This window comes from Suncus etruscus, chromosome 11 (assembly GCF_024139225.1).
Source record: "Suncus etruscus isolate mSunEtr1 chromosome 11, mSunEtr1.pri.cur, whole genome shotgun sequence".
NCBI lineage: Eukaryota > Metazoa > Chordata > Mammalia > Eulipotyphla > Soricidae > Suncus > Suncus etruscus.
This window is the reverse complement of record NC_064858.1, coordinates 41,277,747-41,421,925: the sequence shown is the minus strand read 5'-3', so window position 1 is coordinate 41,421,925 and position 144,179 is coordinate 41,277,747. Positions and strand designations below refer to the sequence as shown.

Below are 144,179 nucleotides of genomic sequence, written 5' to 3'. Positions count from 1 at the left end.
TGGGCTCCCTTCTGGTTCTATCTCACACTAACTCTAGGCTTTAGGCAAGTTTCTTAAGTACCTTCAACCTCATCTGTCTCTTATGTAAAATCAAGGGAATGATAAAATCTGTTTTTTAGAGATGAGAAGGTTCCTGTAAAGAATTCACATGAGACACTTCACTCCAATTGGGCAATGTCATCATAGGATGCTGGGATTCACTGGGATTTAGAACAAATCTGTGTGTGTTTCCTGTTATGGAAAGGACATCTGTTTCCCCAAGAAGCTACCAGCTTGATGGTATTTGAAAATAGAACTTTGTGGGGAGAAAAGCTTGGTTAAAAGAAATGATTAGAGTGGCTCCCCAATTCAACAGGATTACTACCTTTGTAAGAGGCACACCCAAAAGGCACTACCTTTTGAGGACATAGGAAAAGGCAGGTGTCTGGTTGGTCAGGAATAGGGTCCTACCCAGATAACCACCTAACCAAACTTTAAAAACTTCTCACCTTCAGATGATGAAAAAAGAAAGTCTGTTGTGTACGTTACTTGATCTGTGGCATTTTATTACCTTAGCTTTCATGAATTAATATACTTCCCTACAGGAAAAATTACCAATGAGTATATCTTGTACACCTTTTGTTTTCCAGCATAATAACAGCTCCAATTTTCCTAGGGATACCTCGTGAGAATGAATTGTTCAGCACTTCTCCCACTGTGTAAGTCTCTACAAGATTCAAATTATGTTTTTGAATCTAAATGAGTACTGAAAGAATCTTCTCAAACACTGACATTCACTGGCAGAGTTTTTCTTCCCAAATGTGATCATATCAAAAGAGACACAATATTTCAGGAACACTTGAAACACCAGATTAACACCAGATTCTCAGGATCACAAGGGAAAAAAATATACAGAACACGCCTCATTTTGGCCAATTAGATGCACCTTTATGAAGTCTTGACCTGGAAACCCATTTTGGCAATTAGAAGCACCTTTACGAAGTCTTGACCTGGAAACCACAGCAGCAGTACCCATGTGAGGGACAGAATATGAGGCGGGGAAGAAAAAAAAAAGAATCTGAGGCAGGGATCAAGAACTGCAAAACCCAGGTCCTGAAGATAGCAGAGACCATGGCAGCAGAGCCTGTGGCATTGGAACCTGGAAGTTGCCCAGGTGACAGACAGAATCCAGTGGAGCATAGCAACTCCAATCTGCTCCACAGCCACATATTTCTTCTAGTTAAGTAATGTGAGCACAGGACATAGAAATCATCACACTCCAACTGTGACAATGGGGAAACAATGCAGGCCTCTACTGTGCTTAGAGATTGAAGATCGTAGCTCTAATAATCTGAAAAAATAAAAAAAATAAAAAAAACCCAACCATCTAAGCCTCTCAGATAAGGACTGTAGAGAAAAAATACAGAGGATATTCACAGAACTAAAAAGAAGTACGAAACAAACTCAACATGCCACAAATGATGATTTGAGAGTATAAATAAGAAATCTTGAAACTGAAATAACAGGGCTAAAAACTTGGTAGGCAAAATAAAAACCTCACTGGAAAGTCTAACAAAGGAATAGCTGCTGAAGACAAAATCAGTGAACTGGAAGATGAGATGCATTACAAACTCCGGACAGCAGAAGAGATTAGAAAAGAGCCTCAAAACAAATGAGCAAACAATAGAAAAAGTCCTCAAGGTATGTGAACAGAGTAAAATAGAAGAAAACCCCCAAGAAGTTTCAACAATCAAGGATATCATTGTAGATAAACTCCTACAGCTAAAGCTTACATGCAACCAAATCCTACAAGCCCAAAGAGTACCAGCCAAAAAAATCCAAAGAAAAGCACCCCAAGACACATCCTATTCACAATGGTAAACCCCATAGATAGGGATGGAATACTGAAAGAATCAAGATCAAAAAGAGAAATTACATTCAAAGAAGTATCTCTAAGATTTACTACAGATTTGTCAGAAAAAAATCCTGAAGGCCTGAAGGCAGTGGTGGTATATAGTGATAAAACTCAATGAAATGAATGCTTTGCTAAGAGTACTTCACCAAGCCAGACTTATATGCAGGTTTGGAGGGTCTGAAAAAAAGATACACAACTTCACAAATAAACAAACTTTAGAGCCTCAAAACGAGCCTTAAAGGATGAAACAAAAGATCTACTTTAAGATAAGACAAACCACGAGATGAACACAAGTCCTCACCTCATTTCTAGAGGTCCTATTTCTTTGACCTCAGAGAGGTTGCTTGTCAGAAAGAAGATACAATGGGGCCAAGGCAGAGAAGGGAGACAACCAGGGAAAGGAATAGAGTAGGCTTTTAACCATAGACTCCACTACCCCAGTAAAGTAGGCAAATTAAATTAAGTTTTTCCTAAACTTATTTGACTTGAACTTCCACTTTTCTTGTGACTTCCATTAGACAGGGTCCAAATACACTGCCCATGATGGAATATGGGAAATCCACTGGGAATTTTGTGACCCCATTGTATACATTTTATACATGTTACTGCATTACCTCCTTACTTAATAGTAACCCATCTTGGGATACCTCCTCCTTTTTATCTATTCCTCAGTTGCCAAGTGGCTGGGGTAGCAGCTGCACTACAAGCCTCTACACAGCAGGTTACCCATGCTGTAGCTTTTCAAGCAGAATAAGCCATGGGGGACACTGCTTAAGAGCCTTCCAAGTGCTTGAAAATGCAGAGATCTGAGGGACTTTGGGTCACGTTTGTTCAAAAGAACAGAGCAGGTTATGTGTCTTTTTTTTTTTAAACAACTTTATTTCATACATGATTGTGTTTGGGTTTCAGTCATGTAAAGAACACCACCCATCACTAGTGCAACATTCCCATCACCAATGTCCCAAATCTCCCTCCTCCCCACTCAACCCCCACCTGTACTCTAGACAGGCTTTCTATTTCCCTCGTACATTCTCATTATTAGGATAGTTCAAAATGTAGTTATTTCTCTAACTAAACTCATCCCTGTTTGTGGTGAGCTTCATGAGGTGAGCTGTAACTTCCAACTCTTTTCTCTTTTGTGTCTGAAAGTTATTATTACAAGAGTGTCTTTCATTTTTCTTAAAACCCATAAATGAGTGAGACCGTTATGCATCTTTCTCTCTCTCTCTGATATATTTCACTTAATAGATTCCATCTACATCCATGTATAGGAAAATTTTATGACTTCATCTCTCCTGACAGCTGCATAATATTCCATTGTGTATACAGTTTCTTTAGCCAATCATCTGTTGAAGGGTATCTTGGCTGTTTCCAGAGTCTTGCTATGGTGAATAGTGCTGCAATGAATATAGGTGTAAGGAAAGGATTTTTGTATTGTATTTTTGTGTTCCTAGGGTGTATTCCTAGGAGTGGTATAGCTGGGTCATATGGGAGCTCGATTTCCAGTTTTTGGAGGAATCTCCATATTGCTTTCCATAAAGGTTGTGTGTCTTGGCTTGTAAACATATTGAGAAGATGAGGGACAGAAGCCACATCTTCTATCCACAAATCCCAGAGAAAGGAAGTAACTTTCATTTGAAGGATGTTCAAGCCTGAGGTTTAAAAGCATATTTGGATAATACAGAAATCATATTTGGATAATACAGAGTCCCACTTCAATACCCCATGCTTTGGACAACCCAGTGCAAATGAACCTGGACCACTTTGAACTCACATCACCATCCCAGTCTCATGTAAGAGCACATCTGGGAACCAAGACACCCAAGACTGGTGACTTTTCCTTTCCCTAAGACCTATGAGAACCTTTCATTAGTATCATCTCCTTCAGGTCACACACAGCTTGAAAGGCAGGAGGAAACAATGCAAGGCTTAGGAGCCTTGAGAATGAAGTAAAGGGAGAAGAAATCATTTTATCAGGATAGTCTGTCCTGCATCACACTTCTCCATTTGTTACTTTTATTGGCCCACTGATTCCCTCCACCTGCTCCTCCCAATCCTATGAGGGTTTTATAACTCCTGTAGACTCCTGTCCAACTTGCCTGATGGGTCATGAATTTCTTCAATATGAGCACACTCATATACATGTACACACATACATATTCTCGTACTTAAACATGTACACAATCAAGTACTCATTCACAAGCTGAGATAAAAGTAGAAACTCTCCATGCATCAAAGCTTCTTAATCACCAAACTTTCAATCCCCATAAAGAAGCATAACTTAAATATATACACTCACCTGCATGAAACATCAGTACTCCCCTTGAAGAAATCTACATTAATGATCTCCTCCTAGAATGGACACCTGTCTTCCTTGTTAACCCAAGTTATCCGGCCTGCAAGTAGCTCCCATCCATGGATTTGATTTCAGTCACTTCATTCAAGAAAAAGATCTAAACTTTCTTTAGGGCCACGTTCTCACTTAGGACAACTGGAAGACAATCAGTCAAGAATAGAAGGGGAAATGGCCAGAGAAGGTATCAGCCAGCAAAAATCTAGTTCATGCTAGCCCAGAGAGGTGAGGAGGGTACACAAATAAATCCCCAAATTCCATATTTCACAAAATAGATGAGAAACCCAAGTGAGCATTAATAGATGCAGTCAGCACTAATATAAAAGAATATCAGAACAGTGATGGAAGACATTGCTCACTTTGATGGCATGAACTCATTCAAAAATATGTATTGTGTTATTTTAACTTTTGCTCTTTGCACTGTAGTATTGACTCAAGTATAAATTAATAGAATAAAATAGAAGCATGAAGATGATTAGACTTATGAACAGTGAAATGGAAGATCCCAGAATACACTTTGATGAAAAAGGTGACAAGCCAAATCAGAAAGAAAAAGGAATACAATGCATGCTATTGACACAATAACTCAAGGGAGTTTAGCAAGAAAAGAAAATAACAAGGGAGAAAATAAAACTAAATTTCACCCCATGCCTTTGAAAGTAATAGATACCAGACAAGAGGGATGCAATATAAAAATAAAAAATATAGCATATGCCCAACACAGATTAATTGACCATAACATGACCAGTTATTTGGAAATAGTTCTTAGCTTTAACAGTGGCCATGAATCATTTTTTAACTTTTTATTTTTATTTAAACATCTTGATTACAAATATGATTGTGATTAGGTTTCAGTCATGTAAAGAACACCCCCATTCACCAGTGCAACATTCCTACAACCAATGTCCTAAATTTCCCTCCATCCCACCCCACCCCCACATGTACGCTTGACAGGCTTTCCAGTTCCCTCATTCATTCACATGATTATGGTAGTTCTCTGTGTAGTTATTTCTATAACTGCAGTCACCACTCTTGTGGTGAGCTTCATGGAGTGAGCTGAAAGTTCCAGCCCTCCACTCATTGTCTCTGAGGATTGTTGCAAAAATGACTTTTATTTTTCTTAAAACCCATAGATGAGTGAGACTATTCTGCATCTCTCTCTCTCCCTCTGACTTATTTCACTCAGCATGATAGATTCCATGTACATCCATGTATAGGAAAATTTCATGACTTCATCACTTCTGACAGCTGCATAATATTCCATTGTGTATATGTACCACAGTTTCTTTAGTCATTCGTCTGTTGAAGGGCATCTTGGTTGTTTCCAGAACCTGGATATTGTGAATAGTGCTGGAATAAATATAAGTGTGAGGAAGGGGGTTTGTATTGTATTCTTGTATTGCTAGGGTATATCCCTAGGAGTGGAATAGCTGGGTCGAATGGGAGCTCAATTTTCAGATTTTGGAGGAATCTCCATATCGCTTTCCATAGCTGTTGGACTAGATGGCATTCCCACCAGCAGTGGATAAGAGTTCCTTTCTCTCCACATCCCCACCAGCACTGATTGTTCTCATCCTTTGTGTTGTGTGCCTATCTCTGTGGTGTGATATGGTATCTCATCATTGTTTTGATTTGCATCTCCCTGATGATTAGTGATGAGAAGCATTTTCTCATGTGCCTTTTGGCCATTTGTATTTCTTTTTTATCAAAGTATCTGTTCATTTCTTCTCCCCATTTTTTGGTGGAATTAGGTGTTTTTTTCTTATAAAGTTCTGTCAGTGACCTGTATATTTTGGATATTAGCTCCTTATCTAATGGGTATTGGGTGAATAGTTTCTCCCACACAGTGGGTGGCTCTTGTATCCATGGCACTATTTATTTTGAGGTGCAGAAGCTTCTCATCTTAATGTATTCCCATCTGTTGATCTCTGCTTCCACTTGGTTGGAAAGTGCTGTTTCCTCCTTGAAGATGCCTTTAGTCTCAATGTCATGAAGTATTTTGCCTACGTATTGTTGTATATACCTTATGGTATCAGGTCTGATATCAAGCTCTTTAATCAATTTGAATTTTACCTTTATACATGATATTAATTGGGGCCTATTTTGCTTTTTTGGAAGTGGCTAACCAATTCTGCCAGCACCACTTGTTGAAGAGGTTTTCCTGCTCCACTTTGGAGTTATTGCTCCTTTGTCAAAAATTGGGTAATTATATGTCTGGGGAACATAGTCTGAGCACTCAAGCCTATTTCCACTGTCTTTATTCCAATACCATGTGGTTTTGATAATTATTGCTTTGTAATACAGCTAAAAGTTGGGGAAAGTAATGCCTCCCATTTTTCTTTTCCCTAGGAGTGTTTTAGCTATTCGAGGGTGTTTATTGTTCCAGATGAATTTCATAAGTGTTTGATCCACTTCTTTGAACAATGTCATGGGTATCTGTAAAGGGATCGAATTAAATCTGTACAATGCTTTGGAGAGTATTGCCATTTTAATTATGTTAATGCTGCCAATCCATGAGCAGGGTATGTGTTTCCATTTCCCTGTGTCCTCTCTTATTTCTTGGAGCAGGGCTTTATAGTTTTCTTTGTATAGTTCCTTCACGTCTTCAGTCAAGTTGACTCCAAGATATTTGAGTTTGTGTGGCACTAATGTCAAGCCTTCTTGACTTCCATCTTTTCCCTATCATTATTGGGGTATAAAAAGGACATTGATTTCTGTGTGTTCATTTTGTAGCCTGCCACCTTGATATATGAGTCTATTGTTTCTAGAAGCTTTTTGGTAGAGTCTTTAGGGTCTTCTAAGTAGAGTATCATGTCATCTGCAAACATTGAGAGCTTGACTTCTTCCTTTCCTATCTGGATTCCCTTGATATCTTTTTCTTACCTGATCGCTATAACAAGCACTTCCAGTACTATGTTGAAGAGGAGTGGTGAGAGAGGACAGCCTTGTTTGTACCAGAATTTAGAGGAAAGGCTTTTAATTTTTCTCAGTTGAGGATAATATTTGTCATTGGCTTGTGGTAATGGCTTCAATTAGATTGAGAAAGGTTTGTTTCATTCCCAACTTCCTGAGAGTTTTGATCAAGAATACCTGTTGGACCTTATCAAATGCTTTCTCTGCATCTATTGAAATGATCATGTGATTTTTATTTATTTTGTTGTTGATGTTGTGTATGATGTTGATCGATTTAAGGATGTTAAACCATACTTGCATTCCTGGTATGAAACCTACTTGGTCATAGTGTATGATCTTCTTGATGATGCATTGGATCCTATTTGCCAGGATTTTGTTGAAGATCTTTGCATAAGCATTCATCAGGGATATTGGTCTGTAATTTTATTTTTTGGCAGCATCTCTATCTGGTTTTGGTATCAAGGTGATGTTGGCTTCATAAGAGCTGTTTGGGAGTGCTCCAGTTTTTTTTAATTTCATGGAAAAGCCTGGCTAGGATTGGTAGTAGCTCCTCTTGAATGGTTTGAAAGAATTCATTAATAAATCCATCTGGTTCTGGGCTTTTTTTTGGGGGGAGCAGATGTTTGATTACAGTTTCAATTTCCTCAATAGTGATGGGGTTGTTTAAATATGCTACATCCTCCTTACTTAACTGTGGAAGGTTATAAGTGTCCAAAAATTTATCCATTTCTTCTAGGTTCTCATGTTTAGTAGCATAAAGTTTATCAAAGTAGTCTCTGATTACCCTTTGGATCTCTGCAATATCTGTCGTTCTCTCCCCATTTTCATTTCTAATACAGGTTATCAGGTTTCTCTCTCTCAATTTCTTTGTGAGTTCTGCCAATAGTCTATCAATCTAGTTTATTTTTTCAAGGAATAACTGCTGCTTTCGTTGATCTTTCGATTGTTTTTTTGTTTTCCACTTCATTGATTTCTGCTTTCAGTTTTGTTATTTCCCTCTGTCTCCTATTTTTGGTTCCTTTTGTTGGTCATTTTCTAATTTTATAAGCTGCGTCATTAAGTTATTCTGGTATGCCCCTTATTCCTTCCTGATGTGTGCTTCCAAAGCTTTAAATTTTTTCTCTCAGGACTGCTTTTGCTGTGTCCCATAGATTCTGGCAGTTTGTGTCTTCATTATCATTTGTTTCCAGGAAAGTTTTGATTTCCACTTTGATTTTATTTCAGACCCACTGGTTGTTCAGTAGCAGGCTGTTTAATTTCCAATTGTTAAACTATTTCTTTTGAATGCCTTTGTAGTTCACATCCAATTTCAGAGACTGTTGTCAGCAAAGATAGACTACAAGATTTCTAGCCTCTTGATTTTATGGAGGTATTTTTTATGTGTCAGCATGTAGTCTATCCTGGAGAATGACCTGTGTAAATTGGAGAAGAATGTGTATCCAGGTTTTTTGGGGTGGAGTGTCCTATATATACTAGTCCTCTTCCATTAATCTAGGGCTCTTGGGTTTCAGTCTGGTTGACCTATGAAGTGTTGACAGGGCCGTGTTGAGGTCTCCCACAATTATTGTGTTATTATTGATGTCTTCTTTCAAATTTGACAGTAATTTTGTTAGGTAATTTGCTGGTCTCTCATTGGGTGCATATATGTTTAATAGTCTGATTTCTTTCTGTTGCACATATCCCTTGATTAGTACATAGTGTCCATCTTTGTCCCTTACAACTTTTCTGAGTTTGAAATTGGTGTCATCAGATATTAATATGGCCACCCCAGCTTTTTTAAGTGTGTTGTTTGATTGGATGATTTTCCTCCAGACTTTGATTTTGAGTCTATGTATATTCTGACTATTCAGGTGTGTTTCTTGTAGACAGCAGAAGGTTGGATTCATCTTTTTGACCCATTTTGACATTCTGTGTCTTTTAATTGGTGAATTTAGTCCATTGACATTGAAGGACATTATTGTCCTGGGATTTAATGTCATCTTTGTAGATAAGTTTGCTGTGTTTGTTAGTCACTCTTGTCTTAAAGTAGACCTTTCAATTTTTCCTTTAAGGCTGGTTTTTCATCTGTGAAGTTTCTGACCTGTTGTTTATCTATAAAGCTAAGTATCTTTCCTTCAAACCTGAACGTGAGTCGGGCAGGGTGCAGTATACTCGGTGAGGCATACATTTCATTCAGTCTTGTCACAATATCCCACAACTATCTTCTGGCCTTGAGAATTTCTTGTGACATGTCTGCTCTAAATCTCATGGATGCTACTTTGAATGTAATTTCCCTTTTTGATCTTGCTGCTTTCAGTATTCTATCTCTATCTGTGGGATTTTTCATCATAATGAGGATGTGTCTTGAGGTGTTTTTCTTTGGGTCTCCTCTAGCTGGTACTCTTCAGACATGCAGGATTTGATTGCCTGTAGTCTTTAACTCTGGGAGTATCTCTTTGATGATGTCTTTGACAGTTGATACTTCCTGGAGATCTCCTACCTGGGCATCTGGGACTCTAGTGATTCTTTTTTTTAATATATATTTTATTTAAACATATAAATATATAAATATATATATAAATATATATAAACATATATATATAACATAAACATTTATAAACATATATATAAACATATAAGTATATGTTTATATATAAATAAATATATTTTATTTATTTAATACAGGATTGTGTTTAGGGTTCAGCAATGTAAAGAACACCATCCATCACCAGTGCAACATTCCCATCTCCAATGTCCCAAATCTCCCTTCTCCCCCCACCCTACCTGCGGTGTCCTGAAGCCCCCCAGGGGGGCCTGGCCAGCAGGAATTAGCTGGGAAGACTTCTCAGACAACCGCACTCCTATTTTGCTGGGTAGAAGCACAACCACACTGTAAAAAATCTGAGAGAGGTTAATAATAAAGACCCAAGGCAATGTCTCACTGCTCAAGGGCAACTTTATTTGGCTACAGCTCCTTCTTATATAGAGAAGGAGAAGGGGGCAGTACAAGGGTGATGTCAATCACACTTTTGGCATGAAAATTACTTCATTATTCCAAATAAGGCAAGTGGGCAATACTTCTTGCAGTATCCATGGAAACATCTTGTGACCTTCTAGCTGCATTCCTAATTGCTTGACTATCAGGAGGTGGTGCAAGATGTGCTTGCCTCAGTGATCTTGAACAGACAATGTAGCATATACACAATAATGAATGTCTTGTAAACTTAGGGATATGGTTAAGGGAGTAAGGCTTCTTTTCTGGGAATGGTACTGGGCTGTGTTGCTCTCCTCCGGGCTAAAAGATTAATTATACTTTGCAGCTGCATTTTCCTTTCTCTTTGGCCCAAGAACTTACAGCAAGACTGCATGTAGCCTTTAGGTGAAAGGCTGGATTATGGCAGAAAGAATAGCAAAATGGCCTCAAACAAGTCAGTCCCCAACATCTCCCCCTTTCTCTTCTAATAAAAGAAGGAAAGTCGTGAGCGGGTGGAAGAACCGTGTCTTAGGCTACAAGGTTTGACCAGGTCGGACACGGCCAAAGCCGCATTTAAAAGGTGGCTACAAGCGCCGTGGGTGTGCACAGAGATCCGAATTATGTGTTGTAGCCTTTTAGGGCCGTGTCCTAACTGGGACCTTGCTAATCCCGTCGTAGGTATCTCCACAGCCGAGAGCACAAGTACCGGAGCGAGCTCCGTTTGTTAGCTATGCGCTTTATCTCCTGAAAACTTAGTGGCTGGAAGGGCGGCTTGGTGACAATAGCCAAGTTTTCACAGGAGTCACGTTGGGTTAACTGTTGGTAGTGAACTTGAACAGAGGTTTTTGCCGTCTCATTTACTTGGTTTTTAACAAGGGCAGTAAGTTTGCGGAAAGTCCATGGGCCAAGAGAAAAGAGCAGCATGAGGCTAATAAGAGGGCCCACAATGGTGGACAAGATTGTGTGGAACCAAGGGGAAGAGAAAAACCAATCCTGGTACCAGCCTTGTTCTTCATCGAAATGTTTTTCAAAATCTTTTATACCATCACCAATATGTTGGACGCTGTCCCTAACTAATCCAGTTTTGTCTTTAAAAATACAACATTGTTCCTTAAGGGCTACACAGACTCCCCCCTCTTTCATAAGGGCAAAATATAAAGTACGACGATTTTGAAGAACTACATCAGCAAGGGAACTAACAGTATCGTAGGGGTTGAGGAGAGAAGCTAAGCTAACAGTGTTCATAATATGGGTTTGTGAGGGCTAGAGCAGAGGCATTTATAAGATTTAAAATAACTTGAGAGGAGGAGGATGGGCCAGAAGGCAGAGTTCGTAGCTCACAACTTGCCCAATAGTGAGTTAATGACGTTGAGGCTGAACTTTCCAGAGAAGAAGTTTAGAGTCATTGGTGTAGATAGGAGGTTTAAACGTTGTGATGCTTTCATAAAACGGCGAAACTGGTGAATTGCAGATTCAACAGTGTTCATAGCTGGTGTTGGAGAGCGCTTGGGCAGAGGCATTGACAATTTGCAGGATGAGGTTCAAGGTGGAAACCGGACCAACAGGTTTGATGGTTAATGTAGGCTTTAACAAAGCTAAAACATAATAATTATGATAAGCAAGAAACATTTCAGTAACAATATGGGGAGAAAATGCAGTGGAGTAAACAAAATAAGTGGAGTTGGGGGCTTCAATGAAGATGGAAGAGTTGTTAACAATAATGGTTTGATTGCAACTGTCTGATTGTTGAACAGGCGGGCATATATATGGTTTGAGTAAGCAAAGTTTTACAACCGTGACTTGTTTGCAATGGAGGTTGTTGGTTGCAATGGTGGGCATTTAAGGCAGCTAGGCAGAGTGCTTAATTCAGCATTGTCAAAGGTGGAGTCAGTTAGAAACAGGTTTGCAGGAAAGGCGGCTGGCAGGAGGGGTGACAGGCTTTTTTGAAGTGGATGAAGACAGGACTGTGGAAGGCTGCGGAAATTTTTTGTTAGACTTCAGCATTTAAAAAATTTTTATAATTAACAATCGCCAATTTTTATAAAAACTTTTAAACTGAACCTAAATGATTTTTTTTTTAAACTTTTTAGTTATTATTTTAAAGCTAGATGCTATTTTTTAGCTATAAATACATATTATATAGGCCTGAATTTACACATAACAGGAAAGCCGGGTGACGGCAAAGTCCAGAAATTCTCCAGGGAAAAGTTATCCCCGATGGCCATTGAGAAATCTGGGGTTTGCCATCTCTCACACTTTCCGCTATGTTTTTAGAAGGACAAAGCTAGCTTAATATATAATTTTTAACACATGATTTTTAGTTGCAAGATGCCAGTTTGTGAACTGACCAGACTGAACTAGGTTGAAAAAATTAATTGAAATTTGAAAAATGGATAAGGCTTTAAAAATTGTATTATTATAAAATGTAGAGATAACAAATAAACAGACAAAACAAAACAACACTAAATACAACATTTTACATTTGTGGCCACTTTCATTCATCACAACAGACACATAAACAGACAAAAGGATTGATTTAAGACTTATTTATAAAAAATTGACAAGCGCTTTTAAATATTTAGCTAGCATGTTTGTGAGAAGAAAAAAAAATTTTGTAGAAAAACTTTTTTAGTTTTGAGAAGTACTTAATGTAGATGGAGTGGAACTTTGCTGAAAATAAATTTTAAGGTTTAGATTTAACACAAAACATTTTTAAAACAATTTTAATTTGAAGTTTAAAACATTAAGTAAAATGGTTAATAAGCACTGTAGAAGGAGTCTTCACTCTGAAGTATGAAATCATTTGCTGTAAATGAATAGGTTTTCTTTAAATTGGTTTTGCAGTAGAACAGTAAGACAGCTGCAATAAAGTGTTAAAATTTTTATGATTAAACACAATAGCATGAACTATGATTATTAAAGGTATAAAAAACTGATTTTAAAAATACAAACAACTGTTTTTACTATGAAGACTTTAAGTGAATAATTTGTAAAAAATATTATATACTAAATTAACTAAATGCTTAGATTATTACAAAATATAGTTAAAGACATTTGATGCATTTACACACCTAGAACTTAAGACTAAAATTATATTTAATACTAGTTAATTTGCTTATAAAGTTTAGTTACTTTTATATATTACTTATAAAATTATATATAATATATTTTTCATCAATATTATTTTTTTACTGCGACACAAATATACAGATTTGTATAATGTGCTGATATTTTGAATGCACTTAAAATAATAGTTTTTTTTTTTAATGCAGAAATAAAGAACAACCATTGCTGTAGCACAAAGTTAAAACTAAGGGTACTATAAAGCACACCTAGGTGTTCACTGTGCATTAAATTAACTATATTGTTTAAAAAGGCTAACTACATTATTTTTGACATAATTTTGTAAATACTTTAAAAATTAAAATAAAATTTTTAATAGAAACATAAGACTTAAATTTAACACTTTTATGTTTGTTTGGATTTGAAAACACAAAGAAGTTTTTCTTTTACCAACATTTTGTTATCTGTAAAGTGACAGAATTATGACCTTGCTTTAAAATTTTTTGAGAGGCATGAAAAAAAAATTTATTGCCTTTATTTTTCTGTTGCTTTTTAATGTTTTAATAATTACTTTACACTACTTAATGCACTAAACCTAATAACACATATTTGACGAATTGTAGGGCTGACAAGGTGAAGCAGAGTTTTTCACTGATAACTTGGGGAGGGGCTAGCACAGTTAACAGCAGGAAGGTTAGAGGCAAATTATTTACAGTTAGCAGGGTGTAATGATATATAGAAAAAAAAGCAATCTTTTAAGATTAATTACTAATTTATTGGAATTAGAGGGAATGGCAACTGAAGAGGGGAATTTGGGTTGCAAAAGCACTATGGGGATCATGGTTTTATTAATTGATTTGAGAATATGCAAGAGATGCTACTTTTCAGATTTTTTTTGAATAACAAAGATTGGGTATTTCAAGGTGAATTGGAAGGCTTAAAGTGGGAGTGGCAGGGCTTGAGCTGGCTGTTTTCCAAGGCTGGCAGGAAAGAGGCTGAAGGAGGCTGAGGATTGGTTTAAAGGGTACATTAGGCTCAGAAGTTTTAACAGCAAAGTGTAGATATCGCAAGGTTTTATGGCTTAGCAGATGATACTTTGTAATTATCCTGCTTACTGTGCCCTTAGAATTTTTTGTAGGCACTGCAGCAGTTTCTGTTTTATGGCACTTAGCCTTACTTTCATTAGTTTGTCTCTTTGAGTTCTCAAGAGGGGGGGCTTGGCCGTGGAATTCAGTGGGCAGAGGACAGACAACTATAGATTTAGGAGGGGGGGGAAACGCCTGAAAGGCAGAAACCTGTGAATTAAGAGAAGCAGCCTGTTTTTGAAGGCTTAAGATTTGTTTAAGATTTTCAATTTGGCCAAGTAGTTTCATTTCTATAGCTTTAAGAGGGGGAGCGGTGAGAGGAGGGAATCTGCCATGGTTAGGGACTGAGCGTTCTCCGCGGTGGAGGCTGCTGAGCAGGCAGGGGAAGACTTTTTCCATTAGGGAGAAAGACAGGAAAGGTAGCGCTGGTTTTTGAGCCAAGAGCATTATCAAGTTTGTTAGAGAGGTGAGAGACTATGGATGTAATTGTGGTGAGTTGGGAACTCAAGTCAGAAAAAGGGGGGGGGAGGGAGAAAGCAGTAACAGTTTGTTGCCGGTGTGGGGGAGCTGCTGGAATGCCAGCTCTGGGGAGCGACTTCCAGGCACAGAGGGCAGCAAGAGCCATGTTGGCAATCTGGGACCTGGAAAGTGTGTGCTGTACCTTTAAGGTATGAAAAGAGGCGAGGCTAGCTATAAGAGCTTAGAGATTAGGATTCCTGCCTATTTGCAGGGGCTTTGCAATGGAAAAAAAAGTTAACTTCCCAAGAGACAAAGAGTTCAGTTTTTAGATTTTAAGCAGGAGAGCGTGTAAGGGGCTTGGGGGCCATAGGAGGTTACGGCTTGAAATGGCTCTTTGAGGCTTTTCCAATTAAAGGCTTTGTATTGTTGCAATTGCTGGCTAAGGAGGGGAGGGTGGTGAGGGGAGTAAAGGTTTTGGTGGAACAGGGACGGAGCTGAAGCTAGGGAAGTGAAGGGCTGTTTAGGATTTTGCACAGAGGGTGCAGCGGCCTCTTCTGTAGGGGTCTGGGTGCATAGAGCAGAAGCATGGACAGAAGTAAGGGAGGGATATAAATGAGAAGCATTAGAGAGATCTTTAAGAGCATTAGTTACTTTGGAGACAAAGGTAGAAGAATCAGTGGTGGAGGGAGGACAAGGAGAAGTATTCTCAGAGGGAGAAGGGAGATGAGAGACAGAATTAGAACGAGAGGGAGTCCTGGAACACTCACGGGAGACTTGTTGTACATGAGATTCAACGGCATGGATGATGTCTTTGGCGGTTCCGGCATTTTTAGTTACAATGATATCTCTTAACAGGCTCCAATATTGGAACATAATTTTTTCCTTCTGTGAATCATCATTATTTACAAAATAATCACTCATTTCATGTCCTACTTTGTCCCAAGTGGACGCAACAATTTCTGGACAGGTAATAATAAACCAATGACATACATTATGAATAAACATAAGAAAATTACAAATATTCTTTTTGGTAACCTCTACATGTCTGGCTTTCAACTCAGACTGAATATATTTAATGAATTTAAGTTCAGTACTCAACGAAACACCCATGGAAGTGAAGCCAACGGGCGAAGCCCCAAGAGCCAATCAGGGGCGGTGATCAGAACGACTGAAAAAAACTGCAGTTTAAATATTTGATTAAGGCTAACTCGTTTCAACGCCTACCCGGATGGGGTATATCCTGCGATTTACGAAACAGCTCCGGACTCGCCGACCCGTAGTCGTTCGGAGTGTGGCGGTGGTCTTCGAGCCCAGCGTTGGGCGCCAAAATGCGGTGTCCTGAAGCCCCCCAGGGGGGCCTGGCCAGCAGGAATTAGCTGGGAAGACTTCTCAGACAACCGCACTCCTATTTTGCTGGGTAGAAGCACAACCACACTGTAAAAAATCTGAGAGAGGTTAATAATAAAGACCCAAGGCAATGTCTCACTGCTCAAGGGCAACTTTATTTGGCTACAGCTCCTTCTTATATAGAGAAGGAGAAGGGGGCAGTACAAGGGTGATGTCAATCACACTTTTGGCATGAAAATTACTTCATTATTCCAAATAAGGCAAGTGAGCAATACTTCTTGCAGTATCCATGGAAACATCTTGTGACCTTCTAGCTGCATTCCTAATTGCTTGACTATCAGGAGGTGGTGCAAGATGTGCTTGCCTCAGTGATCTTGAACAGACAATGTAGCATATACACAATAATGAATGTCTTGTAAACTTAGGGATATGGTTAAGGGAGTAAGGCTTCTTTTCTGGGAATGGTACTGGGCTGTGTTGCTCTCCTCCGGGCTAAAAGATTAATTATACTTTGCAGCTGCATTTTCCTTTCTCTTTGGCCCAAGAACTTACAGCAAAACTGCATGTAGCCTTTAGGTGAAAGGCTGGATTATGGCAGAAAGAATAGCAAAATGGCCTCAAACAAGTCAGTAACTCTGGGAGTATCTCTTTGATGATGTCTTTGACAGTTGATACTTCCTGGAGATCTCCTACCTGGGCATCTGGGACTCTAGTGATTCTTTTTTTTAATATATATTTTATTTAAACATATAAATATATAAATATATATAAATATATATAAACATATATATAACATATATATATAACATAAACATTTATAAACATATATATAAACATATAAGTATATGTTTATATATAAATAAATATATTTTATTTATTTAATACAGGATTGTGTTTAGGGTTCAGCAATGTAAAGAACACCATCCATCACCAGTGCAACATTCCCATCTCCAATGTCCCAAATCTCCCTTCTCCCCCCACCCTACCCTCACCAGTTCTCTAGACAGGCTTTCTATTTCCCTCATATATTCTCATTATTAGGATAGTTTACAGTTTAGTTATTTCTCTAACTAAACTCATCCCTGTTTGTGGTGAGCTTCATGAGGTTGGCTGTAAGTTCCAGCCCTCCCCTCTTTTGTGTCTGAAAATTATTATTACAAAATGTCTTTCATTTTTCTTAAAACCCATAAATGTGTGAGACCATTCTGCATCTCTTTCTCTCTGACATATTTCACTCAGCATAAAAGATTCCATCTACATCCATGTATAGGAAAATTTCATGACTTCATCTCTCCTGACAGCTGCATAATATTTTGTTGTGTATATGTACCACAGTTTCTTTAGCCATTCATCTGTTGAAGGGTATCTTGGCTCTTTCCAGAGTCTTGCTATGGTAAATAGTGCTGCAATGAATATAGATGTAAGGAAGGGATTTTTGTATTGTATTTTTGTGTTCCTAGGGTATATTCCTAGGAGTGGTATAGCTGGATTGTATGGGAGCTCGATTTTCAGTTCTTGGAGGAATCTCCATATTGCTTTCCATAAAGGTTGAACTAGATGGCATTCCCACCAGCAATAGATAAGAGTTCCTTTCTCTCTACATCCCCGCCAACACTGCTTGTTCTCATTCTTTGTGATGTGTAGCAATCTCTGTGGTGTGAGGTGGTACCTCATAGTTGTTTTGATTTGCATCTCCCTGATTATTAGTGATGTGGAGCATTTTTTCATGTGTCTTTTGGCCATTTGTATTTCTTCTTTGTCAAAGTATCTGTCCAATTCTTTTCCTCGTTTTTTGATGGGATTAGATATTTTTTTTCTTGTAAAGTTCTGTCAGTGCCTTGTATGTTTTGGAGATTAGCCCCCTATCTGATGGGTATTGGGTGAATAGTTTCTCCCACTCAGTGGGGGGCTCTTGTATCCTGGGCACTATTTACTTTGAGGTGCAGAAGCTTCTTAGCTTAATACATTCCCACCTGTTAATCTCTGCTTTCACTTGCTTAGAGAGTGCCTTTCTCCTTGAAGATGACTGTAGTCGCAATATCCTGGAGTGTTTTGCCTACGTGTTGTTCTATATATCTTATGGTTTTGGGTCTGATATCGATGTCTTTAATCCATTTGGATTTTACCTTCGTACATAATGTTAACTGGGGATCTAAGTTCAATATTTTGTAAGTGGCTAGCCAGTTGTGCCAACACCACTTGTTGAAGAGGCTTTCTTGGTTCCATTTAGGATTTCTTGCTTCTTTATCAAAAATTAGGTGATTGTATGTCTGGAGAACATTCTCTGAGTATTCAAACCTATTCCACTGATCTGAGGTCTTGTCTTTATACCAATATCATTCTGTTTTGATAACTATTGCTTTGAAGTAAAGTTTAAAGTTGGGAAAAGTAATTTCTCCCATATTCTTTTTCCCAATGATTGCTTTAGCTATTCTGGAGTGTTTATTCTTCCAAATAAATTTCAAAAATGCCTAATCCACTTCTTTGAAGAATGTTATGGGTATCTGTAAAGAGATCACATTAAATCTGTACAATGCTTTGGGGAGTATTACCATTTTGATTATGTTAATCCTGCCAATCCATGAGCAGTGTATGTGTTTCTATTTCCGCATGTCCTCTCTTATTTCTTGGAGCAGAGTTTTATAGTTTTCTTTGTATAGGTCCTTCACATCTTTAGTCAAGTTGATTTCAAGATATTTGAGTTTGTGTGGCACTATTGTGAATGGGGTTGTTTCTTAATGTCCATTTCTTTACAATTATTATTGGTGTATAGAAAGGCCATTGATTTTTGTGTGTTAATTATGTAACCTGCCACATTTCTATATGAGTTTATTATTTGTAGAAGTTTTATGGTAGAGTCTTTAGAGTTTCTAAGTAGAGTATCATGTCATCTGCAAACAGTGAGAGCTTGATTTCTTCGTTTCCTATCTGGATTCCCTTGATATCTTTTTCTTGCCTAATCGCTATAGCAAGGACTTCCAGTACTATGTTAAATAGGAGTGATGAGAGAGGACAGCCTTGTCTTGTGCCATAATTTAGAGGGAAGGCTTTCAGTTTTTCTCCATTGAGGACAATATTTGCCTCTGGCTTGCAGTAGATGGCCTTAACTATATTGAGAAAGGTTCCTTCCATTCCCATCTTGCTGAGAATTGGTGTTGGATCTTATCAAATGCTTTCTCTGCTTCTATTGATATGATCAAGTGATTTTCATTTTTCTTGTTGTTGATGTTGTGTATGATGTTGATAGATTTACGGATGTTAAACCAGCCTTGCATTCTGGGATGAAACCTACTTGATCGTAGTGGATGATCTTAATGAGGCATTGAATCCTATTTGCCAGGATTTTGTTGAGGATCTTTGCATCTGTGTTCATCAGCAATATTGGTCTGTAATTTTCTTTTTTAGTAGCATCTCTATGGTTTAGGTATCAAGGTGATGTTGGCTTCATAAAAGCTATTTGAAAGTGTTCCCATTTTTTCTATTTCATGAAAGAGTTTTGCCAAGATTGGTAGTAGTTCCTCTTGAAAGGTTTGAGAGAATTCATTAGTGAATCCATATGGGCCTGGGCTTTTGTTGGGGTAGATATTTGATTACTTCTTAATTTCCTCAATAGTGATGGGGGTGTTTAGATATGTTACATCCTCTTCATTCAACTGTGGGAGGTTATGAGTCCAAGAATTTACCCATTTCTTCCAGGTTCTCATTTTTAGTGGCATAAAGTTTCTCAAAGTAGTTTCTAATTACCCTTTGAATCTCTGCCATATCAGTAGTGATCTCTCCTTTTTCATTCCTGATACGAGTTATCAAGTTTCTCTCTCTCTCTTTCTTTGTTAGTTTTGCCAGTGGTCTATCAATCTTGTTTATTTTTTCAAAGAACCAACTTCTGCTTCTATTGATCTTTCAGATTGTTTTTCGGGTTTCCACTCATTGATTTCTGCTCTCAGCTTTATTATTTCCCTCTATCTCCCTATTTTTGGTTCCTTTTGTTGAGCACTTTCTAATTCTATGAGCTGCATCATTAAGCTGCTCAGGTATGCCCCTTTTTCTTTCTTGATGTGTGCTTGCAAAGCTATAAATTTTCCTCTCAGTACCGCTTTTGCTGTGTCCCATAGGTTCTGATAGTTTGTGTCTCCATTGTCATTTGTTTCTAGGAAGGTTTTGATTTCCTCTTTGATTTCATCTCGGATCCACTGGTTATTCAGTATTAGGCTGTTTAACTTCCAGATATTAAAGTTTTTCTTCTGTGTCCTTTTGTAGTTCACATATAATTTCAGGGCCTTGTGGTCAGCGAAGGTAACCTGCAAAATTTCTATCCTCTTGATATTATGGAGGTATGTTTTATGTGCTAGCATGTAGTCTATTCTGGAGAATGCCCCATGTACATTAGAGAAGAATGTGTATCCAGGATTCTGGGGGTGGAGTATCCTATATATATATATATATATATATATATATATGTGTGTGTGTGTGTGTGTGTGTGTGTGTGTATATATACTAATCCTCTTTCTTCTATTTCTCTTTTCAGGTCTAGTATATTCTTGTTGGGTTTCAGTCTGGTTGACCTATCAAGTGTTTACAATGCCGTGTTGAAGTCTCCCACAATTATTTTGTTGTTATTGATATTAATTTTCAGATTTGTCAACAATTATATTAAATATTTTGCGGGCCCCTCTTTTGGTGCATATATGTTTAGGAGAGTGATTTCTTTCTGCTGTACATATCCCTTGATTAATAAAAAATATCCATCTTTGTCCCTTACAACTTTACTGAGTATAGAGTTTGCATCATCTGATATTAGTATGGCCACTCCAGCTTTTTTATGGGTGTTTTTTGCTTGGATGATTTTCCTCCAGCCTTTTATTTTGAGTCTATCCTTGTTCTGACTATTCAGGTGTGTTTCTTGTAGGCTGCAGAAGGTTGGATTGAGTGTTTTGATCCATTTAGCCACTCTGTGTCTCTTAACTGGTGTATTTAGTCCATTGACATTGAGAGATAGAATTGTCCTGGGATTTAATGCCATCTTTATATTAAAGTTTGGTGTCTCTGTTGGTCAGTCTTGACCTAAAGTAGGTCTTTCAGTTTTTCTTTAAGACTGGTTTTGAGTCTGTAAAGTTTCTGAGCTGTTGTTTGTCTGTAAAACCATGTATTTTTCCTTCAAACCTGAAAGTGAGTTTTGCTGGTGCATATTCTAGGCGAAGCATTTATTTTATTGTTTTGTCACTATATCCCACCACTGCTTTCTGGCTTTGAGTGTTTTAGGTGACAGGTCTCCAGTAAACCTCAAGGATGTTCCCTTGAATGTAATTTCTCTTTTCAATCTTGCTGCTTTCAGAATTCTGCCTCTATCTGTGGGATTCGTCATTGTGACTAGGATGTGTCTTGGGGTGTTTTTTTCTGGGGTCTTTTTTAGTTGGTACTCTTCAGGCATGCAGGATTTGATCACATGTATTCTTTAGCTCTGGTAGTTTCTCTTTAATGATGTTCTTGACCTTTGATTCTTCCTGGAGATTTTCTTCGTGGGTCTCTGGGACTCCAATGATTCTTAAGTTGTTTCTGTTGAGCTTATCATAGACTTCTATTTTCATCTGTTCCCATTCTTTGACTAATTTTTCCATTGTTTGATCAGTTGCTTTAAGGCTTTTTTTCAATCTCTACTGCTGTATGGAGTTATTATTCATCTCATCTTCAAGTGTACTAATTCTATTCTCAGGTGCTGTTTACCCATAGGAAAGCTCATCCATGTTTTTCTTCAATTCATCTACTGAGTTTTTCAGACCTGTTATTTGACCTGAAATTTCAGTTTGGTGTTTTCTCATTTCTATCTTCATATTTTCTTGATTCTAATTAGTGTTTTCTTCTATACTTTCTTTGAGTTCTTTGAACATCTTTCATATTTCGACTCTAAACTTCTTATCTGAGAGACTGACTAGTTGGTTGGCCATGTTCTGGTCATCTGAGTTGCTGTCTTTATTGTCACACTTGTATTGTGGGTTTTTCTACGTATTGTGGTTGTATTCATTGGCTAAATGATGTGCGCGGTCGCATAGCGAAGCAGAGTGGCCGCTCTCCTCTATCTCCTCCCTCTCTGGGTGTATCAACTCACCTCCAGGGAAGGCTAGCCATGCGCAGATGAAGCCACACACAGGATGAAATCAGGCCAGGAATGCAGCACAGCACAAGAGAAAGTCAGAGATAGGTGCTGGCATCTGAGTTCCAGCAGAGTTCAGTGCTTCCCCCTTTCCAGGTGTATCAACGCACCTCCAGGGAAGGCTAGCCATGCGCAGATGAAGCCACACACAGATGAAATTAAGCACAGCATAGGAGACAGTCAGAGATAGGTGCTGGCATCTGCATTCCAGCAGAGTTCAGCAGCTTCCCCCTTTCCGGTCGTATCAACTACCTCCAGGGAAGGCTAGCTGTGTGCAGATGAAGCCACACTCAGGATGAAATCAAGCCAAGAATGCAGCACAGCACAGGAGACAGTCAGAGATAGGTGCTGGCATCTGAGTTCCAGCAGATTTCAGCAGCTTCCGCCTTTCCAATGATTCTTATGTTGTTTCTCTTGAGTTTATCAAAGACTTCTATTTTCATCTGTTCACATTCCTTGAGTACGTTTTTCATTGCCTGATCGTTTGTCTTAACGTTCTTTTCCAATTTCTTCTGCTGTGTTGAGTTTTTCTGCATCTTATCTTCCAGCATGCCAATTCTGTCTTCAGTTGCTGTTACCCTGCTGGCGAGGCCATCCACTGAGTTTTTCAGTTGAGCTACCGTGTTTTTCAAATCTGTTATTTCAGTTTGGAGTTTTCTAATTTCTGTCTTTGTTAAGATCAATCTATGCTTTCTTTGAGTTTTACAAACATCTTCCCTATTTCTATTCTAAACTCCTTATCTGAGAGGTTAATCAGATGGTTGTAATTTTTTAGGTCATCCAAGCTATCATCTTCATTCTCTGTGCATAGTGTCTGCCTGCGAGGTTTCCCCATTGTCATGCTTGTAGTGTGATTTTTTCTGCGTGTTGTGGTGGGGTTCATTGGTTAGAAAGAGCGCACAGCCGTGAAGTGGAGCAGCCGTGCTCTTCTGAAGCCTCTGGGAGAGCTATTTTCTCGGCCCTTTTCAGCCCACTCCCAAGAGGTTCAGAAGACAGGACAGTAAAAAAAACATGCACAGGCAACACTCACAGTTTCTCACAGTCAGGAATCACTGGGCAGGCGTTGATATTCCCAGCCTGACGTCACAAACAGGAGACCTTTCTCGTGGCCATGAATCTTAAGTGATGTTATTTGGACTCCATTTCTAGAATTAGGGTGTAGTTCTAATATATAACATAGAGCATGGGGGGGGGGATATTCTTAAAATGCCAACAATGAGACCACAAAACTTAGAAATTGTCCAAGGAAAGACCAACAAATGTGAAAACCAGCTGTAGCAAAGATACCTCCTGATATTCTCAAAGTCTAGGTCATAACCCTCCTCTAACTATGTTGTTGGACAAGCTCAAATGTGGCAATAACTTCCTCCCACTCCCTCACTAAAGCTCTGGTGCTGAGCTGTTTCCAAAAACCAGACTTTGATAAAAGCTCCTCACTAAATTTTCATTACGTTTCCATTTTCCTCCTCCTTTGTAACTCAGGTTTCACTCTAGGGCTCTGCTTGGACAGTAATGGCTTCAGGAAGATTATAAATATATCCTGGTGTCCACTGAGGACAAAGTGATAATGTAAATGGGGCAAATCTGACATTGTCTCTGAGGAATACAATTTGAAAAAATACCTGAATCATAAAAAAGGCAATGTGGGAAGGACTGAAAGTAAGAGATTTCCAGTCAGAAGGAAGAGGTCATGCAAAGAACTATAAGTCAGAACAACTTAGCCTGGTGCCTGAGGAAGTGAAAGGAAACCAGTGTTTTGGGAGTGACATTGGCAAGAATGAAAGAAAGTTGGAAAAGTTAGAAAATTAAATAGTAAAATGAGCTCAATGATGGAGGGCTTGGAGGATCATGGTATGACATTTGAATGACATCTAATATGTTGGGCCTGGATATTATAGTAGATTGACTCTCATTTACTGAGATGAAGAACCATCAGGAAAAAGCCACAGGCTTAGAAGTACCATGAGGTAGAAGTACCATGTACAAAAGATATGAAAACTTTGTAGCTAAAATTCTTTGCCCAAAATGAAGGGTGGCCACCTATTGTATGTCCTGATATTTTTCTAAAGGTAGCACTGTAGCTACAAAATTGAATCATAAGGCAAGAAATCATAGTTAAGAGGTTAAGACATTTATCTTTCACATAGCCAAAAGGGGCTCCATCCCCTGCATTGTATATTATCCCTGACCACCACTAGAACTAATTCTAAGCACAGAGCCAGGAGTTAACCTTGAGCACAGCCATATGTGACCCAAACTACACCCCCAATGAAAATAGCACCATGGTTATAAAAATAGAATGAAATTCACAGATTTGCTGGCAAATTAAATTCCCATGCACATTGTAAATGTTAGAAGTCATGTCTTTAAGATGCCTAAGAATTTGCAGGGGCTCTAAGAAATGGTTGTTAAAGAAAAGAAAAGAAAAGAAAAGAAAAGAAAAGAAAAGAAAAGAAAAGAAAAGAAAAGAAAAGAAAAAAAAGAAAGGAAATAGTAGCTGCCTGAATGGCAAGTATAGGAGGAAATAAATGATTATGTTGACAAACTTTTACACAGGATCTAACACCAAGCCAATTCCTGTGGTGATGACTGCTGTGATGACCCTAGGGGGCACATCATGATTTTAGAATGGAAAATTTGTTATTCCCATCACCCTCATTAGACCGGCTGCCACATTTAGCAAATAAAAGCACAGGATACTTGATTAAATTGAAATCTCAAATTAATGATAGTTTTCCAATCTAAATATGTTCCATGCAATATTTGAGACATACTATTGTTTTTAAGAACTAAAGTACACTGAAGCTATTGTGTTTGAGATTAAAATATGTACTGGGAATCTAAAAGATGCTAAGCATCACCTATCAAATAAAAGTAATAAAACAGAATCTCGGGGCCCTAACTGAACCGGTTGGTCACTCTGGAAAAAATCAAAGGCCTTATCTTTGTTTATCTTTGACCTGGAAATTCCACTGTGTCTGACTTTCTGATATATTAGTTAATTTTCTAAGGATTTCTAAATCTTTCCTAATTTTTTGCATAGCAAGCTGTACTTACATTACAAAACATCTTTATTTCCACAAAACACATTAAAAAAATTTACAGATGAATGTTCTTACAATGGTCGGGAAACTATTATGATTGAAAAATATGCCCTAACCCCCACAAATAATTTTGTTGGAAGCCTAACCCTCAGGCTCTCAGAATGTGTTTATATCTGGAGCAAAATTTTTACAAAGGAAACTACGTTAAAGCAGAGTCATTAGGAGGGACTTTAATCCTCTCCTCCAACTATCATCCTTATAAAAAGGAGAAACTTGGACTCTGGCAGAAACCACAAAACAGAAAGAAAGTGTAAAGTGGCCCAGAGAGAAGGTGACCACGGAGAAGGTGGCCAAAGAGAAGGCCTCAAACACACCCTTTCTGACAAGTCAGAAGAATCCTGCTTAACTGATTCCATTTTGTGGCACCCTGGCCCCCACACATGTGAGACAGTCATAATCTGCTAGCTCAGACTTCATTTCTGGTATCTTGATAGTGTCATTCAAATAACTAAGATAAGAAAATCTTGGGCCATTTTCAAATTTTAGAAAGAAACCAACATGAATTTTTTTCTCATTCTCTGTTTTTTGAACTTTTGTTCATGTTTGTTCCCATGGCTTGAATGAGCAGGGGTACAGTAAAAAATCTTACCATCGTATAGGCAAGCCATTCTTATCTGCTCTTGGTGAGATGTTTTGAAGTCAAGTGCCTTGTTCAGATGCTAACTCTGTTACTCACAGTTCCTGCTTCTCTAAGCCTCCTGTTACATGGCTTTCACATCTCTAACTGGACATGATGACCAGATTGTTTACCTTGTAAGATTATCAAGCTAAAATATGCAAGATACTAGAATAGTACCTGTACAATGAAGATCCTTTTTGTTTTGTTTTGTTTTCTTTGTTTTGGAGCCACACCTGGTGATACCCAGGAGTTACTATTGGTTCTGTACTCAGAAATTACTAAACATAGGCTCAGGGGAGCACATGGTATGCCAAGTATCAAACCCAGGTTGGCTGCATGCAAGGCAAACACCCTACCACTGTGCTATTACTCCAGCCCAACATTCTTTATCATTACAAACTGTTATAGTTATGAGTAGTTAGATTTTATTTTCTTTTAGTATTTATTTTATTATATAGCTATTCAATACACATTAACTAAGTAGCTCCGGTTTATTTATGTATATATGCAGTATACTTACATGTACATAATATATAAATATATACTATATTTTATAAACTTATAGAATTACAAACATATATGGGTATATATGTTGATGTATGCATGTCTCATCTTATACTCTTTAAAACAATCTTAACATAATGAAATCCCTCAAAGTCAAGACATTTCTGGATTTATACTATAAAATTTTTTTTTCAAAATCACAGGTTTGTAATTTCAGGGCTAGAGAGATAGTACAAAGCTGCTTGCTTTGCATCCCTCCAATTCCAGTTCAAATCCTTGGCACTCCATATGGCCACCAGGGACCATTCTTGGTCATAGAGCCACGAATATCTCCTGAGCCTCTCCATGTATGGCTTCTTCAATAACAAAATAAAAAAAAAGAACTAAAAATCAAATATGCATAATTTATATCTACATACATGTACCTACAATATTTTTAATTCCCAAGTAAATAATATTGACATGGTATAGAGGGATATATTGGAGTGTACTTCTTTTTTTTTTTGTTTTTGTTTTTGGGCCACACCTGGCGGTGCTCAGGGGTTACTCCTGGCTGTCTGCTCAGAAATAGCTCCTGGCAGGCACGGGGGACCATGTGGGACACCGGGATTCGAACCAACCACCTTTGGTCCTGGATCAGCTGCTTGCAAGGCAAATGCCGCTGTGCTATCTCTCCGGGCCCTGGAGTGTACTTCTAATTTCATCATTTTTGCTTATATTTATTAAGAATTCCATAAGAGGCATGTGTTGCAAACAAAACACATTTTCACAGATGTTTTTATTATTTTAGAAATGTTGTGTCTTTGATATGCCTATTGCAAAACAGTGATCTATGAGGAGCTGATGGATAGACATTTAACAAAAGCCCTGAGATAGGGCTTTAGTGTCAAGGAGAAAGAAAAATCTGCTGTTTTGCCCTTGGCAAGGTTGAAGACTTTCTTCTCTTTTGAGTATGTTTCACAGAGGGACGGTGGGGTGTGGCTATAAGAAGGAGCTAATCAGAGGATCCAGTCAGGAACAGATAGAAGTGCTAACCCTTGCCAATGGGAAATATGCTTTGGATGATGGATCCCTTTATATGAAGTGCGTGTTCCCAAGCCAAAGTCTCAGTTCTTCTCTGATTTGTATTCTGTGCCTCATTAAAAAATCTTTTATTAAGTACTGATCTTAGGAAATAAAAAGGATGGTTCAGATGTTGACCTAACTTCACAGTCTGGACATCAGGGATGTAGTTCAAGTAGCAGAGCCTCTCCCTTGCACATGAGAGTCCCTGGGTTCCAGCCAAAGGCACCAGCACAGCAACTTAAAGAATCCCTCCAAGTACCATGTTAAAGACTGCTGATGGGCAAGCCCAGAAACTAAGCCCAGAGCTTAATCAGTAATAGTCTAAAAACTCAGACCATCAAAGGGGCTGAGCAACACAAAGTTCTCTGATCAAGAACTGCTCAGCTAGAGTGGCTGATTCTAAGCTTTTAAACTCCATGTCTTATTCTCTGTGTGTCCAATCTAGGGGAAGAGTAAAAATTGCCCTAGATGCTTTTTCTTTGATAATATACAACAACTGAGAGGACAAAGCATCCGAGTCTTCCCACATCGCAAATGCTCAGTTTTGGACACCAGAATACACCTGGCAGGTTATTAATAGCTAATAATATTTGTATAGCATTCTGCAAATTCTATAAAAGGTATTATCATAGATTCAGGTGGAAACTGAGATACACTGGTGTTCCACCAGAGCAACAATCACTGTTTAGACTTTCATAAACTCATTCCAAAATCTCCTGCCTCCAGCCAAGAAAGCTCCACTGCATTGAGTCCCATGAGCCCTGGCTTTCTTTCTCTTTGGAAAGCCACACCCACTGTGATCTTCCAAATGCCTGCCAGACTCAGGGAGAGTTTGAGAGGGAGGCAGGCCCTCAAAAATAAGAATTTTTGAAACTTAAAAAGAAAAGGACATTCATGAATTCTAATCCTATCTGATGTCACTGCCAGTATTGTCATCTTCCCTCTCTCCTTGCAGATATAGGATGGAGCACTCATGCGTGTCTGAGCCATGCAGAGGCTTCTATCCTTATGGAAAGAGACACAATGAAAAAAAGGTAAGATGAGAGGAAGCCTCTTTGGAAATGAGAGAGAAGGCTGGTGAGGCACATACAGAGGGAAGTGTTTGTGAAGGCCCTGAGGTTGGATGGGCTTTGGGTGTTGGAGAGTCTGAAACAGGGGTCTCAAACTCAATTTACCTGGGGGGTGCAGGAGGCAAAGTAGGGGTGAAGCAGGGCCGCATATGGGATTTTTCTTACCAAATATTCGCAATAAAAAATCACATTAGTAAGAAAAAATCGCAAAAAATCGCATTAAACATTTGCATAACCTGAACGGAACTGCTCGGGGTATGCGAATGTTTAATGTGATTTTTTTCTTACTAATGCGATTTTTATTGTGATTATTCCATAAGCGAATAATCGTGAATACTGTGATATTTGAAGGCCGGCCATGAGCCACAAAATGTTGTACAGAGGGCCGCAAACGGTCCGCAGGCCGCGAGTTTGAGACCCCTGGTCTGAAAGGAGATATTGTGTTTGCACCATGTGCAGTAAACCAAGACAACTTGGAGAAGACAGGAGACAGGACATGAGACAGAAAGGGAAAAGGAAACCCTATCATGTTTCACTTGTCAACCATGAGAGAAACTCAGCTCATTTCTTGAGCATCTATTATATTCCAGGAGTGTCTCTTTGTTCAAACACTATGTCTGTTAATACTCTTGGTAACCACATAATTGAAGCCATGACCCACCTCTTTTCCCCACAGCATGAAATGAAGGATGTCATTCAGTCAGTTACTTTCATAGGGTTGGCTTTCATAGCCCATGACGAGAGGCAAAGTAGAGCTTCAACCCACTTTGTCCTTCAAAGACCTAGCAAAGACCTATGCCAAGTCCTAGCAAGTCACACCTAATTGAAGGACAGGAAAGTACTTCTCCAGGCTCCCAGCTCATCTCTCTTCTTTATATTCCCTCCCAAATGCCTTCCCTCCTGCTTCCCCTGCCTTCCCTCAAGTGTCTGTGGAATGTGAAGAATTTGAGGGGGAGAAAAGCAGCCTCCTTAGGATCTTTCATGAATCTCAGAGTCCTGGGCTCCAGCAACCATGATTTGATGATGAAGCAGCATCTTCCTCCCACCCTATTGCTGTTTCTGCTTTTGTACAGTTATAGGACCGTCCCAGGGTAGTACTGACAGATTCTCTAGTCTTCTCTTTACTCCTTCATGACTTAGCTGATGGGTGAGATTGAAAGGAAGCTCTTCAAGTCTACACCATCTTCTCCCCATCTCTATCCCTTTGCTTCTTCATAGGAACACACACTCTACCTATAACCTCATTCTCCTTTCTGAGCTGATCTGCCTCTAATTCACTGGGTCCAATGCTCAGATTTACCACAGCTGATAGATTCATCATCGATTTTAGGGTTTAAACTAAAACCTGTCAAAATCTGATCCAATAGATGTCTAGCAGCCTTGAAAGCTAGTAACATAGCCAATTCTGAAACAATTTCAAAAGAGAAATAAAACAAGATCAAATCTTAAAAAAATTTTTTTTCTGAACTGGATTCAGTCATATCTGAAGACCTCAATTTTTTAGGTCCAAATAACTTGCTATTACTTTAGCAAAATTATTTCAGGGTGTCACCTATAACAGAGATTGGCATAACAATATTTTAACTTAATGATATGTTCCAAATGCTTAGTGTCACCTGAAAAATTGTGCCTACTTGCTATATGAGGGTCATTATGTCCAAGGTCAACATTGGTCCTAAGGCTAAATCAAAGGTATCTAGAAAGTCCATGTTGTGGAAAACAGTGGCATGATTCTTCCTCTGAAGTCCCTTACCTGCAAAATACCTGGGAGATAGCAGTCTCTAGGTAATGACCAACTCTCAGTGCCACCATAAAGGTCATGCTATCCTTGGTAGATAGAAAAATGCTCTCACCTCTTCTTGTGCCCCAAAGCAGAGTCTAGGACTTCTTTCCTCAAAATCTCTAAATTAAGGTTTTTTTCACCCTGGCATACTACTGGACATTTTGGATTAGATCCATCTTGGTAGAGGAAGCTTTCCTGTGCATTATGGAAGATTTAGCAGCATTCCTGGCCTTTATATCACAGATGTCAGTAATAGTCCAGAATGATGATGATAAAAAACATTTCTCGACCTTGATAAATGCCTCCTGGAAGAACAAAAATTATCCCAGTTGAGAAACACTAATCTAGATCAAAGCTGTAAATGATGTGTATATTGAGTAATCTGGGTGGGGAAGTGTGCAACAGAGAGACCCTGACAGGGTCATGGCCATGTGAATCATGTCTATGTTTTATAAAAGAAATGCCGATTAGATGGGAATGGAGAGTACAACAGAGAGTCGTAAGAGTATTGTCAGCAACACATGCTCATAGTCATAAAAAATGACCATTTATTTTATGTTTCTGGACACATAGTATATAATACTCTTTATTCTCTATTTTATTTTTGGTTTTGGGCCACACTTGGCCTGGATTTGCACTCAGAAATCACTCCTGACAGGCTTGGAAACCATATAGAATGCAGGGGATTGAACCTGGGTTGACCACATGCAAAGTAAACACCCTACCTGCTGTGCTCAGCCCCCTCCCCATTATATTTTTTAATCCTGAAAACATTCTCATAATGAGAATACAGAGACAGTTGAATAAACATATATGGGTAACATATAACAGAGATGTTATATATTCTGCCCAAGAATGCAAAGCCAACAAAGCAAAAGGATATATCTGGAATATTGACTTTTGGAATATGAGACTTTTAAGTCAAAAATTTTAGCTACAGAAAAACAAGAAAAATAGCTGTCATAGAAGCCCTGGAGAAAAACTAGGAAGATTAGTGGTGGAAATGTGCTCTGGTAAAGGGATAGGTATTAGAACTTTGTATGATTGAAATGTAATCATGAACAGCTTTGTAAAAAAAAATAATTAGCTACAATATTATACTAAAATTTAGTCAGAGACCATCAATTTATTGATGAATCTATTTGATAATAATCAAATTATGTCATCTCCAAGAAATTTTTGAGATGAGTGCAATAGGTAGGTAAACAGGGAAATAATGAATCGAAATACAAATATACAAAATGCACATGAATCAAAAATACAAAACCAGAAAATATTTTTTTTTGTTTTTGTTTTTGGGCCACACCCGTTTGACACTCAGGGGTTACTCCTGGCTATGTGCTCAGAAATCGCCCCTGGCTTGGGGGGACCATATGGGATGCCGGGGGATCGAACTGCGGTCCGTTCCTTGGCTAGCGCTTGTAAGGCTGACACCTTACCTCTAGCGCCACCTTCCCGGCCCCAAAGAAATTCTTTTTTTTTTTTTTTTTTTTTTTTGGTTTTTGCAGAAAATATTTTTATATTATTTTAAATTATTTTTGGTTTGGGGAGGCCACACCTAGTGACGCTCAGTGGTTATTCCTTGGCTCTGTACTTAGAAATTGCCCCTGGCTTGGGGGACCATATGTGATGCCGGGGGATTGAACCACGGTCTGTCCTAGGCTAGCACGGGCAAGGCAGAAACCTTGCTGCTTGTGCCACTGCTCCAACCCCAAATATTTTATATTATTGACAGTGAATAAGGCATATTTCTCCATATGGCCAAAGCAAGTTAGAGCTCCAGAACCCCATATGGTCACCTGAAAAAAGGAGTAAGCCTTACGTACCATTGAGTATAGTCACCACTCCCTCTACAAAAAAAAAAAAATTTCTAACATGTTGTCAGGCTATCAGGGGACCAACCCCAAGCTAGGCCAAGCTGTGACCCCAAATCATTGCTTGGACTGGGGGCACTGAAGCAAGTTTTACAATGGAAAAAAAAAGAGTTCCCAACATGTGACATATTTGTGTATATGAATCACAAATAACAGGAAAGAAAATTTGGTTATTTAACAAATGACTTATTTAGAAGACCATAGTTTTCAGAAAATAGGAAAACAGTTGAGGTGAAAAGTGCCAGGCATTGAAAAATGCAAAACATACTCCAACCCACACTGGTTGCTTCTAATGCCAGTGAGAAATTATAGACAAAACTAAAAGCAGAAAAATTAAATTGTTTTTATTTTTCTAGTCCTGAGGGTAATGTCAAAGGAATATGAGCTTGTCCACATGTATTTTTCTAACTACACATGGACAAACTTTCTAACCAAAAAACTTCTTAATATGACAGACTAGTTGGCCACCATTTCTCGATATGGAAAGTTCCCATGAAGCTTCATGTGACCAATTGGAGCCTCCAAGTCCATTAACTTCAGTCATTCTGCTCAAACTGAGAAAGAATAAGAACAGAGGCCAGCATGACCAGTTCATATTTCCCCACTCCACACCTCCCACAAAACTTTACATGTGGGGCCAGAGAGATAGCATGGAGGTAAGGCACTTGCCTTTCATGCAGAAGGACGGTGGTTCGAATCCTGGCATCCCATACAGTCCCCCATGCCTGCCAGGGGCAATTTTCTGAGCATAGAGCCAGGAGTAACCCCTGAGCGCTGCTGGGTGTGACCCAAAAACAAAAGAAAAATCTTTACATGTGACATATGATGACCAGAAATGGATAAATCTGACTATGGCCAATTGCTTTTTCCTCCCAAACCCCCACTTTATCTCTTGTTCCAGACTCTTATCTCTTACTGCATTTTCAGAATCCATCATCTTCTTTCCATGCAGTCAACAGTCCAAAAAATAGTACTTATTTTATTTATCTTTCTAAAAATAAAGCATTTGCCAATAATCAATTGAGATTCAATGAATCATATCTGAGTCAATAACAAATTTTGTGACCACCTCTAAACTTCATTATCCTATCTGTTAAATGAGTACAGTAAAAGTAAAAATCTTGCCATGATGGTGAAAAAGCAAATTATTAGGCATTTTGAATAAGAGTCTGCCAACCCTGAGTAAATAGTAAATGTGATGTATGTTTGTCCTTCTGAGGACTGTAAATACTACAGAAATTCTAATTTATGGTAATAAAGTGGAGGGAAAATAACAGTTAAGTATTGTGAATGAAGTAAGTAAGGCAATGCAGCCAAAAAGCATCAAACTCTATCCCTACAGCAAGGGGGATAGATTCCAAAGGTGTGTGCAAAATAAGCAAGCAGCATAAACAAACAAGATAACCTATAAGCATGGAAAAATAAGAAAAAGAATGTAAAATTAATAGTGAAATATCATTTATCACCAATAAACTTATTTAAAATACAAAAGAAAGATAGTACAGGGGCTAAGGCATTTGCTTTGAATGTAGCTGAACTCAGTTTGAATCCTGGCAGTTCATATGGTCCCTTCAAATAGCACCAGGAGACTCCCTCAGAACAAAACAGGGATTAAGAAGAAAGAAGAAGGGGCTGGAGAGATAGCACAGTGGTAGGGCATTTGCCTTGCAAACAGTCGACCCAGGACCAATGGTGGTTTGAATCCCAGCATCCTATATGGTCCCCCATGCCTGCCAGGAGTGATTTCTGAGCAAAAATCCAGGAGTAACCTGAGAGCAATGCCGGGTGGGAACCAAAAAACAGAAGAAGAAGAAGAAGAAGAAGAAGAAGAAGAAGAAGAAGAAGAAGAAGAAGAAGAAGAAGAAGAAGAAGAAGAAGAAGAAGAAGAAGAAGAAGAAGAAGAAGAAGAAGAAGAAGAAGGAGGAGGAGGAGGAGGAGGAGGAGGAGGAGGAGGAGGAGGAGGAGGAGGAGGAGGAGGAGGAGAAGGAGAAGGAGAAGGAGAAGAAGAAGAAGAAGAAGAAGAAGAAGAAGAAGAAGAAGAAGAAGAAGAAGAAGAAGAAGAAGAAGAAGAAGAAGAAGAAGAAGAAGAAGAAGAAGAAGAAGAAGAAGAAGGAGAAGAAGAAGGAGAAGGAGAAGGAGAAGGAGAAGAAGGAGGAGGAGGAGGAGGAAGAGGAGGAGGAGGAGAAGGAGGAGGAAAAGGAGGAGGAGAAGGAGGAGGAAGAGGAGGAGGAGGAGGGGAAGGAAGGAAGGAAGGAAGGAAGGAAGGAAGGAAGGAAGGAAGGAAGGAAGGAAGGAAGGAAGGAAGGAAGGAAGGAAGGGAGGGAGGAAGGGAGGAAGGGAGGGAGGGAGAGAGGGAGGGAGGGAGGAAGGAAGGAAGGAAGGAAGGAAGAGAGGAAGGAAGGAAGGAAGGAAGGAAGGAAGGAAGGAAGGAAGGAAGGAAGGAAGGAAGGAAGGAAGGAAGGAAGGATTTAAGTTTATTGGTACCGTATTTTCCAGCATATAAAATGACTGGGCATATAAGACAGCCACCTTTTTTTTCCTGTTAAAATATAGGGTTTGGGCTATATTCGCCATATAAGACTACCTCTCTTTTAATGCACACCAAATGGAAATCAAAAACTGTAAGAGAAAAAGAGTAGAACCCTCTAAGGTTAACAGTATATTTTTAATAAAGCTAAACCTTGAAGTGCCAACAATCATTTTACATTTGTCATTTGTAGTGAGTGATTGTGATTTTTGAATTGTGATCTACATTGAGAGCAGGGAGAGGGGCTCCTCCAAGAGCAGCTAGCTGGGGTGCAGTGATTAATAGGACAGCTAGAGGGAGACAGAGTATCTCCTCTGTGTCATATAAAAGCTGAACAAAGGACTGAGCACCGAAAAGCCACATACCCAGTGTCTGGATGAAATGCAGCACTCACTAACTTAGCTCCTCTGTGTGTCCTGAAAGATTAATCAAGACAAGCAGAGAATTGAGTGGATGGGATATGGCTGTAAGAGGAGGGTGGATCACTCGTCCCTGAAGCTGGAGTAAGTTTCAGCATGCTGTATACCAGCTTATAAGACAACCCCCAACTTTTAAGAAGTTTTTCATGGGCTAAAAAGTCATCTTAGACACCAGAAAATACGGTAATTGTCTTTATAATGCATTGACTTGAAAATTATATAATTCGTAGAAAAGAAACTTTGACCTCCAGAAATCTTATTGCATTTACACAAAGTAGATTTGTATGAATTTATGCATAAAATGGATGTCCACAATTCAACATATAACTAGGCTTATTCTATATAGAATTATCTATCTTAGTCAAAGAATGGAATCTACCAAAATTCCTAGCAACAGAAAAATTGTTTAAATCTATTGTCTATTGTTACAATAGTGTGCTATGCAATAAAACAGTGATGAGAGAAAATGTGTATGTTGATTTGAGAGCAACTCCAGGATACACTATTCAGTGAATTAAAAAGAAAAACATTAGATCACCCTGTATATGTGAGCTAAATTGCATGTAATTTAGGAAAAATATAGAAGTATATGCATAAGATAATACATAAGTGTTTATTTGTTTAGTTATTTATTTATTTTAGGTTTTTTTTTTTTGATTTTTTTTTAATTTTTATTTTGATCATAATGGTTTACATAGTGTTGACAATATTATTTTAGGTACATATTTACATAAAATCAGGGGGGATTCCCATCACCAAATTGTCCTCCCTACACCTCCATTTCTGTCCTACCTCCCATTTCCTCTTCCCTCATCCCAGGTCGGCTTGAATATGTGGTCCCCTCTTTATCTAACCCACAACTTAGTAGTCTTGCACCTGTTTGGTCTTGATGCCTCCCTTAGTTCCCCCTCTAACTGGAGGCAGGACTAGCTAGTTCAAGTTGCGTGGTTTTGTTTGAAAAAGAGAAAAGTAATAAACTGGGGTAAGGATCTAATACCCCGAAACTGGGCGGAATCCTTCTAGAGGCTCTCATCATCGATTTGAGAGATGGAGAAAAAGAAGGTGAAACACTCCACCAGTACCAAAAGAAGTGTCAAATATCTAGTGAGGGCTTGAGCTGTATCGATAAGCACCACAAAAAAAAAAAAAAAAAAAAAAACAGGCAAACAAACAAACAACAAAAAGCAAAACAAGCAAAAACAAACAAACAAAAAAAACACACCATGGTCTTGAAATGAGAAACATGGCATAGCACATAACGAAAGAAAAGAAAGGAAGAGAAAATATAAGTATGGTTGGGGACAGTTTCAATAATCACTCCCAAACAGAGAAATCGACCAAAATAGATAGGTGAATAAAAATAATATCAACAATAATAAATGGAGGTAAAAAATATATAGATAATAACCAAGGTTTTGTGCTTTTTGTATTTTTATTTTTTCCCTCCTGCCCTGGCACAGTAAATATTGGGGTCATTCGAAAAGGAATTCACTTGGCCTAAGAGATATGGGGTTTCTCCGTCCTTGGAGCATACTGTCATGGGATCAACACTAGACTTTGCTCAGGAGCCTTTACTCTCCCGGTGGTGGTTTTTTTTTTTTTTTTTTTGGTGTGTGGAAGACTTCTGTTCTGTGTTTAGAGGTCTCAGTATCTGCACAGCTCCTGAGGTGGGACTTATGATGAAGTCAGTCTTTGTGGTTCTAGAGGTTCTGTTACCTCCGTATCATTTTAAACCATCTTCTGTGGTTGGTGATCTTGGTCTCTGCCCTGATCCTAGGGTGGCACCTAGGATAGCATCTTTCTTTGTGCTTCCAAAAGCCCTGTTCGGTTACAATTTTCTCTGCCGGACCTTTGGGACTGGGGATCCTGGTTATTGTGCAGGTCATAGTTCAAACCCTAAACTAGGGCTTTTTTTTTTTTTTTTTTGGTCCCAAGATGTATACCGTCTGGTCGTAGTTCTAGCAGCCAGTCAACTATAAATCACGATCTTGGCTTTTGGACCTACCAAAGGGTGCCGAGACTTCTGGTTGTGTCTTGTCGTTAGCTGGTAAGGTAGGTTAATCTGCTCTGAGGTCAGGATGTTCAGATTTTCCTCATTGTCAGGAAATCATGTTAGAGTTGGCCCTTGTTGTTGACCCCGCAGTATTAAGGCAGTCCCGGCTGGGATTTGTTTCTTGCCACTGTTGTGAGGAACTGTGTCGTTTCTATGTCTGGGATCTAGGGTTCAAGGCTGGATGAATGGTATCTGATCACCTGAGGTCTAAGTTGATTCCACATGACATATTTTCAAGGTAGGAGATATCCCTGTTTTGTAAACAACTATGAGTTCCCATCTCTAGTAGACAAGAGCTCTTTTTTTTTATATGTAAGATTTCCCCTTTATTTGGTGTGCCTTTGCAGGGGGAAGTGGTGCTACATTATAATGTCTGTGTATTTGTGGGTGGACAGAGGGGATAACAGAAACAGGTCACATACCCAAAAGCGAGGAAAAGAAAAAAAAAAAAGGAAATAAAAATGTATGCGCTCACAAATGTATATGTAGGACAAACATTTAAAAAATAAATTAATTAATTAAAAAAAAATAAAAAAATTAAAAAAAAATTTAAGGTGAGTTTTTGGGTCACACCCGGCAGCACTCAGGGGTTACTCTTGGCCCTATGCTCAGAAATCACTCTGGGCAGGCTTGGGGGACCATATGGGATGCCAGGATTCAAACCACCATCCTTCTGCATGCAAGGCAGAAGCCCTACCTCTATGCCATCTCTCCTGCCCCAAGTGTTTATTTTTGTCAGAAAAAGATTACCACCAGAAAACTCAGAAACCAAAACTTAATATTACTTTTCTTGAGGTGAGGGTCATGTAAGGTAGAGATGGAAAGGAAATATCTCTTAGTGGAATTCTTGATTCTTGACTGTGTCTTTTGATTTGTATGTTTTACATATTCCCCTAAAATAAATTAAACCCAAAATATGAAAGAAAAGACAAATTCAAAATTGAAAACAAACTTTTGAACACAATATTCTAACTATTCATCATTGGTGGGAAATATCCTAGAAACCACAACAAAAACAAAAGAATTTTTCAGAGAAATCTTAAACTTCAATCAGTAGTTTTATTGTTAGCAATAATATTTGTTTTTATAAAAACATAGTATGAATAAAAAATAAGGAAAGAATAAAGTTTATGGCATAATACCATATGTGAAAATTGGAAACACATATTCTGTTTCTATTTCACAAAGACACACCCACTATATAGTACTAGATAATGTATACAAGTTTTGGAAAAGTGAGACAAATAAAATAAGAGACTTTCCAGGGACTGGTAATGATAAAGTGCTCTGAGATAAAGGTACAACCTATAAAATTATTTGAGATATTGGTAGATAAATTAATAAATTGGCCCAATCAATTGTTGTTATCCATAGCTTTAACCTAATTTGGGGAGGGGTCTTGGGCCAAACAAGCAGTGCTCAGGAGTTACTCCTGGCTCTTGGCTCAGAAATTGCTCTTGGAAGGCTCAGGGGACCATATGGGATACCAGGAATCAAACCTGGGTCAATCGGGTGCAAAGCAAACACCATAACCACTGTGTTATCACGCTGGCCCCTCTAAAATAAATGTTAAATAAAGAAAATTGGGGAGAGAACTTGAACTCCCTGGTGTCCATCTTTACCTCTAGAACACTGGATAATGTCTGAAATATTAAATGTTTATTGAGTAAATGCACACCTAAAAGCATTCAGCATTATAAATTTTATTTGACTCTACTGACACAGATAGAACATCATAGAAAAGAAGTTTATTTCTGTCAACTTGTAAACTATCTAGAGGAGACAGTCTAGGGCATACATGGCCAAACCATAGTCACTAGGACCAAGAGAATCTACCTTGCTGTGTTGACTGTATCTATCCACTCACTTCTTCCTATGGCTTTGGTCCTCAAGGTCATTTAAGGTTCAATATGGCCATGAGAGTGTCTTCATCTCCATGATAGGTCAGATAAAAGGGAAGTGTGAAAGTTTGCTTAAAAATAACTAATTTGTGTCCTACCTTTTTTTTTGTTACTTTATTTTAAAGACCATGTATCACATAGTTGCCACAATGCATTTGTTTTTTGATAATTGGGAGAAAAATTATTTTTAAAAAGAATAGAAAGAAAATAAGAAAAAGGAATAAAAGAAAAAAGTATAGTAACAAGCAAATTTGTAAAAATTATTGTATCTCCAACTAAGTCATTGGCAGAAAGTTTAGTAAATTCTGTTGTTAGCTGACCATTGTTACTTCATTTGTTGTCAAATATTAAATGACCTCAGATATATATTGGCTTCTACATTGGTATGTTCCTATCAAACAAATAAAGCTTTCCAATAATTCAAAGCATTATTACTAATATTGTGGCTTTTGTGGAGTGTGTTCTCAGTTGCCTGGTCTCATAGAAATACAAAAATGTGGAGAGGTGCCTGCACTCACTCTAAGAAAAGTCCTCATCATATCAGCCCAAATATTTGCATAACTGGAGTTTGGTCAGATTGGTATCTCTGAAGAAAATAATAAAGGAGGGGTGAGGCAGGACCATAGGCAAAGTGACAAAGTGGTGATGGATGCAGCAGGCATGGCTTTGGCAGAGCAAGGCTTTAGTCCACTCTTTCCTACTGAGATTTCCAGCTTTCAGCTGTAAGGCCAGTATACCCATGATTTTTCACAGCTTGATTTTTATCTTTCTCAATAATGTGCCCTTCCTTTTAAAGAAACTTTATAGTAACACCAAACTCCTACAAGTACATTTGATTGGCCTAAAACAGACCATTGATCATATCTAGTCAGAAAAGCACATGAGGGAGATAGAAAAACACTATGCATATTCTGGACAAGCTGCCCAGCTGGCTATGGCATTTGGCAGAGAAGAGACAGGAACACCAGTCAAGTAGGCAGTTAATCATCTAGCTTCTCTAAGAGAAGAAACTTTAATATTTTTAGCATAAAGTTTATGCTGGAGGGCCAGAGAGATACCACAATGGTAAGGAGTTTGCCTCGCATGCGGCAGACCTGGGAAGGACCTGGTTCAATTCCCGGCATCCCATATGGTCTCTGAGCCTGCCAGGGGTGATTTCTGAATGCAGAGCCATTTCTGAGATTTCTGAGTTCCACCAGGTGTGGCCCAGAAACCAATCAATCTATCAATAAATAAAGTTTAAAAGTTTATTCTAAATGTCTAACAGAAACAGATTCCACACATTACAGGTCAGATAACACAGAGCACACACAAAATTATTTCATGTTTGTATAAAATTTAATGTGTATTTTATTGGCAAAATATACCCACCTTTCTTACTCAAGATGTGATTAAGAATAGCAGTGAGCTAGGGGGCATGTATGACCCCAAGTTTCATGGTGAATTGCCACCAATCATTTCTCAGTCTCTTTCTCCTCTACAGTTGCTTAAATCACAAAATAAGAACAGCTTTTGTTCTCTGTTAGAATATTTGCTAGAGTAGGATGAATTCTATGGGCTAAGTTCTAAAGACAGAGGGTCCTAGAGAGATACAGAAGTGAGACTGAACAAAGAACTCTGATCTCTTACCCTATCTGACCCATACCCCATCATGCATCAGGAACCATGGGTTCTTGATTCTTACCTTCCATTAAGTGAAGGTTGTATAAAGTCAGCCCCTTTAAGAAAGAGCAGTTCCAACTGTACCGCCCCTTTTAAGAGATTCAAGGTCCCTGGACTTCTCTATTAAAAAAGGCTTGAAGTATCTTGTCAAAGTCTTGCCTACAAGGCTCCCATGGACCCCACATCATGAGCCCCTCTCTGGCAGTTGGCTCTGACACCAGATAACTATCTCTATTACAATTTTTGTATTACTACTACTAATAATCAATCCAAACAGCAGTCCTCTGTGTTATGGTCCTCTGGCTAGGCGGCATGTAGAATAAAAATATAAATATAAAGTCCATGTGTTGGGTGAGGCCACCCCAGGCACAATGTTTCTAACCCCTCAGGCAGACAGGTCTAATGAAGCAGGGTAATAGAGAAATAATACACAGCAGTCAAAAAAGATATTCATTGGAGTCAGCTGGCTATATTTTCTCAAGACCTTTCTCTGCTATGAGTCTCTATGCCATGTCTGCCTATCTTCCATCTGCTTTCCATTATGAGCTCTGTGCAGCCCTGAGGTAGACTCCTTTCTTTATTATCTAGAACCCTACCCACAGAGTGAGGGAAAATCCTTGTAATCTGGATGGGCATTTACATACCAAAAGAAGAAATTAGAGAAAAAGGGAAGTTAGGGGAAGGACTTTTGTTTACCTAGGTGCACTTTAGAGAGACATATGTAGTTCATACACAGCACAATGTACAGAAATGTTCATATCTACACAGCACAGTGTACAGAAAAGTTCTCATCTGTGAAACAGCAGCAATGACCCCCAGGGGGTTTTGACTGGACCAGTGGGTAAGATCTTGCATGCTGAATACCTAGAATCCAGTACCTGTCAGACAATCCTTGAACTTTATTCCTATTAGGTTGTGTTAGGGGAAAATTCATAAAATAGATATTATAATAACTCAGATATGTGATAGATACCTGTTAAGTCCTTCTCCACCCCCACCTTGACCAGATATATATGCCTGTAAAGCCTTTCTCCACCCCACCTTCTTGATCCCCCTTGATCTGGTATTTCGCCTTGAGGCATCAAAGGCCTGCCTCCATCAGCCAACACCCACTTCTAAGTGGAACTTGACATATTTGGACAAAGGAATAAACTTCAGCTCACTCCTCCCAAGGTTCTCCCTTTTCTTTTGGAAAAGGACAATTTCACCCTCTGATTGGACATTGTGTTTAAACCCGGACTAGGGAGATTCCTTAAAAGACACCTTCCTAGTTTATCCAGGGCTTTCGGTTACAGTCTATGTGGCAATCCCAGGAGCCCAGAGATCTGGAATAAACCCGCTTTGCTTTTGCATTCTCTGAAGGTATGTTTCATGGTTTATTGAGGAAATGGGCTCCCCTCCCCCCTACCCTGGGCTGTCTCAGACCTGGGCCTTCATTGGGCCCTAGGCTTTATTGGTCCTCTTTTAACATTTGCACCACAAATATCTAACATTTTTATGTGATATTTAATATAAAGGTTTGAGTATTGACTTATTTATATTTATAGTGAACAAATTATATATAGTATATATGTGTATAGTTTATATCTATTGAATGTTCATCATAAGTAAATGCCCCATAAACAAATTCTCACTGGTGCAATTTATTACCCTCGCAGACTGCTTTTATGGGGGCTAGTTTTGTTTGTGCTCTTACTTTTTTCATTAGAGATCTGCACTTGACTTGCTTCCTTCCATCTAGCCTGGCTTACTTGTATATGGTATAAATATACCAATGTCTTTCCTTACTATTCTTGGAGCTCCTCCAGAAATCCCAGGTCAGGAAGATATTCCAAATGAGAATGGCTGTGTTTCTTCTCTTAGCCTGACACAATGCTGTGGGAATGTCTGGGACAAAAGAAGATAGTGCAGAGCAAATTATATATGGGCCCCAGAGTTGAATCAGTAGATGGGACCATGACCCACGGATAAATGGTGGTAGTCATGGTGAGTGATTATCCTGGATTCTATCTGATTCCCTTGCACAACACAGACAACAGGGAGCAGGCATCTGGTGTAAATAGGTAGGGCAGAGAGGAGCATTGCCCAGAATTGGCCCACGAAGAACCTTCAGTGCCCCTTCTTGACATTTGAGGTTGATGGGGGCAAGACATGTGCACCACATGGAAACAGTAAATAAAGGGGACAAGTCCCAGCAGATGTTAAAAGATGTGTGCCCTTCATGAAGTGAAACACATGCCTTGCACATGTAAGACCCTGAGCTAACTCTCCAGCACCACCATATTTCCTGAGGACTATTGGATGGGGCCTTCGAGAGTAACTCCAATTGGACATGCCAGGTCTCATAAGCATATGGTTCTGCCAATGCCAAAATAACAACAGTCCCCCCCATATCCCTGGAGTCCCCCAACTTAAAGCCTGGCAGGAATTCACTTGCTCCTCTGTTCCTTGACTTGACCCAGCTGCAGCCACATAGGAAGGCCATGAAGTATACTCCAGTGTTCTATGGCTTGAGTTCAAGTGCTGTTTCTGCCTAGTATAAGTTCAGACCCTCTACCTAGGATAAGTTCAGAAGGCAATTTCATGTCTTCCTTTTACTTTATCTTTTATCTCTTTATCTGTGCAATGGGTTAATAACAGCCCTTTACTGGGTGGGTAGATTCAATGAAATGGTTTGGATGATTTATCATTGGTAGAAACCAAAGTAATCAAATACTCTCCCTGGAATTTCACATCAGTAAGTGAGGGTTTGTAGACATGGACATTGCAAATTTGGTTGTGATACACACACAAAAACACACACATACACAATTTTTTATGGTTTTGCTGGAGAATAGTATTCTCTGGACTGTGGCTCTGGGGAGGAGGCTCAAGAGTAAGTCTATGGGCTGGCATTCAGTGCAGGATGGGTTGAACTCATGGACTTGTCAGCCTTACAATCGCAAGGTAGGTACTCTACCACCAAGTCATCTCCCAGCCCTTGTTTCTCTCTTCACTGGGACTAAACACAGTGCAAATTTGGAGCTTTTAAACAACATCCACTTATTATCTCAAGTATGAAGCTCAGAAGTTTGGGTTTGTTGCTGCTGAATCCACTGCTCAGCACATGGAGGTACCCAAGGAGAATCATTACTTGTGGGGAGCTCTGGGAAAGAATCCACATGCAGACACTATTAGGTGCTTCCAGTAGCCATTGCCTGATGCAATAGGACTGGCATTTGCTCTTCCTCACCTCCCCTGACCTCTCCACTATCAAACACACAACATACATGCCTTGCTCACTCCTAATTCAGTTCCTTGCAACTCTCCCTTCTGTCATTATCTGCTGCTGTGAAGGGGTCTACACCCCGTGGGGTTAGATCAGGATCCTCTCTCAATCTCTAGGTCACTGGTTTGACCACACAACTGCTAAATCCCTTTAGTACTAGTATCTGGGAGGAGGATGGACGTGTGTCCCCAACTCTCCTCCCAAAGTCCCGCAGAGCCTCCTACTTTTCTCCTTGCTCTGAATGTCTCCTTGCTCTGAGTGTCATAGGTGTCACCAAGTAAATGTTTAGAAGAGAAGTGTGGTGTGGAAAGTGGAGTCCAGTGGCAGTGGCTGGGATGAGGGTGAGAGGGAGAGGAGAAGGGAAATCAGTAGAGTAGGGGAGGTGGGTGAACTCCAGATACTATTGAAGTTGATGCAACCTAGAGCACAGACAGGATGGAGCAGCATCAGGAGAAGGAGCAGTGACAAAGGAGCAGAGAGCAAGGCCAACTCTGGTTCTCTTCTTTATTTCCATCCTGGCCCTCTGGGGCCTTGAAGCCAAACAGAAAGCAACAAGGAATAGAAAGCTTGACCATGGAAGAGAAACTGAGTTTCACTTTCAGAGTTGGGAAGAATACCAAAGTAAAAATGCACCTCAGACCCTAGGAGGAGGCAGAAGCCAATGACTAAAACTGCAACAAAAACTCAGAAAACAAAAGAGGATGAGGAGAGGGCTGACACTTAGAAGAGAAAATGCAGACAAGGGCAAAAGGAAAGTCTTGACAAGGTTTCAGTAATGCCTGGAGCTCTCCCCCCACATGGATTTCAGTGCCATCTGCTGCCTTTCTACATGCCAGCCCTGCTTCCAAAGCTTGCAGATCTCCACCCAATGCAGCCTGCTCCCCAGACACAGCAGTGACAAAAGCTGATTTGGGGCATTGGGAGCTCCAGATGGCACCCAATTTCTGCCCACAAGTCTATGCTTCTACCTCAAAGGAAGATGTCTCCTCCATCCCCGTGACCCCCTCCAGAATTCTCCTCTGATGTCCACCTATCTTTTGTGTTCCCCTTTCTCAGGCTCCTGGCCCAAGATACACTGGAAGTAGCCCAAGTTCTGGAATCCATAGATTTAGGTTAGCATCTGGACCCTTTCTGTTACTCCAAGCAACTTATTAACCTCTCCCAGGCATGGATACATCATACATCTCTCAGAATCTACCCACTGTCTCCACAGGTTTGCTGTGAGAAAATTGCAGAGCCTGGCATAAAAGAGCCAATAGCAGTAGGTCCCTCTTTTAGCCTGGCATGCAAGTTACTGGATTTCTACTGGTGCTGTGTTCAGGGCTTCCTCCAGACCCTGTGCTCAGGGGTCACTTCTAGAGGGCTCAGGGAACTAGATGGGATGCCAAGAATTGAACCTGACTGCCACAAGCAAGCAAGCTTTACCCACTGCCAGTCTGTGATTTCCTTGTCTGTGACAAAAAGGTGCAGCAGCCGGTGTGGTGGCGCTAGAGGTAAGGTGTCTGCCTTGCCAGCTCTAGCATAGGACGGACTTTTGTTCGATCCCCCAGCGTCCCATGTGGTCCCCAAGCCAGGGACGACTTCTGAGCGCATAGCCAGGAGTAACACCTGAGTGTCACTGGTGTGCCCCCCCCCCAAAAAAAAAGGTGCAGCAGAGAGGGTGAGGACAGTCTCGATACCAGAAACACTGCATTGCTATCTGCCTTTGCTGCTTGCTATTTAGATCCTCTGGGGCTGAGTCACTATTTCATACAAGACAATGATTACAATATTACATACCTCAAAAAGTAGCTTCTTTTTTATGGGGTCGGAGCAGTGTCACAAGAGGTAGAGCGTTTGCCTTTTGCACACTAAACTAGGATGGATCGCAGTTCACTCCCTGCATCCCATATGGTCCCCCAAGCCAGGAGAGATATCTGAACACATAGCCAGGAGTAACCCCTGAGTGTCACCAGGTGTGGCTCAAAAAACAAAAAAAAATGTAGCTTATTTTTTCTCCTCAGAGAGAAGGACACTATTTCTTTTCTGTCCTGAGCTGGGTAGCTGCCCATCAATCACATCAATCAATGCCCTCAGACTGCAGCTTAGAGGAGCAGAACACAGTGAGGCAGAGGCTCTCATCTCATACTTCCCTTTCCTGCAAGGTCACTCACCAGCAATCACCAAATGCTCAGACAGTTCTCTACACGACTGCACCTGCATCCAGGTATCCAAGACAAATAGATGCAACAAGGTCAAGTCAAGATGGAAATTACCCTTAAATCAGATGGAGAAGAGACCACCTGACTGGGCTCACACACACACACACACACACACACATGACAGATGTAACACAGGGGACCAGCTGCCACCTGCCACATTTGCTTAAGAGGATGCTTCTACTCCTGGGACAGCACAGGAGGGGACAGCCAAGTCCTCAGCAGGGGCTCCTAATCTCTTACTAACAAAGCCCCCAGAGCTCAAAGGCCCTGTATTATGTTTTGTACCAAATGCTGGTGGCACTGGCTCATGGGAGTATCTCCCAGTGCATATCATACTCTTCATCTTGTCTGAAATAAAGAAGCAAGATGAAAAAGAAGAGCACAAGGGAGGTGAGTAATGGCAAACAATGGACCCCAAGAGGGTTTAAAAAGAAAAAGATGATGGTAGAAGCTCCCCCAGGGAACAATGTCAATGAGTGAGAGAAGTAGAATGCCTGTCCCAATACAGGGGAGAGGGCTGGGGAAGAGGGAAATTGGGGGCATTGGTGATGGGAATGTTGCATTGGTGAAAGGGGTTATCTTTATATGACTGAAACCCAACTACAATCATGTCTGTAATCAAGGTGCTTAAATAAAGATTAAAAAAATAGGGGCCAGCGTGGTGGCACTAGAGGTAAGGTGTCTGCCTTGCCAGCACTAGCCTAAGAAGGACTGCGGTTCCATCCCCCAGCATCCCATATGGTCCCCCAAGCCAGGTGCAACTTCTGAGCGCATAGTCAGGAGTAACCCCTGAGCATCAACGGGTGTGGCCCAAAAACCAAAAACCAAAAAAAAAAAAAAAAAGATTTAAAAAATAAATAAAAATTAAAAAATTTAGTAAAATTAAATAAATAAATAAAGAGGACCTCAGCAACCACAAGGCTAATGGTTCAATGAAAGGGCCCAATGATACAGTGTTACTTGGATCCTGCTGTGCTGGGGATACCCAGGACCACCTGTGATCCTGAAGGTTAGGTTTTATATTTTTTTAAATAAAACTTTATCTTTAAAGCTAAAAAAAATGGAAAATAGTAAAAATACATGATTCCATCCCCATATTTTCCACACCTGATCCCCCAACAAATGTCACTGAAGGAAATGTTTGGGTTTGGAAATGAACCTGGGATCAGGCCATTTTGTCTAGGAGTCAGAGAAACCCAGCTCAAAAGGGTTAAGAATTCTCCCTGCACTGTAGAAGCCAGGGTATGGCCTTCTGATGCAGAGCCCACACTAGGGCAGACTCCAAGTCAGAGCCCAGAACCATGATTGGCACAGTGAACAATCAATGCAGCTAAGAAGAAAACTGCAAGTGTCCTCTCTCTGTCTCTTTCTTTCTCTCTCCTCTCTCTGTCTCTCTCTCTCTCTCTCTCTCTCTCTCTCTCTCTCTCTCTCTCTCTTTCTCTCTCTCATCCCCCACCCATCTCATATATTCATATAGAAACACACACACACACACACACACACACAATCCTTGGGGCCTTAATAGAGGCAAGTGGCCAAGAGAATCAATTCCTGTCCTATCCCCCATTGCCCAAGGGGCAGTGCTAAAGTCTTTAGTTTCATGGGCAGAAATATACAGCATCATAAACTGAAAAATAAACTCATGCATTTGTGAGGATCATGATGGATGAGCAATGGATACTTCATCCTTCACAAACAGAATATCAGCTTCCGGAAGCCCCATTAGTGGCCTATGATACTGACATTCAGAGTTGAGAAGGGATAGAGGAATTCCTCATAGAGGAATAAGAACAAAACAGGCTATGTCTGATGTCCACCTGCATGTCACTGGCATCCACATCTTACTCAGAGACACCAACAAGAGTCAAGTATCAGATTCACCCCAAATCTGCCATACATTCCTACCATTTAATCTTTATTGAATTTATGCCCTGCTGCCTTCGAAATATAAATCACAGAGAAACAGGAAATGCGTTTATTTCATTAACCCAACCAGCCTCCATTTGGGGCCTGCTGGGATCTCCCTTAGGAGTAGTTTTGCTTCCTTTCTTGCAAATATGTTGCTTTTGGTTTGCCAGCAGCAGCCACTGTGTGGCTGGACAGTCCTTTAATGACTGCTGAGCCTTGAAAGTCCTTCCTTTCCTGCTCAGGAGCTCAGACATTTTGTGTCTCCTATCTTCCTTTGCTCTGCCAGTCTCACTGGCTTTCCAGTCCCATTCCTACCTGCCAGCCACAAAGGGCATGTGTTTGTTCCCAAGGTTGAAGTCAAATAACTGGGTGACACCCAAGAGCTGATCTTTGACACATAGTGCAGGTTCCACATGCAAGAGTCTTCATGAATGGCTCTCACAATAAAAGGAGAGTTTACTCTGCTCCAACAAGCAGTGATGCATGCTTAGATGACAGAAAGGCTGTCAGATAGCATGCAGTAGAGATAGAAGTCCTGAATTCAGATCCAGCTGGATGACAGAGGTCTATGATCTCTTTGCCAAGTGAAGTTCCCTGGACAGTTCTAATCTGTTTTTGGCCCATATGCTCCTCTTCAGGATTTGCCCCCCCCCCCCATCTGACTGCCTCTACTTCCACCCCCTCCCTGCTTTCTCACTAGTTCTGTTTAGAACTGCCCTATAGAGGATACTGACCAGCTTTTGCCCCCAATTTAAGCTAGTGCAAATATAAGAGCTATTGTGTACTCGGAAGCCTGATCCTATGTGACTTCTTGTCTGGTGCTTGAAAATAAGTATTTAATATAGTGGTTTTCTATAGTTGTTCCATGGACAACCAACCAATCTGAAAGTATAATAAGGGTTGAACATAACATTCTGTTCTATACTATAGGCCATTTGCTTTTATGGTGAGGTAGGGGGTATCCCATGGAAGTTTCTCATTTAACAATAGAAGCAAATGTTGAAATGAATCACAAAAGAGTGGATGGTGGAACTGGAGTTTTCCCTCAAATACACAGACTGCAGGGCTGTGTCTTTAGTGGACATCAACATCCTATTTTTTCCCTCCCACCCCTTGTTAAAATTATATTTCAGAGAAGGAGATGATAACTTAGTGAGAGTAAATTGATGGGTCTACTTGTTACAACTCTGGTCAAAAGGTTTCTCTACAGAGCTGGCTGTTAAAGTTAGCTGCTTTTTTTCTTAGAGGTACCCTAACAGAATGGATGGACCTTTCCTTTCTTCCTGTAAGTGAGGGGAGGAGCAGGAGGAAGTTCTTTATTCATTTGCTCACGCATTCACTCATGTGATTGTTGATTCATCTATTCAAGACTGTGCATGGAACACTTTCTGTTGGAATCTCTAAGCATTTCTTCGTGTTGGGGAATGAGGATAACTCCCAGATTTCCTTTGGCTTTCTTCTAATCTTTGCTCAAGAACCCAAAACTTTCTTGCATTTATGTGAGAAAGGTCCAGATGGTGACACTTTAGAGAGATCTCCCTGGCCCTCACAGGAGTGTCTGATTGATTTAGGGGAGTAATTAGGGTCTCACTCCCTCTTAAAATCAATGACAATACTTGTGGAAACTCACACCCCAGGCTATTTATTGTCAGTATAACCTTCTCCAGCTATTTTTTGTTTTAAGAAAGACTAGCTAAGTGCCACCTAAGAGGAAGAATGAAAAACTAAATAGGTTCCTCAGGAACTGGGGTGAAGGAAACGCAAAAGGATGCTCCCCAGAAAAGTTGAAAGGACAGACACTAAAGTTGTACCACAAGTGGAGCCAGAGAAGTTTACCTCTTATTTCCTTTGGTCTGGATGCCTTAGAAAGAAAATTTAGTGGAAAAAAAATCTTTGTAGGCTGAAAAGACCCCATTTATTTGTTTTCTCCTTAGAAGCTGCATCTCTGCAGTCCTGGAGGTAAAGATTTTTGTGAAATATTCATCTATCTAGTCATTTGCGGGAAGTCTATGAAAAAAATATTTCACTTTAGAAGTAAAACAGCAGGTAAGGCAATGTCTTGCCTTAGATATGTCCAACCTGGGTTCAATACCCAGCATCACATATGATCCTCAGAAAACCACCATATGATCCTCCCAAAAACAAAATAAAAGTTACTTACAAAATGAGACAAAGGAATTTTGAACCAAATAGAAGTAGAGAGCAAGGCTATGGAAATATAATATCCAATATCTACTCAGTCACTGTTATGAAAAAAAGCTGGTTATTTTCATCAGAGGAGAGTACTGGGACCAGTAGGATGCTGAAAAATATTTATGGCACCCCAGAATCAATTGTGAGATTTTCAGAAATTTTTCTAGTCAAAGGTTTCATATAGAAAGCCAGATATAGAATGTATTACCTTAGGTATTACACCATAGGTAAATTATTATGCCATCACCTCATACCATCCCCTCTCTCACTTTCCTGATCCCAGAAAAGTGTTTGTCAAGCATTTATAAGAATAGCATTGACTGAAACTACAAATACTCCAGAGATTTAATTTTTAACTTTTATAGTGGTTTTAATGTTGTCGTGTTCTTTTTTTTCTTTTTCCCTTTTCATTGTGGTTGAGCCCATATGGTTGTACTAGCCTGAACATGTATGTTTTAGGTGTACAGAGCTACCACACCTCACTATCACTAAGTGCCAAAGACTGTCTATTCTTTTTCTTGTGTCACTTCTAGTCATAGAGACTGTCTATAGTCCAGGATATTTACGAAATTTTTTTCTAGTTGTGAATTTCACTAGTCAAGTAACAACCCTTCTGCAGGCAAAGGCATAGAACAAATTATCTAATTTAGGGTGGCAGTGGGTAGTTTCATTTCAGGTTTCTTTGGCTTCCCGCTCCTTTATTTAGGTGGTTATTCTGTATGAGGATCCTAAGATCTGGCTTAAAAAGCCCTGTTGCAGTCCAGCACCTCCTTTTCCAGATGTGCAAAGTAGTCATAAGATAAAACACAACTGGATCACAATCCCAGACACCAAAATTCCTAAGGAGAAAGTACAAGAGGTAAGACACTTGCCTTGCAGGCAGAAGTTGGAAGCCCCAGCAATACATATGGTCTTCTAAGCACAGCCAGAGGTAACTCCAGAACCAGAAATATCCCTGAAAATGGCTTCAACCTCCCCTATCCCACAATGAGGATAAGGCAGTAATAGTTTGGCAGGTATGTGGGAACAGAAACACAGCAACAAAGGTCAAGAATTTGAAGTTTGGGCCGGGCGGTGGCGCTGGAGGTAAGGTGCCTGCCTTGCCTGCGCTAGCCTAGGACGGACCGCGGTTCGATCCCCCGGCATCCCATATGGTCCCCCAAGAAGCCAGGAGCAACTTCTGAGCGCATAGCCAGGAGTAACCCCTGAGCGTCACAGGGTGTGGCCCAAAAACCAAAAAAAAAAAAAAAAAAAGAATTTGAAGTTTATTCTTTGGTCTTCTTCCACTGAGCTGTGCTCCATCATAGAAGCAGAAAGCTTGGTGGTTTGAATTCCTTGCTTGAGCACTGGATTTCCTGAAGCCATTCTTGTCCCTTTTCACTGTGTGGATTATTTCCTGCGGATCTCTACAACTAGAACTGTTCTCCCTGTCCTAATCAAAAGGGAATGGGAGCTGCCTTTCCTGTCTGGGAGCTCAGTGGTGGAATCAAACCTCAACCAATCTCCTAGAGCCTCGATGGTGAGCCTGTGACACGCGAAGGCCTTGCAGCTGGCACGCAGGAAGGTTCACAATTAAGATATGTGGCGCGGCAGGAGGCGAGTATGCCAGTGTCTGTTTTGCAGCTCACCTGGCAACAGGGCCAGACTAGCTATTGAGAGGACCAGGCATTGTGTGGCAGTTTGGGCACTTGAGCTCAAAAAGGTTAGCCATCACTGTTCTAGAGAATGTGACTCTTTAGTAGCCTGACCTGAACAGGTGCAATCAGGCTACTCCTCGGCAGAGCCTGGCCACTTCTAGACTCAGCAATCAGGCTTCATCTGTTCCCAGAAAGGCCATTGGGCAACACCTATTGGACACTACTAGGCCTAGCAATCAGGCTATACCAGTACTGGGCCAGTCTACTCCTGGCCTAGTTATCAGGTAATCACCTGTATGTGTCCAGGATGCTCCCATGATACCATCAGATTGCACTTGTGTCCGACCAGATGGTCTGCTGCACTTGTGAATGACCAGGCAGCTCCTAAGCCCCACCAAACAGTCTACACCTATGTGTGTCTGGGGGTGGGAGGGGAGGAAGGATGCTCCTAGACCAGGTAAACAGACTGCAACTCTTTTGAGTCAAGCCAGTCCTAGGCCCAGAAATCAGGCTGCATCCTTGCAGGATCAGGCTCCTCCAAGACTTGGCTGTGATGTTATACCTGCTTGGGGCTTGGCTGTGTGTGGCCAGGCCTCTCAAAATCCCCACAATCAGTCTAAATCTGTTCCCAGCCAGGCTGCTCCTAGACCTGGCAATCAGGCCTAACCTAGGTCCTGCAAACAGACCTCACCTGTACAGGGCAAACTGCTTATGGTCCAGATACTAGTAACACCAATAAGAGACCAGGTCACTCCTACATCTGGCAGTCACATGTGTGAGGCCAGATTCCTAGAAGCCTTCTTCTAGGCCCAGCAATCAGGCTACACCTCTGCCACTTCCATGCCCGGCATGGAACCATAAGTAATACAGTCAGAAACAGAATCTGGCCCATCAAGTTGTACTTGTTACTGGCTCGGTTGCTCCTAAACTTAGAGAGCAGGCTACTCCTGATAAGGGGAAGGGTGCTCCTAGGTCCAACAATGAGGATGCACCTGTGCAGGGCCAGGGCCCTCCAAAGCCAGACAATCAGGCTACACATGTGCAGTGCCAATCTACTCCTAGGCCTGGCAATTAGGCTGAACAAAAAAAAAAAAAAGAATTTGAATAATAGCATTGTAGTGGTATTGAGTATATATATACTCAGAAAGGAAGAGGCCAGGACAGAGAAAATGCTTGTCAAAGTAGCAGTGTAATATGCACCCACACTGGAGCCTTGAAAGTTCATTGGCATCTTTCATCAGTTCCTTCATTTTGAAATTCTCTTCTCAGTCAAACATATTTTCAGTGGTATCAGTTTAGCTTCATGGTCAACATTATCCACTTTTCTGAATTCCCAAAGAACTGGCTTTGAGTTTGAATTGGTACTATACAGGAGAGGCCTTTTCTCCTTACCCTCCGTGCTCCTTCCCTCCATCATCATGACTCCTAGCTAACTGCCTCTCTGAGGAGCCAGTCTGAGTAGCACCCACAGCCTGCAGCCATCTGCACTTCGCAAAGGTTAAACCCACAGCCATAGCCTCTTGGAGAACTGACCAGTAGGCCCAGTTCTCAGGGCTACAGCTGTCTTACTTCTGTGCACACAGTCTTTTGTCCAGGCTCCAATGCCTAGTGGCTCGAGTTTCTGGAATCCCTTCGGCACTGCTGAATCAGATGTTTTCAGCTTCAGTGATTCACAAATTCCAATATGCAGAACTTCCTCAGGACAACTCTTTTTTTTTTTTAAGCTTCTTTTTCCCAGCTGCCTCCAAGATGAGCTATTCCACACCCTTGGGGAGGTGTTCTATAAATCTGATTTGGGCTATGTCTGAATGAGAAGACCTAGCAAAGCTTCCTGCTCTTTGAATGAGCTCAGTTGTTACTGCTGTACTGACTCCTGCAGACCCATGCCCACAACTTGGCATCTGCAATCCCATATGGCACCAAGCAGCTGCTTTAAGCTCCACAGTTTTCTGGAAACAAGGTCCTAGGAAGTACTTAGCAGAGGAAAGAGCTTATGGAGCCTTATTGAGAACTTATGTGAGTGACATAGTTTCAGGCAGAAGGCACCCAGATACCAAAGGCCAACTATGCCCGCATCTGACATCTGAGCTACAACTCAGAACACTCAGGATGAAGCAAAATTTATCTCTGCATCCCCTTCCTCTCTCTCTCTTTTGTCTTTTTTTTTTTTTTTTTTGGTTTTTCGGGCCACACCTGTTTGATGCTCAGAGGTTACTCCTGGCTAAGCGCTCAGAAATTGCCCCTGGCTTGGGGGGACCATATGGGACGCTGGGGGATCAAACCGTGGTCCTTCCTTGGCTAGCGCTTGCAAGGCAGACACCTTACCTCTAGTGCCACCTCGTCACCCACCCCCCCTTTCTCTTAAGTGGAGTTAAGAATCTTGTGTCTACTCTATTAATTCTATCTGCAGAGACTGGATATTTTAGAACCTACCATTCAGGGAGGTACTGGGGGTAGTTGCTCTCCTATCTATATTTGGAGTGTTTGGCTGAGATCTGTGTCTTCATTTCTAATATTTCTGTTAAGTTTCTGCAGGAAAATGTCATTTACTTGAACAAGGATGTTTACAGGATAGGGTTAAAAATGATAAAGGGTTTGAGTTGGGAAAGGATTATTCTAAGGGTACAACCAAACTATGAAGATATTGGGCCCACTTCGTGGGTCACTCTTGTATTGGTCCTACTCTACAAGGACAAGTAACTAGGGCAAGTTATTATACATTTTCAATATTCTATTTCATCATCTATTAAAAACAGAGGTTGGAACACCAAGACCATAAAAGATATGAGACATATAAAAGACAGGCACACTGACTGCTGCTCTATAAACATTTGATCAGTACTAATAATGATGTTCCTTTATGCTAGTACCTTTCCATGACATAGGCATAAACTATGACAGAAATATTGTTATGAGTTCAAACGATTACATTTTATTTTCTAATTTTTACAGACTTGAAGACTATACAGAAGTTTGGCTTAAGGCCTGGTGACTAAGCTTAGAATGCAGGTAAAATGATGTCTACATTTATTTGGGTTTTGGGGTTTTTTGGTTATACTTGACAGTGATCAGGGTTTATTCCTGGATGTGTGCTCATAGATCACACCTGACAGCGCTCAGAAGACTATATGGGATACTGAGGATTAAACTCATGTAGGCCACATGCACTTGCTATACTATCACTTGCTGTACTATCATTCCATCCCCTACATCCAGGTCTCTACAACATATTTCTCTCTTTTTCTCTCTCTCTCTTTCTCATTATTTCTCTATTTTTGTTTGTCACTGTCAATTTTTTATAAAATAAATCTTATTGTGACCAAAGTAAATTTACAAATCTTTCACAGTAATATTTAAGGTACATAGTGACAATAACACAGGGCCATTCCGACCACCAGTATTGTCCTCCCTCCACCCCTGTTCCCAGTATGCCTGCCATTTCTCCCTCATTTGCCCCCCTAAACTGCTAGTGTAACTGCTCTCCTCTGTGTATTTTGTTGTAGATTGGGTATCCATTCTGTTGTTGTTGACTTTGGGTTTGATGTTTGAGTCTGATCATTTTTTATTTCCACTCAATGTTCATACGACTGTTTGGTCCTGGTACCCTCCAGTTCCCCCACCCCCCAATTCATGAGGCAGATCAAGATGATTCAAGTTATGTGGTTCTGTTGGGGGGAAAAAGAAAAAAGAAACAAACAAAAACAAACAAAAAAAACTGGGAGGATTCCGTCTAGAGATTATAAATTTCAATGTAAAAGAAGAAAAAAAAAAAAAAACCCAGCAACTACAAAAAAAGCACCCAGCTACTAAAAACAACCACCATCATATAACCATGAAAGTGAAAAAATAAAATGAAAAAAATATAAAAAATAACAAAAGAAGAAAAAAGGAAAGAAAAAATAGAAAAGAGAAGAAAATAAAAAGAATAAATAAGAAGAAAAAGAAACAAAACGAGTGCCTGCTTTGGCAGCACATATACTAAAATTGGAACGATACAGAGAAGATTAGCATGGCCCCTGCGCAAGGATGACACACAAATTCATGAAGCGTTCCATATTTAAAAGAGAAAGAGAGAGAGAGAGAGAGAGAGACAGAGAGAGAGAGACAGAGAGAGAGAGAGAGACAGAGAGAGAGAGAGAAAGTAACAAAACGAAGGAAAGAGGGCTGTTCTGTTAAGGTTCTTTTGCCTTTTTTTTTTTTTTTTTTTTTTTTGCATAGGTACAGTAAGTATTGGGGAAATTAGAAAGGAAATTCCTTTGGCCTAAGAGATACAGGGTTTCTCTTCCTTTGAAGCATACTGCTATGGGAACAACTACAGGATCCATACACATTCATTTTCACACTCCAAGTTCTTTTTATGATGCCAGGAAACTTTCTGCTCAGTTGTGGATGATAACATCACTCCTCTATAGCTAGAGATCTTGGTATTTGCGCTGGTCATAGGATGAAGACTAGAATAGTCTTTATGATTCTAGAAGTTCTGCTTCATCATTGTTGTTGTAATCAGTCTTCTGTAATTAGTGGTCTTGGTTTTTGCTTAGATCCTAGGACAAAGCCTAGGATGGACTCTTTCGTTATGGTTCCAGAAGTTCTGCTCAGTCACAGTTGGCAAAGTCAGACCTCTGAAATTAGACATCTTGGTTTTTGTACAAATCCTAGGACAAAACCTAGGCTAGGATCTTTGTTATTGGTCCCACGATAGGTTCTGTAGTTAGTGATCTTGGTTTTTGCACAAAGCAAAGAACCACGTGTCTTCTGATTTCATCTTACCATTAGGTGATGAGATAGGGCAACCTGCTCTTAGATCAAGTTGTTGCCATTTCCTCATTGTCAGGATATTATATCAAAACTGGTGCAAGTTGGTGCCAGAACGTTATTAGGACTTTATGAAAAAGCATACAAACTCCCCAGTGGGGAGTTTGGTTTCTGGGGCCGTTGCAGGGTACTCTGTTAGTTCTACATCTGGGATTTGGGGTTCTGGGTTGGATGGTTGCTGTCCAATCACATGGAGTCTAAGTTAAATCCACATGGCAAATGTTCAGGGTGGGAGACACCCCTGTACTAGGTTCTTATCCCTAGTAGATAAGAGCTTGTTTCTGTGTCACTCAGTTTTATAACTAGAAATGAATGACCTCAAGCTGGAAAATTTTGATAGCATCTCAGACCTAAATGTTGCATTGGGACATAAAAACTAAGATAACTGCCAATTTATTTTATTGTGCCAATGACATTGCAGGCTTTAATTGTTACTTTAACATAACATAACCTATCCAGACTGATTCATGAAAACTAGCATGATAAATGGGGAAACCAGTTAGTGGGAACATGGTGGCTATTTGCAGTCAGAAAGAGATGGGCAAAGTAAAATTTTCATCAGTGGGAAAATAACTGTCACAGTTTTTAATTGCTTTTAAAAACTGATGGCCAATTTTCCACACAAGGCCCTATTGGAACCAGGCAGCTGTATGCAATGGGACTGGCTAGGAAACATAAAAACAAGATTCTGTGTTTTCTGTTCTTCAGAGAGTCGTTGCTGCCCCAATTCTGGGCCCCAAAACTTTGCATGATTCTGTGAACTAAAAACATCCCTTCTCCATAAATTGAAATCAATTGGCAGTGATTTCTAGGGTGGAAACATATTCTTACTCCAAATTTCCCATAGTGGGATGTATCTCGTCTGGGGACCACCTGTCAAAGGAAGCAGCCATTTCTAATTATGGGGACCGAAAGTCATAAATAATCACAGCAAATTCACTATAGAACGTGGCCACACATGTTTAGCAAAACACCACACACCCTGAACCATTATCTTCCTATGTCAACAAACCAGAATTTAACCCTGAAAATCTCCTTTGAAAATCATTGGTCCTTTGCAAATGATCCTCCCTCTGGCCAGCCTGCTTACTCTTCATAATAGCTCATTCTGAGTCTTCAGACATTGGTTCAAAAACCCATAATCCCACTGGCTAGGTCTAGAAACTCTTTTGTGAAGCTTTCTATGAGGGCTCTTCTCCTTCCAAATTTCCCTATCTCTGTGCCCAATCCATTTCTTTCATAGCACTTACTACAATCTGTACTTTTGGGGAGGGAGAATTATTTACTTGTTTCGTATCCATTTCTCCCACAAGACCTAGAAACCATGAAACCTGCTCTATCTGTAAAATTCCATTTATGTGAGCTAATAAAGCCCTGCAGTGTTTAAACAAGTTTCAGCTGGATTTTCTGATATTATGGCTGATTTTATAGCTAAAATCTTCCTAGTAAACATTATCTCCTCTCTATATAGTATTACATTGTGGTCTTCCCTGATATTATCTGTATAAATTAAAAATCTTCTGACTCAGGCCTTGTATTAGGTACTTTACTTTATTTAATCTGCCAATAATTTGGAAAGTTCAGAATTATTTAATACTGTTCTATAGATGAATAAATTGCAATCCCACCCCCCACACCCCAGTGTATGACACCATTTACTTTTTGTGGATTCTGCATGCCTGCATGCCTTCCTTTGAAACAGGCTAGCTCACTGATCCTGTGATTCTGAGGAAGTGTCACTCAAGTATACAAAAAAGTGGACACATGCTTCAGCCTAGCCAATTAGAGCATCTCTCCATTTGGATTCTGAGATTGGTTTAAAGGGAGTAGACATGATCTCAACTAAACCAATCACATTTCTTCCTATTATATAAGCAGTGGCCATTAAGAATTGCCTGCTGCCTTTATAATCCTACACTAACAAGACCTCATACTCTTATTACTATCACTGGTGTTTCCTTTTTGCCTTATGGTGAGAGCTTGACCAAAAATGAGGCTCAGAAAGAGGGTGAAAGGAACATTGGCAAGTCAGTGGATCCAAGTGTACCTGCGATACAAAACTCTGTCATATGAAGTTGTCGTTTCTTCACAAAGTGTGTTGTGGCTTCTGACACTAACACTGAATCAAGAGTTCCTGAGCTCAGTGGTTCCATTCCCTCTGTTTTCTCCTAAAAGGGACCCTTCTGTCCACTTCAGCATGGCAAAGGGGTTGCCTGAGACACAATCCATTTGGTAGAGCTTCTAGGCCATTCCATCTCCCTAGGCTATAGAAAGAGCCAGCTGCCATGCACAAGGAACCGAACATAAGGCACATGCTTCTCTAGGCCACCACTTCTCCTGATTCTGGTGCCAGCTGCCCCACCAGCTGTGTTTTCTCTTCTGAGAATTTCTAATAAATTCCCCCTTTGTGCTTCAGCCAGCTTGGGTGGGTTTCTGTGACTTCTACCCTTTCTGTCGATTGCTTAATGAAGAGAAAAACAACCAAATAAAGAAGCAAGGTCTGAATTCAGTTCAGTTAATTGTCATTTATTTAACTTAAAATAAAAACAGAAACAAAAAATAATCAAAAAACAACACAAAACAGAAATCAGTTTCCAATGAAAACACAAACACTTTGGGTGGCTATCCAGCTTTTTTTTTTTTCCCTTCTTGTAGTCTGTTCTGGGCTCAAACCAATCAAATGAGTGAAAACCAATTTTGACTGGAGCCATAAAGCATGTTGCACCAATTAAATTACACCAATATATTATTATAATACCTTTGAAATGCCTTTCAGACCAATAAATTAAAAAAAGACAGATTCAAATAAAAAAGTCGACTTTTTATTACCAAAAAAATAGAAATTAAATAAAAGTCACAACACGGATTTATTTTTTTAATGTGCAGTCAAGTTTCTCTCTATTTTTTTTTCCTCTAGGAATGATACCATGCCAGTAAATCCCTACAGAACATTTCCAGTTTGGCAACAAGCAGTCAGTCAATCATTCACATTTGTACTCAAGACAGCAGGCGTGAGCAACACTCACCTGAATTTTACCCTGAAAAGTGCTCCCCTCAGCTAAAGAAGCAGCACCTTAGAACAGGGCTGGGGATTCAGAGAGTCCTAAACATTTTTATTTCACCTGGGTTCTTGAAGCACATCCTGAAAACTGATCATGCTGTGATATTTACCTGTAAAAAGAAGTATAATTCTACTCCTTTGGCGAATGTGTAAACTAAGACACCAAAAGGCCCCCAAAGGCAGAGGAGAGCTGACGGGGAATCTCCGGTTTGGTCCACCAGCTCACAGATGTGTCTCTCTCTTGCTCTTGTAATTCCCTGGAAATGAATCAAGCATAATTTCCTGGGCTGGGGATGATTGGCTGGTAGGGAGGAAAGGATCAGAAAACAAGGAATTGCTTTTCAGGGCTTTCCCCTCTGTTCCAAGTATTTCTTTGAGTAGAAAGTGAAAGTCTAGAAAGAGAGGATGTGAGGAGTTATCAGACCAGATGGGACAGAGAGATGCTGGTATCCATCCCTCCAATTCTCACAAAGGAAGCACTTAATCCCCCCAAATATGACCTACCCTATAGCCACATATTAATTGGAAGCTCCCCAGGACTAACTCAGATTCTCTGCTTTGAATGGAGAACTTTCATTGTCATAATCCTCCATCTGTGTTTTATTGACAACAGAGAATATACATAGGGGAGGACAGAAGTAGAATTGATTTTACTTCATAGCATCCCTTGCTTACTTACAGATTAGATGGATGGAAAATATTAAATAGATGTCATCATTTCACAGAAGGAAAAAAACACAGCAACCAGGAGGTAGGTGTTTTCCCTCAGGGTACTGACAGCTACCAACATTGCCAACTCTCAGGCATGGGGGTAGGCATTGTGACTGGATAGGGTATCCACAAAGGGTTGCATAAATGCGATAAGAAAGAGATCTCAGAGAAAGCAGCTGTCCTCCATGCACTTCTACACCCCCAAATACAATCCTATAAATTTTTCCCTTTGAACCTATATTGGAGTTTAGGAAGGAGGTGGTATCAGATAGAAGGACACTGGGAAACTTCCTGTAGTTTACTGCAATTTATTCTCATTCCCCCTATGAATGAATGTCTATTGGTTTCCAAAAAAATACCTCACACTGAATCTTTAAATTTCTAGGTCCACCATCTTGAAACAAGAATTTAGCTATTCCCAAGTTAGTACAATCTGGCCATCCATAATTCCTACCTAAGATTATTAATCATAAATTCAGTTTCTAAAGATGTGAGAGTGATGTCATCTCTCCTGTAATAAGAGTGCTTTGAAGATAGACACCTAGTTTTGTGACTTTTGAAGGTATGAGTTGTGCTACACCTCTTCTTGGTCACCTCCTGAACTTCTAAGGAAAATGCTCTCATGTATTTCCTCTCAGCTCACTCTGTTCTTTCAACACGTGTCATTATAAGTATGAAACTTCCTTTTCCCCCAAAGTACAGGCACTCAAAAACATCAAATACCTGTGTTTGTGGGAAAAGGCACCTTCTGTCTGACTTTTCTTTCCTCATTCAAATTTTCTAACTACGTACTAAGTCCCAAGAAGCAAACTTACCTACCTGTGAGGATTCTACCCCTGAAGAACAGGGACACCAATCACTATGAGGGCAACATCAGGGCAAAGTTAAGCCAGTTACTTCTTCAGAAATTAAGAACAGGTTTGCATCAATTCAATGCATTAATACAGGTGAGAAGCCCAAGAGGCAGCATTCCAGTTACTATTGAGATTTACAGAAATGGACAAAAATTGACAAACTGCCTCCTCACTGGTGTGGATCCACTTCCTTTCATCTGTGCAAACACCAGAGCTCTATTAGTTTTGACCTCTGCCACACCATCTTTTTCTGTGCCTGCTTGTGGGAGGTGGTACTGAGGATCAAAGCGAACAGGAGAAAAGGCAGCAAGCAGGCAAAAGATTCCCATGAGGCTGACTCTTAGTTCTTACCAACGTTTGGAGTACATTCTCTCCCTCCACCTCTCTCCAAATGCTTCCATTCAATGTGGAATAGCCAATTAACAAATGCTGCCTCAATCCATGAGAGAATTGTGGGGCTTACCCAGGATGCCTTCCTAACTCCTATGGCTTAGCCAGGTCAAGGATGGCATCTCCCTGGCCCTTTCCCTTCCACACAGACATCACTATTCAATTCCCAACACTCCTTCCCAAGTGCTTGGGCTTATCAAAGCAGCACACATAGTATCTACTCTCCATGGCCTATTAATTCAGAATCAGGATGCTAGTCAACCCTCAACTGGCCAGCCACAAGTTTCAGACCAAGTTTGCTCTGCGCCAGCAGAAGGAGCTAGCTCTTTGCACACAGCCTAATCGGAGCCCCATCTCTCTTGTCATCTTTGCAGAATACTTGGATGGCTTTGAGAGAATGCACCCTTTTCCCTCTATTTTCCCCTCTGTGCAAGCCTATACCACAGCAGTTGGCAGCTGGTCCTTGGGAAGTGCCTTCAAGCCAATGCCAATTAAGACCCCCGATTCTGAGTGACAAATGACAGGACTGACAGAGAGCCCATTTCTGCCTTGGAGGTACCAGCTCCAGACTGCAAACTTGGCCAAACCAGATGGCAACTAATCCTTTTTTTTTTTTTTTTTCCAGTTTCTTTTGCTGGCCAGCTATGAGGCAACCAACTCATCTGCTCCAGTCACTGTCCCTCCCTTCTCCCTGAACCCTGGAGAGCTAGTTGAGTTTATTGCAGATCTCCAGAGCTTTCTTGTAGACCTGAGTCACATCATCCATGTCTGTGAGGAGAGAGAAGCTGCTGTCCCCTAGTCGATTCCGATAGCGCTTCAGGTATTGGGGCCGGGGCCGATTTTGCAGCCCCTCAAAGTCCTGGATCTGGAGAAAGTTTTCTGCCGAGACACAGCTGCGAATGCGTTGGCGGACAGGGCGGTTCTCCTGCAAATCCAGCAGGTCAAGGGAATCATTGGACAGGACACTGTCATCACTGATGATGCTAGATGGTCGGCTGTAGCTCCGGGACAGGCCCTCGGCCACGACTCCAGGCTCCAGCAAGGATCCCAAGGCAGGTATTTCAGGACTGGTGAGCGACGGGTCCTGCGTGCCTGCTGAGTACTTACTGCTGTGTTTTAAGATGCCTTTTCGGCGGCAGGAGAGGCTGTGGGGTGTGACTCTGGCAGGGTCCGGGAGAACGGGGGAGGCGAGGCTGCTGCCCCGGCTCTCATGACTGTCCAACAGCTCAGAAGACTCGCTGCGCTCCGGAGATGAGTAATAACCTGATTCTCTCTGCTGCGTCTTTTTCAAGATGCCTTTCTTGGGCATGGTGGCTGACTGTTTGGGGCTGAGTTTACCAGGCACCTCTGCCTCTGGGGAGCTCGGCAGGGGTCCCTCTGTCCGGCACAAGTCCTGCTCCATCTTGAAAGCAGAGGGCAGGGCCGGGCTGACCACCCCTTCGATGAAACCGGTGCTGTGGGAGCGATGCTCGCTGTTGCTCCGCTTCTTCAGGATCCCTTTGGGCCGTTTGGAACTCAGCTTGGATGGACTTTCAGGCACCGAGTCCTGGCTCGATTGTGCAAAGTCATTCTCCTTCTTGGACTTCTTTAGTGACCGCTGTCTCTCCAGTCCAGCCTCAGAGGCCCCTGGTTTAGCCAGGCCCTTCATTTTGTTCTCCGCCTCTGCCTGTAGCCCCGTGGAGCGGTGGTGCCAGTCAATGAAGCGAGCCAGGAGAGGGGACTCTGAGTTGTGCAGGGCATCACAGTCACAGACGCTGCTCTTGTAGCCCCAGTTTACCCACCAGTGATTAGCTATGTCCTCAATGGTAGCCCGGCGGTCAGGGTTAACCATCAGCATCCACCGAATGAGACCTCGAGCATCTGCGGGCGAGAAGGCAAAGAAGTGATACATCATGGGAGCTGTAGGGTCCAGCAGGTACCTCAGCATGGGGCAGAGGGGGGCTAGGGAGATATGTGTAAAAGCCTACTGGAGTTTGTATGCAGTACTCCCACAGTGGAAGATTGGGGGGACACAGGAGAGAGGGCCAGGAAACTTCTAGAATGTGATCAGAAGTATCATCTAGGGCCATGGGTGTGGTAGCAGTGGTAGAATACAAGCCTAATGTGTAAGGCATGTTACCCCATGTAAACAGTACCAAACCCAGTACCACCAGGTTGAACATTGTCAAGAGTAGCTAACACACACACACACACACACACACACACACACACACACACACACACAAACAGAAGAACAGTTCAGTTGGGCATGGCCCCTATTTTAAAAAAAATGCTGGCAGGGATGTGGGGAGAAAGGAACTCTCATTCACTGCTGGTAGGAATGCCATCTAGTCCAGCCTTTATGAAAAGCAACAGGAATATTCCTCAAAAAACTGGAAACTGAGCTCCCACATGATTCAGCAATACTACTCCTAGGGAGATACCCTAGGACCACAAAAACTCAATGCAAAAATGCCTTTTACACACCTATATTTGTTGCAGTACTATTTACAATAGCCAGAATCTGGAAACAACCCAGATGCTCAACAACAGATGAATGGCTAATGAAACCGTAATACTTATACACAATCCATTGTATATAATGGATGCAACTGTTAGGAAAAATGAAGTCATCAACTTTTTCTATACATGGATGGACATGGAGACTATTAAACTGAGTGAAATAAATGAAATGGAGAGAGATAAACACAGAAAAGTTTCACTCATCTGTGGGATTTAAGAAAAATAGAAGACAGTATGGTAATAATTCCCAGGGACAACAGAGATAAGAGCTGGAAGGACCAACCTATAATATGAAGCTTACCACAAAGAGTGGTGACCCAGTTAGAGAAATAACTACACTAATAGTATCACTACAGTGATACTGTAATACACTATGCACTACAGTGATAGTGACAGAAATAGAATGTCTGTCTTGAAGAAAGGCAGGGGGTGGGGGAGGAGGAAAATGGAAGACATTGGTGGCGAGGAAAGTTGCACTGGTAAAGAGGAAGGTGTACATTTTATGACTGAAATCCAACAATGAACATGTTTGTAAATATGGTGCTTAAAGATATTATTTATTTTTTTTAAAGATATTATTTTAAAAAATGCATCATGAGCCATGGAGCCTTGCATATAGCACATGCTCAATGGGCTCTGAGGAACCAGATTCTCTCCATCCTGATAGAAAGAAAGAAGTCATGAACTCCCAAGGTTTTCATCAGCTAAACTCAGCTTTGAAAGTGCGAGGTCAGGTAACCAGAATGGATTCTAGAACCAACCCTGGTAGGTCCCCACAATTCCTAGCATGGGTTTTGTTTCACTGAAAGGGAAAGCAGGTGTAGATCACCCTGGCTTCCTTTCATTCCTGCAGGCTCAAACAGGGAAAGTGCTCACACTCATAGCAGTGTGGGACAAAGAAGAGGAAACCAGGGCTGAGAGAGTGAGAAAAGGCTCCTCCATGGAGAGGGAGTGGGAGAAAAAGAAAATGGGTCTCATGTCTGACACATCTAAGACCCACCCAGTGAGTGGGTGCCCCATTCCCACCCCATTCCCTCTCTCTCATCAGCCACAGCGTCTACTCAATCAGACCAGAGATGCTTTCTAGCTGCTCTCTTTCACAGCCTATTTGGAAAATTCTATTCTCAAATTTTGGGTGCCAGGGTTTTGGGGAAGTCCCCAAGGGAAGGTGATAATGCCACTGGAACAAAAGGACTCTCAGCTAGAAAAGGGTCTTTCAGACCAAACTGTGTTCCCCCAATAGGGCTGAGTTATATCCTGCAGACAACACCTCTTCTCCACCACTTAGGGAGCAAAGAGTTAGCTGGCCAGGGAGCCTGCAACTCTAGAAAGCAGTATGTTACTCGACTAGTAAATAAAAATTTCCCAACACTATGCTAGGCACTGTGCTAAGACCACCACAGAGCTCACCCTGAACCATCTCTCTACTTCTTGTCTGTTCTCTATCCTTCCATTCATCTGCCCATATATCCATCACCTAACACCCTTCTGTCCATCATTAATCCGTCACCTACCAATTGATCTACCATCTACCCATCAATTCATCTATCCATCCATCCACCCATCTACCATCTATCCATTTATCATTCATCCATCCTCTATGTATCTAACATCCATCCACCATCCACCCATTCATTACCTATCCATCCCTCTATCCACATTCCAACCATCATCTAACAATTGATCTATCAATCTATAACTTATATATCACCAATATGTCCATTCATCCATCATCTACTCTTCCACCCATCTACCATCTATTCATTAATTACTCATCTATCATCTATCTATTTATATATCTATCATCTATCCATTATCCACCTATCTCACTGGAATATAGTTATCTAGTTTCCTAGGAATAAAGCTTTAGCATTCACTAGCTCACTAACTGGATCATAGCAACTTTACAGAGCACAGAACATAACTACACAGACTGAAAGTCATGATGATGTGTGTGCATTCATATACAAACACCCTAAATGTGATCTGAAGAGTCTGTGCTAAACATATTTCATGGTGGCTACCTAGACACATCCTGACTCTACAGGCAAGATATTCTACCATCAAGAAATAAAACATGGTCTAGGCTGCTTTAACCATTATGATGGAAGGATATTATCTGTCTTCCAAACCCAACTAAGAAGAAAGCCTGGCAGCTTCTACTTCCTCCATTGTATTGTCTTGAACTTCATGTAAAAAGTGAGCTTGGTCAGATAAACTCAGTCCCTAGCCCTAGCCCCTAGCCCTTCCTGAGTAAACACGCACCTGATGGCTGTGTGGGTTCCCGGTACTCTCCGCTGCTGATCTGTCGTATGAGGTTCTTGTGATCAAAACCATCAAAGGGCATTGTTCCATAAACCAGAGTGTAAAGCAATACACCTAGGGCCCAGCTGTCCACCTGCAGCAGACACATAGGACATATAGGTGTAGAGAAAGAGAACCCAGAAACTTTCCAAACCATCAGCCTCACCCCAGTCTTCGAGCAGTCATTCCCCCCAGGACCCCAAGAAGTGCATTTGGCACATAGCAAGCAGGTCCTAAAGGAGCTTGTTCTAGTGATGCAAAACTGTTGGGAAACTGACCATGCCCATAGTCCTCAACTTTTAAGTAGATGTTTTGACTGGGCTTCACTATAATTGAGTGAAAAAGGCTTGGATTTTTGCAACTCCACTTGACAGAAGACAATATGAAGGCACAAGAAGGCCAAATAATTTCTCCAGAGGCCTCATCACAAAAGCAAGTTCTTTTCTTCTGGTCCAGAAATCTATTTCTTTGGTCACCTCCTTCAAATGGACCAGGAGTTACACGTCCTGATACTTATAAAAGATGGGAAGATAACCAGCCAGTACAAGGCAAGAGAGATCTAGGTGTGCCATTGTAGATACTTAGAAGCCTTCTCTTGCTAGAGGTCACTGGGTCCAACACTTTAAGATCCTTTGAGCTTTCAAGAAAAGCCAAAAATCAGACTTTTCTGTAAATTTTCTTAATCCATAAATATTTGTTAAAAAAATATTTTTAGAAAGCCTAATAGCATAGGCTAGTTGTTCAGATCACAGGCAACCAGCTTGTAACCTTTGAAACAGATCATCAAAGCTCAAAAGAGCATTCATTATTAATTGTCTATGATAAATAAATGGTGTCAGGTTCCTGCAACTCTGTAAATCGAATCCCAAGCTCCTCCCTAATGTTCTTATTTTAGAAAGACTTTCTCTTCATTACAATCTGGAGAGGTTCTCAGCCTCCTCTCATCACCCTCCAGCCCCGCCCCCAAATACTCTCAAACAGATAAATATTTAGAAGGAAACATTTCAACCCATTAACAGCTGCTATTTAAAGATACTGACTGAGTTGCTGGATCATTCTATAAAGAGAGTCATCTTTGGGGAAGAGACTAATCACTCACAAGGCACTATTCTCCAAATAACATTTCCACAGGCACAGCTCCTCTAGGGCTCCAGAGAGCAGTTCAGTCATGGGGAGAAGGGCAGTTCTCATGCGTTAGTGCACTAGATGTCATTAAAATGCATTTCCAAAATCCAGAAAGAACACAGTCAAAAACACTCTGCTAAAGAGTGTTCAGCACTGAGTTACAGTGCTTTGGGTATGTTTGTTTGTTCGGTTTTGTGTCACAAGGAGGAAGGAAAACAATCTGTCTAAAACTAGGGAAGTGATTTAAAAATGAGGGTCTATTCATATAATAAAAATTAATGCTGCCATTCAAACTTTATGCTTAATAAGGAACTCAAAAGTATGTCACCATGTAATGTTAAACTAGCAAAAGACAAGTTAAATCTATGTGTATGTGTAAGCTTATATATATATATATATATATATATATATATATATATATATATATATATATATACGTTAATGTCAATTAATCTTTTAATGCAAAGAACTCCATGGGGAAAGAAATTTAGAAGAAATGTCACTCCCAACATTTAATGATTATCACTTACAGGGGGAGTGCAGATCATTTTATTTTATCACTTACAGGGGGAGTGCAGATCATTTTATTTTCTCTTTTAGACTGGGCTATATATATTTTTTATTTTCTCTCAGATGTTTTCTGGCTTTAATAACCACAAAAGGCTAAGTTGTTTATGTCTGCTGAGTCTGGGGTTAATAAATATTTTCAATGTCCAATTCTCTCCCTTTAGATCTATTCTCACCCCTGCAGCAAAACCCAGAAAAACTGTTAACCTCAGGTCCATGGTAAGGTCTGCCATTGACGATCTCAGGTGATGCATAGAGTGGGCTCCCACAGAATGTCTGTAAAAACTTGTCCTTCTGGTACAGGTTGGAGAGGCCAAAGTCAGCTATCTGTGGAGAAAGAGCAGGGGTCAGGCACACTGTGAAGCTTGAATTAATGTCTACACTGCTGCCACATACCACATATGGCACAGGAGCACTTGAGAGATGTCCTCAGAAAATGGTCCACTGGGTAGACTTTGTTCTTCAAGCCTGAGCCTTCATGAAAAGAAAGGTGCAGAGTGGAGCCAGAAAGTCCCAGTCACAGACCTTGCTTGGTTTCCAAGCAAGGACTCCTTACTTAAAATTCCCTCCTTACATGGACTTTTTCAACTTCACTTGGCAACAGTCAATCAGTGGCACCACCAGATCCACATTATCTTGCATATCATATTGGGAATAACTTGGACCTGGATGACCAGTGCTGACTGAGCCTGGCCTTGCTTGGGATAAAATAGGCTTTTAGTCTTTGCATTGCAACCTTGTCTCAGCCCACTAGTTGTTTATATGCCTTTGAGCAGATCAGTTTCGGTTTACCCAAAAAAAAAAAAAGATCCCTTGCCTATTCTAGTTCACATTATTGTGGACTAGACAATATTGTGATATTAAGGGGAATAAAACAAGCTATTAAACATGAGTAAAAGTATTTTATAACCTTTGTGACTGATCCCAGGCACATAAGGTACATAACCTGGCTCCCCATTCAAGGGTTCTCATGACTCTTACAAAGCCTTCTCCTCTTTGCTTATTGCAGTGTTTTTTTTATTATGCATCTTCCCCATGTATATACATTACAATCATATATACACACATCCCACACATACACTTAGGCCTATACTATATATATATGTACTTACTCATGTGTATTTGTCCATATAAATAAATATAAGTCTATAGATTTATAAATCTACACATTCATCACATTGCTAACTAGACTGTGTTCCCCAAGGTAGGTGGCATATTCTATATCTTCCCCTTACTCTTATCATCCACTATCTGCCTGCACCTGGAAACACTTGTTACTAGGCCAGACAATAAGTCTCAACACAAGAGAATAGATCATTCAAAATAATAATAATAATAATTGACTTAGTTACAAATCACTGAATGGACTCTAATAGTCTATCATTGTTCTATGTTTTTTCCACTCTAACCAAATGCTATCCAGAAACAACAAAACAATGCTAATACCACTAAATTTTATAACTAAAAGGGATTGAAATAGCACATATCATGTTCTGTTTGTATGTCTTTTCATAAATATAGAAGCCCATGTAATAGCTAGGGAAACTGAGGTTGAGGGTATGAGGGCTTTCCTCTCAGGAGAGCTAAAGTTAACTGTCATTCAACCACAGAGCAGGGAGCTCTAGTAGACTCTGCAAATTTTCCTCCTATCTAAGTCAACTTCTGCCTAAGGTGCACCCTTCCCCACACTGAGTCCCACTGAGACCTTTTCAAGCAATCTGAGTGATTCATGGGCAAGCAAGAGCTCAGCTCCAGCTGAGACTATGATTTAAACATGACCACCAAGACAAACCTGTTTTGTTCAAGTCATCCCTGAATGAATAGAATGAAAGCATCTAGGGCACAACCATCCTGGCACAACACATACTTGGGGTTCTCATTGCACTTCATTGTCTCCAAGTCCATTTTTTCCTCAACTCTCCTCACCAACTCAACTGCAGGAAGTTGTTGAGAAGGTCTATGAAGCCTGCCCTAGCCATCAGAAGAGGAACACATCTATGGAGAGCCCCAAGCTTCATCCTCTCTCACAACAACACATCAGAACCACCAAACCTTAAGCACATCAGAACCACCAACACAGCCCTGTGACATCTCTGTACAAGTCCATTCCCATTCTACCTAGCATATGTGTGGCCTCTGGAACTGAGGAGCCCCAAATACATGCATGCAAGAGACCAACCTACTCAGTAGCAAAGGTTCACATGCACCCCAAGCTCTGCCACCTCTGTTTGCTTTGTGTCCCTTCTGAGAAGGGTGCTTGTGTTCTGGCCCACTCCCATTCTCACAGACTGATGCTTATCTGACACCCCAGTAAAACTGTCATTGCCACAGAGAAGATAAATAGAAATTGAGATTAGGCCATGTTATTGGCACTTTAGCGAAAAAGCAGTAGTAATCAACACATATGTACACAGTTCTCAGACATGGACCACTTGGGCTGCGACTCTAAGATTTAACGCCATATGGAGCTCATAACAGTGAGGAGGGGGACAGCCACTGATTCTGTAAGCTCTCAAAGCCTGTTTTTTTTTTTTTAAAGAAAGTTGAATGTTCTCACCTTTTGTGGTGCCAATGAGGACACAGAGCAGCAATTAGTATATAAACTGCTCAGGAGTCATGGGCAAAGATCTGAAGCTCTGTAAATATTTGCTTCCCACTTTTTTTTTTTTTTTTTGGTTTTTGGGCCACACCCGGCAGTGCTCAGGGGTTACTCCTGGCTGTCTGCTCAGAAATAGCTCCTGGCAGACACGGGGACCATATGGGACACCGGGATTCAAACCAATCACCTTTGGTCCTGGATCGGCTGCTTGCAAGGCAAACGCCACTGTGCTATCTCTCCGGGCCCCTGCTTCCCACTTTTAAAGTCAGAGAGTAACTTTATTTCTTGATACTCAAAACAGGTTTTACATCAAAACATTACAAGCATAATAGCTGGGCCGATGGGACCCTTGTGTCCATACTGTGTGGGTACTTGTGACAGATTCTACCAGTTCAAACTCTCTACTGCATCCCCTATATGACCAATGTGGATCAAGCAGAGAGGCAGTGGGACTCTTTCCTTGATACTCCTTCCCTCATGGCCCACTTTACCTAACTCACCTAACCTGACTTGGCAAGATAGTCAAAAAAAAGGGGGCCACAAAGTAATTGGTGAGTCAGGACAAACAAGAAACTGCAATGAAAATAAATAAGTAAAACATTAAAACAAAGATCAACTAGGAAATGATGGTTTCCATCTCAATAAAGGACTGAGTAGGGGGCCAGAGAGATGATCTGCATGCAGGATATCCAGGTTTAATTCCCAGAACCACATGATCCTCAGAGCACCACTAGAAAGGACTGGAAGTTGCCCCCCAAGCTCTGCCCACTGTGGCCAAAAATTATATAATGAAATAAAAGTCATTGACTTCTCCACAATAGGGATGAACCTAAGGCAAAGTGAAACTAGGTAGCACAACAGGCTTTGGCGATTCCCCTGTTAGAAGGGAAGCAAGGGAGGAATAAGCCAAGAGGAGGCAAATTCACAGAGTGTAGAGTAGTCGTTGCCAGGGGCAGGAAGGGTGAGGAATGAGGTGAATTTTACGAGACAGTAACAGCTGGAGGAAGGTGGAAAATCTGGAGTTGGGTGGTGCTGATGGTAGTAAACACATAATTGTTTTGTGCCACAGAACCGTACAGCTTCAGATGGTGATTTGTATGTGACCTTATTTTATCATCAAAGATTCTCCTTAGAAAGCCATAATAATCACTGATCTGGCTAGTGATCCAACCTAGGAAGGGAAGCCAGTGACAATGACAGATGCTGCAGGGTCTGAGGAGGCACGATGGACTGAACTCATCAGAGGCTCAGACCTAGGGCTAACTGGACTTGGCACGACTTTGTACCTGGTAGGTGAATCTTGTCCAGTTACCCAAGATCCCCTCTGCAATATGGAACCTCCCTGTGGTGAAGAATTCAGAACCCTTTGCTCATTCCTTAGAAACTACAGCCACTGTGATGACACTGATGACCAAGGTGATGACATAATTTGTTAGGCTTAACCACTGGACAGAGAAGCTAGAACTAAAAGCAGGAAAAAAGAGCCACTGGCCAACCAAGAGTCCAGAGAGATGGTGGCCCATGTCTGAAAGAGCAGGCCGTGTGAAAGACAAAGGGGTATAGAGTCTGAGTGCCTGAATTCAGACCAGTTTCCCCTCTGTCCTAGCACATCTTAGGCACAGAACACCATCCTCCCTGCTCCACCAAGATCCCAAACAGGAAGGCCTGTAAGAGGACGAGATTCTCAGGTACACCCCATATCTTATGGATGGGTAGTGAGTAAAGCTCAGATATTTAACAAGTCCCCAAAGGGCTCACTCCATGTAAGCCACTCTCAACCTGTATCCTTCACTCTTAAGAATGATGGAACTTACCACAAAGGACTGATGGAAAATTAGTGGACTGAGAGCCAAGAAGAATTGATACCTTGCCTGTCACCCATCAGGCCTTCAACCTTAGGAGCAGAGACATCTTCCTCTCATCATTCATGGGTGGAAAATTACTAGAAGGTCACCACTCGGTGCTGTGGTCCCCAGAGCCAGATCACAAAAATTAAAACAACAATATTCACAATCACACTGCCACAGACCAACTGCTGCTTTGCCAGTGGGATGAACACTCTAAATCCTCACCTTCCTCATTTTATAGAAGGGAAACTAAAGTGTGGAAACTGAGGCTAAGCAACTGGCTTGGGATTGAGGTGAAAAACTGCCTGAGCCATTAAATCCTGAAAAAAGGGGACTCATTCTCCAGGTGGCAGTGAAGGAAATAGACTTCAGCAAAGTAAAAGGCATGCACCACACTCCCTTCAGGCCCTGGGTTAGTGGCTGCAGCATCACCCATGATGGCCGCATGCTGGCACTGACAGAAAGTGAAGGTGGGATGAAACACTGAGCAGAAGGGATTGGCATCTGTTTTCATTGTTTCAGGACACACTCTCTCAGCACCTGGGGGAGCTCTTGGAGGAGCGGTCCCCATCCCGCTGATGCAACCCTGCCTGCAAATGATGTTGAGCAGTCTCTTCTCCTGTATGTCTGTGTCTGACACTGCTGCCCAGGTGTTGTGTATGTAAATATTTTGGGGGATTACTATGTTGCTCACCCTAAACTGATTAGGTGATTGTGCCCTACCCTAGGGTGTGACCTGGCATTCTGCCCCCACCCTAGGGTAGGACCTGATTCTGCTTTCACCATTGGTTGGTATCTGATCCCACCATTGGGTGGGACCTGATTCTGGAGTATAAAAACAGGAGTCTGTGGAAGGCCGGGATCTTTTGGCTGGCTGGAACTGAATCTGAGTCTTTGGACTTCAGTTTTGTCCATCCGAATAAAGCAAATATTTCCACGAGCCTGATTGTCTGCGAACTGTTTACCCGCCGTTTCACCTCAGAACTGTGGGCTAGACAGGGTGGCAGACGCGTACTCCGAGCTGGAAGAAAAGGGCCTCATTCTCCATCCCACCATCAGTCAACCTCTTCAGGGGCTGACTTGCTACACCCAGGAACCACTGTCTGCACATATCTGCAGAGAAGCCCTGGCCCAATAAGCTAAGAGGCTCCTAGCTAAGAGCAAACAGGAATAGTTGATATAAAAATTCAAGCTATTCATGTGCCTAGTCTTTGAAGTCTAACAGTCTTGGGTGGTGAACAGCACATCACCGACTGGTTACAAGAACCCTCTTTTCTCTAAAATGAGTTGCACCCCTCTGTCCCCCACTCTAACAGTAACATCCTGAGAACCCAATAACACTATGTATGTGAAGAATTGGCCTGGCTCTGTCTTCTAACCAGATTAAGAAAGATAAAAGGTTATGAAAGGTTGCTTTTCAAACCTCTATTCTGTTTCTATACTTACTACTTGTTCAAATTTTCTACCAAACTACATTTCCTTCAAAATCCAATTCAAACATTCATTCCCTAGTAAAACATTTCTGTTCATCCACCTAAAGACTTTGATGAGTCTTTCTGCTCTGCTCTTCCACAAGATATGAGGGACAGAAACTCATGACTGAGCCCCATCAGGGGGAAAGGATCAGAGCAAGAGAAGGCACTCAAGCTGAGACTCAAAGAGGGCAGGGTAAGAGCAGGGGCGAAATGCATTCCAGGCAGAGGGAACTATGTGCAAATGCCAGGAACCAGAGGAAGCTTAGTGGCTTGAGACACTCTGATGCAATGCAGGAGTCTTATCTGTCTTCCCCATCTCAAACAACCACCTCAGTTCTCTAACCTTCCCTTGAATGGACTTCCTTCATTTGCTGGCTCTTATGCATTCATCTGTTCATTTCTTACAGCTCCAAATGGAATTCTAAGACCTTTCAGGCAGATGTATATCTGGATCTTTCTCATGGCTCCCTATTCCTGCTGCTTAAACAACAGCTAGATTCCATGTTCTGAGTGTATTGGGACCCAAGGCCATCAGGTTCATTATTGAGGTCCACATTTACAAGTACAGGTCCACATTTATGCTCAAACAAATGTCACCCATTAGATGGCACCCAATGGTCAAATGAACAGGTGCAAGAATGGTGCAAGAATGCAAGCAAGCATGGAGAGAAAAAGACCTAGAGATGAAAAGAGATACTCACCAATGGTTCAATGAGCAAATAGATGAATAGAAGAATTAATACACAGAGTTCTCACATTCTCACATTCACAGCATCAAAGCCCAGAGGCTCATATCCTGAGCTGCTGTCTTGTTAAGCCCCCGAGGTTTCGATCTCATCTGAGCCTGGCCATTCAAAGCTGCTTTTCATATCCGCAGCAGCCGAACTGCCATTGTCATCAGGGCCAACAGGCCATATCCATTCTGCCCTTTTCCTCTGAGCCTGGGAGGCTCCCTCCAAATTCCCAGACCCCTCTGAGGAGGTGAGCTTGACCCTCTTGCCCAGCTCTCTTCTTATTGTGAAGCACTCTGACAGGAGCTGGCTCTGGGAATTGTGGCAATTCCATTCTCCCAGAAAGTGGGATGTGAATCTGGCTCGTTTTTATTGATTGCGAATTAACACAATGCTGAGTGTCTATTTTGGTAGACGGGCTGAGCCAGCAGGCTACAATTTGCAACCCAAAAGAGAACATTGCTCTCATGCTTTCTTGCCAGTGGACTTTGTGAATATTTTGGGAGGCCACACCCTCTGGCAGCAGCCAGGTCCACAATTTCCTGTGCCAGATGTGCTCTTGGCAAATCAGAAAGAAGAGAGAACAAGTTACATTTAGGGCTCACCCAAAATTACAGTGTTGCTGGACAAAATTCAAATTTACAGGCTTATCAGGGAAAAGGCCAACACCCTTGGAATATAGCAGATGGACTGGCATTGAGGAGGCACCCTAGGGGTTATACAAAGGAGACCAAGAGGTCCTCGGGTGGTTCCAGACTATGAACATTGAGGCTCCCCATCCAGACACTGTTGCATCCATGGGCTCTCTTAAACATGAAGGCCAGCTTGGGGCCATATGTCTGTTCATCTTTGCCATAAGAGCCCTTTCTAAATGGGTTTTCAGTAAAACTGCTGAATCAGGAAGAATTGAAGTATGGAAGGCCAGAATACAGATTCACCCCATCTGCAATCCATTTACAGAAATCTTGGAAGTGGGTGTGGGATGATGGAAAGATACTGTGCCTAGAAATCAGACCTAGGAATTGTCATCCTGACTGTGGTAGCTCTTCATTCCCAAATCAACCAGCATATGAATGCCACCATGGGAAGACAATGTCTCATAGTGCCATCTATTCTGAATCTCAGGATACTCTTGGCCACTTGGCTTAGACTTCCTGGGCCTTGATCACTTACACAGAAGACTCAGAAACAGCCCTTAAAGGTGCTCAGACTCCCAGATTCTGAGTCTTGAAGTCTACATTGAAGAAGTGGAAGAATGGATGTCAGAGAATGGGAGAGCTCAGTTTCTGTTTGGGCTATGCCAGGAGTAGACTTTTTTTTAAGGAGGAATAAAAAAAGACAAGATAGGAGCCAGATGTCCATTTTTATAACATTCTGTGTCTCTAAAACTCTAAACTGAAGGTCCAGTCCTGGCAGCTGGGCAACCCCATTCCAGGGCTCTCTGGCTTATGTAAATGAGCTATTCTACTGGGCTCCTGCCCCATTGTTCCCAACACAATTGCCTTCAGAATTCTGGTCATTCTTATCCTCCATTGGGGAATTGTATGACACTGCTGGAAGCTATGTGCCTTATCACTTCTGGGACTACATCATGGGACCAAAAGGTCACCGTATGCCATAGAACCCAATCCCCCAGCTCACATTCCAGACCTTGTAAAGCCTGCACTTTGTTGGCGAGCTCCAGAGGCAGGTGGCTGGGAGACAAGGAAGGAGAGAAAAATTGCTGGAGGGTGACACAAACCATGAGAATGTGCCTCCAGACCCCATCCTCAAAGCCCAGACACTATCAGACAGCTTCCAAGTAGTCCACTTGGCTTTTAGCTGTGCTTTATTGCTGCAGGTCCTTCAAGCAGGTGTAGTAGGAATTAGAAGTTAAGCACTCAGGGCTTTGGAGATTATCTAAAATCCTGCTTTCGTCATGAAAGCTCAGGACTGGCCCCAGGGCTAGGATATAGTAGCATTTTGCACAGGGAATGAGTTAGGAAAGCATGAGCACATCAACCACACCCTCAGATACAGGTCCCAGCATCAAGACTAGATGGAAGAGAAAACCGAGGCTTGGAATGGTGACATTTATCCAGACTTAGCTTCAAGAACGAACTGCACTTCAAACCCAGCTTGGGCTTCAAACCTTTGACTTGACTTATACACAGTCGTCCATAGCTTATAACACTCTGGAAAGGTGGAGCAACGCCTTAGTCCCCAAAACACACCTGTGAAGTTGGCTAAAAAGTACCTCATTAGCAGATGAGGAAACAGGATAGAATAACCAGTCAGCCCCCTAGGATGAAATGTTCCAGCTCAAGAGGCAATGGCCTTTTTAGAATAATCCAGAAACACACACTCCTAGGAACACATTTCCTGTTCCTGCAGAGAGGGGTTCTGACTAGCTGCTGATTCCTCACTCGGCAGGTCACACTCTTTGGGAGAATAAGAAGCCCCAGAAACAGCTTTCTGGAACTGCTGGGGACTGCAGGTGGCTGTCTCCATCTGCAAGGCAATGGTCTCCTCACACTGTCTCCTCCACCAACAGCAACAGACAAAGAAAAAGAAGCAAGGTCATTAATTCCAAGGGTTGGCCCAGGGACTCCAACAAGTCTCTGACGTCACCAGCAGCCAATCCTAAGGAGACTGAGTATTGTTCGGCTGTGAAGCCATGCAGTGAACTCCATTTATTTTGACACCATCTCTGCTTATTTTGCAGGCATGATCAAAAGGAGGCTGGTTAGACTCCACAAGAAGCTCTTGAACCCTGTGGATCAGGAGATATTTCTCCATTTTCCCAACTATAGCAGCAGCCAGTAACAATTCCTTCCGCCATCAGCATCCCAGCAACCCCACAGCAAACTCTCATTCTGGTCCACTGCTGATCTTGGGCATCAGTGGGAGCAGGGGGAGGGAGAAAGGGGAGGGTGATTCAAAAGAAATGGCAGAAGTAGGGTGGAAGTAACAGAAAGTGATCCGGGAAAGAATGCTAACCCTAAAATAATTCAGGGTTTGCTGGAACAGGGCCCAGTGTTTCTAACTTGGACTCATGAGTCAGACCTCCCTGGGTTCAAATCCCAACTCTTATATCAGCCCCACCGTAGGAGCTCAGAAAACAAAAGGACCTAACTTTTCAATGCTTCATCCGTGAAAAGATGCAACCACTTGACTTTATGGCCTACACAGGCCATACACACATACCTGTTCAAAGCCTTTCATGGTAACACCTGTAGGCTGAGAGCTTTCTAAAGTCAAAGATTAAAACTCAGTTCTCTCCTTATTTTCTTCCTTCCAATGACCATTGGTTGCAGTGCTTCAACACTTTTGTTACGATGTTGGCCAAAGATCCCACACTTGGAAATCCCCAAACTGCTCCAAAGCTTACACTGATGGAACATGAGGAACAAAGACAGGAATGAATCTGAAGGCCTCGAGTGTGCAAGGAAGCACTTTTTCACTGAGCTATATTCTTAAACCCCAAGCATCTTTTTGTATTCCTGTCCCATGAAAAAAGTCTGACATAGAGTCTGAGACAGAGGTGACTCCCCCAATCCCCAGACACACCTGCCAGAGCTCCACCCTATTTATAGGTTTTTAGATGGGTAGATCCCAGATAGCCTCTGTGCCCTGCAGGTTCATCAAAGAGGCAGGAGCTTTACCTTAATATTGCAGTTGTCATCCAGCAGGATGTTTTCCAGCTTCAAGTCTCGGTGGACCACACCATTCTGGAATAAGAAGACAGACAGGGACGTGAATGGGAGCAGTGGGGAGGAGAGAGCAAGAGGAAGGAGGGGGAGGAGTGGAGGAAAGGGGTTGACAGATGAAGGAAGTGCACTGGCCCGCCTGGTGGGTCCTGCCTCCATCTTTCAGAGACTCTCACTACTCTGAAGCCCCCCGCCAGTGACCTGGGACAAGAACACAATAGTCACTTGCTGTGTGGTTAGGGGAAGCATGACTGGAATCCATTCTCCCCCAGAGCCTGTAAAGCAGCAGGGGGACTCTTTGTGGGAAAGTCATTCCACAGAGTGAAAGCAATCTCATCCAGGCAGCAGCAGCAGCAGCAGCAGCAGCAAACAAAGTCTGTCTGCCATGAGATTCCCAGGGAAGCAACCATTTCTCTGCTAGGAACCCAAAAGTGGAGTGGGAGGGCTCACAGTCTTTCCCTGCACTGTCTGGAAAGGGCCTGGCTCCATCTATGCTAGCCCAGGAAAGCAATCCAGATGTGTCCTCAGGAGACCGAGACTGAGCCATTTTCTCAGCAGCTGGAAGGGAAGATTCTGAGTCTGCAAGCTGCTGGCTACAGGGTAGTGTTCACTGCCGGGGTGAAAAGTCAGGAGGGAGGAGGCCACTGAGCTCCAAGCCACTGAGCTGGCCCCAGTAGATCACTACCAAACTGGGTGTTCCTCCATTTCAGGCCAACTCTGCAAGGCCAAGCCATAATCAGAAGACACAGGAGCCAGCAAAAGGCACAAAATAGCCTGACCCCACAGGCCAGAGTCCAGAGAGCAAGAGCCAATGAACAATTTTTTCAATCCCAGTGATCATGCAAGGGGTTGGGCAGACCCAGAAAGTGAGGAGAGCTGAAAAGAACTGGCTCTCTGGGGCTGGGCTGAGAAAATTCAGGGTGTCCACTTTTAATTCCCCTTTGTTAAAAGAACATTTGCTACTGAAGCTCCTATCAGCAAACCAACCTACAGTTGGAAATGGTCTTTCCTGAAGAATCTACATGTTTACGGTTGGTGCTTTTCCGTCTGTTTTCATTCCCCTTGTCCACTCCTACCATCTCCAAAAGCACTGACTGGAGAGATGAAAACATGAACTCTTGTTCTAACCCAAGACAGCAAGAATGTTTTTTTTGCAAATGAAAAATGCACAAAACAAGGCTCCTGGAGGAAAGGCACAGAATACAAAGTACCTAATCTTGTTTAGTTTTAGATATGAGGAGCAGTTTGTCACTGTCTTTCAAATCAGCAGAGATGTCAAATAATGTTTGCATGGGCCCAGAGCTTTCGATTTGAGTGATGATTTTCTAACTACTTCTAAAGTCTCTACTAGCCAGACAAACTCCTTAAAACCACAAGGCCCCAGGTTGTAATCACTTGTGGGAAGGAGCTGACTCTCATAGGAGATTCAATCACTGTTGTCCCCAAAGAGATTGATAGTTTCAGGCATTACATTTCTGGAAGAAAGTACCAATGGGATGAAAATTATGGCTAAAATGATCAACAACCATTAAAGTTGAAATACAGTTTAGAATTATTATGTCTTTCATTTCCTTCTCTAGAAACCCAGAGCAACTTAACGTGGTTGCCTCACAAACTCAACCCATTAGGCACATCATAATAAAAGGCACTGTATGTTGGCAACAAAAGGTTTGTGTTCACAGATTCGAGGAAAAGTACCATGAACAGAGAAAGGTTGACTTGGTCAAAGGTTGAATTGGTATGACTTGGTCATAGGTTGACTTGGTATGACTTTGTCATTTGAATAACTCTTAGGAAAAAAGGTATCTATCTGAGGGGGGTTAATAATAATTTGTGATCACCAGAAATTAGTACCCATATAAATATACCATAACTACAAGTAAATTTTTATGGGCCAGGAATGTGAGTACATATCTACCTGTGTGAAGTTCTGAGTTTTAGTCCAAGCAACACACACACACACACACACACACACACACACACACACACACACACACACACACTACAAAAAAATTTCTATATAAAATACTATAAGAAAATGTCTATTAAAATACCTACTAATTGGGCCGGGAAGGTGGTGCTAGAGGTAAGGTGTCTGCCTTGCAAGCGCTAGCGTAGGACGGACAGCGGTTCGATTCCCCCGGTGTCCCATATGGTCCCCCCAAGCCAGGGGCGATTTCTGAGCACATAGCCAGGAGTAACCCCTGAGTGTCAAACGGGTGTGGCCCAAAAACCAAAAAAATAAAAATTACCTACTAATTATTTTTAAAAGGAAAGGCACAAGATATTAAATCCTGAGTGTTCATGACTAGCTCTGTCCAAACGTTGGTCTCGGTTTTGATAAATGAGTAATAAAATCAGAACCTTTCGGTCATCAACAGTGTATGGGCAACCAGGAATGCCCTATAATCAGCTCAACACTTGGTCATAACTGAAATTATTCCAAATAAAGTGTTTGAAAATTGGAGGACTGGAAGGTAACAAAGCTGTCTATCATGGGTTATTCTTGGATTCTGGGTGATCAATGGTCATTTTTCTTGCTCTTTTTTGTTTGTCTTTGAGCCAGACCCAGAGACGTTCAGGGGTTATTCCTGGCTCTTCACTCAGGAATCACTCCTGGCAGTGCTCAGTGGAGCCACATAGGATGCCAGGGAAAAACCCAGGTCAGCTGTGTGTAAGGCAAGAGCCCTCCCCTCTGTACTATGGTTAGGGCTCCTCCTGCTCTCTTCAAAGCCCTCCTCCACATTGCCACATACCTTGTGGCAGTAGTGCACGGCTGAGACGATCTGCCGAAAGAAGTGTCTGGTCTCACGCTCGCTGAGCCTGCGCCGCTCACTGATGTAATCATACAGCTCCCCTTTGCTGGCATATTCCATGATGATCACAATCTTATCTTTATTTTCAAACACTGCAGGGAAACAGATACACAAATACCCTGCTTATCCCACAAGCTCAGTCATGCCAACAGAGCGCAGGCAAGAGGACAGAGATGTCACCGAGCAGGGTGCTGATGGCTCCCTGGAGTCAAGACTTCCCAGGTCACAAGGATAGGGGGTCTTGCAGCCAGGACAGCAACAGCCTTGTGACTGATCGCTCAGTCTTTCTTTCTCTTTTGTTAATATTTATTATTGAAGCACTGGGATTTACAAAACTGTTGAATGGCAGCTTCATGCATCCAATGTTTCAACAACACAGCCTCCGTCAGGGTTATTACTTATAAGTCTTACCCCTACAGAATAGTTCTCCTGTGAAGAAAACAATGGGTTGTAACAGTCATGACAAATCAGGGGAGATGGACCTGCCATGTCAACCTGATAAGCTACTCTGACCTCAACATGAATGGTTGATCTTATCACCACTTTGCTTAGACTCCATTCAGAGTACCGATCCCAATGAAATCCAAAGGTGTTGTGATCCTAGGAATCTTCTTAGCCTTGGACACATTCAGAATCCCCATTTTTGGATGCACATGAATGTTTCTGTTCTATTTTATTTCTCAGTCTACCTCTACATTCAGAATGCTATTTGGCATATTGGACTAGCTCATTCATATTGAGTGAACTCAAAACTTCATCTCTGATGAAGCCAGAGAGTAGGCAGTAGGCAGGGCATTTGTCTTGCACATAGACAATCTAGATTTCATCCCCAGCACCACATATGGGTCCCCAAGACTTTCCACAAGTAATCTTTGAGCACAGAATCAAGAGAAGGCCTGAACACTACTGAGTGTGACCCCAAAACAAAATAACTTCATCCATGCATCCAGGACAAGCATATCAAAGAGAGATTGTAGAAAAGTTAAGACTCTTGCTTTGTATATTATTGACCCAGGTTTGATTCCTGGCACTGCATATGGTCCCTGAGTATCACCACAAATGATCCCTGAGGGGAGAGCCAGGAGGGAGTGATTCCTGAGCGCTGCCAGTTGTGACCCCCACATCCAAAATTAAACAAACAAAAAACATAGCATATGATACTTCCCTTTTCAATCCTGAAGATGCCACAGTACATACTCAAATTCTGCCCAGCTGAGTGACTGGGACTCTGGGAACAGGGGCTCTGACTGGGCTCTCAGACTAGGTATGGCCTCCCCTCATGACCATTAGTTTTCCACTAAAGTCTTGCACAGATGCCCTCATATAATTGTTCTGAAATCTATCTTGTGGAATAGGAAAACCTTTGTAGGCTACTCAACACCATTCCTGAGAGATCCCTACTCTGCCTCAAATACTCAGCCACTGCCATGCCTGATGCAGGACTCTCTGTCTGTCTCTCCTCTCTCTCTCTCTCTCTGTCTCTCCTCTCTCTCTGTCTCTCTCTCTGTCGCTCTCTCTCTGTCTCTCCTCTCTCTCTCTCTGTCTCTCCTCTCTCTCTGTCTCTCTCTCTGTCTCTGTCTCTCTGTCTCTCTCTCTCTGTCTCTCCTTTCTCTCTCTGTCTCTCTCTCTGTCTCTCTCTCTCTGTCTCTCCTCTCTCTCTCACTTCTTCCCATTCCCTCCTTCCCTCATTACCTCCCTTCCTGGGTTCCTGTGCCCTTAACCTTGCAAATGGCTACAAGAAGCTTGGGCCCCTCCTGTTCCTTCTTGACTTCTTCAAATCCAGCCAAACCTCTCTGATAAAAGTTGGGAGCAGGCAGAGGGCAGGGAGGAGGTGGAGAGACAAGAGGCAGATAAAATTGGCAGCTCCCCCGTCTGCTGGCCTCCATGTAGCCTGCAGCCTTGGCTCCTACAGGAGTGCACAGTCTGCGATGAGCTTTCGCTAAAAGACTGTAGGAGATAGAAAAGCCAACTGGGGAGTTAATTCAGGCTCCCCCAAAGACAACATGATAGGCCCTGGAGGAGGGAAGGCAACAAGAAAATAGTGGGAAAGTAGTTTAACAGGAGCAAGAAACAAGAAACAAGGAGCCTCATGCATCCTTCAAAATAAAGTCTCAAGTGCCCTCGAAGGAAGGTTCTCAGCCCTTTGAATAACTGTCAAGTGTGGTCATCCCTGGTGCTGACATTAGACTGTATCTGCAAGAGGATTCTTCCCTTGTATTAGGCAAACTTGGATTTAGGCTGAGCCCAGAGCAGTCCAGCATCACAGTTCTACATAACGAAGCCTTCTTGAAGCCACTTTCATCAGTCCATCCTGCCCAGGCTCCCTTTAAAATATACCATGGTTCTGGACATTCCTAGCTCAAGATCCCCATCCTCAGTGGCTCCCATCTTTCCCTTCCACTCCTGTGCTACCTGCCTCCTTGGAAGGCAAAAGGGGACATCCTCAAAGGTAGATTCTATTGAGCACTAGATGTGAGAGACATGAGTTAGAGAAAATTGGCTGTGGAATAAAGCACATAGCTAAAAATAGGGGCCAGAGAGATAGCATGGAGGTAGGGCGTTTGCCTTGCATGCAGAGGGATGGTGGTTCAAATCCCAGCATCCCAAATGGTCCCCCGAGCCTGCCAGGAGTGATTTCTGAACATAGAGCCAATTGTAAAGCCTGAGTGCTGCTGGGTGTGACCCCTCCCAAAAAAGCAAACAAACAAAATGAGTGTATGAGGTGCCATTTTGGGCACTGTGAGGGAGTCTGGTACCTTCATTCCCAGCTGAGCTGGATGACTCTACCAATCCAGCATTCCTCCCAACATCCAGAGTCTCCAATCCGAGTCCACCCATGGCACTTTTGCATAGAGGAGAATCCATCCACATATCGACACCATCGACAGGTCAGCCTAAAGTGAGAACTTCCCATGAGGCCACAGCTGGCTTGGGCCATCTCTACTACCATGAGCCCACAAGAAAAAAAAGGTCATCTGGCCATCTGGGTGGTAGCTGGAACCCCAGACAGACTCCATGCAAATAACTCACATGCAAGCCCAGGAGCCTTCTTACATCCTTTCTAAGAACAGCAATTCTATGAAAAAAAAAAAAAGCCAACTCAGTGCAGGCAATGTAAAAAAAAAAGCAACCTGCAAAAATTAAATCGAAGTTGGAACCCCAGGCGGATCCTCCCTCTTCAGAGAGAGTTCCGATCCAGAGAAATGAACAGACACCATGCTCAACCTCAGAGCCAGGCCTAGTCCCACCACCTGCATGTCCCCATGCTTTGAGCCTCTACCACTGCATGTGTCTTTGCATCTCTGAAGCCTTGGTCTCCTCAGTAATGCAGGGAGTCAAAGAAATCCCCACATGGAAGCAGGAAACTCTGGGGTGCTCCAGAGGATAAGGCCCTTAGCAAATATCTTTCATGCTTAGAGCAGGGCACTTGATCCTCCAGAGTCAGAAAAACTGAACCTGAAGACTTTTCTTTCAAAATGTCTCTATCAGCAGCAGCTTCATGGAGCCTTTAAGCACGAAGGCACTAAGACCCGTGAGTCTTTTCACAGCTTAACCTAGGATTTATCATCTATAGGAGGAGGCCTTGGAAACAGGGCCCTGAAGAACAAGCAGCTTCTGCAAGGCAGGCTGCAGCCAGGCCCCTATTCCCCCATCAGGGTCACTATCAGCAAGAGGTAATAAGAACACTCTTGGCCATTCTTCTAGCAAAAAAGGACTGCTTCCCTTGGGCACTTTTACAACTGGTTATTTATAAGCCCAGAAATCTTGTCTGTGTTTATGTTATTAGTCACTAAGCAAAAGCTTATTTTCCACCAGTTGGGAAGGGTTTCCTTTCAGCAAAATGAAAGCCTGTGTCTCTTGGCCAGACAGTTTTACCCAGAAGCCTGGTGGCTCCAGAATGGTAAGGAAAACTATGGCCCTTGCCATGCCAAGCCTACCAGGAAAGCCCTGAATAGAAGCTGAGCTCAGCTGGCATCCACCCACAGGCAGGGGCCTTGTCCATGGAGCAGACTGGATTTTAGGAGAGCGACAAACACGGACAAAGCTCTCCCAGCTAGGTGGGTGGCTGTAGCTTATCACCTTAAGCACACACCGGATTTATCGCCCAGAGCACACACCTGCTTTCCCCAATCCCCTTACTCTGTCTTCCCACACAGAAGCACACACAATATTGTAATCCCCACATCCTACCCAATTGGTTGATACAGAGTCCACACCTTACTCTCTACCTTACCTTCCCCTAATATAAATATCCCTTTCTAACTTTAAACGGTTACTCTCCGGAACTGGTTGATGGATAATCTTTTGCGAGTGCTCTACTCACCTGAGATCCAACCTAACCAGTGATTTCTACATCCAGCAACTCTAACCTCACCAATGACTTCTACATCTTGGGATCTAACCTTATCAGCTTCATTTATAGGTGGCAACAGGGGTACTGGAAGGAGTTGTGCAAGCTGACAGAAGGAGGAAATGTGGTCAGGGAAAGGGTTGAGCAGGAGGCAGGGCAGTAGCTGGAGAACTAAGAGCAGAGCCCAGCTGTGGGTAAGGACTGTGGACTGACAGAAGGTGGTAGCCAAGAATGAGGTGCAGAGCTTGAATTCCCAAAAGGAGAACCTAGTCATGAAGAGCCAGACACACACCACCCACCAAAGCCAAGATGAAAGCAAGGGAGCTTCTGGGATCTCTGATCTAGGAAATAGTGCAAGACTCACTTGTTCCCAAGAACCTTCCCAAATGATTGTTCCATCTCCAAGACTTACTTAGAATAACCACAGTTAGCACTTATTGAACAGTGAGTGAATTGTGATACTTACTCCTCACCATCCACTAAGACCATCCCTATTCCAAAAATAGGAAGCTAATATTCAGAAAAAGAAACAGCCCAGCCAGCATGCCCGGTCCACCTCCCCTAGGATATATAAAAGCCAAAATCAAGAACATGACAAGTACAAGGCAATATCCTGGGTTCATTTGCCCTATTTTTGGAGTCCTTTGAAAACAGAATTGCATTCTTTGGGGCCTGGCTTCAGACCATTGCACTGGAAACAACCATCCATGCTGTCCCATGCTGTTCCCTTGCTGAAGGAATGTGTTCTCTCGCTGAAGGAATGGCAGTTCAGTTGTCTGTTCTGCTGGGGCAGATATTTGCATAGTGAGGTTCATTCTTCCTGACTTGGATTGTTATGAACATTATTGTGCAGGTATTTTTAATGCCCATCTTTATGAACTTTTGTGGGAAGATAACAAAAGGATTTAAGTGCAAATATGTGTGGGCTTCTTCATTACAGAAAACCAATCTGCCTGCTTTTTAAAGAAGGTTGGACTTTGATATATGTTTGATTTGGAGATTTTTGTTTTGTGCATTTTGTTTTTAGTTTTTGTTTGGTTTTGGATACCCTGCAGCGCTCAGAGACAACTCCTGGGTTTGTGTTCAGTGGGTCACTCCTTGAAAGCACTGCTTAGGGAACCATCAAGCTAGGGTGGGTCACATATAAGGAAAATCCCTTAATTCCTGTACTATCTCTCCAGTTCTCTAAAAATGTTTCCTAATGGACCAATATGAAGCATTTATTAGACCACTTAGTTATGTATGAGTATATAGAAGCATATGTACAAATTATGTATAAACATATACCTGCACATATATACATTATACATATAAAGCATATGTATAAATGTACATATGTATACATCATATGTATATGTATACATATGTATAAATATATACAAGCCTAAGTCTGTCTTTGAGTAGTTGCATTTGAGTAGTTAAATTCAAGTAGGACTTATAAAAGAAATCAAGTACTCCTGAGAAAAGCATAGTACTTTAAGGAAAAGGAACAGAAATCAGTGCTAACCAGATCAAAGTGGAAAATAACAGTTCTCAGAGGACACTGGAACTGGGCTATAGTAGCTTTGGTTGCAATTGAAGGGCTGCTTTCTCTTCACTTTTTTTTTTTTGTCTTGGGGCCTCACCCAGTGATGCCAGGGCTTACTCCTGGCTCTGCACTCGTTAACTATTCTTAGTGGTGCTCAGGGGACCTATGAGATGTCAGAGATTGAATTTGGAGTGGCCACTTGCAAAGCATTTTTCTTCTACCTTCTTTAAGGTAAACTTTGAGGGGGCTGATGAGTCAAGTTTTTTTCTGCAAATGGGGAAATAGGCCAAAGAACTTTGGGATCCTCTGCTCTAGCTCAGAGAGAAACATCAGTGAGATCACTGGAAGAGGCCTGAAGCAATTCCTAAAGAAAATTGGTGTGGAACTGAACCATCAAAAACTGACCTGGGTTCTGATCGCATGAGGTGATTCAAACATTGTTTCAGCCTATTCTAGAAATGCCCCCACTCTCTCCTGCTTTTCTCTACTATGTGCAGAAGGGCCTTCTTCCCAGACACTAACTTAAATTATTCTTCTTGTTTTTTGTTTATTTTCCATTTCAAGGCAGAATGGAGGTTGGTTGCTATAGCAACAGAGACTTCTCCAAATTAATCCTGAATTTCATCAGACATTCAATTTGACAGGCCAGCTCTGCCTTCTGACTGTCTGGCTCTAACAAGCATGCTAATTACCCAATTCCTAACCAGTACCTCCTCCTGCCCTCAGGGTTAATAGCACAACTTGTGTAACTTGAGAAAATGCATTTTTTATAAAAACAATGCTTTGGCCTGGGAGAAATGCTCATGAGCAAGCAGACCTTGAGATTTTAACTATCCACCATCCATGCCAGAACTAAATGCATGAGGCCACTTAAGTAGAAAATAAGGGCTTGGGAAAGGGGAGGTTGGAACTCTGTCCAAAGGATGCTCTTGTGAAGAGAAATCTATAGAAAATGAAAGCTTTTTGGTTTCCAGGTAATCACAAGAAAGATTGGTTTGCTGGTTTAATTAATGCAAAAGACCTCAAGTGGACTAGTCATAATTTTCTCTGTATCTTTACTATCCATCAACTCCATCGCTTAAACTAGCTCCTGGATCTACCTTCCCTTCCTTCCTCGCACATGGCAGCATTTTTATTACTTTCCTAAAACCTCAATTTCTCAGGAGTGCTCTTTTAAAGAAAGTTAGAGAAGCCTCCAACAGTAGCTTATTTTTCATTTCCAAAGTGCAGTGAGCATTCATTCCTTTGCAAGAATTGTCTGCAACCTAATTAGGTCACTTAGTGAATGCAAGATTTATTCTTCAAGAGTTTCCTCCTCAGAACTTGCCAACACCCATGGGCCAACACCCATGGGCACGCGATTCACAAAAGAGTGCTCTGATCCCTTAAATTTGAGAGCCCAGGGTCAGGAGAATGAGCAAAGGAAACTGGGCTGGCAGGTCTCCCACAGTCCCTGAGCCAATCTAAGCTGAGTCCATGTGTTTCCCTGTTTGGACAATGAAAGGCTCTTTAGTTCACGAATTGTCTTTTCTTAAGCCCAAACTCTAACTGAATATTGGCCATGGTGCCCAAAGAGAATCATGGCCAACAGAGCCACCCACTGCCCATGGTGAATTTCATAGATAAATAATAGGACAGTTTAAGAAGCTAGTAGGGCAAGCAGGGATGGGAAAGTGCGAGCAAAACCACACACTGCTACAAAGGTCATTAGTGCTAACAGGGTCCAATATAAAATCCTGTATCCTAGGGGCTTATCTGGAATAGAAGAGCTGCATGGGAGGGCCAGTGAAGGGCCAACAGGCCATTCGAAGTCTACCCTCCTCCTAAAACCATCCCTGAATGATGGCGGAGGGTTTGGAACACTTTGCTGAGGGTGGGATGCAGTTACATCAATATAAAAACTGTCAACATGATTGTAAACATGTTACCTAAACTATAATAACTAATAAAAGAAGAACTGGGTGAAAATAATTTTTACTAAAATAACACAAATGAATAAAAAAAATCCTGGGGAGTATTCCTGTGAGAACCAAGGGCTTCTTCAATAAACATTCATTGACCATATCTTTCTCAAATTCACATTTGCTCTCTCTATATATATTTCTCTCCCCTTCCTTCCCTGAAGTCATGCTTCTCTTGGGACTGGAGAGATAGTACAAGGGTGAAGACCATTGCTTTGCAGTGGCTGCCCAGGGTTCTATCCTAAGCACCAACATCAGGAGAGATCCAGGAGAAAAGAGCTATGAGTCAGCATCAACTTGTTTGACTCAAACACCAAAACAATTTTTTTTTTTTTTTTTTTTTTTTTTTTTAAATTTTTATTTTTAATTATGAGAACAAGGGTGCAAAGTAAGAGGACAAGGTAAAGTTACAGTGGAAGGACAATCACCCATAACATAATTCTCAGAAGTCCCCTTGCTGATATATTAACTTTGAAATTTCAGCCAAAGAACATTAAGATAAATAAGACAGAATCCATGTACAATTACTTTGTCCCTCAAGTCCCCAGATTGTAACACATTATAATATTTCTTAACAGTACACAAGGCAATCTAAAGCCATAAAACTTACGTAACTCCTTAAACATTACAGGCATAGTATTTTCTTACATTTCCATATACATGCATATTAGCTTAAGTTAACCTCAAATTTTAAGTGAGTTCTTTTTAAGGATTAGAGTCAAAGGAGCACAGTAAGAATGGTGTTAGAGTGGCAATTGTTGTTTGCATAGGCCCATCAAAATATGAGGAACATGGAAAGAAATAACCTTGGCCTAAGTACAAAGAGACCAGACCCCTGAAGTTTCCTGGCACAAGACCAAGTCTAGGCTCCAAGCAAGCTAGACCAAAACAATTTTTAAAATTCCAATCAAGCAAAAAATAAAAACTCAAGTCAGGTCTCTCATCTGCCTCAGTGAAGATCTGTAAAAAGCATTGCCCATCTCCAACACAACCCAGCCAATCAGGGCAAGGAAGGAAATAGAAATCAATCCTCAGGGATTCAGCCTTGTCTCCACAGCCTAAATATTCCCTAGAGACATAGCTTCAGGGCTTTAACCCAACCTGAGGGTCAGACAGGGTGAAAGGGCCAGGCCTAAGATCATAACACAGATGCCTTGCTGCTTCTGGCCACTGGTTCCCCTCACTCCACTGCCTCCACCCCACAGTGATCCCTAGTATCTTATCAAGTCTGAATTCCAGCCTGCCTCCTCAGGCATGGCTAAGAACATTGGCTAATTCCCCCAGAATTCAGCAGCCTGGGTTCAAACACAGGCACTGAGAGGCTGCAGCATGTGTCAGCTTCCTATGTGTCAGTGTCTATTCAAGCACCAAGTCTCCACAGGTCATTGCTATAAGACACACGGCCAGGAGCAGGCTGATAGGAAAAGAGTCAGCAGACAAACCGGGCGTGAGATGTTATACTTGAAATCATACGTGTGCCCTCCCAGGCTGGGAGAGGAAGATGGAAGAAAGGAGGCGAGAGAAACTACCACTAGGTTATCTCAGAGTCTTACATACAAGAAGAAAAACCCACTATCCATAGCACAGAAGTGCTGCATCCAATTCCAAAGCAGAAAGTCCCAAAGCCTGCAGGCTAGACATTAGAGTTTCTCTGATCCAGATACCCTTCTAATAGCCAAATGCAGCAGCAGAAGTCCTTGCTGATACTACCTAAGAAAGAACCAACCAAGCTCATTTCCAAAGACCCTCCTTTTTGTTGTTGTTGTTTTTGTTTGTTTTAGTTTGGGGAGGCCACCCCTAGTGGCTTTTAGGGGTAACTCCTGGCTCTTCGCTCAAAAATCACTGCTGGCAGGCTCAGGGGACCTGAGGATTGAACCCAGGTTGGCAGCATACAAGGCAAACACCCTCCCTGCTGTCCTATCACTAGGGCCCCCCAAAGACCCTCCTTGAAACAACAATATAGTTCCATGCTTTTGGCTTCTGAAGTAGCTTCAAGTACAAGAAATAATTACCATGTGAGGCTCTAGCAAGCACTGATTTCCAGGAACCCAAGAGGGCGAGGCAGGACAGCCAAGGAGTTGCATTCACTTTCAGCTGTTTTCTTTCTAATCTCCAGTCTCAAAGAGGAAAAACAAATGGCTTGGGTGTAATCAAATTAAAACAATGAAAATAATACATTGGGAGGTCAAACAGCTAACTTAATAGGAAACTCATTAGAACAGAGTTGGGCAGATTCACAGCCCAAGAGCCCAATCACAAGGCAAAAGACTCCAATGTTGGTCACAAGGGGCATGTCCTGCATTTCCACCCCATCCTCTGCAGAGACCTGGTGTGGGGACTTGCGAATCTGGCAGCAGAAGCATAGTCAAATGCTTAACAATTCGACATGGGTTCCAAAGAGTAAACATGAGCAGAGCAGGAGACACCTCAGTGCCAAATTCAACAAACTGTTTCATGGGGCTCTGAGTCCTTGATGAAGGCAGCAAGCAAAGGGCTTTGTCAGGAAACCCAGACTCAACTCAAGGTATCACTCTCTTGCTCTTCCCTCTTCTCTCTGCTCCTCCCCTCGTCCTCCTTCTCTTCTTCTTCCTTCTCTTCTTTCTCTTGCTCTCTCATGCTCAATCACTTGCTAACTTCTCTAATGACAAATGAGCAGACCAACACAAGACCCCAAGAAGCAGGGTTCCTTTCCTCTTGACTGCAGAATGAAGCCTGCATTTTCTATGTCAATTAAATCTGACAACACAGCACTGTGAGAGACTAACATGCATAAATTCAGTGTGCAGAAGCACTGATCTGGGCAACTTTAACTTCAACTTCCTCTTTCAGAACCTCCCAGAAAAGGTGATACTCCTATCAAAAAGGACCTCTCAGATCCCTACCTGGTGCATGGGAAAATCCATTTATTCCAATGAACTAAGGTTGGGTTGAAGCTTTCCCACAGACAAGGTTTTCTCCACACCTCTAATGGGTTTCAGAGCAATAATTTTCACCAGCAGACAACCCCAATATCTCTCTTCAGAAAGAGCAGAACCTCAGGAGGCGGCCATATTTGAAAAAGCTGAAGGTAATGGATGGAAGTGAATAGGAAAATGGGAGGAAGCACTTTTGATTTGATAGGAAACCCATCTGATGTGTCTTTCTCAGATTACACAGTAGGAAGCTAAAGAACTTTTTAGAATATTTTACATATCCTGGGCAACAGTTTTAAGCTTCATAAAGCAAAGGCATGAATCTTTCATGCTCACCAAAGAAGGCACATTTGTTTATTTTGTCCATTATTTGTATTACTTTGTCTATTAAGAAGGCACATTTGTTTATTTTGTCCATTATTTGTATTACTTTGTCTATTTGTCTAAAATTTGCCTATTTGAGGTTTGTTTTGTTCCATTAACTTTGAGAAACTCTTCCAAAGACAAGAGATCGCAGCTCATAAATGTCCAATAAACGTGTCCCTTTACCACAGAGAGCTGGGCTCACTCTTACCTAAGCCAATTTAAGCAGTTCACATTAAAAAGCTGATATAATAAAGATATAGGGACCCGCAAAAGAAATTCTCAAGAACAAAAAAAAAAATCAAAGTTATATAAAAGGGAAGGTACATGCCAAATCTTTCCATCTCCCTCCTCCCCCACTCACACCTTTCTGTCCTTATATTCAGACTGTTACCAGATGGGGTGTCAAGGTTCCCTAAAGTATTATGCAGCAAGATGTTCATTCAGTGGTTTTCAAGATTGGTCTCCTAGGCTTTCAAAGGGGAAATGGGGGTGGGAACAAGCCTTTGATGTCAGAGCTCCAGTCCTGAAATCAGAAACTCCCTCAAACACTGTTTTTATCTCTTCCATCCCAAGCACCCATGTGGAAAGCTCTGATGGGCATTTCCTTTTCAGCTGTTCTTCCCACATTGTCAATTACCTCCCTGCTGAGAGAATGGAATTCCTTTGACTGGAATCAGAGGACCACCTTGTAGGAGATGTTTCCAGAAATGTCCTTCTTCCTTTTCTCTTTTGATAAGGTTACCCTTCCTAGCAGAACCTAGATGGCATCTTTCTCCCCACTTTGACTAACTTTAGAAGCCAGTGATAGTTTGAGTTTAGACAGAATTGACAAATTTGAGGGCTAATCACCTCCACCCATGGGTTAATGGAATAACTCTGGGATCTGGTTGGAGAAAGATACATTTGAAAGGAATTATCTGTAAGATGCCATGAGCAACATTGATGGAGGCAAAGATTGTATAAGCCTGCAGATAATTGGGAATAACCTGCTGTGCTCACGATTTGCAGTTTAGAGGAAACTAGAACAATTAATTAGTTTACTAGAATTGGGTCCCACTCTGCTTTCTGTGAACTATGTAGCCATATTCTCTAAAATACCCATAACACTGGAATTTTATGTTTATTTTTTCTTGTCTACTTAAGACATTGAGTTCTGTGAAGACCAGAGTTTCCCTGAACCTACAGAGGGGCCACTAACACCAGAAGACCTAGTTAGTTTTAGGAGCCTAGGGTCCCACAATTCAGAGTGACTCTCAGCTCTACCACTAACTAGTTGGTATGAACTAGAAAGTGTAGCCTTCGCCTCTAAACTGAATTCTCCTTTTAATAAACTAGTTTACCCCTAGTCTCCAAGGTAAAACAGGAATGACTCTTATTCCAGAGATTCTTATTTCAGAGCTGTGAGAATTAAATGAGATCACGTATGTCACATCCAAACACAGCATAAGCATGCAGCAATGCCACATTCTTACTAGAGCTGCTGTAAAGTAGAAGCTGTGAGCCACCACTTCCCTGCTCAAAGCCAATGGTTTTCCCCATTCTCTGTATTTCCATACTCCCTCTGTTAAGTCAAAATCAAGGAGAACTGGTCCATTCCAGGCTCTTCTTTCCGGGCATCCTTCTGCTCTCTCCTCTCCCTCAGCTTCACAGAAGCCCTCTGTCACTTCTACCCACACAGGCAGCTTCCTTCCCTCCTCTGAGCACCCACACATGTTTTTCCCTCAACAGGGAATGCCTTTCTCCCCACAGCAAGGCCTCAGCTCCAAAGTCAATTTACAGAACTTGTCCTGTTCACCCCAGATTGCATATCAGGGTCCACAGGGTACTTCCTTTGTGTTTTCCTTTTGATGAATGATTGACATTTATCTCCAGAATCGATGCTTCCACATCACCTATGAATACAGGTGATAGCACAGTAGTAGGGTATTTGCCTTGCACATGACCAGCCTAAGACCAATCCAGGTTCAATTCCCAGTGTCCCATATGATACCCCAAGCCTACCAGAAGCAATTTCTGAGTGCAGAGCCAGTAGTAGCCCCTGAGCATCACCATATGTGGCCCAAAAAACCAATGCCCCCCGCCAAAAAAAGGATAGCCTTCCCTCAAGAAAATCACAAGTTCTGAAGAGACTGGGTTAGGCACCTCACTGTTTTGCATGGTTGTTATCATTACAGTTCTGCTACAAGTAGCTACAGAGTGGGCTGTGTGTATCTATGAGTGTATATACATGCATGTATGTATGTGCAGTGTATTTATATGTATATTATATACATGCACATGTGTGTGCATGTCTATGCATACATACACATATGTATTTGCCACATGTGTTGTAACATGCACATGTGTTTGTGCGTCTATGTATAATGTGCTATGTATATACCACATATCATGTGTGCATATGTGTGTACTGGGTGTGTGTTTTGTATGTGTGCGTGTATGTGTACAGGTTTGGGTGTGTATATTTTAAATCATAGAGTCTTGTTGGGAAATTATGTACAAAGTTATTGAACAGCTCTATTCACTTGACTTTGATTTCTCACTAAGCAAATAAATACATTTCTGCCCTCAGGAAAATGCTCCGGATTGATCTGTCATGTTGCCAACTGACTTCCCAGAGAAGGCTGCCTTCACTTCCATGAGCACCAGTGAGACTGCATGAACTAATAGACATAGCTCCCATGCTACAACCCTCCAACCACAGGACTAAAAGTCGTGATGAAGGATAGAGGACTGGGCAGGGGTGGGGGTTGGGGTTGGGGTGCTAAGGCACAGCATGCACTGCAGAGCCTGCAAAGCAATGCAGAATCAAAAATGTGGGAGCAAGGTCTCGCCGAGGTATAACAAATTCAGGTGGTCCAGGTGCCTGATGTTAGGTAGGAGCTGAACTGTCTTCCCACAGTTCCTGTGTTGAAGATCCAGTAACCCCATGCTCCCTACACTGCTGTGACTATCTTTAGAGATGCAGTCTTAAAGTGGTAATTAAGTTGAAACAAGATCATTAGAAGGGCCCTAATGAGAAGGAAATTTGCACTAGACCCACACAGAGGAAAGACAGTGAGAAGATGGCCATCAACAAGCACAAGAGAGTGGCTATGGAAGATAGCAACCCAGTGACCTTGATCTTGAACTTGTAGCCTCCAGCCCTGAGACAAAACAGTCCCTTGTCTATGGCAGTCATGTATGGTAAACCAAGCAGACCAATCTGTCCAACATGTTATTAACCTGGAGTCTGTTTCCAAAATGTCCATGATAACACATGTTCCTCTGCCCTCCCACCCCCCAAACATGACATGGGAAGCCAATGGAACAAGAAAAAGAGGCTCTTTGTCAAGACCACAGACAAACATCCTCAAGGCAAACACCCTCATCTTTAAGTCAAGCTTGGGGTTGTGTCCTAGTTGCTGGCAGAGTCACACTGAGAGGGCTGGAGCAATACCTTAGTGTCCTGCTACTATTCCCATCCCCAGGAGGGGACTGCCTATCTCCACTGTGACAGAGTATGGGACTGGATATGGGAAAAAGAGAACTTTCTCAGAGGCTGGAGCAATAGAACCACAGGTAGGGTATTCGCCCTATCACAGCCAACCTGGGTTGGGTCCTCGGTATCGATACACATCTGGCTCAGGAACAGAGCCAGGAGTAAGCTCTGAGCATTGCTGGGGTGGTCTAAAAATTAAAATAAAAAGAGATAGTTTATTCCTCTTTGTGTGGGAGAAGTAAAACAGAAGAGGAACTAAAAGAAAAGAGGGCCTCTGAAGTCCCTGAGGTATTTTATGGCTCAAAACAATAGCTGTCCTCCACCACTCACAAAATACTTGATATTAGTGGCATTGTTTTGTTTCTTTTCTTTGCTTTTGTTTTTGTTTTGGGGTCACACCTGGCAGCTGTCAGGGGTTACTCCTGGCTCTTCCCTCAGAAATCATTCCTGGCTGGCTCTGAGGACTATATTGGGTGCCGGAAGTTGAACCACAGTCTATCTTGAGTCAGCTGCATGCAAGGCAAATGCTCTACTGCTGTACAATCTCTCTGGCCCCTGTTTCTTTTCTTTAAATGAGTTGAGATGGGGGAACTTCTACTACAAAGATGAAACAATTCTGTGTCTCTACTGTTAAATATGGCAACCACCGACCACAAATAGTAATCAGGTGTTTGAAATGTGGTTAGTGGCTACAAAGGCACCAAATATGTCATTTATATTGGCTTCTGTTTGGGGCGGTAGAGTTCTATACACTTCCAGTAGATTTATGGGTCCCCAACAGTTTATTTTGAGAAGCCCTGCAAGACATGTCTGTGGGACTAGAAGAGAAAATTTCCCTTAAATTCCTACCCTGAAGGATTCCAAAAATGAACTTTAGAAAAAATACCATGATCAAAGATAAGATATTACCAACATTTACTCCTAGATGAGAAGCAAAAATAGAACCAGTATGGGGGAAATGGGCAAAGAGGGAGCCTCAGAAGAAGGAAAATTATAGATACTAGAAAAGCTTTAGGATTAACATCTGGTTTCTTCAGGGCCCTCACTATATTTACTATATAACTTAATGTGGTCATAGCAGAAATTAAAAATAGCTCAATTTTCTGGTCTGGTCAAATACTACAAAACATTCTGGAGAAATTGCTTTACTCAGTTAAGTCCAAGATTCAGAATTTTTCATAAGAAAATGTCAATGATGATGACAAAATTGAAGTATAAAGAGAGTCTCTAAACCTCTATTTATAATAACTAGAAATTAATGTTTGAAACAATTATTAGATTTAATAAATGATGGTATGCCAGTAAATGGAATTTTATGTAGTTTTTTAAAATATCCTACTTGGGTGATATTTCTTGATACAGAAACAGATGCATGACATAAAAAAGGGGAACAAGAAAACGAAGGTAAAAAAAATAACATAAACAGTAATCTCTAACTTTAGATTAAAAAACCACACACAGGACATGCCCTGATGAAGTCACTCAAATTTCAACTTGAAATATATAGCTCCTTTTTTTTTTTTCTTGGACACTCCATTCTGGCACTGTCTGTGTCCCCTACTCTGTCAGGATATGTAAAAAAAATTGCCTTTCCTTCTCTCCTCTGGCTTTCTCTTCTCTTATATATCCAAAATAAAAGTAGTTTTCCAAAACCCATATTTATTTATGAAGAAGCAGATGGAAAAATTAGCTATGGAAAGAGAGAGATAAACAAGATGCTAGTGGCAAATTTATTTATTTTACTTTACCTCTGGATTCTAATTATTTCTGTAATAAGTATACAATGCTTATAGGATTTTTCCAGGATACACAGATAGATGATAGATAGGTAAATGAGATATGGGAAGTTTATACTCCCCACTGCTTCCCATGAAAGATGAAAGAATTTAACCAGAAGGATTTTCATAAGCTTTTCCCTATCCCGCATGGGGAAAACACATGGGCTACAAACAGCAGCTATAATCGGATGCCATTTGCAAAGCATCTGCCATCCCTCTTCCTTTTCTGTCTTTCCCAGATGCTAAAAGTCTTCTAATTCAAAGAAGCTAATATTCTTTTGTTATTGATAATTTTTGTTGCTGTTTATTTGTTTTGGAGCTACACCCAGCAGTGTTCTGAACTTATTTCTGTTGCTGCATTCAGTGATCACTCCTGGCAGTGCTGGGGGACCATATGGGATGCTGGAGATCGAACCTGAATTGGCCACTTGTAAGGCAAGTGCCCTACCATTGTGTTATGGCTCCAGTCCTGAAAGAGCTTAACTTTTAATGTCTCAGGCACTACCATGAAGCATAAGCTTTGGGAAGTGACATCTTCAACACATTCAATGTTGTCTGGTAACCCAGTCAGTCTATCACTTTTCAGAAACCACACACTGGCTTTCAGTAAAGTGAGTTGCCCAGAAACTACCCAGGAGGGGGGACTCTCTCTCTCTCTCTCTCTCTCTCTCTCTCTCTCTCTCTCTCTCTCTCTCTCTCTCTCTCACACACACACACACACACACACACACACATACACACACACACACACACACACACACCACCACCACCACCACCAGAGCCATTTTATGACTGAAGTGTGCTCCTACATGTGTCTGGTTGCATTCAAGGTAACCAAATAAGAGATAACACTGGCTATTTTTTGCATCGTGAAGAAAAATCTTTGGCTCCTGTCCAGAAGGGCAATTACCTAAAAATCTTGGCAGGCCTCATGGTATTAGAACTGGTAACTGATACAGGGGTGGGGAGCAGGGGGAAATCACTGACCTTCGTAAATACTGATGATATGAGGATGGTTGAGGGATGACATGATCTCAATCTCTCGTCTGATGTGAACCATGTCTTGTTCGTCCTTAATTTTGTCCTTACGAATGGATTTTATAGCAACCTATAAAGTCAGGAAATGAAATGTTACTCGGGGAATGAGGCAGATGCAGATCAGCCATTGGGGGAATTTGGAAAATAAATACAGATGTTACTTGTTGGCAGAACTGACAATAACCAAAACAAAAGCTTTGAAATAACCCCGTCACGTCTTTCATTTATAGCAAAAACACCCTTCTCTCAGCAACAGAGAACAAGTTTGAAGAGTTTAAGGTTGGGGAGGGTGGGGGATTTTGGGGAAAAGGGAAAGGGAGAGATGTTTTGTTTTTCATAAGGGGGAGGCTGCTTGACACAACCAGATTCATTTACCCGAGGAATTTTGATCCTCTGGAAAAAAAAAAGAAAAAAGAAAAGAAAGGAGCTCGGTTTACAGAGTATCGATGATTAAACATGAGTAAGTGATATTAGCATCTCTACCATGCAGCTGCCATGCGAAGCTGCAAGGAGAAGCCTGATTGCAAAGCCAATCTCCAAGCCAGAGCTGCCTCCAGCCTAGGCTGTGTTTATATAATTGTTCTGAAGCCAAATCCTTCCCACATCTTCACTCTCCACCAAGGCACCTTCCACAGCATGTGATATGAGCAAAAAAGCCTCCTCTGGGAATAAATCAGGATAAAACAAAGGCCATGACAATGAGCCCCGGTTGATTCCAAAGCACCATGCCAAGGTCCTCTGCAATCCAAACTGTAGAGTTGCCAGGGCCACAGCACAGCAATTACCCAAAGAAACACATCAGTGAAGGGGCATCAAATGACAGAGGGCATCTACTAAAGGAAATGCTTGCTGCAGGATTTGTCTTTGTTCCCAAACAAGTCTGTTGGGAATTTAACTCTCCTTGGCTCTGAGAGGGCTGGGTGTATATGTGCATGTAAAAGAATAGTTTGGGATGGAGGTCCCAATGGGTAACAAGGAAGCTCAAGAACTAATTGTCTGCCAACTCCAAAAGTCTGCTTAGTTCCCTCCAAGCTGGGGACCTCACTTGTCCCCTTCCTGCATGAAATACCTCCAGACAAACCTCCAAATCAGAAAGGGCTCAAAGGTCCAGGAAAAACCCTCCCTATTATCAACCACCAGCCAGACACTGTAGGGGCATCTCCCCATCTGGGAGCATGCACTACTTCCGGCCCACATAGGGTCTTTTGCCTTGCAAGAAACATAAAAGCATTTCTAAAACACCCTCCACCGGATGATCATGCAGTGAACAGGGGAGTGGGACTGTCCAGAGTGGGGTGGGGTAAGGAGTAGGAGGGCTGCCACTGCTGTCAGCTCTACAAGCCCCAGGTCCTGGCATTTCCTCTTGGCAGAGCCCTCACACAGCCTTGCCCCTATAGACAGGAGAATCTGGGAGCTGCCCATGACCCTCCTGGGAAATCCTCTCAAGTCTTTCTTTTTGGTTATTAACACTGTGCTTGGCACACAGCAGGCCTGAGAAAACACTTGCCACTCCCCAACCCCCAAACAGGCTGATCTCTTGAAAGGAAAGGATGGAAAAGAGGAAGAAGGGAGAAGGGAGACAAGGAGGCGTGAATATTTTCAGATGATAAAAGTCCAGACCAGGGAGCCAGACCTGTAAGGAGGCAACTGGAACAAAACAGAAAATACAATAAAAACTCGGTCCAGTCCAATGACGTGGCCAAGCCAGGCACGAGAGGAGGGTTCTAGCATTTCATCTGCCTACCAGCTCAGGCAATCAAAGCACAGAAAAAGCAGGACATCCAGAAGCACCCCCCCCCCACTCCCTCATCTGTGCAGAGCTCTGAGACTTATGAAAGGAGACTGCAGAGATGAATGAGTTTCTAACTTCTTGGCCCCTCCTTTCACCACAGTGCCAGGCTCAGAGCTACCCCCGGCCCTCTGGAGAGCCCCATTCAGTCTGGAACGAGGAAAACTTCCCACTGACGTCAAAGGCAGAGATATGACTGGAGGGCTTTATTTTATCTGAGTAGGGCTAAGATCTTGAGAATTGGTGCAGGGAGAGAGCAGACAGTGATTGTGCACGGGCCATGGAGGATGTTGGACGGATTCCTACATTCCTCTCTGAACAAGAGATGGGCCATGGCTTACCCCTCAGTAAGGCTGCGCCAGGCCTCCAGGAGGACGCTGCACTGTCAAATAGCAAGAGGAATAAATCCATCATCCTCCCAAGTTAGGGCAGAGGAGCCCCACTGGAGGAGATGAGGGTGAGAAAAGAAGCTCACTTGTCAGCTGTTGCATCAGAGCCCTTAGGATGGGCTTGGATGGTGATGGGATGAATAGAGGGACCTTTCTCTGCCGTCCCCCATAGCAGAGCAAAGGGTGGAAGGTCCCTGTGAACCAGGTGACATTTGCAGCCCAGGGCTAACAGGCAAGAAGTTCCCTCATTCTAATAAAACCCCAGTGGGCACCAAGGAGATAAGGACCCCACCATGCTCAGCCTCACAAAAGGTTCCTCCCATGAATCTTCTGTTGCAAATGTCAGCCAGGACTTCCTGTGGCCCCTTTCAAAAGGGTGAGAATCAGGAGACAGATGCGAGGACTCACCCTGAATGCAGCAGCTGCCCAGATAGAGAGGAAACAGTTTGACTCTCAAAGGTAGAGACAAGGGCCGGGCGGTGGCGCTGGAGGTAAGGTGCCTGCCTTGCCTGCGCTAGCCTAGGACGGACCTCGGTTCGATCCCCCGGCGTCCCATATGGTCCGCCAAGAAGCCAGGAGCAACTTCTGAGCGCATAGCCAGGAGTAACCCCTGAGCGTCACAGGGTGTGGCCCAAAAACCAAAAAAAAAAAAAGGTAGAGACAAGCTTCACCCTAGGTCCTGGAATCCACCACAGCCACCTGCCAAAACTAACGGAGGGCAGCCTGAGAGTACCTGTTCTTAGAGCACTTCCTGCATGGGGGCTCAGGGCTTCCTTGCTTTACCCTTTCCAACTTCCAGTGACCCTCCTGGCCCCTGTCTCTGTGGACATTTCATCGCTTCTTTCTTGGATTGCTACACAGGTGCTTGTGTGCCCACATCCTGCTCCTGGCTACTTTTCATAGAGCCAGATGGTTCTGCATGGTTATCATGTGTTTAGAAAGGGGTAACAGGCCTGCTTTCAAAAAAGCTCCTGCTTTGAGGGCCAGCATGATAGCACAGCAAGTTGGGTGTTTGCCTTACTCGTGGCCAACCCAAGTTCCATCTCTTACATACCATATGGTCCCTGGAGCACTGCCAGGAGTAATTCCTGAGTTCAGAGCCAGAATTAACCCCTGAGTAAAGCTAGGTGTGGCCCCCCAAAATAAAATAAAAAGAAATCTCCTGCTTCAAGGAAGCAACTAGGCAGGGAGCATTGTCAAAGAGCATCACAGTTAGGCATATGGCTGAATCCTGACTCAAAACTCCCTCACTAGCTGTGTGACCTTGATTGGACAGGCTGTTTCACTTCTCATCCTAATAAGTAAGAAAATAACGGCCTCCTAGTACCCGGGAGAATAAACTGTTGAAAAGCTTTGGCCACATCTGGTCCAGAGACATCTGGCTCAGCAGATGTCCATCAAGTTGAACTCAAGGAGTGCCTGCCTGCTGGAGGCCCTTCTTCCTCCATGCACAGCTGAACTTCCCTGGCTCCCTGAGGCAAGGCAAAAAGGTTCCACATTTGTTCAAAGGACATAGTTCTGGGACCCCAGTTGTATCCTCCTCTGAAAGCTCAGCCCACCAGAGCAGCTGCATAGCCGAGATCACTGCATACAGTCTGAGGCAGAATTCTGGGTAGACTAAGCATACTTGAGGCTCCAAGAGAGTAGGCACCTTTTTCGTTCCACAGCTCCCTGCCATGGAGGTTCATTCAGTTACATGTGGCAACCTGCAGGTAACACTCTAGAGTAGCATCTCAGTGGGGTTAGAGGCATCCTGTTAAAAATATAGATTCTGGGGCCAGAAAGTATTTGCCTTGCACACAGCTGACATGGGTTTGACTCCTGGAATCCCATGTTAGCCTTCTGAGACCTCCAGAAGTGATCCCTGAGCATAAAACCAGGAGTAAGCCCTGAGCACTACTATATATAGCCCAACCTTTCCTCCAAAACACACAAACTCTGAACCCAAAGATGTGAGATGGGAATTGAGATTTTGCAATTCTAGTAAATTCTCAAATGAATGAACGAGGAGCTGGTCCCAGGAACTGGCCTCAGAGGAAGGAGCCCTGAGGTGTCCCATCCACATCCTAAAACTAACAGCAACACTCTCACAAGAGCAACAAATATTTATAATGTGCCACCACATGCCAGCAAGCCTTAGCTCAGGCTATCCTAATGGCAAGTTCGTCTTCTAGGAGAGGAAACTGAGTCATTAACAAAGGTGAAAACTACTGGAAGTCAGCGCTTACAGAAAAGGGAGTCAGGATTAAACCCTGAGTGATTCTTGAGAATGTGGACAGCTAGGAGGGACAGTCCTCATGGCAGGCTCAGAATCTCCCCTAAAGACCTTCAGAGCCCAGAGTGCAGGGCCCCCTACTGGAGCAGAGGAAATTTCCTGGGGTCATAAGTGAGGGCCCAGGATCATGAAGTGGAATGGGGGTGGGGGAGCTGCTAGCAGAGAAGGAGGAAACACAGGCTCCCCTGCATGAGCTTCTCTAAGAACCAGCCTGCGCTGCCATCCCAGCAGCTGGAGTGGGCAGTTTTCCTGACACTGGAACCTCCTGCGTGTAAGTTTGTGACAAGTCCCATGTTCTGCAAAAGCCACGGGGCAGAGTCAGGGTGGCTCAGGTCATCTCTCCTTCCCTGAGAGAGGCCTCTTGCAGAGGCACAGCACCAAAGTCAAGGAGGTCAGCACCAATGAGTGGGGAAACCTATTAATCCTGACTAATAGGCGGACTTTAAGTGCAAGGCTTCTTAGGGGCTTATGAGCCTGCTCCCAGGATATCACACAGCTTTCGCTTAGAAAGACCAATGTCCCCACTCCTCCTCATCATCAGGAGGCAGACTTGCATCCATAGGCCCGTTAGCTCTCTGCCAAGCAGTAGGTAAGTGTTTCAGGACAGAGTCCAGAGCAAACCCTGGATCTACTGGCCTCAGGATCAGGGTACAGGCCCCTCTCAGTCTTTTCACAAGCTTCATAAGTAACTGCGGCTCTGACTTAGAATATGGTCTTGTGTGTGTGGGGGGGAGAGGGGGTCCTCCAGAGATGCTGATGCCTAAGTTGCTCAGGGCTGCCAGGGCCAAGCCTGACAGGGATGAAACTAGGACCTCCTACATGCCAGCTGTGCTCTTCCTTCAGCACCGTCCCCAGAGCCTGCTGCATATCTGTGGGTGACCCAAATAAGGCACCCTTCACAGTCCAATAGTTCATTCCCAGGGGACATTTCCCTCATCCAGCTGAGGCAACTTGCAGAGACTTATGGTCACAAATCTAAAATCAAACCCACCTGCACCAGAGCCCTGAGCAGAGAAAAGGGGCTTGAGGGCCTCAGGACAAAGGCCAGGGCACTCCAGGATCACAGAAAATGTAGGATCACAGTAGACACTACTGCCTCGGGGTTGGCTGTGCTTCTCTTATCTCATCCTCTAGGAGAGTCTCTTGGGATCTACTCGAACCACAACCCCTCCCGAACCCACCCCAGCCGAAAGGTCAGTAAGGATACAGGCAATGCCAGAGTTCAAGAAAGACCGAAAATGCAAGACCCCAGAAGCTGATCAGCTGTGTTCTGGAGCCGTTCATGCTTCTGAATGTGAACACAACCTCCCTGGGATCCCCGAAGGGCCGCTGGCTGTTCAACAGATGACAACTGTTCGAGGAAGGGCAGGACAGGAGAGCTGAAATTTCAGACCCTTAGACTGCTAGTAGAGGTGGCAGCTTCTGTTTTCTGCTACTGTTTATAGCTGACTTTATAGCAGGGGTCTCAAACTCGAGGCCCACGGGCTGCAAACGGCCCTCCACAGAACTTTTGTGTCCCTGCCCTAGAGGAATCTTTTTTTGTTTTGCTTTGTTTTAGTTATTTGGGTCACAGCTCCCAATGTTCAAGGCTTACTACTGACTTTGCACTCAAGGATCACCCAACTTTGCCTCCTGCGGCCCCCAGGTAAATTGAGTTTGAGACCCCTGCTTTAGAGTAACTGAGGGCCACAAAACCTACACATCACCCTCCCAACCCAGCCCCACCAAGAGTGCTGAGAAGGCCAACTTGCAGTCCTCTGGCCTGGTCATCAAGCACAGCAACTGAGGCTGGCATTCCCAGCCCACAGACATACTCGTGCAAGCATCACAGGCTGGACATCCTCATCTACAAAGGAGAAAGGTAAGTCTCCCTCCCATATGGTAAATGTCCATGTGTGTGTTTGTTGGGGGGGAAGTGGGGAGGAGGTGGGGGACAAATAACTCTCCAGTAGGGTTGGGGCAAGAGTAGCAGATGTGACAGCAGCACCACATGGTCCCCCTAAAGCACCTCCAGGTGCAAACCTGGAACCCCCAAAACACCATGTAAGGCCCAGCACCACATCCCCAGCCCTAAACTGGGAGGCCCAGAATAAAGATCTCACCACAGCAGACAGAAGCAGCCTGCATCTCAGCCAGGCTCTCCTGGCGTGCATGCCCAGAGAACAATGCTGAATTCCAGCATGGGAGCAGGCCTGTATTCATGGAGCAAACAGCAGCCCTGGTCTGCAGGATGAAGCTCTGAGTCTCACCGCATGCCTGAGATTCTAAATCCAATCCAGGAGTCCTACCTGGGACCAAGATGAGTCATGTCAGACTGAATCAGCCTCAGTGGGGGCTGACCTGATGTTGACATGTAAGAATGGTCCCTCCCAGCATGGCTGCATTATTAATAAACAGAGAGGGGAAGCAGCAGGTGCTGAGCCGAAAGCAGACCTATGATGAGGCAACTCACAGCAGGAAGCAGCATCACTAAAGCAGAGGCTGGGAGGAGCAGTCCTCACCCTGCCATGCCAGGGGCACTATTCTCAGTTCCGATCTTGATTCAATTTCTGAAGCCTGATTTGATAGCACACATGAGTAGGCTGCTTTTAATCCCATTATTTCTTTTTTTTTAATCCCATTATTTCTCAATGCACTGAAAACACGACCTTTAACTATGAACTTCAGACTGCTACTTAATCAATGACTTTAAGAACAATGAACAAGGAAAACAAAAGATCTGAAAGATGAAATGTATTTTCCAGAGGGAAAAATATTTAATTCATAGAGTTTGGGCTGATCCAGGTGAATAGAACCACTCGGTGGGGAGGGGATTGTTTAATTTCTCAAGATGATAAAAGGTATAGCTTTATACTTAATTTTCTATTTTCCTCCTGGATAATTTTACAGATAAGTGCAATGGGAGGCTTGGGAAATTGTATTTAACTTGCTAGAATTCTTCTTTCAGAAAACTGATTTCTAGCAAGGAGGAATATGTAAAAAGGCTCAGACAGGAAAGGAACAATGGCAGGAGCTGTAAGCTGTCCCCGGGACACCTCATTTATCATCTCCAGCCCGCAATGGCTTCTATCTTCTATCTCATTGTCTCTCACCCAGAGAGGAAACAGACTGGTCCCCACCACACAGCCCCACTGCAGAGTCCATCTGGAGGCTTGTCAGCCTGCTCATTACTGTCAAGACCCCACCAGGGATGCTTGTTACACCTGCACCTCCAAAAACAGAGATGCCACTTTGAGCCAGACAGCCTGCCTAACCCCCTGGGGATGCAGACACTGCACATGCCCTACTGGCAAACAGTTTGAGCCTCTGCCAGTAGCATCACACTCATCTCTGATCCTCAATTATTGGGGACAGGGTTAAGCACAGGAAATGCCCCAGCAAGATTCATGCCCCAAGTATTTGTGTTAACAGTGTTCATCAATGTTTGCCATCTCTTGCCTTAATCTGCCACTCAGCTCTTTAGCCCAAACCAGGATTTGTGGGGCTCATCCACAGAGACCACTGCTAGCTCAGTCACCAGAATATCTCCAGGGCTAGTACAGGGAGTCTGGGTGGAAGTGGGGGATGGAGAGGCCCCAAAGCTGTAGCTGAAATAGGCCCTTTGCTGCACCCAGTGAGAAAAGGCCAACAGAGAAGGAGAAACATATGCAACAACTCCCTCCATTATGCACTATCCACAATAGACCAAGTCCTGGGAACAGATGAGAAGGTGGGTGTCACAGTCTCCTGGAGATAACAGGGGAGCAATGGGGAGATATCACTCAAAGGCTGCAAAAGCCAATCTGTAAGACTTGCACACCGCAGAGTCCAGGGATCACTCCTGGAAGAACTCAAGGGACAATATAGGATGCAAGATATCATGCAAGGTAAGAATCTTACCCACTGTACTAATTCTGGCCCCAAAACAATAACTTCTAAAGTTCTGTGACTACAGCTGTGTAATAGACTTAAGAGTTGTTAAGGGCACATATGCATACACCCTTGCATGCACATATATACATGCATGTATATATCCATGTACATATACACATTTATACACATACATGTACATAGATATATGCATGTACATATACCATAACCACGTGTAGGTATGGAGGTGCTAACTAATCTTACCTTCACAGAATCATTTTGTCAAAAACGCAGACAAGTTGCCACCCCACACATCTTACATATACAGGTGTCACATGTGACTCATTACTCAATGAAGCCAGGGATTAAAAACATCCTGAAAACAAATCGGACCAGTGTCATGGAGAGAGCTGGCATAGCAAAGCCCAGCACATGTGGGCTCTGAGTTCCTTCTCTAGCATTGCATGCCCCCTCCCCAGGCACTGTTGCATCTGGCCTTGGTGGCCTACAGGCATCATGGTCACCCAGAACTGTCACAGACTATCTTCACTTTCCATGATCCCTTTCCATTAGGTCTTCACAGCCCTCCTGACCACTCATGTGCTGAACTCATGACTTGACCTGAAAAGCCCCATCCAGGCCTTGCTCCTCTTCTACACAGCAGCAGAAGGGCTGCTGACTGGCTCTCAAAAGTGACAATCATGCAGGTCTGACTCTCTGCTAGGCCCAAAATATCTCACTCACTCTCTCCTGACTGAATTCTTGCAACATTTCTGATTTCTGCCTTCTCCTGGAACAGAAACCGTGCCTAAGGGAAGGCAAGTCACTTGCCTGAACACAACCCTCATAAGTGAGGCAAGTGGGTCATGCTAGACTCACAGAACCTGCTAAAAACTCCCTATTGCTCTGACAAGCCAAGGAGCAGCACACCGGCCTGAAGCAAGTGCCAAATCAATCACTAAGAGTCTCTTGAGAGAAATGGCCATCTGTGAATCGGGAAATGGGACTGTCTCTTGACTGGAATTTCTTATCTCCAGAGCTATGAGCAAATGGATGTGGGCATTTTCCCTCACTCAACCTATGTTATTTTGTTAGGGGACCCTTAGTCAACTTGAATTATTTTGCCTTGACTATGCAGATCATGATATCCACTTCAGTCATTCCCTAATCTCATAAAAATAAGAGTCATGCAAGGTCAATCTCAAATCCAGCAGAGACAGCAGGAAGGAACCATAATAGCCCTGGATACCTATGGCCCTCAAGATAGGAGATGCACCGGACCTACATGTTCAAGGAACAGCTGATGAACAGAAATGAGGAATGTAGCATCAGAATTTTTTATTAAGAAGGATAAATACTGGATGATATCACTTACATGTAGCATTTAGAATAACTGCATAAAGGGAATGCAATGGCTTAAATGGGGGTTGTCTAAGAATATTCTTGGCCCCTGAGTAAAGTGAGGAGAAGGAAAGGAATAGAGTGGAGGATGAGAAAGAGAGATGTGAAATAACAGGGAACAGGGGTCAAGGAGATTTAGGTGCACTGATGGTGTTCAGGATGGGCCAAACTAAATATCCAAACCACAGAGTCAATAACAATGAAATCATGGCACCCAAACTTGAACAACCAAACATAAAAGTGCCTGTTGGGGCCAGAGGGATAGCACAGTGTTAGGGCATTTGCCTTGCATGCGGCTGACCCAGAATAACCTAGGTTCAATCCCCGGCATCCCATATGGTCCCCCTCACCAGGACCGATTTCTGAGTGCATAGCCAGAAGTAACCCCTGAGCGTCACCAGGTGTGGTCTAAAAACAAAACAAACAAAAAGAAGGTACCTGTTATGATGGCAGGGGAGGGGTAGGGAATGGGATGAACTCTAGAAACATTGATGGAAGGAGATTGACAAGCTGGTAGAATTGGTGCTAAAACATGGTGCGTCTAAAATTCAATTATGAATAACTTTGTAAATCACAATGTTTTAAATTAAAAACAAAAAAATTTTTTTTTTTTTGGTTTTTGGGCCACACCCTGTGACGCTCAGGGGTTACTCCTGGCTATGCGCTCAGAAGTTGCTCCTGGCTTCTTGGGGGACCATATGGGACGCCGGGGGATCGAACCGAGGTCCATCCTAGGCTAGCGCAGGCAAGGCAGGCACCTTACCTCCAGCGCCACCGCCCGGCCCCAATTAAAAATGTTTTTAATTTTTAATAAAGAAAAGGAATATAAACATACACAAAAAACAGCACTGTCTTTTATTCTGGAAAAAAGAAATGTCTTTTGGAACCAGAGAGCTAATACAGGGAGTTAAATGCTTACCTTGTATGTGGCCAACCCTGTTCAATTCCAGGCACCAAGTATTAATAGGAGTGACCCCTATATACAGAAACAGAAGTAGCCCCTAAGGACCTCCAATTGTAGCCCAACACCTTGCCCCACAAAAAGAAAGATTCCTTTCTCACACTTCCACCCACTGCCACCTACCTAACCCTGCTTTACAAATACTGAAGTTGACAAACCATTCAGATGCAGTCACAGATTCTGCTCCAGTTGGCAGATACCTTCCCCTCTATACAATCCATCTCAGTTTCTTTTACTTCCTTCATCCTTCCATAAGACAAAAATACTTGCTTTATAATATAAAAAGTGAAATTTAGAAAAGAAACTCTACACCTTCCCTCACCACTACCCCTATAGATCATAAAAACATGATACAAACTACAACCCAGATACTAGGATTCTGGGGTCAACTCTGCTTCTGCTGGGCCACACTTGTTTTTATGTGGCAACAAACCTATGAGACTCCAGGGTGATATAGAAACTCTCTGATCTCTGGCATGGCCATGCTTACTAGCTCTGAAGTATTAGCTCTCAAGGAAACCAGCTTAGATACGGGACTGTTCAAAAGTCATGGGTGATCTAGCCGAGGAACTAATCAGAACTCATGACTGCAGCTAAACTAGGATACCCCTTCCTAGATCAAGCACTGGTCTTATGGCAACAGTTCATAAGAACCATTTCTTACAACCGAACTGTCAAATCCAGCAACCACAGGCCCAAAACATCCCAGCTAAACCTAGCCTAGCTGCTCTCTGATGTACGGGCATACAAATACCAATATTCGCCAGATGTTCTCCATGTAAAACATTTGGTCAGAGACTCAGGCCTCCTCCCCCGCTCTCCCCACCCCAACTCTTCCATTTGTTTAATGGACTCCTACAGTTCAACTAAAATATCCTGGAGCAGACATCTGAAGCCAGCCAGGCTCCAAGGCAGACATCCCATCTGCAGAAGAGATGCACAAGTAAATAAGACTCTTGTCCCTGAGATTTATGCTCCTGGCATCTTTAAGCAGATCATAAAATGTAAGCTATGTACGGATAGTAATGCAAGTTCACTTTCAAATGTGTTTCAGAACCCACTGCAAGGATAATCTAAGATGGATGTTCCAGAGGAGAAGGGATGGTGGCAGACTAAAGAGACAGCTCAGTTTTAGCATCTTTAAAATCCTCAGAAGGAGGAAAAATAGCTTAAAAATCTGCCACTTCAGGGCTGGAGAGATAGCACAGAGGTAAAGTGTTTGCCTTGCATGCAGAAGGTCAGTGGTTCAAATCTCGGCATCCCATATGGTCCCCCGAGCCTGCCAGAAGAGATTTCTGAGTATAAAGCCAGGAGTAACCCCTGAGCGCTGCCGGGTGTGACCCAAAAACCAAAAAAAAAAAAAAAAATCTGCCACTTCAGCAACTGGGAAGATGATGGTCAAGGTCAGATTTAACCAGTTGGAGTGAAGGAAACAGAATCATCATGTCTTGATTCTGAAGTCACTTATCTTAACTCCCTGTCAAGGACACAGGAAAGATGGGGGAAATAGGAGGCCCAGTACCTACCCAGCGGGTGGTACCACCTGCCCTCACAAAAGGTTGCCCCCAGAGTGATCTAGAATGATTCTAGTACACTCTTTGATGGCCAATCTGTGGAAGCTAGAAAAACTGGATGGGAAAAGGTTCCAGAAACAGTCCCATGGATAACCCACAAGTCACTTTCTCACCCAGCTTTAAGATGCTTGCGTGCTGGAGTTTTCAGTCAAAGCATGTGTTCTTTTTGCTATAGGAAAAAAAAATTTTTATCTTTGACTAAGGTCACCCAAATAAATGAAAACTGATGACAGGAAAGATACATGAAATATAAATAGAAAAAACATGAGAAAAACACAATTCTGGGACTGCTTAAAGAAAAATCCCTCAAAAAACATGGAGCAAAAGTTTAGTTCACCTCAAGGGACTTGAAAATTATAAGACATGAATGGGAGGATTCTCCTGAGAAATTTAACTACTCTCTTTTGGTAATCAATATATGAATGGGTGAGTTCTCGTGCCCTACAAAAATACAGTTAGAGCTCTTGAAATTAATTTATTAGTGTTTGTTCTCAACTCTGCATTCACCTATATTCTCTACTGCCTTCATGAAGACTCATAGTAGATGGAATCTTTGCAGGTGGAATATACTGGCCTACTATCTCTGCTTTTCCCACCCAATTGTGTTCTTGTGTCTGTATGTGTAGTGTTGTGTGTGAAGGTTTCATTGCATGAAACTTACTTAAAAAGATCTGGAGGAGAGAAAATGAGGGGATATGTTAAAGAGAGAACACAGGCTTCACCAGAGTGGGAATAAGCAAGCAAAAAAACATGGGGACAAGCAAGTGAAATTCGTGCTGAAAGAACAGGCTTGATGAGGAAGTCCATTTCTGTTCCATTAAGCCAACTACTCACCCCCATCCCAGCCAAGCCAGCTGCCTCAATATTGCTGCTATTGCAGCCCACAGAATGCCTCATCCTCCAGGAAGACTGGCAAACTGTGCCACAACTGTGTCTCCCTCCATTCAAGGAACAAAAACATCAGCTCCAGAGTTGTGTTTCCTCCGCCAAGCAAAGGCAACAGGAATGAAAGAACAGAAAATGCTCATGGCTGTGCCCGCCCCCCAATACATGCTCTGGAAATGCTTTTCTGGTTCTAATGGTCAAACAGGCATTCCACAGACATGTGTGGGAGTCAGAACACCACAAGGAGACTTTTCAAACATGAGGGTGAAAGGACAAGGTCAGAGCATAGAATGAGATGGGGGCAGGGAGCTGGGGAGCAGCTGCAATGGCTTTTAAAAGGATATTTCAGGTCACCCCTAAAAGAAGTCCCTCTGAGTATCCCTCTGTTGTCCCCAGGGAACTCGGCAGGACAGAATGATTTCCATGAAATAAGCAGACACACAAAGGTCACTACAGCTGGGACCCAGAGAGGAAGCAAATCCGCTGCTGACTTACGAGCAGCTTCTGAGGCAAGAGAGGAAAAGGTTCCAGCCCAGGCCCAGTGGGATAGCTCCAGGCACAACAGTCCCCCCTCAGGAGGAGGAGAACAGGGGGTCAGGCAGGGGGCAGGACTGCCTCCCTGTGGACAAGGTTCCAGCCTGACCAGATGTGGATGTAACCTGCAGGAATGCAGCTCCTGGAAGTCTGTGGTCAGCAAAACAAGCCTGAGGGACATAGCAGCCACCAGGCACCTGTTTCAAAGTGCTGAGAGGGCTCCTCCTCAGAGAGCTAGGAGACCATCCAACAGTCTAAAAGGGAGTCCAGTGGGCAGACAGGGGAACTGGCTACAGATTTCTAGGCTACTTTAGGCTAGAGATTTCTTTAGCAGCAGCAGGGGAAGTGGAAGTGTCAAAAACAGACATGAATGCGAGGATGCACATCAAGAAGTGTCTCCCTTAGTGTGTTCATCTGTGTTTGTGATACTCCACGGAGGGGTAGGGGTCAAACTGCTTACACCTCAAAAGTGCTTCTTGCATTTTGAAGTGGTTACCCAAGACTTCTGGGAAAGAACCAAGTCACTGGCAACAGGTTTCAGATTGACTGTGCTGGAAGGAAGGAAACCCATCTTGAATGTAGCATTTTCTTGGGACATCCTTCTTTCTCTTTCCTGGGTACCCTATCTCCAAAAACATGTCCCCCAAGCAGAGAACACCACACAGAGCTGGCCCATAGAGGCCCAGGAAGCAACTCCTTAATATTGAATGACATGCTGAGGCTAGTACGGACAGCAGTCAAACTCAGCAAGCGCAAGGTGGTGATCCCCATAAAGGCACTGGGTCTGGATGCCCCCAAGAGTGTCTGATAGAAAAAGTGAAAAAGGTCCATTTGTCACCAAGAGTCAGCTTCTACTTCCTAGTCATGGAAACGCAGACAAGTGACTTCATTTCCTATGCCTCAGTTTACCCCCTGTGAAAGGCAACTGAGAACAATAGATGAGGCTGTAGATTACCCTAAGGATAAATTCATATCAGAGAGTTAATGTGTTTAGATATCATTATAATGATGATATCTACACAATGAAATACTATGCAGCCACTATGAAAAAGGAAGTTATTAAAGTTGCTAATACATGGTTAGACATGGAGTCTAGTCCTGCAGTCCAGCACCAGCCAGCCATAAAAGGGGCTTTAAATAAGCCCCTTTAAATAAGATCCTAACCATGATTGGTTACTTCATCTATAACCCCCCTTCCCAGAAGGCCTGGGGGAGAGTCAGTTGGCAATTGGAAGAGACAGTTTGAGGAGCAAGTGGATTGAACTGTTTCTACCCTTATTTTGGATAGACCTTTGGAATCTTTTGGCTGTATCCTTTTTCTTTACCTGGCTCTCAATCTGACCTTACCCTGGTCCCAAACCCAGCTCTCTCTCCCTCTTTATCTCTCTCCTGGCCCAGAGGTTTGTCATAGGCACCTGGGTTCTCTAATAAATAAAACTGTGATATTTGCCTGAGTCTTGCCTACAAACCCCATGGACGCCAAAAGCATGGGCCCATCTCTGGCAGATCAGCTGTGACAATGGAGAATATAATGCTGAGTGAAATGAGACTGGGGGTAAATGACAAACAAAATTATCACACTCATTTGTGGAAAATAATAAAAAAAATATATATAAGAATAATATTACAATACAGTGAGAGCTAGGAAGACTGTTCCATGGTAGGAAATTTGCCACAAAGAGAAATGTGGAGGGTGTAGTTTGGGCAGAGAATGGATCACTATGACAATAACAGTTGAACATAATCATTTGGGGCAAAAACTGGGTGCTGAAAGAAGGTAAAGTGCTATGTATCATACCCTCTCAGTAACAGTATTACAAACCATAATGCCTAAATGAAGAAAAAAAAGGAAAGAGAAAAAGTGTTGTCACAGAGGCAGGAGGAAAATTAGGGACATTGGTGGCAGGAAATGATCACTAGTAAAGGGACAGGTGTTGGAATGTTCTAAGAAATTCAACCATCAACAGCTTTTTAACTCATATCTCACAGTGATTCAATTAAAAAAATTAGATAACTATGATGTAACTGTTGGCTACTACTATGATGACTCCATGGCAGGAAGGCAGAGAAAACGACCTCAGGCATCAGTTTTGATCCAAGTGGATTAGGGATCTCAGGTAACTGCAAAAGAAGAAAGTGGGGGTGATCTATGCCAGATGGATATAAAAACAAGTTCCTTCTGCCCAGGGCTGTGCTTGTCAAAGTACAGAGCACACATCAACCCCCAACCCATTGACTTGAGGCATCTAGTTATAATAATGTTGAGAGAGTTATGACCATCTTCCATCTCAGTCCCATTGGATCAGACCCTGAGGAAACAAAGGAGATACCTCAAGAGCCACATGTCCCCACACATTTACAAACCACATCAATAGAAAACCCATGCATATTTGCAAGCTTCAGACAAGACAAAGTAGAAGTATCAGTCACTGACACATACCAGGCTGCTCCAGACTCCAGAGATAGAGAACAGGCTGAATGAATAAGGTTGTACAGAGAGAATGACAGTGATAATGTGATCAAAGGGAAAAATAACGAGGTCTGGGCTGAAGAGATAACTCAAAGATGAGAAAATTCTTTGCACACAGGAGACCCAGGTTCCAACTCCAGCACCATATTGCTCACTCAGCACCACCAGCTGCAGCTCAAACCACACTGTCCTCCACGAAAAAGCAAGGCAGAGGACAGCAGTGCCATGAGCTCAGCATCTAGAGCAGCACCTTACATTTCATCGTGGTCTGTGATTGTGTTCCACGGCCGCATATGCCCACAGTAGCCAGTACAGATGTCCGGGATGGGAGAAATTTGCATGCTGGAAACAACAACTGGAATGATATGGGCACTTGGAAGGCTTAGAGCTGCAGAGGGAGTGCAGAGGTCCACGTGTCACCTAATGCCTCCCACCCAATCTTCAGGTGCCCGACTGTTCTCTGGATCTGGAAATTGAAAGCACGAGGTCAGGGAAAAAGCATTGTACTTGGGCTGAAGTTTTTACCATGTGCAGTTGGAAGTGGTAAATACCCTGGCCAAGTCTTAGGGACTATGGTTCAAGACCATCCAACAGTGGCCAAAAGCTATTTCCCACCTCAGTCACTGTCATTCAACTAATGGTCACTCTCTGTTCTTGACTAGAACACCCCCCGGGAGCCCAACATAGGCAGCCCGGAACTGATGAGATTTCTTCACTTGGGGCCTAAGTCTACCAAGGCAAGTCTCCTAAATTCCACTGGAAAATTGCTGGCTAAGCCAAACATTTCATAAAATTAGGACACACCATGCCACCACTACCACCCCCAAGAAATGTATTTGTAAGTTTTTCCTTCACAAGTTGTTTTAAGCAAATGCTTTTTCCTGCTGGGAGGAAAGAAGGGCCAGCGAGAGGAAGGGGAGACTTTTAATTTTTGTTTTGTTTTCTGTGTGGTTTGCAAAATGAAAAAAAAAAAAAAAGCCTCAGCAGAGGAATCCTGCCTGGTTCCACGACCCCTGGGCTAGGGCAATAACAAATCTACTAGCTGCCCCTTGCCTTTGTGAAGATTAGGTTTCCCTAGAATAGCAATGGCGAACCTGTGGAAGGCGAAGGCCTTGCAGCTGGCACATGGGAAGGTCTGCAATTAAGATATGCGGCACGGCGGGAGGCGAGTGTGCTGGTGTCTGCTTTGCAGCTCACCTGGCAACAGGGCCGGACTGGGCCATTGGGAGGACGTTGCTGGCACTTCGAGGAAATTCTTTGGTTTTGTGTGGTTGTTTGGGCACTCGGGCTCCAAAAGGTTAGCCATCAGTGCCCTAGAAAGTGACACCTTTGCAAAGTTGGTTTTCTTCTTGAGCTTTAGTCCCAGAACTCTGACCTCATAAGCAGGAATGACAGGCGCTCTTCCCTGCCAGCAAGCAGGTGTCCACAGCACTGATGGAGGGTTGTCTGGTGTTGGAAGAGACTACTGGGAAACATTCTTAATGCCAACTACTAATGTGTGACTTCCAGAGGGAACTCAAACCCAGAAAGTTCTAGAGACAGCCACTCTGACACAGTGCCTCTGCATGGCAGGATCAGGAGGGATCTGGGAAGATCTGGCCTCTTATGGCCATCACTCCCTACCCTGCACCACAGCAGGAAAAATCTGACACTCCCCAGCACTCAGCAAATGCTGGTGCAATGACTAACAATCCCAAACTGAAAACTCCAGCCCAGTTCTCACCTCTTGCAGACACACAGCTCAAGTGTTGCAAGAGTGGGTGACACCAGTCTCCACACCACCTGCCCACTCTCCTCCCACTTCCAGTCATTGCAACAGACCCAACCTTCCCAATGGGGGCCCAGCCTTGCACTGGGCAAGAGAACCCATATCAGCAAAGCATAGAACCCCAGGGTAGTAGTAAGTAGGTTTCTCCCATTGCTAGTTCCCATTTCCGGCCACAACCTCTCTGTGCTGTAGGTCTAAGTTTGATGAAATGTGACTGTCTGCTGTGTGGCTAAGAAGCAAGACAAGAGCCAAAGAAGCTTTTAGGCTCATCTGCATAAGATTAGAGAATCTAGAAACCGGTGACACTGAAGTCAAGCAACTGAGCCCTAATGCCCCATTTTGTGGTTCAAGCCAGTCAGTCATATTTTGCTCCCTCTATACTCTTTCTCCTGGTCTTTGCAATGCATAGCAGGATAACAGGGCTCCAAGGAGAAGGGCTGATGCATGGCCAACAGGGTTTCTATATGCAGGTTTGAGATGGAAAGGACTTGCCTTCTCCCCAGACCTCCTCCTTAATAGAGGGTGGGTCCAACTCCATAGAGATTCCACTGATTTCCCTGACCCACACTCTGCTACTGGCTGCCTGTGCGCCCACCCACCCCGGGGGCTCCCTCCTGAGCATTCAGGCTGATTCTCTGCCCAGGAAATTTGTGAAGCCAGAGGAAGAAGCAAAGTGCACTGTCTCTAGAGAGAGCGCCTCGCTGGCCTGCCTTCCCATCCACACCCGTGCATGTGCTAAGCTTGGAGCTCACCAGATGGAAGGCGTGTCCACCTCTTCCCTCCCACAGAGCTTCTTCCCAAATAGACAGAAATTTGCACTGGCCACAGAAAGACAGCAAAATCCACAGCAGTGTCCCCGCTTCTGCATGCATCTCTTTTCGTGGACATGGATGGAGACATAGCTGCCTCGAGATGTAAAGGTGGGAAATTCTGAGAGACTGAAACAAATAATCAATAATAACGATGATGAATCAGGTTATCAGTCTCCTTCAATGCAGGAGGAAGAGGAAGTGAGAGTCACCAAGACAGGGGTTTCAGAACTAACTGGGACAGGTTTACATTACAGAACTGGGAAAAGGTTGGTTGATCTCCTTTGCAGAGCCTGCAGATCAACCAATATCAGAATAATTGTGTTTGCTTTGCTTGAACACCAGAAGTGTTCAAGAGCTGTTCCTGGCTCAGTCAGTGCTCAGGGATCATTCTCAGCTGTACTCGGGGAACCATTATGTAATGCCAGGGATCAAATCCAGGCCTCCTGCATACACTTCACCCTGGGAGCTCTCGCTCCAGCCCACCATTGTTTCTCTTTTCATGGATTCTCCAATTTTGTTTTTAATCCCCTTTCCTTCTCCTTGATTGTGCCATTCTAGATGAGGCTGTCAAATTAGAAGAATTGTCTCTCCCCCAGACACAGAGAGATGGATACAGGAGTGCTCTCTGGGGTTGTTTGAGGGGAATCTTGATGGGCAATACCCACACCCAGAGGTGCTTAGGGGACTATCAGGTGCTGGGGATAAAACCTACATGCAAAGCCTGCTCCCAGCCTTCTGAACTCTCTACCCCTTAGCAAGGCAGGTGAACTGTCCTGGTAGTGGGCCCAGGTTATATTGAAGCACACACACATTTCTGCTTAGGGCCAGAGCAATAGAACAGTGGATAGGGTATTTGCCTTGTATATGATCAACTGGGTTCAATCTCTAGCATCCCATAAGATCCCTCAGGCCCGCCAGTAGTGATCCTAAGCACAGAGCCCAGAGTAAGCCCTGAGCACACAAACTCCCAATCCCCACCACCAAAAAATTAAGATTCCTGCTCATCTGCATTGCCCACCAGAAGCTTCTCCTTCAAGCTGTTTGGAGAGCTTGACCCAAGAGGAGGGAATGAAGAGTGGCTGGAAGGGAGCAGTAGCTCCTTTTTTATTCCTGGGAAAGTGCCCTAAGGCCAAATCTATTCAAGCTGCACCACCACCACTTCCAGCTTCCCTGTGGGTCCCCCCTCTCCAAGAAGGGGGTGACCCCACCACAGCCTCCTCTTAGCACCTTCCTGCCCTCCAGCTCCCAAATGGACAGAAACCACAGGGATTTCTTTCCTGGAGTTTGAAGGCATTTTTTCCAGACATACATTAGCTCTGCACTCCAGCCGGGTTTATGGCTCTTAAAGTGCTTGATTTATGACTGGGAGAAATGTTTGGAAAACCTTGCAGAGGAGTCTGAGCATCTCTCACTTCCCTTCTGGGGCATGATTACCAGCAGCATTTCTCACCTAGAGCTGAAAGTTGGGAGCTGCCCAGCAAGGCCAGAGAGCTTTGTAGTGCGAACCCAGATCCCCCCTTTTCTGCAGCCAGAATATGGGGAGCTATAGAGAGGCATATGACAGAGGCTGGTAATCCCGTAATGAGGAAGGGGTGACCCCAAAAGAAGGGAAGCCTTCCCTACCACCTCCTTCTCAAGATGGCCCCCAAGTTCCACCCGGTTCCGACTCCATTCCACTGAGACACACACACACACACACACACACACACACACACACACACATCCTCAAACCCACCCAGCTCACGTGCCCCAAGGAAACAGACCTAGAGCTGAGACTAAAGAATCAGCCAGCATGGACAGCAGGACAGAGTCACTCAGAGCTGAAGCAAAGGACTCCCCATGCCCCTGTACTACTCCAGCCTTACTCCACAAACTAGTGGCATGAGTTCTGGTCTTCCAGAGTCTGCTGGGCTGGAAGCACCCCAAGACTCTCTTCCCTCATGCATGAGGACCCTGGGAGAGAGGCGAGAATGGTTTTGAGCTGAGCAAACAGAAGCACTGGGAGATGGTGCTGGCCCAGGGCCACCAAACTGCCAAGTGGCAGGGTACAGTGTGAACCCCAATCTGTCTCCATCTACTGCTGTGATTTCTGCTCCACTAACTGTTCTCAGGTTGTTCCAGACCTGGGTGTCTAGGGCCCTGGGGCCCTCCCTGATGGCAGGGACAAGTCACACTCCCAGGGCTGCCATACTGGTACATATTAATCAAGCATTAGGCACCCAGCCCAGGACAGCCCCCAGCTCTCTCTCAATGGGGCACCAGCCTGCTTTCTGTTTCTAACACAGAAGTCTGAACTATTGGGGCCTGATGAAAAAGAGATTCAAACCCCAGCCCACTGCCTGGCCATCATAGGTAGTCATGGGAGCTAGGGATGGTAGTTTAACAGGACAACAATTCAGAAGGCAAACCACTGGCCCAATTAGAATCCATGATTCCAGGACTGTTGAATCAATATCCCGTTTTGTGTGTGTATGTGTTTGTTTGTTTGTTTTTAGTTTGTTTAGAGCCAAACCTGGCTATGTTCATAGACTTTCCCCACTCCTGATAGACTCTGAAGAAGACTATATGTCAGGGGTCCTCAAACTTTTTAAACAGGGGGCCAGTTCACTGTCCCTCAGACCACTGGAGGATCTGACTATAGTAAAAACAAAACTTATGAACGAATTCTTATGCATACTGCATATATCTTATTTTGCAATGAAGAAACAAAACAGATACAAATACAATATGTGGCCCACGGGCCATAGTTTGAGAACCACTGCAATGCAGAACCCAGATAGGCCACATCCAAGTCAAGTGCCTCATCTGCTGTGCTATCAATCTGATACCTACTTTAGTTAGTTTTGGTTTGGGGCTCACACTTGGTAGTCCTTAGGAACTACTCCCAGTTTGGTGATGATGATGGTCACTTCTTATGGCCCTGTGGGAGACTATGAGGTGCTCAGGATCGAACCAAGGCTTCCACAGCAGTTTGTACCTCAGCCTATTGAGACCTCTCTCTCTCTCTCTCTCTCTCTCTCTCTCTCTCTCTCTCTCTCTCTCTCCCTCTCCCTCTCTTTCTCCCTTTCTCTCTCTCCCTTTCCCTCTCTCTCTCTCTCCCTCTCCCTCTTTCTCCCTTTCTCTCTCTCCCTTTCCCTCTCCCTCTCTCCCTCTCTCTCCCTCTCTCTCCCTCCTCTCCTTCTCTCTGCCTTCTCTCTCTCTCTGCCTTCTCTCTCTCTCTCTCTCTCTCTCTCTCTCTCTCTCTCTCTCTCTCTCTCTCTCTCTCTCTCTCTCTCTCTCCCCCTCACACACACACACACACACACACACATTTTTATTAGCTTGTCTTTACCCACTGGCAATCACTCCTCCTTACTCCGACCCAGCCCAGTCTAGACTGAAGTACACAGTACAGCCTCCATGCGCATCCACTATTCCCTATCTCTGCAACTCTCTGGATCACACTGTGTAGGGTCTCCTATGTCTGACTCTGTCACTGCATGCTTCCAAAGCTGATCTGTGTTGGTGAATGTGTCCTTGTTCCTTTCCATCACTGAATCCTATTCCATGCACAAAAGCATGGATGAGAGTCTAAGCATGTTCCCTATGTAAGCGGCCATGCAGCATGTCATCCATGCATCTAGCAGTGGACAGAAACTCAGAGGCTCTCACTCTGGGCTCCTAGAAGCAATGCTGCTGTGAGGGTAGAGGAGTATGTTTCCAGCATTTCTTCCCGGTGGACAGAGGAGTGAGGCCACAGGGGTCTTTTCTGACCATACACTGACATTTTCCTCAATGAGACATAACGTCTGGCTTCTGGGGGCCCTTCTCAGGGAATGTTATCAATGCAGCGGGGCCTGAATTCATCCCTGCACTGCATAACCATCTGGGGCAGCTTGATAATAAATGCAGGATGCTTTAAAGCAGAGATTTCACAAATCATAACTTACAGATGCTCTGGGACTTGTGTGTGGGACAAGAAATAAGATGGTCACTGTGAACTCCAGGGCCACCAAGCACAGGAAGTTGACCAGCCCTGGATAGACAGTCTGCTCCTGGGTACAAGATAGAGCAAGACACAGGGAATCAGGTCTGCAGCGAATAAACTCAGTCTGCACCCCTCAACCACACCCAAGCATTCACCCCCACCTCTCATTTCAAGCCACCTTCTTTCATTTCCAGAATCATACGTGAGATCCAGGATTAGGAAGAGTCGGGGCTGCTGAATATCAGGAAACATTCCCAGACTGAACACTTTCGCAAGCTTTTGCTAAGCACCAACTACATAGCTGGCATAGTGCCCAGTGGGCACAGGGAGGACAAAACAGTCAGAAAGCACTACTCAAAGTGCAGTCACCCTGACTCAATCTCAACCTCCTACTGGCCCCCAAGGAAGCTCATCCTGGGTGCTGGAATGTGGTAGGGAATGTGTGTCTGCAGCTGGGTAGGAAACCAGCTCCCCTCTTCACACCTCCCTGGTTCCTGGACCTGCTTCCTTACCCCTTGTTCCCCAGAGTGGTTCCTAACCCCTGTCCTTATCCTGCCTGGAGAAAACCTCCAGGTGCCCAGCCTCTGCTCCAGACAGAAGGGTTTGGAGCCCAACTCAGCTGCACGGAAACCCAGAGTCCCATAACAGAAGCTCCATAGCCACCAGCTTAACCCCAAACTGTTGCAGGGCTGTGACCCAGGTCCCTAGGGCAAGCTACCATTCAATTGTTCAGCGACTTTTTCTCTTTTGAGTGGAATGATGCTATGGCTACAAGGATTGGTCCATGGAACACGTATCTGGCAGGTGACAAGTTCAGGAGAAGTAGGTGCTGCTTCTATGAAGATGATCATTATTGCCCAGTAGTATTATTACATCCATCTCATCAGAATCAATTTATCTCAGAATCCAGTCTAGCACAAACCTTGATTATCCAGCCATCTGGCTGACCCTCTGAAACTCCTCTCTGCAAAATGTCCCCCTAGGAACCAGGGGGATAAGTACAATGGGTGGAGCGTTCACCGTGCATACAGTACATACAATCTCTGGCATCATATATGGTCCCTGAGCACCGCCAGAAGTAATTCCTAAGCACAAAGCCAGAAGTAAACCCTGAGCATCACCAGATGTGGTCCAAAATCACCCCCCAAAATAAAATGCTCCCCGATTCCTCTGGATCTCAAGGCAAAGGTTTGTTCCTTCCATCATCCCACAGCATGCCAAGCCTCTTTGCTTTGTCTACTGCTATTGACAAGAAAACATACACATGCACACACACACACACACACACACACACACACAGAATTATCCCATGGCCAATCTTTGGTACAAGAGTCAGAGCAGAGCCCTGACCCAGGGTCCCTGTCAATCAGATAAGGCTCTTTGGACACATGTGGTCAAGTTAAATGACCCTCCATCAGTGTCATCATCCTCCCCCACCTATTACAGGCTTAAGTGCCCACAGCCCACAATGGCAGGATTCAATAAGAGATGGTGTCTGCCAGGCACTTAGTAGTACAAGACACACCCTAAGCTCTCAAACCTCTCAGCTGATAGCCATCAGCTCAGCAGCAGTCATAAGAGTAGAAGCCCCTGTGAGCCACAGGAACCATTGAATTTCCTGTCAATACTTCAGGGGTGGTGGTGTAGACATATGGCAGAGGGTCATGAATCTTGGTGGAACTGAACAGAAATTGTTCAGTACTTATAAATATACTACATCTTTGCCACCAGATTATAAAGTTCTCAGTAATCAAGGTGTTTAAATATATTATAAAAAATATTAAAAAAATGAAGTTCTCAGAGAGGCAGGTTCTCCTCTTGCTCCAGATGTGAGCAAAATGGAGGCGGGTGTGAGTATGGAGTTATCACGCCAGAATTAGCCTGCTCTGTCACTTAGCAGTGACAGATTCCTGCCCATGTCTAAGCTATGTATTTCCTGCCTCCTCTGGGAGATGTTGGATCCCATGAGCTGAGTTCCCTTTGCTCCTTCAAACTGGGACAAGGCAGCCACTATCTGTGACCATCACAGAGGTATCTGACCATCGCATAGACCCCAGCTGCACACCATCTCATCTGCACCCTTTACCCAAATTCAGCACTTTCCAGCTCCAGGCTGCCAATGACTCAGTGCCACAACTTCAAGCATCCATTTCTTTCCCCATCAAATCTGTTGTATAGCTGGAGAAGGACCGTCCATCACCCAAACAATGGCTCTGATACTTGGGGACACAATTATTGTCAGAGTGAGGGTATGACAGAGCCCTCCTAGACTCCAGCCCAGTCCCTGTACATAGCTCTTGTGAGAGAACTGAACCTTGGCCTTGACTGGGGGGTAATAAACATCCTTCACCCCCAAGCTGTTTTTGATTTGGAGGTTTTTTGTTTTGTTTTGTCCTAGTTTTGGGGCAATGATCTGTGCAGCCTTCAGGTTCAGGGAATCTGGCTCAAAGCAAACATCTGTGTGCCATATTATGACTCTGAGGTCTGCAAGCTTGACCCACGGTCCTACCCAGTGTGTAGCAGAAACAGAGCTGGTAGAATCAGCAAGGTCCACAAATCAAGGCTTTGCAAATGTTTCCCAGGGGTGATATGTGCACTTAACTGCCCATTGGGATTCTCTAAGCACAAGCTTAGCCACCTCATCAAGCATTCTGTAATCATTCCCTAATCCCTAAAAATAGAGGCATTCCCTGTCTCCCTCCCAGCCCCGAGCACTACAAAGACAAGCTGCCCGATGTCTCCTGCTTCTCTGGACCAAGAAAGGTCCAGAGCCCTGCATGCTGTTGACTCCGGTTTGATCCTCGGCCCCTCATATGGTCCCCTGAGCCCTGCTAGGAGAGATCCCTGAGCACAGAACTAAAAGTAAGCACAGCTGATGTGGCACCAACATAAAACAAAGCCTGAATGAAAATGTAAAGGCAGTGAGGTCAAATAACGAGGAAATGGGTTCATTTCCTCTCTGGACACTTTTCTAAAGATCACCACATCCCGTTCTCTCACCAGGCCAAGCCCATGAAGGATTTAGCAAGGCCCATTCTGCAGATGAGGAAGCTGAGGTGGCAAAGTTACCTCGCTAGAGCCCCAGGTCACAAAACTGGTGAGGGATGAGTCTGGACTTGAATGTATGGCAGGGCTCATGGATCTTGTGCAAGACAGCCTGCCTGGTCCTAGGCATGTTCAGGCAGCGGCTACAAGAACACGCTGGGAGATGAAAGAGGGAAGGAAGGGTGCTAGGAGTGAGAAGGAAGTCAGCACCCCAGACCCCAGAAACCTGCTGCGGCCACTCTGCTCACAGGTCCCAGTGCTTGCTTTCATTGCAGACCAGCACTCCAAATGCTACTACATTCTCATTCATCACCTCTTGGTCTCAAGCAGCATCTTGAGTCCCTGGTGCAGCACTGGATTATAACAGCTCCCTTCACACTGCGCTCAAAGCATCTGTTACTCAGATAATCAGGGATCCTGATATAACAAAAAAAAAAAAAAAAAACAGCACTGGTTTTGGTTTGGGATTCTCCTCACAGGTGGCAAAGGCTGAACTCAGCCAGTTCTCTCAAGTCCCCTTCAAAGCAAGTCGGAGTGGGTTTAGTGCATCCTTGGAGCCAGAAGAAAATGCCCAGTTCACACTTTAGCAAAAAGATAAATAAAAATACTCTTGCTACTCTTGACAGTCTGAGTCATCAAGCACTGCATGAGCACCAAGCTGCTGCGCAAATTTTGGTGTTTGTATTATTTTCTCTTCAACCAGGCACCGAAGATTTCTCCACCTAACAACTCCTGTTTCTCAGTTATGTCCTGACACCATCTGTGCACAATGTGCGCATCAGGAGGAAGGATTCAAAGCCAAGGAGGCTTCCCTTCCCCAGCCTCAGTTTTCCCATCTGTTTAAGTCAAGGGGTTGGCTAACAAGGCAGGATTTTTCTATCAAGCAGGGAAACAGTCCCTCGGATAAATGAAGCGGCTGGAACTTGCCGGTTTCTGGGCCTGACTCTGCTACCAGAATTAAACCTTTACATAATTTTTTAAATTAAGGATTTAACTGAAATTAATAGCACAATGGGAAACTGAAGGAAAGCTAGACAATAACAGAGCAGCACGCCTTTTCCGTGCTCAGGGCGCCCCTTAGTGGCTATGAGGAGAAACTCCCAGCGGAATGTTCAGAGAGTGAGCAAATAAAGAGAAGAAAGGCAGGTACCAAACAGGCAGAAAGGCTAGTCCATGTCTGAGGATGCGATCCCTTTCACTCTCACCTGGTCCGTGCATCTGAGAGCTAGAGAAGGTGCCAGTGAAGCTCAAGAAGATATTTGCCCAAAGGTTAGGTTCCCTTGCCTGGGCTGTCTACATCTCTGCAGGATGACAGTGATCTGCTCATAACCTCAATCTGCCCCTCCAGTCGCAACTGTTTTTCCCTTATTCCACTTTCCGCCCTCCCAGCGTGATTCTCTGACAGCTCTTTAGAACAACCCGAGAAAGAAGCTAACACCTGAGTTTGTTTTCCACTCCTTCCACATGCAACCTGGAGATAGCACCTCTGACAGAAAGCATGAATGAAAGGCATGTTCATCAGCCTCTTCCACAATAAAAAAGCAGCGCTTGGCAAAGGGCATCTTTGCAACCATCCCTTGCAGATGTTCAGGCTGCGGCAATGGCACCAGCCCACAGTGAATTTTCAACTCCTGGCTTATTCCAGAAAGTGCATATTATGCAGAGATGGCTTAAAATACAACAAGGTCCCCATTTTTCAATTATGCCATAATTGACTTTATATTTGAAGCTGGAGTGGGGGTTCTATTCTTCTCAGCAGGGACTTGGATATTAGTGATTGAGACAGTTGAGAATCAGAAGCTTCCTGGTTGATGCCTCACCACCACCACCACCCCTGAAACCATCTCTGCAAAGATGCAGAGAAAAAATAGTTACATCAATTTCCCACTTTATTCACAGTTCATTGTGCTTTTGCTCTAAGGTCATTTGCCAAGTTTATAAGCCAGTCTGGAACCCCCAAAACCTCCCCTATAGCTATAGACACAAGGAGTTCCATAAGGAATTACTGACTTGGCCCAAAATTGATTTAAATACATCTGATATGATTCCAGTCAAAGAGCCAAGTTCGTGCTTTGACACAACCCACAGTCTTTCTGCACAAGTCAGTCCCTTTGAACCCAATCTTCTAGCCATAGAAAAGTGGACTTCAAGGGCCCTTTCAGAAAGGAAAATGACAACAACCGAGGACAAGCTTGGGGCATAAAGGTGCTCCTTGGAACTGGGTGATACAGAGCGAACCATGGTTTCAGCTGTCACGGGGGTGGGTGAGAGGGTGTCAGCTGGGATAGCCCCTTAAGTCATTTTGCTTCCCCTAAACTCAGGACCTAAAATACAATGGAGTGTGGGCATCTCCCATCCCATCGGATCCCCTTGGCTACCCTGCTCTAGGCATTTCAGTCTGCCCAGAAGCCAGACACAACAGACACAACAACCCTCAGGCTTGCTGCAGGCTTGACTTGTGCTAGAGAACCTTCTCTCCTAAAAGCAGGCAGGAGCAGGAGGAGTCCGCCCTCCAGGCAGTTGACAGCAGATGGGACATCTGAGTGGGAGGTGGGGTGGGGATAAGAGGGGAGGTAGAATCGCTTGCAGCTACAGGATAAGGGGTTTAGGGGGGTGAGGGGGACCGCTCCTGGCTGAGACTATGGCTCTGCTGGGAACTGGGAAAATCAGGTCATTCTGAGATTGGGTCAGAGCGCGAGCGCCCGCACACACACACCCCCAAATTGGAGGCCCGATTTACGAATCATAAAACACTTTGCTTGCTATAGAACCCCCCTCAAATATGCACAGGCAGGATCTAACAAGTGTTTCCAGAGAAGAGAGAGACTCCTGAGTCACGGGGTATGAACGGGGAGAGAGGAATGGGTCTTGGGGGATACTGACGGAGCCCCCCCCCCCCCCAGTCTCAAGCAGAGTCGCAGCGCAGTCCGCACCCCCATTCACGCGTCCCGGGGGAGGGAGATCCCCACTCACCACTCGGCCCGAAAACCTCTCGGTGGCCCTCTTGACTTTGCCGTAGGTGCCTTTGCCCAGGGTCTCCTGCAGCTCATAGCGGTGCTTCAGATTATGCTTGTGATGATGCCGCTTCACTCCGTGCGGCTTCCTGGGCTCTGAGATCGCCGCAGCAGCAGCAGCAACAGCAGAAGCAGCCTCGGGGGGAGACCCCCGCGCCCCGGACCCCAAATCCGGGCCATCTCCGGCCGCGGGCACGGGCGCAGCGGCCACGTCCATGTCCGAGCGCGGGGCGCGGCGGGCTGCCAACGGAGCGGGCTCCTAGGAGCCGGGCACTACGCTGCGCGCGCGCTCGGGGAGGTCGGGGTCTCCGGCGAGCCGCAGGCCGGGGTGCGTTCTGCGTTCAGGGCCGCCCCCGCTGCATGGGTGGGGGCTCACGGGCGGCGGCGGGGGCCGCACATCTGGCGCTCCGGGCCCCGCACGGGCCGCGCACCGCCCACCGGCTGGCGATCGCTGCGGCGGAGAGGAGAGCTGGCGGCGGCCGCGGAGGCTGCGGGGAGTGCGGCCGGGCGGGCGGGCGGGCGGAGAGAGGGGTGGCTCCGGGCGCAGCAGAGGGGTGTGTTTTGTGGGGCGCCGTGCCTCCCGGGTCCCGCCTCTAGGGGCCGGGCTAACGGGGCGGGGGCGGCGCTATCGCTTGGCTGGGGGAGCGGAGGAGCAAGGGGCGCGGTGGAGGCGCACCCCGCACCTCCACGGGGTTACCCCAAGCCCGGGATGGGTGCGTGTAGCTATCTGCTCTTTGTGCAGCGAGACTAGGCCGCAGCGGCGATCCGGGGGGACGTGGAGGCGGATCTATCCCCGCTCGGCTCCAATGAGGACCCTGTAGGCCTAGGAAGGGGGTTCCCAGCCCGGGAACCCCTTCTCGGTGCAGTCGCGGCGGCGGGCAAGCGCGCCGGAGACCCGGGAGCGACGGGGAAGGGGCGGGCTGCGGTGTTGGGTTGCAGGGGTGAGTCACGGCGCCCTCCCCCACTCCCCGCCGCAGTGCGCACCCCCTTTCCTTGCCGCCGCGCCTGGCACCCCCGGGCCTGGGGGTGAAGGGGAGCCCGCCGCCTAAGGGGCTGCCCCCCTAGAGGGGTGCCTCTTTCCTCCCGAGCTTAACCTGCGGAGCCGACTCCGGCCCGGAACCCCGCCCCACACAATCCTCAGGCTTAAGGCGGAGAGTGGCTGGGTGGGAGGGGATGTGGAAGAGTCGGGGAGCTAGCTCCCCTCCGTTGCCCCAAAGCTTGGGCTACCACTGTGGGTCTCTGCTATACACACACACACACACACACACACACACACACACACACACACACACACAGCAGACAGTAAAGGGATCTCATACCACCACCCCCACCACCAACCTCAGTGACTGCTACCACCTGGGGTAGGATGAAGGGGGTGTCCTGTCTAGATTTTTATTGGGAAAAGTTTCAGTGCTCAGTTGAAGAAGGCAGGTGCTTTCTACAAATCGCGCTGGGTGGGTTGTTGTGTGTTTTCTATTTTGTGGAGTTTTGTTGTTGTTGTTGTTGTTTTGTATTTGGACTACACCCAGTGATGCTCAGGGCTTACACCTGGCTATGCGCTCAGAAATCGCTCCTGATTTGGGGGGACCATATGGGACACCGGGGGATCAAACGGCTGTCCGTCCTAGGTTAGCGCAGGCAAGGCAGACGCCTTATTGCTCGCGCCACAGCTTCGGCCCTGATTTATGTGGAGGTTTTTTGTTTGTTTGTTTGTTTTCCTTTTTTTCCCCCTCCCCTGTCAGTGGCGTTCAAGCTTCCTCTGCAGCTCTCAGCTTGGTCCTCTCTGCTTCCTGCTGTCTCTGCCCATCACCTCCTGGGTGTCCGCAGCAGAACAACAACAGAGAGAGTTCGCCCCTACTGTAAGCTTAAGGTCTTGAGAGCCTCAGAGCCTGTCTGTGCCTGCTGTCTCGCCTCTCACCAGTTCACACCTCTCTCCCAGGATGCTTGACATGACCCCTGCCCCACCCAGCCTTCCAGAGAGCAGAGCCCCTGGCTGTTGTCTAATGCAACACCAAGGCCTGAATTCCTCTGTTGCTTCTCTGTCCTCTCCTGCCTCCCTGCCCTGAGCTCACACTGTCGGCTGCCTTTCTGTGCTGGCAAATGAAAGCACACATGTAAACAGCATGTGGGTTGAACCCCGCTTCCAATGGACAGTCTGTGAGTGTGATCAAATGAGTTTTCCTTGAAGTTTCTCTTTTTTTTGGGGGGGGGTGCCTTTGGGACCTCACCCAGCAATGCTCAGGGGTTACTCCTGACTTGATACTATATGGGATTCAGGGATTCAAACTCAGATCGATCAAGTGCAAGGCACTTGCCTTACCCTCTGTACTATCGCTCAGGCCTGAAATTTCCTCTTTGAAAAGTTGATTTGCAGATAATCTTACACCTGTAGTGATGGTCGGAAACTGTTCACCTAATATATTATGGTTCTTTCCCACAACTCAAGGAGCTTATAACATCCACAATCCCCATCCTCCTGCAAGGTGATGTGGCCCTGCATCTTGCTTAGGCCAATGTAGTGAGACATGTGTCTTACTTTCAGATGGAGTGTTTTGAGCCAATGGACAAATCCTAATTCTCAAAGGATCATCTTGGCAATCCTCTGTCGCCCTAATGCCATGGAATTTCAGAGACAGAGATAGCCAGACTGGCTGTCCAGAAAATTGCCAGGGTGAACCCCACTAACCTGCAATGTAAAAATAATCATACGAGCAAATACTAAACTTGCTCTGCGTTACTTGGAGAAATTAACTTGTCACAGCAGCATGGTTGCTTAGTGTGTCTGATAGTGTTTGCAGAAAAATGTCTGGGTCTTCATTGCTTTATGTTGAATGGTATTCAGCACCTTCCATGTGCTGATGATATACTATTTTATAACAATAAATCATCTTCTATGATAGTCGTTATAATCCCTATTTTCTATTGAAGAAACCATCTCAGAAAGGTTAAGTAATTTGCCTGCAATTATATAGGCTGTAATTAGCAGCAAGAGCCTCAAAAAACGCTACCTGCCCAGTTCCTCCTCCTCATTTACTCTCCTTAAATGGGAAAGATGTAAACACCCAGCAGAATGCCTGGCTCTCAGGCCTGCCCCAGCACTGGGAGTTCCTGTCCAGCCTAAATTCCTCAAGCATTTCTAATCAGAACTACACTTCAACACAATGTTATCATGCATTGTGTTTGAGTGTTTTCACACAGATAATAAAGCATTTCCTCTGACAAGATCCCAGGCTCTTTGATTAGGGACTTGAGTTCTGGAGTCTAGCTGCCTGAGTTCAAATCCCAGTTCCACCATTAGCATCTGATCATGTTCAAAACATTTTTATATTTTTGCTCTGGTTATCTTGGTTCTCTCCTCTGCAAATTGACAATAGTCACAACATATCTGGCATTGGCACTGGTCATAAAACTAATATGTCCCCACAGGGTTCATGTGAGGATTAAAGGATTAGAGCATATGCATTCAATAAATCCTAGCTACCAATATTGTACTTGTTTTTCCTCTTTTGTGGCCTCTATAGAATTCAGGCCATTGTAAGCAGTTTAATCATAATTTTTGATTAGACTCTGGTTTCTGACTTCAGTCTAGACACAGGACAGATGTTGCAACATTTGCAGCTCAAAGCAAAACATCCACACTATGCTACACGACACTCATTATTCTCTCCCACGCTTTCTATTTCCTTTTAAAAGAATGAAGGTCTGATTGTTTTCTTGAGACCTCTTTGTCCTGAGGGCACAGTAATCCAGGTAACATTCATCTCCTTTCTACTGCCTGACAAGACCTTTCTGTGCATTAGCTCTGTGGTAGCTCTCATCCTGAAAGTTCAAGGTGGGGGTAAAGGAAATTGTTGTGATCTGAGAGTATGTGACCAAGTATGAATTTGAGCCCAAATCTCAGGCTCTCTGATTTTGCTCTTCCTCCTATTCTACTTCGCCAGGCATTCATGCTGGAAAGACACTACAGCTACTAAGGGACTTGCTTTGCATGTGTCCCTGACCAGCATTTGGTCCATGATACCACATATAGTCCCCAAGCACAGCCAGGAGTAGTCCCTAAAAGCAGAGCCAGAAGTAAGCCTTGAGCACCACCTGGTGTGGCCCCCAAGCATAAAACAAAACCAATTCTCTTGACATCTGGGAGAGTCTGTGCTCTGCTTGACTCTCATCTTGGCTTTCTTTTCTTTTCTTTTCTTTTCTTTTTTTTTCTCAGATAAGGTTTTAGAAATTGCCTAAGATTGGGAATTTCAAACATAAATGTGTTGTCTAATGGGCAAACCCAGGGCATTACCAGGTGTGCCCTCCCTTCAAAAAAGAAATTTGTTCTTCCTTGCCCACCCACTGAAAACTCAGGTCCTTCTTCCTCAGAAGAGCTTGTTAGTCCATCAGTATGTTTTTAAAAAATGGATATTCTTCCCCCATCTTTGCAGAGCTGGAAACACAGGACTCCCAGGGCCCACAGGATGGTGAACCACTCTATTAAAGCAGGCTGGGACCTGGCATCCCTTTGAGGAAGAAAGTTGAAATCCGAACAAACATTGGGCTCATACATAAGTGAGAAATAGACTATTGTGTTAAGCCTCTAAAATTAGAGGTTGGTTTGTTACAGCAGCGAGTACAATCCTTATACATACAATTTAGACTGTCTATTTATCAAGAGAAAGGGATGATTACAACAGACCTTAAAACCGTTGAAACAAAAACTAATACCATCCTTTTAGTTGTTCATTTAAAGAGAGAACAAATGATTTAAGCCAGATACTTTTTTCTTTAATTTCTTCTTTGAATGTCCTAGAAATCAGATAAGAGGAATGTGTAACCATTGGAGTACTCAAGAAATAAAAAAATGAAGTCATGAAATTTTCTTGTACATTTATAGATACAGAAAATATTCTACTAGCAAATGAGTCAGAGAGAAGGATAGCTTTGGTATTTGTGAGATACAGAAAAAAATAGTATTATAATAATATCCAGAGACAATAGAGACAAGTGACAGCGGGATCAGCTCATGGTATGAAGCTTGCCACAAAGAACAAGGAAGTGCAGTTATAGTGGAGAGGGGGCCACTATGACAGTGATAGTTGAAAACAATCACACTGGACAAGAAATGGATACTGAAAGTAAGTAAAATGATACACATGATACCCCTCCAGTAACAATATTGCAAACCACAGTGTCTAAAAAAAATAAAAAGGGAGGGGAGAGAGAGGAAGAAGAAGAAGGAGAAGGAGAAGAAGGAGAAGGAGAAGGAGGAGAAGGAGAAGGAGAAGGAGAAGGAGAAGGAGAAGGAGGAGGAGGAGGAGATGGAGGAGGAAGAGGAGGAGGAGAAGGAGGAGGAGGAGGAGGAGATGGAGGAGGAAGAGGAGGAGGAGGAGGAGAAGAAGAGCAGTACCTGGGAATTTAACTCTCAGCCTTGTGCTTGAAAGCAAGCACCTTCACCACAGAGTCATTCCCAGGCCCCTCCACATTTCTTTTTTCCCCTTATCTGCCAAGCCTGTGGAGCTAAAGATACTCTGGGACATGACAGACATGTGGTCCTCTCCTTACAACTTCTGGTCTGATTACTAAGTACAATATGAAGCATTCAATTTTCCAAACTTCTTGGGAAAATCCAAGATCTATGAAATGGAAAGAGAAGATAACAAGTATGGGCCAGAGTGATAGTTCAACTGGTACAGAGCTTGCCTTGCACACAGTCTACCCGGGTTCAATCACAGCACCACCAGTCCCCCAGACCCCACAAGGAGTGACCCATGAGTACAAAACTAGGTGTATGCCCTGAGCACTGTCACAAGTGGCCTCAAAATCAAATAAAACTAAATTTAAATAAAATTAAATTAAAACTGAACTTGACTCCCAAATCAAAACATTAAGTGCTCTTGCTGCTCCAGATAAGTAGCTAGAAACCCAATTGAATGGTGAAGAACATGATTTACTTTCGGTTTATTTGGTTTTTGATTTGGGGATCATATTTGGCAGTGCTCAGGACTTATTCCTGACTCTGTGTTCAGGGATCACTTCCAGGGCATTGTATAGGATTTTGGAGGTTGAACCTAGGTCAGTTGTATACAAGACAAGTACCCTTCCCACTCAACTATCTTTTCAACCCCAGAGCATAAATTTTGGGCTCAAAATCACATGCAGGCAAATCATGGCTTCATCACTTTCAAAGTGTGTGGTCTTAAGCAACTTCCTCTTTTTTTCCTCACTTTCTCATCTTTAAAATTGGGTCCTGGTTAATAATTCCTAGTTCTAAGGGGCCATGTTGATTCATGAGCTAAAGCCCAGATCATGAAATGCTACATGAGCTGAATAAAACACACACACACACACACAATTGGGGGCCAGAGCAATAGTACAGTGGGGAAGCACTTGCCTCACGCACAGATGACCCAGGTTCAATTCTTGGCACCCCATATATTTCCCTGAGCACCACCAAGATTGATCCTTGAGTGAAGAGCCCTGAGCACCACTGGTGTGGCCCCAAAACAAGCAAACAAACACATAACAAGACACAATCGAGGCCGGAGAGATAGCATGGAGGTAAGGCATTTGCCTCTCATGCAGAAGGTCGGTGATTCGAATCCCGGCATCCCATATGGTCCCCTGAGCTTGCCAGGAGCGATTTCTGAGTATGGAACCAGGAGAAATCCCTGAGCACTGCTGGGTGTGACCCATAAAAAACAAACAAACAAACAAAAACACAATCGATGTCAGTTGCTGGCATTATTTGTCACCTTCCCATTGTATTGTTTTGTGGCTGAACAATCTCAAAAGGGTACGAGTATTAGTAAAGAATCAAGAAATGGCATTAGTCCAGTCCAGTTTAAGGATTCACGAAAATGACCCAGGTTGAGATCTTTTCTTTTTAAAATTTTTAAAAATCTTTTCTACTAAGACATAATTTACAAAGTTATTCCTAGTTGAGTTTTAGGCAGATTATTATGTTACAGTCCCAGTGTTAGCTCTCCTCCACCAGTGTCCCAGGCTCCCCCATACCATACCAGCCCACTTTTTTGACAGGCACATTTTTAAATTTGGTTGTTATGATTTGAATCTCCTGCTTTAGAGTTGTTGACTCTGCAGTTTGGATATATCCAACCCCCAAGTTGAGATACTACTTTTTATTTTCCTTTTCCACTAGATAACTGCAGCAGGCTTGGCACTCTGCTGGGAAGAGGGTCTGATGAGTGGTGGCAAGGAGATAATTTCAGAATATGAGACAGGACTTTGTTTCTTCTAGTTCTTTCCTCGTGGTGCCACCCCAGACAGATGTCTTTTCCCTCTTGGGTTGAAGTCAGCAAGTGGGTGGTATGGAGCCTCTGGCAACAACCACTCTTCACACCTTCTGGATACTCCTAAGTTCCTTGAACTGCTTCTCAAGGCATATGTGCAGAGGATGGAGAACGGACAGCTGGCAGTGCTTCTGTTTGTTCTGTTTTCTCCATTTCTAAATTTTGCATGGTGGTGAGGTGGAATAAGATAAGCTCTTGGGCCTGGCAGATCACCAGACTAAAACACATGTTTTGTATACAGAAGCCCCAGTTTCAATTCTTGAGGTTCCCCCAAGCACCACCATGAGTGACCCCTGAATACTGAGCCTAGAATCGCCCCAGTGCACTTCTGGGTATAGCTTCCAAAATTAAAAAGAAAAAAACAACAATGAAAGTGAGATCTCCTCTACCTGAGGGCATGAAATAGCAGGAGGTTCCTGGAAAGTTATGTTATAGAGAAGAAAGAGAAACAAAAATGGGATCAAACTCCTAAAGTAACCCTGGTGGAAATCCAGGAGCTACAAAGAGTAGCAGCCACCCTGGATAAAGGGTCCCCCAGAATACAAGCAGGCCCTATCTACAGGCCCATGGGCCCTTGAGGAGGAACTTGGCTGTCTCAGTGGAGCCTGCAGAAATCACTGAGAGGAACTGGGTACCATGGCAGGATGTAGGGAGAAAGAAAAAAAAAATCTTCCTGGGCTGGAGCAATAGCACAGAGGATAGAGCACTCGCCTTGCATGTAGCTGACTTAGGTTCGATTCTCAGCACCCATATAGTCCCCTGAGCACTTTCAGGAGTGATTCCTGCAGAAATAAGCAGTGAACATCACTAAATATGACTCCAAAACAAAACCAAAAAAAGTAGAAGAAGGAAGGAAGGAAGGAAGGAAGGAAGGAAGGAAGGAAGGAAGGAAGGAAGGAAGGAAGGAAGGAAGGAAGGAAGGAAGGAAGGAAGGAAAGGAAGGAAGGAAGGAAGAAAGGAAGGAAAGGAAGGGAAGGAAGGAAGGAAGGAAGGAAGGAAGGAAGGAAGGAAGGAAGGAAGGAAGGAAGGAAGGAAGGAAGGAAGGAAGGAAGGGAAGGAAGGGAAGGGAAGGGAAGGAAGGAAGGAAGGAAGGAAGGAAGGAAGGAAGGAAGGAAGGAAGGAAGGAAGGAAGGAAGGAAGGAAGGAAGGAAGGAAGGAAGGAAGGAAAGAAAATAGCTTTTGTTCTGCTCACTGGGCCAGGAGATGCCTTTCAAGGCCTGACTAAACCATTCTGGCATGATGTAGTCCTGCAGCTGGCCTGGAAAGAGCAAAGATCCACATGCATCGCTCTCCCAGATACACAGTGAGTGTGGAAAGAAGAATGACCTCCTTGTTGGTGCTGACAAGAAGAAGGCTACAGGAGGGCTACACAAAGCAGTGGAAAGAAGAACCAAAGGATACAGTGGTCAGGAGGAGGCTTTACAAGAAGGTGTATAGGAGCAGAGGCCACACAGTTTGCAAAAAGAAGATCCAGTGTGGGGTATGTGGAGAGACAACCTAGATATCTGGGAAGGAGCTTTGCAGATGGAGGGCTTGGGGCATGCAAAGGCTATGGGGTAGGTCTGTCTTGTGTGTGTCCATGGAGCAGTGAGAACACTAATCCTCTCTGAGGGGACACAATCCCTGGAAAGCCAAACTTCTCAGGCAGCGTGGAATCACATTGGCAACTTGGGTTTTTGTCTGTGATCAGCAAGAGATTATTAACTTGACCATTGGTAAGTCTGCCTTCAGCCACTGCACTGGGAAGAGAGGAAATGGCTCTAACAAAACACCTTCAAAACCCAGAGTACTTTAGTTCATTCTTTCAGGCCCATCCCTTCTCCCATAGTCCATAGATCATTCCTAAAAGGTGTGTCTTGTCTGTGACTTTCTCCTCCAAGACACAGCTGAACAGTCTCCTCTGGTTTGGGGGATAAGGTCCAAACTCCTCAGCCTGACTGATGAACATGATGGGACAAGGCAGCCATTGACATTACCAAGACCTGAGTTAGACTCTCAGCCTTTTCCTTTTTCAGTGATATGACTTGTTCAAGCCAGCAGAACTCTGTGATTTGTTCCCTTCCTTTCTTGTTCTGAATATTATAACCTGCATGTTAACTCCTTAAGACCAGGTTCTTTGCCTCGTTCCCTGCTTGATATTCAGCACCCAGACAGAACTAGGTCTGGCAGAAATAGGCACTGGAGAAATGAGCACAGCATTACTGAATGAGCAGATGCAGGAGAGTGCATCCGGGAGAGTGATGGGTGTACATGGGGCCTGACCATTGCTCCTCCCCTTGCAGCAGGCTTCTCATCTCCCTTCCCTGCACTGTCCTCAGATCCCAGGCTTGGCAGAACTCTGTCCAGGAGCATGAAGTCCCTACATCTATTATAGCACTTACCTCATTGGACTGCAATGATTCCATTAGGTGCCTGGTGCCACCCATGGCCTGGGAAAGCCAAGATGGTCAGAGCTAGAACAGGACTGGTCAGTAGGAATACAATGTGTGCTTCATATGGAAATATAACTTCTAACAGTCACATTAAAAACATGTGATTTGAAGATAGAAATGTATTTTAATAAATAAATTATTTCATTTAATATGCAGGAAATAGTATCATTTCAACAGGTCATCAATATACAATTAATATTAAAAACCATGGTGAAATATTTTGCAATCTTTCTATAGAAAGTTTAAATCTGTGATATATTTTATGGTCACAGTAAATCTTAATTCAAAGTGAAATAGAACTGTAACCCTGGCAAGACAAGCTGAATTTAACAGGAAAATATTTTATGTTACACCAGAATCTTGTTAATGGAAATCCTAATTTTAGCTAATTGTATAAAATAAAAGTTGTACTCATATCTCAAGTATTAAATGGCCATAGCTGCATGAGGCTAATGGCTACTGTTACAACTGCACTGACTTAGATCTTATTCTTTTTTCTAATAGAATTCTTCCTATAGAGCTGACTTGTCAAATACTGGGTGGATGGGTAATTGGATCGATGGGTGGATGGATGAATGGAGAGGATGACAGATGAATGAATATAAATTAATGAATGGATCAGTGATGGATGGACAAATGAATGGACAAATAAAAATGATGACAGATGAATGGATATGGATAGGTTATGAGTAAATGTATATGGATGGATGAAGATGGATGGTAAAATGGATGATGAGAAATTAGATAGGGTAGATATTGGGTTAATGTATTTTACTACCTTTACTTCCTACTTGACTTTCCTGGTTTATTTTTTACCATTATAGTTGCCACCAAGAACGATGTAATCTAAGTAGATTTAGTGTTTCTTGAATAAAAGCAGAGGTTTTGGGAGGGGGGAACCCAATTTGGTGAGGAGGCACCTCAGAACTTACCACTCCCTGGTTCTATGACCCTGACCAGGAATCATTCATGGTCGGTGCAAAAGACCATACGTAGTGCTGATTATTCAACCCAAGGTCAACCACATGAAAGCAAGCACCCTCACCTCTATACTATCTCTTCACCTCAAAGCAGAGATGATTTTTGGTTAGCATAGTTCCCTCCTGAATCTTAGTAGTTTGTATATAGTAGGTACCCAATATTTTCTGAGGGAATGAGTGAGTGAATGAGTTAGTGAGTGAGTGAGTGGGTCTTTCTTCAGTCAGTCCAAACAAGTGACTAAATCTAATTACCCTTACCTGGAAAAATGGGCATCATAGCCATCCTTATAGAAATATTTAAGATGCTACTACAAGATTAATACTGACCTTCTCAGGAAGCATTTAGCATAGTTTCTCCATGTGGCAAGCCTGGACTCAGTGACAACTTCTTTTATTACTGCTTAAATACTGTTGTTATTAGACTTATTTTATGGCACTGATAACAATTACTTAATACAGCTAAGTTTTCAAAGTCATTCTCTCTCTCTCTTTCTCTCTCTCTCTCTCTTTCTCTCAGTGTGTGTGTGAGAGAGAAAGAGAGGGAGAGAGATTGGGAAAGAGCCTCGATTTTCCAGATATTTGCCTGTATTAACCACCTTACTTTTATTTGTTTTTCTAACCATGGTAAACCGTCTGTCAGCTCACCCCAGGCATCAGGCCCTGTATCCGTTATGTTTACTGTTACCAGGGACAAGCTGGCCCAGATAGTGGACATTCTGGGTGGTCACCTGCCTGCCTATGACGGCAGACGTCCTGGGGCCACCTGCTCTGGCCACCCTTAGATGGGCTGTGGCCTGGCAGCTGAGCTCGCAGGAGCCAGGCTGGCTTAGGCCGTGCTAGTTGCATCAGTCAGACAGGCATGTGCCCACATTCCTTCTTGGGGCCTGCTTCCCTGCTCTATCTCCAGCCTCAGCCTTTAGAACTGTTAAGGTAACAGGCATCTTCCCAATATGGCCTTCACTGACATGCCACTTTGACCCATCCATTCGGCCCTCATCCAATCAGTGTTCCTTGAGTGTTTGTAATGGGGCTATTACAGGGCCAGTGCTGGAGAGAAAGCAGAACCTAATAAGCAAGACAGATCCTTGCTATAGGGCAGTGCCTACCCTAGTCCCATGCTGGCAAAGGAAGGCTCCATGATGGTGTTACTGGACAGGACAACTTGGTTATCTGGGGAAGAGCCTCCCACTGGAAGATCTGGGTTGTGCAGAGGTCCTGGGGCATAACTGCCTTCTTTGTGTCCATGGAACAATGAGGAAGCCTCTCCTTTCTGCAGGAAGGACAGTCCCTGGAGACCTACCAAATTGGATTTGAGTCTGAAGCAAGCAGACTATTGATTGGCCTTTGATGTCACCTGATTTGAGTTTGAAAAGCATCTCTCAAGCAACTGTATTAAAAGGCACCCTCTAATTCTTCCCTGCCCCCATGATAAGACCTCACATACCATCAGATATTCTATTCCCATGCTGTGGAAGGAGGCTGAGAGTCTCCCCAAAGGATATTCCGCTTTCAGCTGTGGACTCAAAACTCAAAAGGTTATCCACAGCTGGTAAAGAGCCCAGTGGCATGATATAATTCACAGCAGTTCTCAGTCTGCTGATTACATTTCTGTTGGCCCAGAAGAGAAATTACAAGGGAAACACACAGAGGACAGGGCCTGACCCATGCTACCAGGCATGGTAGAAGGAGACACCAGGGAAATTCCAGGCATTTGGATGCATTAAGGGCCTTGCCAATTGTGTCTTGCCATTGTCCCATCAACACAGGTTCGCCACTTGGGATCCATAGCCCCAAGAACAGAATGCATACATGTAAATGCTACCCAGTACCCTGGCATTGATGTAACCCCAGAAACATGAGAGCTGCTGTGGTTTGAAATAAAGTGAGCACAGGTATGCACCACACCCCATTTTCCCACAGCACCCGTCCCTTGTCCAGTTCTCTATGAGAAACTTCCAGGCTTTTAAAGAAACGTCTTTCCTCAGCGCCACCTAGTGGCCTAATCTCTGCCCGATAAATACTCCATTAAACAGGCTGCAGAAACTTCGGTGCTGACCAGTACACACAGTATTTAAGCATTAAGTATTTAATTTAAGTATTAAGTATTTACTTCCTTCCAGAGAAGAAATTTGGCAATATAGGGTCAGGGTGGGGAATTTCAAGGAGACCGAAGGTATGTGTATGTTCTTGGGAACATCTGCCTGCTATAGGCAGACAAAGTACTTGATATCTATATATCAATATAAATGATATAGAAATATAAATGATATTTATATAAATATCATTTATATCTTCTGGGAGGAGTTTCAGCAAGTAAAGGATGCAGAAGACCAGTCCTTCTTTTAGATAGGAATCCTAAAAAAAATAAAGTAAAAAGCAGTGCATACATTTGCCTGGGGGTTATGAGGAGATCTATGGTACATCCCAGTTGCATGCAGAAAGATAAAAATGGGGCCACCGTGCCTTCCACTTGTTTTTGCATATGTACATGGATAGAAAAATCCAATTAGAATGTTCTTTGAAGAGACCTGAATATCATCTGAAATGCAGACTCATTGCCCTCCACCTGGACCGGTTGGAAGGCAGTCATACCTATTTCACGCTGTACATCGCTGCTCCTCTGATACTACCAGGGCTGCTGCTGCTGCTGCTGCTGCTGCTGCTGCTGCTGCTGCTGCTGCTGCTGCTACTACTACTACTACTACTACTACTACTACTACTACTACTACTACGAGTTATTTGCACAAAAACCATGTGACCATCGAAGTATGGGCTAAGGGCCTCTAGTGTGCGAGGCGGGAATAACAGCCTCACCAAAGAGTTGCTGGGGCAGGTAGGCTCCCAGGCAGGGATCGGGGCTGGGATCTCTCCTATTAGTATCAGTCACTGGCCAGAAATTGATGCTGGAGGTTTTAGGGTTACACCCAGCAGTGCTGGGAGACCTGGAGTACTAGGGATCAAACCAGGTCCCTGAACAGGCCATTATATGTTCAGACCACTGAACCATCTCTCCAACCTCACACCCCAGAGTTCCCCAGCAGGTGTGTGGACTAGAACACCACAGGTTAGATGTACAAATCAGATCCACTTATGATATGGGTCTTCAAACTACGGCTGGCAGGCCACATGCAGCCCCCAGAGGATTCTGATCCAGCCACCTAGCAGTGAGCACTGTTTGGTTGCCAAGATACCTGCCAGCATATACAGTCAGTGTCACGGTTTCTCAGGGATGACGTCAACCGCCTCTGCCCACGGCATGTTGTGTGCTGGGAGGGTGGGCATGAAGGCCGTGTTGAGAGGGACACTGATGCGCCCTTGCGCCTGGCGCTTGGCGCGGGCATTGCTGATGATGTCACTGGAGGGCGCCGGATGCTGCTTGGCGAGGAGTACCACATGTGGGTGAATATATGATGTAAAAAGGCGCCTGCGCCACCCCCAGGCAACGTGGTGTCTGTGTGCTGTGCCTGCCTGTCAGTGAGGTTTTCCTCCACTCCCTCCACTGCCAAAGGTCAGTCAAAAGTGCCATAGAAATAAATTTTTGTCAGATGGGGGATTCTGCCCGATTGGGCTGTGGGTGACTCATATGAAAATTCCTCTTTGGGGGTGGTGAGGCGTTCAGTGCTGAAATCAAAGTTAGGGGGTGGGCGGTGGTTGGGAGGTTAGGGGTTCGGTGCTGAATTGCCCATGTAGAAAATTAGGAGTTCGATGCTGAAGCATTTTAAAGGGGTTACATTGAAAAATTTATATGCATTTTGCAATTCCTTTTCAGTGTTCACATACTGATTCCGAACATATCAATTTGGGCAGTATATAGGGAGATATAACTGAACTATCAGGGACTGAGCTGGTCTGCTTAGAAAAGCCTGCAAGGGGTAAGTGTTCACATCAGGGACTAATGGGGGTTCATACACTGTGTGTATATATACACACATATTTGTATTTCACTAATATCAGTTTGGAATCCCTAGAAAACAATGATGTCAATAAAAAGAAAAATTGACGGCGAGTGTAGGATATTCAAAGAGCAGTGGACTTACGATTACTTTTTTATGCGGTACAAAGAAAAAGCTGTGTGTCAGATATGCCAGAATATAGTTGCTGTGTTCAAAGAATACAATTTGCGATGCCACTAACAAACTCAACATAAAGATAAATATGATTTTTTGGTTGGAGAAGTGAGAAAAGATAAAATATTACAACTGAAACATACACTGATGACTCAGCAAAAAACTTTTGTGAAGCAGAATCAGTTAAATACTTCCTCACTGCAGGCAAGTTTACAAGTTGCCAAGCTAATATCGCGCAATGGCAAACCATTTGTGGAGGGAGAATTTGTTAAAGAATGCCTTATTTCTGTTGCCAAAGAGATGTGTCCAGAGAAGGACGATTTATTTAGTACAGTGAGCCTTTCAGGAGTTACAATGACACGAAGGATTGAAGAAATGGGAGAAAATTTGCTGCACCATTTTCAAAACTCTGCAAAGAAACTTTGCTATTTTTCTTTGGCACTCGACGAAAGCAATGATGTTCGTGATTCTGCCCAACTTCTCATTTATATGCGTGGGACAAATGAGTATTTTGAAGTCACAGAAGAGCTTGCTGCACTGCAAAGTATCAAAGGTACAACCACAGGAGTGGATATATTTGAAAAGGTTTGCCAAACTGTGAATGGTTTGGAGCTGGACTAGGTTAAACTAGTCAGTGTAACAACTGATGGTGCTCCTAGCATGGTGGGGTCTAAGAGAGGAGTAATTGCTCACATTACACAAGAGATGGACAAAAATAACCATCCTCATCCAATTGCCATACATTGCCTCATCCACCAACGAGCGCTGTGTCGTAAATCACTGAAGTGGGACTCTGTTATGAAAATTATGGTATCTTGTGTTAATTACATTAGAACTCATGAACTAAACCACAGACAATTTCAGGAATTTCTATCTGAGGTAAATGTTGCCCATGAAAATGTTCTGTACCACACAGAAGTCCATTGGCTGAGTAGAGGGAGAGTTTTGAAATGTTTCTATGACTTACTTCCACAGATTACAGCTTTTCTACTTTCAAAAAACCAAGAAGTACCAGAGCTCAAAGATGCAGAATGGAAATGGCACCTTGCCTTTCTGACAGATATAACAGAGCTACTCAACAGTTTCAATCTGCAACTTCAAGGCAAGGGGAAGCTCATCTGTGATATGGCATCGCATGTGAAAGCATTTGAAGTAAAATTAGGCCTTCTCATCAAACAAGTACAGGAGGAAAATTTCAGTCATCTCCCAACAACTCAAAACCTGTCAGCAGACAAACCATTGGTTGCATTCCCAAAGGAAACATGCCTGACTTCACTAGAATTGTTGCAAAAGGAGTTTCAATTTAGATTCAAAGAGCTTCATCTACATGAACGGGACATACAGCTTTTTCATAACCCATTTTCTGTGGAGATTGAAAATGTCCTTACAATTTACCAATGGAACTGGCTGAACTGCAGAATTGTGACTCTCTGAAAGACACATTTAAGTCAAGTAACCTTTTGAATTTCTATGCATCTCTCCCCTCTGAGACATATCCAAATATCAGGAACCATGCACTCAAAATGGTAACCATCTTTGGTAGCACTTATGCCTGTGAACAGACTTTTTCAAGAATGAAACATCTGAAATCTCCAACCAGATCAAGATTAACTGATGCCCACTTGCATCACTTGTTATGGCTGGCAGTGACAAATATGGAACTGAACATTGACCATCTCATTAGCCAAAAGCAGGCCCACAGTTCCCATTAAAATACTGGTGCATGATCTGTTTATTTATAAATGGTTTTCATTTTATTTATATAAGATAT

General features: G+C 43.3%; 1 protein-coding gene and 2 non-coding genes across 3 annotated transcripts; 1 reads left to right on the top strand and 2 right to left on the bottom strand.

Moving 5' to 3' along the window:
• Nucleotides 1-13,330: 13,330 nt before the first annotated feature.
• Nucleotides 13,331-13,464, bottom strand: LOC126023100 (small nucleolar RNA SNORA22). Its single transcript, XR_007500312.1, has one exon. It is a non-coding gene; the product is annotated as a small nucleolar RNA SNORA22 (small nucleolar RNA).
• A 42,493-nt stretch (nt 13,465-55,957) lies between these two features.
• LOC126023469 (U6 spliceosomal RNA) lies at nt 55,958-56,064 on the top strand. Its single transcript, XR_007500590.1, has one exon. It is a non-coding gene; the product is annotated as a U6 spliceosomal RNA (small nuclear RNA).
• A 3,259-nt stretch (nt 56,065-59,323) lies between these two features.
• On the bottom strand, nt 59,324-127,941 carry NUAK1 (NUAK family kinase 1). The gene is made up of 7 exons (XM_049783114.1): nt 127,594-127,941; nt 98,851-98,971; nt 81,430-81,581; nt 78,629-78,694; nt 68,540-68,659; nt 66,602-66,734; nt 59,324-63,694 (listed from the first exon to the last, which is right to left on the bottom strand). The coding sequence occupies exons 1-7, from the start codon at nt 127,849-127,851 to the stop codon at nt 62,541-62,543; spliced, it is 2,004 nt and encodes a 667-aa protein (XP_049639071.1). The 5' UTR covers nt 127,852-127,941; the 3' UTR covers nt 59,324-62,540.
• Between the last annotated feature and the right edge of the window lie 16,238 nt (nt 127,942-144,179).

Coding starts and splice junctions, on each gene's coding strand:
- NUAK1 (XM_049783114.1), bottom strand. CDS start 127,851: ATGGACGTGGCCGCTGCGCCCGTGCCCGCGGCCGGAGATGGCCCGGAT. Junction 98,972..127,593: donor AGAGGTTTTCGGGCCGAGTG/GTGAGTGGGGAT, acceptor CTGACTTTATAG/GTTGCTATAAAATCCATTCG. Junction 68,660..78,628: donor ATGACAACTGCAATATTAAG/GTAAAGCTCCTG, acceptor CTTTCTCCACAG/ATAGCTGACTTTGGCCTCTC.